Below are 144,179 nucleotides of genomic sequence, written 5' to 3' on the forward strand. Positions count from 1 at the left end.
AAATTATTCATATAAATTATTTTTAAAAATAATCATCACCAATCATCATCATAATCACCATGATATTCTGCTTCATCCTGAGCATCAAACATAGCATTAATAGTTATTTCAATTTTTACTGGTACTTTATTTTTAATAATACTTCTACAAAGTGGACAATTTTCTTTTTCCTTTAACCATTCATCAATACATTCTTTATGAAAAATATGGTTGCAACTTGTTTTTACAAATTGATTATTATTTTCATTGCTTAAACAAATAGGACATTCAATATCTTTTTCACATACTTCAATTAGTACATAAGTTTCTTTTAGTTAAGATGGCATTTCGTTTTGTTTCTTCATTTATAAGAATAACTTTTTTAGATTCAAAAAAAAATAAAAAATAATAATTTTCAATTAATCAACTAGCTATAATTACTACAAATTTACACTACCATTTTTCTTTTGTAAAACTAATAAAAAATATTTCTCTTAAATGGAATCGATTGTAGATATCATCAACAATAAGCTTACTTACAACAATAAGCAAGTTTTCATGATTACTGATGAAGAAAATAATCCATGGTTCAAAGCTAAAGAATTTGCTGTGTTTTGCAAGCCCAAATCAAGAATTTATAAACAAACTATTTTCATCAGTGAATCTGAATTGCATTCTTTAATTTTAAAAAAGAAGAGAGAAGAAGCTAAGCAATATAAAAGATGGGTTACTCATGAAGTTTAACTATCAATTAGAAAACATGGTAAATATAAGATTAGAAAAGAGATGATTGATGCTTATAAATATTAAATAAAAGACAAAGATAATTGCATACAACAACTACAAGAATTGAATAAATTCACACGGGAACAACCGAAATAAAATGTTCAAATGTACCTACATTCTGCATTTAAATTTAAAAAACCTACCTGTTGCCAGCTGTTCGTGTAAAACTGTGAGCTCTATTACAGCGCCATCTATCACAAAGCGAAAAAAGTGGTCCAACTAAAACATTCATATTTCTTTACGTGCTACACGAATATGTAATAAAAAATGGAGTTCCTATTTAAAAAAAACGCAGTTGATATCCGTTTGACCTATGGCAGCACCATCTAGCGGACCCACCATAGCGTCATCTGGTTTCCCCCTTCAAGCTAGGCTATTTTCGTTCTTTGTAGTTTTTTCGATTGATGCTTATTTCGTGAGATATTTGGCCTGGTCACTTTCAATGTGTATATGTCTGAAAAATAATAGCTTATGTCAAGCCAAATATTTATTAGAGTATTATGTAAAAACTTGAAGTAAATCAGTCAATAACAATTCGAGATTTGTGCTACGTTCACCCATTATATATTTTATATATAATTTTATATAGGATATATATTAAAGTAATGTGTAGCTTTTGCCTGTCCAAGCTTTAATTAGAGTATCACGCAAATATTTTAAGTACATGGGTCTTCAATTTCTCAAAATTTTTACAAACAAAGCTTGTTTATATATTGTCACGTGGAAGGAGGTGTAATTAGATTAATGACGAACACTGGCTTCACTAACAAAGGTTCCAGCACTTGCACATCCAAGAGCGCAGAGCGAACTGCTTGCAGCCAGAACACATACAGTATATTCCAGTACAATGGTTCTTCACATTTGTACATACTTCTAGAATGTACCCAAACCGAATATAGAAATTAAAATCGTACATCCCAGGTGAATTTTGAACTCACAACCCTCCATGCAACAGTTTAGTATCATAAGCACTACACTACAGGGCTAATCAGCTACTTCTGTGACCGCCTCTTTCCTTCTCGGTGTTACGACGTCCAAGTCCGGGAACGAGTCAACGGTCCTGCGTACTCCGACTCCCGATAACTGATGGTCGCCCTGGCGGTGATCGTCTTAGAACTTCTTTTGACACCACGCTCTTTGTCACCTTTCCTCTTATTGCCTGTCGCTGGAGCTTCGAATTTGCCCTAGGTGGCAGGATGCTTGTAGGGCTTCATTCGAAGGACGTGGACCGTATCTTCGATCTTTCTTCGTCTTGTGTCGGGGTAGAAATCTTCAACTTTATAAGTAACATCAGACAACTGTGTTACAACCTTATAAGGTCCAAAGTAGAGCCTGAGGAGCTTCCCAGAGAGACCATCCTTCCGATCAGGAGTGAAGATCCAGACGAGGTCACCAGCCTGGTTGGCTAGCGTCATACCTTCGGCAATTGTTTTCTTGAGCCTGCAGAGTGCAGTGTCGAGCTAACTGCAGAACTTCCTCAGCTCTCGTTAACACCTGGCCGATATAGTCGTCGTCTACGTCATCAGGATGTAACGGAAATACAGTGTCCATTGTCGTAGCCGCCTCAACCCCATGCACCAGAAAAAATTGCTTAAATCCTGTGGTGTCTTGTTTGGTGGTATTGTAGGCAAACGTCACGAAAGGTAGCACCTCATCGCAGTTGCTCTGCTCAACATTGACGAACATTGAAAGCATGTCGGCTAAGGTCTTATTAAAGGGTTCAGTAAGTCCGTCAGTTTGGAGATGGTAGGCAGTCGTTATGTGATAAGTAATGTTGCACCGACAGTTTATCTCTGTCACAAGATTCGACTGAAAAACTTCCCCTGATCCGTAATTAACGACCTTGGGGCACCGTGTTTTAATACGCTGTCTTCCACGATGAATTTGTCTACGTCAGATGCTTCGGCTGTTTTCACGGCTTTTGTAATGGCATAGCGTGTCAGACAATCAGTGCAAACAATAATCCATCTATTGACACTAGCAGACGTTGGAAATCGTCCAAGGAAGTCAGTCCCAACACGCTGGAAAGGCGTTTCGGCTGGTGGAATTAGTATGAATCGACCAGGTGGTTTCTGAGGAAGTGCCTTTCTCCTTTGGCACTCTCTACAGGGCGACACATAGTGACGGACACTCCTTAATAAACCTGGCCAGAAGAATCTCTTGCGGATTCTATCATATGTCTTAATAAATCCTAAACGTCTGGCCTCAGGTGTGTCATGGAATTTCTATAGAATATCTAAGCGCATGTGTTTAGGAATCACTGGTAACCACCTCTTTCCAAACGGCTCAAAGTTTTTCTTGCAAAGTAATCCACTGACTACCTTAAATTGTCCTTTCGCATCCTCTGACCGATTTAAGGCAAGCATAATTTGATATATCTTAGCGTCCTCCTTCTGCTCAGCAGAGAGATCCTGGAGTGCAGCGAGACAGTCACTACCTTCATCGAAGTCTTGACGGTCTTGCACAGGGTATCTTGAGAGACAGTCGGCATCTTGGCGTTTTCTCCCACTTTTGTACACTATGGTAATGTCGTACTCTTGAAGATGTAGTGCCCACCTGGCGAGTCGTCCTGTTGCATCCTTAAGACCTGTCAGCCAACGAACTGAATGATGGTCTGAAACAACTGTGAATGGCCCTCCGTTGAGATACTGTCGAAATTTGCACATGGCCCAGATCACATCAAGACATTCTCTTTCTGTAGTTGAATAGTTTCTCCTGGCTTTTGTAAGTGTCCTAGAAGCATAGGCTATAACCTTTTCTTTTGCATCCGAAATTTGCACCAGACCAGCACCGATCCCACACCCACTTGCATGTGTTTGTAGTTCTGTAGGTGATCTCTCAACATATAAACCAAGTACAGGGTCAGTCGTCAGAGCTTTTCGCAGCACATCGAAAGAATCTTGTTCAGCACCAACCCAGATAAATTTAGCATCAGCTTTTAAGAACTCTTGGAGTAGCCTGGCTTTGATACAAAAGTCTTTGATAAAATGACGGTAATAAGAACATAATCCAAGGAAGCTTCTTACATCTCTAATAGTTTTAGGAATAGGAAATTCCGTTATAGATCTCACCTTTTCTGGATCTGGCCGCACAGCTTCATTTGACACAAGGTGTCGAAGTATTTTAATTTTTTTTTGCTCCAAAGCGACACTTTCTTGGATTAATTTTCAGTCCGCCTTGTTGGAGACACTTAAGAACGGCCTTCAGTCTTTTTATATGTTCATTAAATGTCTCTCAGAACACTATAATGCCATCTAAAAAACAAAGACATATAGTGCACTTCAGGTGCCTTAGAAGATTATCCATCATCTGTTCAAAAATTGCTGGTGCATTAAACAAACCAAACGGCATTACCTTAAACTCACACAGGCCCTCAGGGGTGATGAATGCAGTTTTCTCACGATCAGCCTCATCTACTTCGATTTGCCAGTATCCCGAGTACATGTCCATGGTTGAGAAAAACTTGGTCCTATTCAGACAATTAAGCGCATCGTCCATTCGTGGAAGAGGTTAAACGTTCTTTTTAGTTATCTTATTAAGCTTCCTGTAATCAACACAAAAGTGCCAAGTGCCATCCTTCTTCCTGGTGACAACCATGGGCTATGCGAAGGCTGAATGATGTCATTCTTCATCATTTTCTCTACCTCGTTGCAAATTATTCGACGTTCCATTGCTGACACACGGTATGCTCTCTGGCTTATTGGTTGATGGTCTCCAGTGCTAATCCAGTGCTTCACCGTCGATTTGTCTAATTTGCTCTTCACCTGTGGATTGAAGCATTCAGAGAACTCTTGAAGAATGACAAGTAGCTTCTTCTGTTGTTGCCTAGTGAGATCTGGTGATAGTCAAGCTAGAAGATCTTGTCTCGTAGTGGTAGCGCTAATTTCGCCCACAGACTCGGCGTGGGAGGTTTCTATGACACTCAGCTGTTCTTCAGTTAACGGCTCAGTGTTTGCTATGCATAAGCATCTTGGAAGGATCTGCGGTTCTCGGCGACAATTAACTATCCACAATTCACCGAATTCGTACTCAAACGAGCGAAAGAGGTTGGGATGACCAAGTTATTCTTTGGTGGAATGTTTCTCTTACATTCCACAAAAAGATCCATGGGTTGACGCATGGTATGACACACGACAGTTACATTTCTAGCGTTGACTGCAGGAATGATTACTTCATCCAGCACACATACTCTCCACACACTCGGATGTGCATATTCCTGTCCACAGTATCTCATCTCGCCTAGCATAATCTTTGAGCGACCACAATCTATAATTGCCTAAGAAGCTTTCAAAAAGTCCCATCCGAGAATGACGTCATGAATGGACTCTTGTAAGACGGTGAATTCTAAGGGCTATGATTGGCCACTTCTACCCACATGAATGGTACATCTTTGACTGAATATGATGGTCCAGAGCCCACAAGAGCTTGGCCTGGTCGGCCATCCATGAGGATATCGACGTGGTTTCCTATCATTTTTGTAGTGATTGACGGTGGAGGATTTTTCTCTTCGGTGGCCTCACTTCCAAGGAAGGTCGCACTCTTTAGTTTTCCACGTTGTGGAGGCTAGGTGATCGGCTGAAGCTTCAAAACGGCGATGGAGACCTTGATTGGCGTGCTGGGGAGCGTCCTCTCCAGCGGCTAGCTTGCGGTGATGGTGATCTACGTCGTCCTGCACCCACAACGTCTTGTTTATCTTCGTCGTTCCGGAGTTGGCGTCTACTAAGGTCGGTCTGCTGTCTTCTGGCGTGGGCGTCATCATATATCCGCCGCCTTTCTCGACAATTGCGCACCACATCTCCTCGTCGTCCGCAGTGGAAACATACTGGTTGGTTATCTTGGGTCCTCCATATGTCAGTCTTCCTTGGTGCCCAAACAGGTTCCTCATGCGGCATTGTAGGAATGTAACTTCGCCTCGGTCTCGACTTTTTTTCCGTTTTGAAGGAAATGAAGGACGAGAGATTGGGTTCAATGTCTGTTCCACTTCCTCCCTTATGACCTCTTGAAGCGTTCGGTTTTTTGCTCGCCGTTCAATCCAAGTGCCTTCTGAACTTCCTCTCTCACTGTCTGATGAAGAACACTTGTGAAATCAGTTTCTTCCACCATCACAGACATCGATACGACGTTTGGAAGCCGTTCAAACTTCTTGCATGTAATTCTTTTTTGATGCATTGTCTCGATATACTGGCACCATGTTATGAAGTCGTCTGCTGTCGAAACCTCCTTCAGGAGGATGGCTTGATACGTGTCCTCAGCAACACACTTCATGAGATATGCAACCTTATCTTCCTCCTTAATTCTAGGATCCACTATTTTACACAGCTCCAAGACGTCTTGAATGTAGGATGCTGTAGATTCTCCTGGACGCTGTGCCCTGCACTTTAATTTATCTTCAGCCTTGCACTTCTGTCGTTGTGTGTAGCCGAAATACTTGCGCAGTTCCGCCTGGAATACCTTCCAGCTTTTGAACTTCTCCTCGTTGTTCTCATATCATTGCTTGGCAGTACCCTCCAAGTAGAAAAATCCGTTAGCCAAACGCAGTGTCATCCCATTTGTAAATTTGGCTATACGCTCATATACCTTCAGCCACTTGTTTGGATCTTGGCCATCATCACCAGAGAACGCGGAAGGATGTCTCATCTGGTGGCACACCGTTGCTGTAATCGTGACGTCCTCTTCTTCTTCTGTCCCCGATAGATTGCGATCTGTTGAATATGGCTCGAACTCGGGTTTCTCGCCACATAAACGGCGGCTCCGTTGTAGTCTGTTGGGAGCCACTGTGTCGTCGATAATGTGTGGTATCACAAGTTCCTATACCCAGCGTCTCCACCAGAATAAGGTCACGTAGAAGAGGGTGTAAGTAGATGAATGACAAACACTAACTTCAATTAACGAAGGTTTATTCAGCACTTGCATATACAAGAGCGGGGAGCAAACTGCCTCTGGCCAGAACACATACGGTATATATACAGCTACAGGATATTCCAGTACAATGATTCTTGCCATTTGTGGATATTTCTGTACTCAACCAAATATAGAAATTAAAATCTTACAGTTTAGGAAAGTTTTGAGCTCACTTTCCACCACGCAACACTCTAGTATCATAACCACTACACTACAGCGACTGTGCTGCTCAGCTTCTTCTTTGACAGTATTTTTGGTTTTCTTACAGCGTGCAATATTTATGCGATAGATTAGAGATGAACAGAAAGTTTCCCAGTGCTTAACCGTGGATTTTGCTATAACATTATTACTGTTATCGTACATTCTGGCTTGTGCAAAACTAGTAAATAAGAAGTGTGTAAAGAAGTGTGTGCTGGAGCTAAATATAAGTACAGGCAGGAAATCAATAATGCAATGAAATTCCATGATATATTAAACATTGAGAAGTCCAAAAACAAATGGGAAGAAGCCTGGAGTGTAATGAACTTTATTGCCTAAACTAAACAAACAGGTGATATTGCCATAACTACACAAGGATGCAATAAATTTTGTATCTAATCCAGTGAAGAAATTAGTAGTTTAATAAACAAACTTCCTGAAACTGCACTTAGTATCAGGGACAACTGCTTTGAAAAGCCTTTTCCAAGCACTTTCATAGAAATGTGTCCGAATACTATCTTGAAAGTAATGAAAAATTTCAGACCTTCAGGTAGTGGTGATTACTATGATTTGTCATGTAATTTGTTGCAAGATGTTATTGACTGTGTATTTTATCCTTTGGATTTTGTGTAAATATAAATCTAGTTGAAAGTAAGTTCCCTGAGAAACTAAAAATTTCTAGAGTTGTGCCCATATATGAAAAAGGTGAAAACAACTGTCCCACTAGCTGTAGGCCCCTGTTGTTTCTAAAATTCTTTGAACAATAATTTATAAACAAGTTAGTGTTTATTTGGGCAAATCAAATATAATCAGTGATAAACAATTTGGATTTACGAAAGGTAAATCCACAACTAATGCAATGGAGTCCATAGTAAAATTTGTCATAGATGTGTTCGAGGCTAGGTGTTGTGTCCAGTCTACGTTTTGTGACCTGAGCATAACGTTTGATTGTGTAGAGCACAATATTTTCTTGAATAGGGTACTCTATTCTGGTTTTGATGGCAACAGTATAAATATGTTTAAATCTTCCCTAGATCTTTGGTAGAGAGAAGTCAAATTTGGTTTATATTAGGCCTGGAGTTCCACAAGCGTCTGTGCTTGGACCTTTATTGTTTCTGTTAATGATTAATGATTTACCCTTATTCATAAATTCTCACACAATATTGTATGCCAGTGATACAACTTTTCTAAATATAAGCTCAGATCTAGCTACACTGAAAATATTGTCTGAAAATACCCTTGCTCAATCTTCATTATGGTTCAGATTGAATGGTTTCTTGCTAAATGAAAGTAAAACCCAAGAACTTTACATTAGCTTGAAGTACATCCCTAACCATCATGAACTCTAAACTTAAAATTTTATGTGTTATTATTGACAACAAATTCACCTGCGAACCACATATCAAAAATATATCAGGTAGACTTTCAAGAGTTATTTATTTAATTAGAAATTTAAAAAGATATGTTCCAGATAACTATGTAAGATTGGAATGTTTTGCTTTTTTCCAAAGCATATATTATCACATGAAATTTTATTGTGGGGTAGTAGTTGTCATATAAATAACATTTTACTTTTGCGGAAGAAAGTATTAAGAATAATTATTGATTCTAGCAAATCAGAACACTGTAAAACTCTGTTTGTGAAATTGCAATGTGTGACAGTAGTAAACCTATTGATTTAATTGTTGTGTTGTACATTAGAAAAATGTTTCAAAATTTTTATTCAGAAGTGATATTCACAGCCATAATACTAGAAATAGAACACATGTAGACATACCACATCATAAACTATGTAAATCACAGAGCTACTACCTAGTTCTTGGACTAAGCATCTTTAACAGACTAAGCAAAGATTTTAAAGAATGGCCTGGAAATATTTTAAAAGCTAAATTGTATAAGCTACTAGTAAACAATCCGTTTTACACTGTTGACGAATTTTTCTAAGATGGAAGTATTGCTTTGTAACATGTGGGTTCTACTTTTACCCATTTCATGCAAACTAAAGTGCATAGAGAAAGGTATGCTCTTGACTTTGTCTATTGCTGTAACGAACTGTATGACAATAAAGTTTTACTTTTATTATTACTGCTCCATTTTTCTGAGATAAATGTAACATCGTTAGTTTTTTAAATCTGTGTTACATCCATAAATGTAACTGCATTGTGTTTTAATTTGTAGATTATTTATATAAACAGCTTTTGATGGTCTGAAATTAACATTTAATACCTGAATATCAGTGTTGCTAATGGTGGAACAGCAGCATACTGTATAGCATTTTTTTCCTAAATTTGGGTTGTGACTTCTGATTAGATCTTATAAGTCTCTTGAAAGAGAACTGCCTTCTAGTGTTTTTATATTATCACCTACTACTGTTATGTAAGTCAATTCTCTGGTATCCTTTTTTAGTAGTACACACAGTTACTTGAGAAAACGTCTTACCTGGCAACTTGGAGGTCTGTACAGTCCTAGTATTAAGCTCCTCTTCCTTCCTCTGCTGCTTCAGGACAATTTCTGTATATTTCTGTCTGTCCACAAAGTGGTAACCTATCACCGAGCGAGGTGGCGCAGTGGTTAGCACACTGGACTCGCATTCGGGAGGACGACGGTTCAATCCCATCTCCGGCCATCTTGATTTAGGTTTTCCGTGATTTCCCTAAATCACTTCAGGCAAATGCCAGGATGGTTCTTTTGAAAGGGCACGGCCGATTTCCTTCCCCATCCTTCCCTCACCCTAGCTTGCGCTCTGTCTCTAATGACCTCGTTGTCGACGGGACGTTAAACATTAATATCCTCCTCCTCCTCCTGGTAACCTTTACCTTTTTGTTTAAATATATTGCCACTCTGCCTCCCTTATGTCCCTGTCCACTGAAACATGCAAGTCCCTTGTATCCAAAATGTGGCAAGAATATTTACACTGTTTTTGTGTAATAAAAAGTTATGTCTTTGTTTGTCTCAATCTATGACATCAACACCATCTGGAGCCAAGCTAATACAGTCGACGAGTCTGTGATCTTCTGTTTGGCATACGAAGTCCCCAAATAATAACTTTGTTGCAGATCTTGTCTAAAGGCAATTGCGTATGAGATGGTATGTTTTTCTTGTATTGGTCACTTACAATCGTCTTCCTAAGCATATTGTAAATACTTGTATCCAGTATGTATTTCTATTCCTTATGTTACCTCAACCTCATAATTATTGTGTGTTAGGTTTTCTAATTTGTCTTTGTGTAAATTTTGCGACAATGATCTGATGATGACTCGAAACCCATCATATGTAAAGTTTTTAGCAATCAAGACATTTCCATGAAATTAGTACATGCAAAGCCTGAATGGTCGCATACCTTACAAATGGAAGACCTCATTATTCAAATGGTAATTTTGTTGTACATCTTGATTACATTTTCTTCTACTCCATGTTCACACATTATGGTCTCTGGTGTATCAGAATCAGTTAGTACTTCTGTTGTTCTCAGTTTCCAAGCAGCATACTGTACATTTTGGCGTAAAATTCTTACATTTGAAGCATATCAGGTTGAAAAATACGTGTAGTTAAAAAAATGAACGAAGGAAGAAAGTGACCAGTGTACCAAAAGCAAAGTCAACTTTCACTCTGAAAAAAATCTCTAAAACTCCAAAAACAGGAATGAGGTGCTCTCATCAGTGAAGTGTAACCAAAAAAACAGGTGAAAAGCAACTTTACTGTGAGTACAGTTACCTCAGCTCAGCCACATTTACAAACATGAGTGTGACACATTTATAAATATATAAACATCAGACACATTCATTAAAAAATCACTGACAACTTGTAGTAAAGAATACGTAGTGAAAGCAAGTGCACAGTTAAGATCCAGTAAAATAGAAATGCCTTTGTGCAACAATGATGAAATTATTCTCCACATTAATGTCAAGTCTCCTAAAGGCCAACTTAATGAACTGCTGTACCAACTAGAAAGAATCAGATACAGCCACTTCCGTATCAGTAAAATTTGGGTGAAAGACTCCAAAATAGTTTACTGTTCTCCTCTTTGCTACCTGCTAGTTGGTAAATTCTAGCCAACCAAGCATTGCACAATATCAATCTACGTAAAAATTCCTATTCTGAAAGATGAACCTTAAAAAGTGCTGAAGACAAGAAATGGTATATAAATTTAGAAGTATAATTGCTAGCTGTAAGGCACATGACACTGTAAACTCTAAAAATAATTCTAAAGCACCATAGAACGATACTAAAAAGCTAATGATTAATTATAGTAAAGAAAACAGTGTCCCATTTTCCTTTAAAATTCTCAATATTCTGTAAATCGTACTAACTGCACCATCCTGCTCAGTAATTGCACCTTGGATGCAGAAACCTTGTTTCCTCAGATTAAAAAATGTGTGAAATTCATTACCACAATTATCCTTTGTCAATAATCACTATAGGAACACAAGTACAAATTTTTTCAGGAAGTTGTCACATTCAGAGCCATTAAATAAATATAAGGGAGCAATAGATACTTGGCTTAAGGGCACTGAATTTTATTCTGTTGAACTCTTAGTGATGACTGAAACGTGTTTCAGAAATGAAAAAAAAATTTAATTGCTATGCAAGCATTTTTATTTTGCGTTTTGCAGTATATCATGACAACAGACTTTGGTCCATCATATGAAAAGTGTCTTCCAATACATGCCAAACATACTCCTCTGCAGACACATCTAAATTTTCTCCACTAGTTAAATAGCAATTCATTTTACTGTAATCAAGTATTTCAAATAAGGGTTTAAATTACATATGGAAATAAAAGGATAAAATTTTCAATTGAAGGACAACATTCCAAAAAAATTTTATTTTCTTTATTAATATTGCTTGGGTTTCTGCATCACCAACTGGGGTACCAAGCACAATGCATTACTCTTTGTCTTACATGGTGGGTTTCCCCAGTAGGCCTACAAACCATGTACACAGAAGCACACACAACTAAAAGTTAGTGCCAACAGTAATTATGGTCATAGTCAATGTAAACATTTAATATTTCACTTTCAGGCTGCCTCAGTGCTGAAATAATATTTGCTTTTTCAGCAAGGGTTCATTTATTGAAACTGCCCTTTGGCTGTTTGTTACATTTACCAGGTCTTCGCTGCACTTTTACCCTCTTGTTGCTGGGGCATCATGGAGCTTCCCTGCAGTCTGACTGAAATAGTGACAGTGATGAGCTGCATCTCTCTGTAGTGATTTCAGGATTTCTGTGGACACTAACCGAACTGACACGGTTAATCAAAACTTGGTACATGGATACTAGTTCTCAGACCAGAAATGTGTTCTCATGATCATCAGTATTTGTTTTAAGTGAACACAAAATGGCAGAAGCCTGTTGCTTCAGTTGGTGTAAATGTGGCACTGGAATGTAATTCATACATCATTGACACAGCATGAATTTGTTTGCATTTGTTCAAATGAATTAAACTGTCTGCACAAGAACAACTGAAAGCATGTATACATATATTACAAATGGAACATGTCAACTTACACGCCAATCTACATTCAATATTATTTAAAATCACAGTGTGTTTGTGATTTCACACGAAACTTTGTGCCATCAGTATTGGCTGTTATATCACTCTCCTTAACACTATATGAAGCTTTGTGATGAGTTTCGGTAATATGGATACTATATGAATGGCCACCCTTATACAGTTTAACCTCTGGAGCACACAGTTTGTCACCCACTAATTTCATCAACACAACAAGTAGTTTGTCAAGTCTGCCGGCCGGTGTGGCCGTGCGGTTCTAGGCGCTTCAGTCTGGAAACGCGTGACCGCCACGGTCGCAGGTTCGAATCCTGCCTTGGCCATGGTTGTGTGTGATGTCCTTAGGTTATTTAGATTTAAGTAGTTCTAAGTTCTAGGGGACTGATGACCACAGATGTTAAGTCCCATAGTGCCCAGAGCCATTTGAACCATTTGCCAAGTCTATTGTTAATGTTCCATCTAAATAACAATATGTTAAGACTCAATGCTTTGGTTCAAGGTGCATATTTGTGTTTATACCCAGATTGCGATGGTGACAGTATGCCCACTGCAGAGGCCGGAATAAATACTTTGAACGGAGATATACACTAAAGTTTCTTGTAACTTCATATGCTTGAAGCTACCCGACAAACGACTCCAACAGCTCGTTAAAATTGTCTATGTCCGCTTCTTCAAGCAATGTATGAAGAGCTTTATATACAAGTGCTTTCTTTCTCTTCATTGCCATGGACTTTCTTCAAATTATTCCACCAGCTGCGGTGTATGTGTCAAGCACACAGCAGGTTATTTTCTGTGGGTATCATGAATCAAGTCCACACACTGCAGAAAGTATTTGTGTCTTCAGACACAAATACAGACACTTTTATGATGACATCTCTCTCTTTCACAGCACTAAAGAAATGAGTCATTATGGAAGTAGTCTCCTGATTTGAAACACAGAATGCTACAGGCATACCTGAACCACAATCGTCTACCACTAACAATGTGGTCACAAACTTGTAGACATTTGTACAATGTGTGGAGTCTACACATACAATATTTTGTCCAAATCTCCGTAATAACTGTTTCTGGTAGTCAGTCGACTTCGTCAATGCTATGCTGCTGATCATTACCAATGGTGGAAGGTCATGTCGAGTCAAGAGATGCAGCCTCTCCACTTCGCTGGAATGAATTGAGTCCCACACATCATCCAGAATTCTCTGGAGAGTGACCTCCTTAATCATTTAACCTGTAACATTTTAAAATTACTCCAACTACAAACAGGGCATTTCTGAGTATGTATATGCACACAATATGCAGAAAGAACACTGCAGTTAATCACTCTCAATAAAATAAATTCATGAAATATAACAGTTGCTGTAAGTATGTATAAGCTAGATAGTTTAGGAAATGGCTTAACAGTATATTCGGCTTAACAATATATTCAGCATACCCTTCCAACATAGCTGAAGATGTCATTAATACACTGAGGACAGAAGAATAAACTGAGACCAGATTTCAGCACCAGTTGCAATGTGTTATTTCCCTGTTTCAACTACCAAGGCCACTTTCAACTGGTTATGATGTCTGCAAGTACATGCCAGAGCATTGTAACTGGTGCTTTAGTCTAACTCAAGTCCATTATTGCATTTGCAGATGTCCTGATCCACCATGTTTAACGCGCTGGACAAGAAAAAATAAATGTTTTGCCTTTAGTATATCCAGATGCAGTAATTATCTATTCTTGTAAAATAGATTACTATGACACATGCAATAACACAAGGCAATATGTAAGTATTTCAGAACTTTCTTCCACACTTGCATTACTGCAATGCATTACACCTGCCCTCACCCACTCAAGTACGTGGCATTACAATCACCATTATTGTGGTCAGTATGGATCACAACAGTCTGGTCTTTTACAACTGCACTCATGCTACCGTCACAAATTGTATTCGTATGAACTGCCAATCAATATATTTACATCTTTTGCTCCTGAACACATATCCATGACAATAGTCATTTCTCGACAGTCAAAAATAATGTTCCTTCACCGTAAAAAAGTAAAAGTGAACTACATGTAACCAAAAGCAAGCCTGACAACGGATTCTCAAACTTTCATGCTATATTTTAATCAGAAGTTTGACTCACGTACTAGGAGATCACTGAAAGAGCAGCAGCATTCTATAATTAAGGTAATACTCACCAGTGATGGCTTCTCTATCAGAAATACTGAGATGCAGGAAAGCAATGTTCTGTTCTGTGGTAAATGACAGTGCAAATTCCACTTTCTTATTCGTGAAGCTCTTATGGCAGCAACACAATGGTTCCCCATCTTGCTAGTACCCTGGCACTTACACAACCTTTTTCTATCTGACTTGGATGAAAATGTGCCAGTTCTGTGGCATACAAAGGTGGTTTTTGCAGTGCCATCCTTTAAATGCTTAGTGCCATAATGAAACACAAAACTACTTTTTGTTTTTCTCTCCTCCTCAGACTTCCACTTCAGGTAGTCTAAAATAAAACCATCGATGAAAAACAATTATATTCAGATTCAACAAGTACAATGTAAACAGAAGGAGTAAAACATACATTGCACTGTTAGATATCCTCACGAATTACTGACACCGTACTGTTACTGGTGTGATTTTAATCATTTAAATTTGTGTGTACAGGGCTTAGGTGCAACAATTTAACCTATACTGAATGTAGCATACAGTAAGGATACAGTTTATGCGAAATGCGTCTTTTTTAGGCTTTCAAATAAGCACATATTCTATTGATAAAAAAAGTGCTACTGGCCACAGGTCAGGCAAGTATGTAACAATTAACAATGGACGATATTAATTTAAATAGGCAGTGTACACTTAACTTACCATCCTTCTATTGGAATTCACTAATTTCTTTTACCATCTCAACCATGTGCTCCTGTTCCAAATGTAGTCGCAACTTAGCCAAAAAGTACATTTAAAGCTGCAGCCACTTTTTGAGCAATTTATCATATTCTATCCATCTGGCTGTATTTTATGCACATCTGTCAACTGAGCCTTCAAACGCTTTCCCGCTGAATATTCTCTATCACACACACTTAACACGCAACAGAGCCAGCCATTTCGACGAAATAACTCACAGTCCACAACATGCAAAGATATTGAGTGTGATTATGAGAGTGAGTGTAGCAGAGATGTTGCATTCACTCAAATTTTAGCTACGCTTCTGGTTCGTTAATGTGTATGACGTCATGAATCTAAGTCCCTGCCAATCAGCATCGACAACAGCGTGTCGCGAGACGCAAGTATATTTTCTACATTTAGTGCAAGGGTGGCCAACCTTTCTGGCAGGCTGGCCAAATTATTGAGATGAAATATCCCCGTGGGCTGCATTAGCAATTTTTGTTTTGCAAACCTAATCAAGCAAGAAATATTATTTCTTTTTTTAGATGAAATATAACAAATCTGAGGAAGGAATATTTCTTATGCAATTTAATGAAATGCAATGTTAGTGGGATGTGTGGCTTTCTTTGACCAACGTAAGTGAGTCAATGTTGATGTCAACTGAACTTTTCCAGATGAACATCAGGAATTCGTGTCCTCATTTTGATTTGGTGTAATTCATCCGACTAAAAAGCTGTTCACTCACGTGTTTCCAAATAATGAAATAGTTTTTAAATCATATTGTAAAACGCTGGATGTTTCTTCTTGTTTAAATATGCTTTATAGAACTATTCCAAACCAACCTGATTAAATTTCTCTTTTAACTGTGCATCACCTTGCATTTCGCAGCATTCCATTTCTAAATGTCCTGGCAGTGAACTCATGCCTACGGAGAATGGCATAGCAAATACAGAAAAAACAAGCAATGTTTATTTAGACCTTTAAATCGGTTTTCGTATTCATATTTCAAGTCAGATATCAAAGAAGCATATTTAATCGTTGCCGCCTGTGTGACGTCCATTTGCTTTGACAGTGTAGGGAAATGGTTGAAAATTTTTGTTCGTAACTGTTGGCTCCAAGGCCCAAGTTTCGTTTGAAATGCGGAGATAAGATCAGCATGACATTAAATAGCTGTTCTTTTCCTTGCAGTCGATTATTAACATAATTTACATGGCTAATTATATCGACCAAGAACCCAAAGTCGGAAAGACTTTCTTTATCTTCGAACTGTGGGAATATCTTTGATTTGCTTTCAAAGAATAATTGTATTTCTTGCTTCAAATCAAACACTCTTTTCAACATTTTCGCACGGGTTAGCCATCTAACTTCTGTGTAATACGAGATTTTATAATGCTCGGAATCCAAAGACTTCTGAAATTCTTGGAGCAGGCGGTGTTTCAATTCTTTTGAATTAATAAAGTTCACTGTTTTGACAGTTATCTTCACATCATGCTCCATTCTGGGGGACTTAGCACATAAATTCTCTTGATGGATTATGCAATGAAAGTTTTGCATCGACGTATTGCCAACATTGCAGGCCTCGTTTTCAACCAAGTGAACTAAATCTTCTTGTTTCTCAGCCATTGCTGGAGCACCATCCGTTTCCAGCCCCAACAGATTGTCAACTTTTAACGAAAAGTGTCTTAATGTCGATATAACTGTTTTCAATATATCTCGTGACTTCGCGGTATCCTTAACTGGATACAATGCCACTAATTCTTCTGTTTTGTTAAAGTGGTCATCAACACCTCTGACATAAAGCGTTACTTGGGGGGTATCCGCTATATCTGTGCATTTACCCAAAGCTAGAGAATAAAACATAAACTCAGATGCACGATTCTTAAATTATCTTCAATTTGTCTTCCAATGTCGTCCACAAATCTAGTACTAGTCTGACGAGACAGGTATATTTTTGAAAAAGCCTTTTTCTATCCTGGTCACGCAATTTCAACGACTATCTCTAAGCATTCCTTAATATGACTTTGATTTTTTTTCCAGTATCAGAGGTAGTGCATATCTCGCTTTCACATAGCATGTTGACTCCGAAGTCGTCCTTGTAAATATGTGCTGATGAGCAGAACGTTTCCTGTTTAAATCGTTTACCTGGTCTTGTCGAAATTTTCCTTTGTACTTATAAAATATAACTGCATATTTAGTCTCCCATGTCATAGTTTTGTTTTATATTCCACGAAAAATATAGTTTACAGTCCACTAGTCTTGAAAAGATCGCAACTCCCCTGTAACATTCCTCTTCTTAGATCCCGTTGGTTTACTAGTTGACGCTATGCATAATTTACGTCTTGGACTGAAACAGATTTATTTTTACCATAAGTCAGAAACTGACAAAGGTACCACATGGTAATCAGAGTTTCGTAATTTTTTATATGTATGGTACTATATGTATGTTACTATGTATGGTAAGCTTCGAATCAAATATCAGTTACGGTATCTAAAGTAGTTCGATGCAACTTTCAAAAATTCCCTACAAAATCTACTTTGAAGTTCCCCGAAGTTGTTTAACACTGTAAAGCAAGTTGAATGTTTTGATGGGCTGTGTGTCTGTGTGGTAGGATGCCTAACTTCCACATGGGTGGGGAATGATTGTTGGCCTTGCAAAAATGTTTAATGATATACATAAACTATGCTGAAAAGTGGAATCCAATCCTGGCCCTCCACATGAAAGACTAGCATCGTCCCACAGTGCTCATCAAGTTACCAGTATTTCATTTGAGTATTATACTCACTTGGGAAAAATGGCTCTGAGCACTATGAGACTTAATATCTGTGGTCATCAGTCCCCTAGAACTTGGAACTACTTAAACCAAACTAACCAAAGGACATCACACACATCCATGCCCAAGGCAGGATTCGAACCTGCGACCGGAGCAGTCACGCGGTTCCAGACTGAAGCGCCTAGAACCGCACGGCCACACCAGCCGGCTCACTTGGGAAACTTTGTAGTCTGTTCTCTTGAGAATGTTTGAGAGTGGTATTCAACTGCTTTAGAAAAGTAATATTTTAGTTCTGAGCATCAAGTATCATAAATATAAAATATTACAAATGCTTCACTTAACCTAGGAGCCTTACTTTAAAACTTGGACGCACATTACGACTTCTTTTGTTATGATTGTTTCTAAAAACTATTCTACATTTCAAGTCGATAACATTATAAGTTGCTGCAAATAAGAAAGAAAGAAAGGTGAATGAAGTTGCACTGGGAAGGTCTCTTTCCTACCTTTGTAATGCAGAATCGATAAACGTCAATGGTAAAAACACATTATTACAATTTAGTATTTATTCATTTTGTACTACTAAAATTTAAAGAAGGTACTGAGGCAGAAACAGTTGTTAATATCGAGTGGTGTACCTACTCGCCATAACTGAATACATCAAATAAATGTAAGCCTACTGAAATGAAAGGCAAGCATCACAGACTAATTGAAAATGATAAAATCTGGCTTTACTTACCTGAAGTGTTTATAGATATATGGCGATCGAATGTGCACCACATACACACGTGAAGGACCATACTTTATGCCTAAGGGTGTTGTTAGTTTGCAGTAAAATCAAATAAGGAACATGTTGGCAATGTCTGCCACTTGTGACACTCGCTCAGTGCAACAAACATATCCTGTTGTGCAATCCATACTACTGATGATTGCTTGCATATCACCAAGGCGAGCTACATTTTCTTCAAGATGGCGTGTGGGCTTTTCAGAATAAATATATTGGAGGGACTTTTCTTTCAAACAGGAATACAGACAAAAATCTAATGGTAGTCGAATCAATGAACTGAGTTATTTCTATTGTAGTTAGATACACGAAAGGCACTTGATGGAACGCTCTTTTGGGGGTTTTATATCAAATAAAAGTTAAATTTTTTATCATATGAAAGAGCTCTGTGGGGCAAAAATTAGTGCCCGCAGGCTGCAGGTTGGGCATCCCTGCTATTGGCCAAAAAAATTCAACCTTTTGAATCAAGTTGTTACACGCCAGCCACTTGGAGCACTAGCAATGCTTCAGCTGCCAGAAGTTTTGAGAGGTGAAGTGATTCTAGCGCTCTAAGAGACTTGTGCTTAGTAACAGAAGTATGGAATAGTATAAATGAAAACTTGCTTTACTTCCATATTTCTCAGTCACTAAACGTAGGGGTGACGTTTTGACACAATAAATAAAATGTAATTAAAGTATTATCCCATCTTCTGTTAATGTCAACATGTAATAATGAAATCTCAGTGGAAAGTAATATATACAGTTCACACTAGCACAGTCATAATCACATAATCGAACATCGATTGAGACAAGAAATAAATTGTGACCTGATGTGTTTAAGTTCAAAAGAAAATTATTACAAATGTATCTGCATGCTTGACATGTATTTTATGAATTCTGATGCTTTGCACCAAGTGTACTTAGTTTCACGAACTTCTTTGCGAATTTCAGACCTATTTTAATACATTCAAAACCAAGCAAGTTTTTTTTACAATCTTGGAGATATTTTTTATTGCTCCTACAATTTATGTGGCACAATTAACTTCGTTTGTGTTTTGAATGTGCTTCTACACTTGGTACTTGCAATATACAATTGTTTTGCTGTATGGCAGCGTTGCAGTAGCAGTTTCAAGAAAACCGTGGAGATTTCCATAGACAAGATATTTCTGTTCTATGGGAGTTTCACAGCTGTTTTTCATAAACTGTGCTTAAACGCCCATGGTTTATACACACCTTTCATGTGATACCTTAAGTCACAGATAACAATGGGAAGCACTGCTTTTCAATCAGACATTTTAGTTGCTGGGTCACCCAGAGTGTTCTGTAACAGCTCTGGCATTGTTCTCCTATTGCTGCTACCTAGAAATAAGATGTTTTTGTTTTCCTTCATAGATTCTAAGAAAAAAGCCATGTACTGCAAAGGAATTATCCGAATGTGACGGAAATCGGTAGATAAGATGTACATGCACAGATAAACAAATGATAACAGTTTCAGAAAAACTGGATGATCTATTCAAGAGAAACAGCTTCACTAACTGAGCAGGTCAATAACGCGTTGGGCCATCTCTGTCCCTTATGCAAGCAGTTATTCATCTTGCTATTGGCGGATAGAATTGTTGGAGGTCCTCCTGAGGTATATTGTGCCAAATTATGTCCAGTTAGCACCTTAGATCGTCCAAATCCCGAGATGGATGGAGGGCCCTACTCACAAAGCTCCAGGCATTCCCTATTGGGGAGAGGACCTGCAACCTTGCTGGCCGAGGTCGATTTTGGCAAGCACGTAGACAAGAAACTCTTGTCATGTGCAGGCAGGCATTATCTTACTGATGGTTTGCCATAAGGGCAAAAAAACGGTGCGTAGAATACCGACGACGTAGCAATGTACTGTAAGGATGCTGCAGACAACAGTTAAAGGGGCCTTGCAGTGAAAAGAAATGCCACCCCAGACTATCACTCAAGGCTGTCGTGGAATATGATGGGCGACAGTCAGGCTTGTATCTGGGGCATCTCCAGACACGTCTTTGCGGCTCATAGGATCTCAGTTCGAAGCAGGATTTGTCACTGAAGACAATTCTACTCCTGTCAATGAAATTCCAGGCTGAAGACTTGCATAAGGGCCAGAGGTGGACCTACAAGTTATTAACTTGCTCAGTTTGAGAAGCATTCTCTTGTGAACGTGTTATCCAGTTTTTCCGAGATTGTAATTACTTGTTTGTCTGTAGTTGTACATTACATCTACTGATTTCAGTTCCATTTGGATAATCCTTTCGTGGTGTGTGTCTTTTTGTCTTACAGTGTATTTTAATTAGCTTTTGTGAAATGCTGCAATTGTAGTGATCACTCCAAAGATATAAATTTAATGCCCCCTGTTCACTGTTAAATAGCCACGGTAATAATTACTGCATTATTAAAAACATATTTTTCAAGAAGGTTGTGGGAACATTATATGGGAAAAAATGTTGTGTTCAATGAAAAGAACGATTATTTTGTATCAAAGCTGGTTACATCCCAACATAGTTCGGGATCAGTTATTTGACAACAGTGACTGCATTCCTCCATAATGGGGTGAATGACGTGTTGTTTGCTAGTTTATGGATATGAGTGAGGCAATAGCTAATTTCTACCCATAAATGAATGCTATTTTCATATTGTTTAGGTAGTCTTTTGGTAGTGGTAGAGATTTGGCTGGCAGAAAATATCTCAGCTAGCAAGTGGTAAAATAATTCAGACATATGAGCTACTAGAAACCATTATTTTTATTTATTTATTTCTTGTTCTGGTGACCTATGTTGTGACAATATCACAGGATATGCAACATATCAGAAATATATGGTAGCACATAAAAACAAAACAAAATGATTTCAAATTACAGTAAACAGTAACTTAGATTCTATTACAAAAAATCAGTTTTGAGAGATAAATAAATATTACAAAATAATAAGTGTTACAGAAAATAAATATTGCAAAATATGTGTTTGTAATAAAGAATAGTCAGGATTACAAATGTAGATTTGGGAATATATTTGCAGTTAACAATGCAAGAAAAGCGAGACACTATAGTTCAGGAACTCTTCTCTCATATGAAATGATCCTTGTAATAGGAACTGCCTTAAAGTTTTCTTTAAACAAGAGCTCATCTTCTACCAAACACTTAATTCTTAAAGGAATGGCGTTAAAAATCTCACAGCCAGTGAAATGGACTCCTTTCTGTACCAGACTTAGATTGACCTGTTCATAGTGGATATCATGTTTTCTTCTTATCTCACGACTATGATGCCCAATATTCAGTTTAGAAATTGATTTTTCTTTCCTTATGAATCACATCAAAGAGAATATATATTGTGCAGTGGATGTAAGGATTCCAAGTTTCTTAAAAAGATTTCTGCGTGTGGCTCTAAGATGGACTCCACACATGATCCTTATGGCCCTTTTTTGTGCACACAGTACTTTCTTAGGCAGTGACTGATTTCCCCAAAATATAATTCTATATGGTGTTTGAATAACCATAATAGGCTGACTTAATGGTTTCCATACTTCTACAAGAAGAAACAATGCGTAATGCATAAGTTCCTGAACTCAATCTTTTGCATGGATCGAGGATGTGGTTTGACCAGTTCAGTTTGCTGTCAATATGCAAGCCTAGGTATTTTGAGGTACCCACCCTGGTTACCACATACTCACCTATTTTTACTACCATTTCTTCATCTTTGATGTTGTGTGGAACTGAACGTAATTTGTTTTAGTGTAATTTAAAGAAAGTCCATTACTGTTAAACCAGTTCACTGCTTCACTAAAAACCTTATTTGCTGTTTCCTCAAGTTTATCTAATGAATTATCAGTAAGTAACGTAGTGTCATCAGTAAAAATAGTTAATCTACAGTATTCTGTACAGAGAGGCAGATCATTCATAAAGAAAATAAAAAGTAGGGGCCCCAGAACTGATCCTTGTTGCCTCCACATGTGATGATACCCATCCTGAAGATAATGGGACTCCATTTTGACTATCCACCCACAACTTTCTGTTTCCTGTTTAACAGGTACGAGTCAAGCCGTTTCCCTGATGAACCACTTATAGTGAGATGTGCAGCTGTTTGTAAAAGAATCTGGTGACTGACACAGCCAAACGCTTTTGTTAGGTCACAGAAATACCAACCACCTTCGGTTTTTTGTTGATAAATTCCAAAACTTTGCCATCAAATTCAAATATTGCATCTTTTGATGACAAATCTTTCTAAAATCCAAACTGACTTTCGCTGAAGATATTTTGATTCCTGAGATGCTTAACTATCCTTGCACACATTAGTTTCTCTAAAAGCTTTGAAAAACTTGTCAGTTATGATATTGGCCAATAGTTAGCAGCATCTGTCTTATCTCCCTTCGTATACAGTGGTTTTATAACTGCGTACTTAAGCCTATCAGGAACTATTCCTTGCTTAAGTGATGCATCAAAAATGTGGTAAAGGACTTTACTTACATGGCTGCAGCAGTATTTTAATAATTTGTTAGAAATATTGTCAGTTCCAATAGAGTTTTTACTTTTCAGGGATTTAATAAGTTTTTCAATTTCTTGAAGAGTGACTGCTGTTACCTTCATTTGTTGTAATGAGCTAGGTACTTTGGCTTTCAAAAGATTGGTGGCTGGGTTCATGGAGCCTTGTGAATCTATTTTTCTGATACTATTAAAAATGTTTGTTTAATGTGTCTGCAACTATTTTTGGATTGCTAACAAGATGACCCTCAGTTTTTATCTGGATATTTTCACTGCAAACTGCATTTTTGCTTGTTTCCTTCTTTACAAAATTCCAAATAGTTTTCACTTAATTGCTCAAGTAATCAATTTCTGCCTTCAAGAACATGTTCTTTGCTGCTTGTATGGTCTTATTCAGAACTTTATTGTAGAGTTTATAGTGCATACTCCTACTGGATCATTTGATCTCTTGGCTACTGCATATAGTACTCCTCTTGTTTTACAAGAAATTTTGATGCGTTTAGTAGTCCAAGGCTTGTTTCCAGATTTTAAGAGCTTTTCTCTCATTTCCCATTGTTGGAAAGGTTTCTTCAAGAAGACTTGTAACTTCACTGATAAATATATTAAATTTTGAGTTTACATCAATTGCAGCATACACATGAGACCAGTCCACTAGCAGTAATGGCTGACTAAAGCTTTCAATGGTGTGTTCATTTATAATCCTATTTTTTTCCAAATGAAATTTTCGTTCTTTCGTACATTTATTTGGTTTAGAGCGAGGTATTGCCCTTCATGATCAGAGAGACCATTTATAATATTTTTCACAGTTAGATTATTATAAATATCCTTATCTACAAATGCATTATGTATTAAAGTGCTAGAACTGGCTGTCACGCTAGTTGGAGTGCCCATCAATGCTACTAAATTGTAACAGTAGATCAGGTGTTCGATATCATTTTGTTTCTATTTACTTTTTAAAAGTCGACTTTGAAGTCACCCATAACAATGCTTGATTTATTTTTCCTACACAGGTGGGACAGAAGTGATTCTATTTATCTCAGGAACACATTCAGATTTCCAGCAGGTGCCCTGTAAATAGCCAGTTCGATAACTGTTGCACTGTCTGCTGTTAACTCGATGACTCACGCCTCATAATGCTGTTAATCACAGTATTTGCTCAGATATACAGATTTATACACTACATTGTTTTTTTTTTTACAAATATTGCAACTCCAGCTTTTCTCATAATAGATCTGTAGTAATATGCAGCAAAACTAAAGTTTGCAATTTGCAGTACGTGGATTCCACTAATAACATCATGTTCTGAGAATCACAGTATATCAGGCTCTCTTTCACACTTGTCTTTTAAATTTATTAGCAACTGGTCCATTTTATTCTTGAGACTACGTATATTTTGGTGGAATAAAGACAAGGCTTGACTTTTGCTCATCCTTGCGTTTACATCATGTTTGATAGGAGTGGCTTTTCCCAGAACACTAGTTGATAGTATTGCTTGGGGTGTGGAAGACTCATATTGAACACACGAGATAGCTGTTTCACGCAACTTGGGATCCTTTTCCCTTGTGTTACTTACCACAAAAAACGCTGGGTTTGCTTTCTGTTTCGTGTAGGACCGGCAACAGTTTCTGCTGCACATGTTAATGTTTCAGCTGTTGGTCCTGCCACTGATCATTCTGCTGCTTTTGATGATGATGCTTTTTCTGCTGCTGAGACTGGTCCCCTACCAGTACATGGAATTTTGCTGTTCGCTCTCTCTCTGTTCGCAATGATTTCATTTATCATTTTACACATAAAATTTTTTCTTTCGTAATTTAGATGCATTCCGTGTTGCGTATGCTTCCATTCTGTCCAATTTGGTACGCTACATTTTACAAACAAAGAACACATTTGTTTTCTTTTAATGTTAGTGTTTCGAATTTCTTTGTTGACACACAAGTGATGCATTACTTCGTATCTGTGTGGTAAATTTGTAACTATTGTACTTCGTAGTTTATTGCGTTCCAGGGGCGTTTTTAGTACCATTATGCAGTTATTCACTTCGTTTTTTGCAATATCATTTGCGCCCGCTACACACACGACATAGTCATTTTTTTCCGACATATTATCGTGTAAGTCGACACGAATAATGTTTATGTTTTTGTTCCTGGCTTCACAATACCCGTTGCGTCGTATCTTTTGATTTCTTTTGAAAGTCTCGTCATGTTTTTGCCGTTAGTGTCCGTTAAAAACAATACACTACTTTCGTGTTTGTACTGTTGTACGTTTTTGTTGGTACTGTCTTTCTCATTCGTCCCATTACTACGTGCAATAGATGGCATTCTCAATTTCTCACCGTCACTTTTTGCCTTAATGCTGCTCAGTTTCTCACCGTTGCTATTTGCCTTAATGCTGAACTTAGAGCCTGTATCACCATTCTGTTGATAAGGTTTGTTCAAAATTTCATTTTCCCTTACCGATGTTAGGCCTAAATCCGCCTCTTCACTCACGGAAAGAACATGAAATTTGTTTTGAACCACCAACTGTTGGGCGTTTTCACTCCCCGGCAATGTTTTCGTATTTACATCTCTGTTTTTATATGGTATTTTCGTCCACTCGTTAGAGTTTTTTGCTGAAGAGAAATGGATTTTTGTTTGACTAATGGCTCAGTTATTTCTTTTCGAAGTTTAGATATCTTAGTATTCAATACACTGATGATTTGCTGAAGGCTAGAAATACGCCCATTTAGCTCCATAATTTCGTACCTACAATTTTCACACACTGTATTTTTACCGACATTATTTTCGTTTTTCGCAAGAGTACTGCTCACTTGTTCACACAACGTCTCCGCCATCTGTCTATTGTAGGGCAGAATGAAAACTGATCCGAAATATTTATTAGAATAGGTACTAGGCAGGGCTGAATCTTCTTTCAGAGTCGCAACAAAGTTACCTCCATAGGGGCAAACTAGCCTCGTTTTACCACGAGTTTAAAACAAATTAAAGTACAATATGTTCGTGGAAATCCCGTGCAACACGCATACACCGAGCGCGGTTGCGCAGTGGTATGAGATTGGACTCTTATTCGAGAAAAATTATCGTCTGGCCATGCAGATTCAGATGTCGGGTTTCTGTGGAACGCATAAGGCTAATGCTGTTTTGGTTCCTTCGTTATAGCATGGCTGAATTCCTTCTCCATCCGTCCCACGGATTTACTTCATCACTAATGGTCTTGCCATCGACGGGACGTTAACTTCTAATATACTTTTTGTAGGATGAAGGCGGTATGTTTGTATGACCTTTCGACTGTAATTATTCGATTGCTATCATATTCCACTGCTGGTAGAAGACGCTGTGTTTTTCCTCTTTTCTCTGAGTGTTGGGAATGGTTGCTGTTGACGTCAGTAATGTAGTTCATGGTCTGTGTGTGAGATATAAAAAGCATACGGAAATAAAGCCTATTCGATTGCTTAGTGCAGTTTTGTGTTGTATATTGAAGTTAATGCTATATCTAGTGCAATGAACAATCACTTAGATCCCCGAAGACCTGATAAAGAAGTAAGGTTAGTTACTAAAGTGTCTGTTTCTACAGTGCGATCTATCACATGGTTACGTTCGTTTACATTGATGTTACGTTTTTAAAGGGTTGTTGATGTTTTGTGGCATTTCAAAAAGCTGTAGATTCACACGTTTCGGAGATTCACGTGTTTCTTTCTTTTAGTTTGCTAGTAATAATTTGTTGAGCGGTCTTTTTAGAACTATGTTTCAAATGACAGCATTATACATATGTTCTAAAGGCACAACCGTAAAATGCTGTTTTCTTATTACTGTAGTTCTAGTTTCGCCATAGATACAACACATAAACATGACTTAGGTTCTACAACTTTACCAGTACCTAATTACTTACGTAATGGAAGGAAGGCTGTTTATCAACACCAATTGGGTTTTAAATGCACAAGTACAGTTGGCCAAAGATGGGACAGCGAATCAACTGAGTGCTTGCTTATGGTAGTGCCTTATACCTACGTGAGAATAACTAGGGGAACAATTGAAAGCTTATGTGAGAATTAACTCGTGGATTTACGAGCCCACCTCTCAAATATGGAGCTGTCTTCATCACTGCATCACGTTATTGATGCAGACCTCCACCCACCTGTAAATAAGTTCCCATGTAAAACTAGAAATTAGTCATACATTACAGTAAGGGTAAAAAATATGCAGCATGATAATGTGTTTATAATCACTCATTTGAACATACTGGGCCATTCCTTCACTTATTGTACCAAATTTATGGTTTGTCACATTCATATGAGTAAAAGCAGTGCTTTAGAAAGGAAGCTAGCAAAACTGCTCTTCATAATAACACTTGGTAGAGAAAATTCCCCCACCCCATCCATACATACAGAACCAAGTAGATGTCTACATCTAAATCTGTACTCTTCAAACCACTGTAAAGTGCATGCCAGAGGGTACATGCCTTTTGATTAGCTTATATGTAAATTTTAATTTCACAGTTTCCACCCATCATCACTTTACACACTCTCCTTGGAACATACCACCTCAATGTTGACATTACATGTTTAGTGATGTACAACACATGATGCTCTTGTGCTAAACTACCCCATGATGAGATATGCTGTTCATATTTGGTTTTTCTCACCTCTAATTCCTGCACGCAACCTCTGTAAAGATGGTCCCAGACACATTAGCATTACTGAAGAATTGGTCAAACAAGCATTTTGTAAAGTGCCTTTCTGCTGAATGAATTGCATGTTAAGGGACAAAAATGGCTTTGGGTATCATTAAGTTCAACTCACCCATAGTTGGAACACTTATAAAGACAGCAATATTTTTCAATTGGTTTGGACACATTGATACTCCAGTGTCCTACTTTGAATTGCTACTAAAAGGGGTGGGAGGGGGGGGGAGGAGGTATCTCATAAGATCCAGTTATTTTCACTCTGTTGTAGTTGATTTTGTACTGTGGGAAAACTTATTTTAGTATCGTTCATTTGAATGTCTGTGAAGTGACAAATGAGGAGTCATAGTACAATCTTTCCAAATGAAACAAGACTGAAAGACTGCTATGTATGTGTACTGTGGTACATTTATATGTGTTGGTCAGCTGCCAGCCCTTGAAAAAAGTGCTAGACTTTTGCAGGTCTTCATGAATTTTAATAAAATTTGCAGGTGTTGCAACACGTGTTTCCAAAAGCACCATCTTCAGATGGTCTCGTGAAGTTTTTGATGTTATTCCTGTCGTCACTGATGTGTGTTGTGAACATTAATGCTGCTCGTACACTGTCATACAATACACTGAAATTACTTTCATATCTCTGTTTCTCCCTACGAAGACTGACATGCTGATAGCTATTTGTGAGGAAATCCTCAACTGTCACAAAAAAATGGGGTCGACAGAAGCGTCCGTTCCCACGCGTTGGCTTTAACCTGTGACGTAACGGTGTTGTCGTGTGTGACGTCATGACGGCGCGGAGTTTGGTTTGTGAGTGTGGCGTGTTTGTAGATGTCGTCGTGTTGTGGTTTTTTTGTGCTCTCTGGTGGTATGTCCAGGTTTTCGTTTGTGTGGTGTGATGGGCCAGTTTGCTTTTGCCCATTATCCAGAATTGTTAGTGTCGGCTGTGTTTGTAGTGGAATTCGTTTCAGTGAGTTAACAATTTTGTCTGAAGGTTAATTTAGTGTTGTTCGCTGTGCGTCGTGTGGTAATTTTAGTAAAATTAATCGGTTGTTGTTTTTGTTCAGGAATGGATATGACGGATAAAATTAAGAGTGCGCAGGTCAAGGGAAGTGTTCGATCCCAATGTGTGGCTGTGTATGTTGTATTGGGAGATGTTTTTGAACTATATAGGCCAAGGGAAGTGTCCGATTCCAGATGATGATGTGTTTAGTGGTATTTGGGGAGTTTTGTGATGTCGGCTTTTTTCGTCGTTTTATGTGATTTTGTACGGGGGTGGGTGTCTAAATTTGTTTATATTTAGTTTGCCCCCGCCCAAGAACACCTCATTTCCCGCGGTTGTCCCGTTAGTGTCATTAGGCTTTTTGTGGAAAGTGTGTGTTTGTTTTTCGATGTATTTTCGTCCCCATAATGTGTACGTAACGACTTTATATGCGCCATATTGGAATCGTGGTTTATGGTCGTTTCCGCCATATTTGTGACGTCATGGGTCAAAGCAGACGGGCGGGATCGGACGCTTCCGTATTTCCCAAAAAGGACAAATTTCTATAAACTCTTATTTGTTTCACTAGGTGATAATCCAGAGCTGTGTTGAATGCTTTCTGCCCGTCAAAGAACACACTGTTAAACTTGGTGCTGCTGTCTGTGGTTAAAGTTATGGACTCCCTCCTGAAATCATGGTTGTGGCAACAGATTGAACTTTTACTGCTTCCTGAGGTGTAGGTTAGGTTTGAAGGTGACAGTTTGGTTGCGAGTTGGTGAAGCCAACTAATGTGAAGGTACAAAATCTGGTTGTGATAACATATTCACTGGTAGTGAAGCTTGAAAAATACAAAGGGAGTCTAATACATAACTTTTACCCTATTTACTGCAGTCCGATTCTCATGAACAAGCATAGAATGTGATCCATAATTCTACTGCTCTAAAATTATAGTTATGAGCACATTTGGTTTGGGGTTAACTGAAGTGTTCAATTCCACTTTGACCAGTCATCTTTCAACCTAATCTAGTTACCAGGCTATGCTACAGTTCAGTATGTCATCACAGCTAAGCTTTTGTATTCAGATTCATTTACTTCTCTAACTCTCAATCAAATTGTCTCCTTCAAACCTAACCTAGATTTCAAGCTATGCTACAGATCAGTTGGGCTCCATAACCAACATTTGAAAAACAGGTAAAGGAGGAATACCAGCTGTTGACTTTGAGTGATGCAGGTGTCAAACAACATGACGTCTTTTTCTTTCTTTCATTCATTCATTTTCCCCCCTTTCATGTGGGCTAAGTTACAGATAAGTCTGTCACAACCACCACATAATTTGCTTCCACATTCAGTAGCTTTGCCAACTAACAATAAAACAGAAAATGTGCACCAAAAGATGATGTCACAGCAGCCATTAACTTTGTTACTAGTCAATGCCAACAACTGGTGTAGAATATTCCTCTTGACTCCCGAAAATATTAAGGTGAGGTAGTGGACTCAGACATGCCCTCCGCTCTCCTGACCACGGTAACAGAGTGATCTATATCATAAACGAAGGTCGAGAGTATGTTGGAAGGTGATAATTTAGTTGACAAAGGGAATGTGACTGTGTAATAAAGATTTTGATAATAGGATCTCTAGTGTAGCCAGATGTCTACATTTGTGCCGTATTTAACACAGCATAGATAACACAGATTTTGCTATACAAACTAAAATTGGAAAGTTCAGAATACCTTTATTAGAGAATGAAAAAGCCTCAAACTAGTATTTTGATGCACATTATGAACATATATTGTACATAAACTATCAGAAATAGAAGGGGGTTCACCATGTAAGTTTGCCCAAAAACTAAGACAGATGCAAAAGAAAAGTATTCAGTGTTCTGTTCTCTTTATGTTTTGAGCACATATGGTGTCATGTCACATCATCATTATGTTATGGGACAAAGGAGAAATCTGGTATCATTAGGTTCAATTGACCCATTGTTTGAACATTTATGATAACAGTAATGGTCTGCAGTTTTTTCCAGTTTTGGAGACAAGGATTCTTCAGTGACCAACTGTAAGCTTGCCTTTTTTTTTTTTAAAAAAAAAAAAAAAAAAGGGAAGGGAAAAGCTCTTTCACATAATCTGTACACAAGCCTCTCGTAAGATCCGTTTATTTGTACTCGGGGTAGTTGTAGTTGCGAATAATCTGAGGAAATTTATTTCAGTATCAATCATTAGGACTTGTGTGTGACGAACCACAGTACAATCTTCCCAAATGAGACATGTGTGGAAGATTTGCAGTATTTTGGTCTTCTGCCATTCACCATTTCAGTGCAATAGGCCTTGCCTTTTTTTAACCATTTATACTCCCTTGTTCAGCTCCAGAGGTGAATATTACATTTTGATTGTGCAGGTAGTCTGCAATCTGTTTCCTGCACGTTTGCGACGCTGAAATTTATTCCTAGTTTTCTTAATGTTTGTTTTTAATGGAGCTATGACAACCCCATGGTCACTTCTGCATGTTAATTGAATTGAAAAGTTCAGGTCTGTCCTGCTTCATCGGGCGATTCTATAATTTCTCAATGTAATTTTTGAACAAGACATTTAGAACAAGTCGTGTCCCGTATAGATGTCTTTTTTCCTTCTAATGTTGAAATAGTCGTTAATGAATACAGAATCTCAGTTTGATGCACCTGATCTGTAGTGTAGCCCAAATGTAGCTTAGCTTGGAAGATATGTTTGGCTCTGAGATGTCAAAGGCAACAAATGTGCCACGGCCCATGACACAGCCCCAGGCCCTGCTTCAGTTCGCAATCAGATGATCCAACACCTGAATGTTCCCCAAAGCCAACAGTCTTCAACCGTCTTTGGATCCCAGGTGTCTTCCCCCCCCCCCCCTCCTCCCTCCCCCCCTATGATGAATTTAGTATAGTTGTGCCAACACTTAAGCCAGGCAACAGGCTAGTGTCTCTCAATAGTTATCTGCTCATTAGCCACACCAATGTACTTCACAAGTAGCTTGAAAGAATGGTTGCCTGCAGGTTCTCAAATCTCAGGGCTTTTTGTCTCCCTATCAGTGTTGTTTCTGGGAAGGACAATCAACAACCAACCATCTGCTTAGGTTGGAAACAGCAATCCCATGGACTTTTTGTTAACTCCAACAACCTGCCACAGTCTTCTTCTTCTTCTTTTTTTTTTACTGCATAAAGGGTATGACACTACTTTGTGTCATCACATTTTACTTGCCCCCTGCGGGTCCGGGGTAAGAATAGGCCCGAGGTATTCCTGCCTGTCTTAAGAGGCGACTAAAAGGAGTTTCAACTGTTTCGGCCTTCCATGTAATGGTCCCCCTTGGGGTTTGACCTCCATTTTTCAAAATTCTACAGAAGTACGAGCCTTTTGGGGAAGGACACCTTACATGGTGTACCACTGGTCCTAAGTGCACTAAGACCTTGGCACTCAGCATTGCACCGGCGTTGTAACCATACCCACTATTCCTCAAATTGGGCCTAAACGCCAGGTGGGTTGTCCAAGTTACGCCCATAGTGCATCTCCATCTGCACCAGCGATCATGATGGACTTTCCATGGCACCAGAAATCCAGCACGGTAGCCAGCCCGTTGTGGTGGGGTCGTCATGTACCCTCTAGGTTGTAGCCCCCTGACAACACAGGGATTGTACTACCGATACCTGAGCTGCACCCTCCCCACGTCGGCCAAGGAGTAGATGCCCGTCTCCTTGGGGCATCAGGACTCCCGGCAATGGTCATCCTGCCAGGTGGCCCTTGCTGTGGCTGGGTGGCGCCCGTGGGGAGAGCCCCTGGTCGGAGTGGGTGGTATCGGGGCGGACGTTTCGCAGATGAAACGTCAACATGTATCAGGTCGCTCTGCGGCCGAGTCTTTCAAAAGAAAAGGTACCGTTTCTAGTTCTCCTGCCCTTTCCCCCTTGGCCACTGCATGGGAGGAGGGACAGGCCCGCCGGCTTGGGGCGAAGTACTTCCCCCGCTATTTGGTCTGTTCTCGAACCGATGGGGGGACGTTCGCCACCTCCAAGCCCATGTTCTTTGTTCAGCACATTGAGGACGTCTTCGGGGAAATCGAGGCTCTCAGCAAGATGCGTTCAGGGTCCGTCCTTATCAAGACCACCTCCGCCACACAGTCGGCGGCGCTCCAGGCGTGCGACCGCCTAGGGGACATCCCAGTATCCATTGTCCCACATCTGGCACTAAATAGGACGCAGGGGGTTATTTTTCATCGTGACCTCCTGCTACAATCTGATGTGGAGCTCAGGGCCAACCTGGAGCGCCGAGGCGTGCATTTCGTCCGGCGAGTCCAGCGCGGCCCCAAAGACCGTCGCATCGACACCGGGGCCTTTATCCTCGCCTTCGAGGGGGACGTTCTCCCGGAGAAGGTAAAGGTGATGTGCTACCGGTGTGACGTGCGACCTTACGTCCCGCCTCCTGTGCGCTGTTTTAGGTGTTTGCGCTTTGGGCACATGTCGTCACGGTGTGAGGCTGAGGCCCTTTGTGGCGATTGTGGACGTCCTCTTCGTGAGGAACATACATGCACCCCACCACCTCGGTGCGTTAATTGTCCTGGCGTCCACTCGCCTAGATCCTCTGACTGCCCCGCATATCAGAAGGAGAAGAAGATACAAGAAATCAAAACTTTGGATCGGCTCTCTTATTCTGAGGCCCGGAAGAAGTACGACCGCCTCCATCCCGTGCCATTGACCACTTCGTTTGCCTCAGTTGTGTCCACTCCTTCCGCGGTATCCTCACCCCTATCCTGTCCCCCCTCCGCCTCCTCCGCCCATCAGGGGGCTCTGCCTCCGCCTCCCAAATCCCTCCCTTCCAAATCCTCCTCCCCCGTGGCCCCCACCCCCTCTGCCCCAGGGGCCACCCTTCCTCCTCCTCCTCCTCCCCCCCATGCCACCTGAGAAGCGATCCTCTTCTCAGGCATCCATCGGGGAAACGTTCCGGACCCCAGCTTCCAAGGTCCGGCGTTCCAAAACGGACCCCGTGCGTGAGGACCTTCTTCGGGTCCAGCCCACCATCCCTGTGCCTCCTCGGCCTTCCAAGAAGGCCTCCAAGAAGAAGTCTCTATCCCCCTCTCCACCCCGGCGCGTTTCGTCTGACGCTCCCTCCGTGAGTCGCTGCTCCCGGCCGTCCTCAGTTTCGCCAGGACGCTCTGCTGCCAGGCGCTCCGCCGGCCTTTCGTCGGCAAATGATGCGGCCCGTCCTACACAACCAGGGACAGCGGCCGCAGCTGGTGACGAGTCGATGGAACCGGATCCGCCTCCCGTCGGTTGTAGCGTAGTTCCCTCACAACCTGGCCCTCCGCGGCCGTCGAGGTGACCAGCTCTTCCCCCGTCTCGTTCCCCCAACCTCTTGACTAGCGATGGCGTTGTTTCATTGGAACATAAGAGGTATTCGATCTAATCGGGAGGAATTACAACTGCTCCTCCGCCTGCACTGTCCGCTCGTCCTTGGTCTCCAGGAAACCAAGTTGCGCCCGACTGACCGTATTGCCTTTACCCACTATACCTCGGAGCGGTATGACCTCACCCCTGTGGACGGTATCCCAGCTCATGGTGGGGTCATGTTGCTCGTTCGGGACGATGTTTATTACCATCCCATCCCATTGACCACCCCACTCCAAGCAATAGCTGTCTGCATTACTCTTTCTGCTTTTACTTTTTCGGTTTGTACCATCTACACTCCACCGTCATCTGCTGTCAGTCGGGCTGACATGATGCACCTGATCGTTCAGCTTCCCCCGCCGTTTTTATTGTTTGGCGACTTCAATGCCCATCATCCCCTTTGGGGCTCTCCTGCGTCCTGTCCAAGAGGCTCACTCTTGGCGGATGTCTTCAACCATCTCAATCTTGTCTGCCTCAATACCGGCGCCCCGACTTTCCTCTCGGACTCTACTCATACCTACTCCCACTTGGACCTCTCGATCTGTTCTACCACTCTTGCCCGTCGGTTCGAGTGGTATGTCCTTTCTGACACCTATTCGAGCGACCACTTCCCCTGTGTGGTTCGTCTCCTGCACCACACCTCATCCCCACGTCCTTCGAGCTGGAACATACTGAAAGCTGACTGGGGACTTTACTCCTCCCTGGCGACCTTTCTGGACCACGATTTTCCCAGTTGTGACAGTCAGGTCGAATACCTCATGGCTGTTATCATCAATGCTGCCGAACGTTCCATTCCTCGTACTACTTCTTCTTCACGTCGCGTTTCCGTCCCCTGGTGGAACGAGGCTTGTAGGGACACTATCCGTGCTCGACGACGTGCTTTACGCACCTTTCGCCGCCATCCTACGTTGGCGAATTGTATTGAATACAAACGACTCCGAGCGCAATGCCGTAGAGTCATCAAAGACAGCAAAAAAGCTTGTTGGGCCTCTTTCACCAGCTCCTTTAACAGTTTCACTCCCTCTTCCGTCGTTTGGGGTAGCCTGCGCCAGCTGTCGGGCATTAAGGCCCACTCCTCGGTACCTGGCCTGACCTCGGGTAATGAGGTCCTTGTTGATCCTGTGGCTGTCTCCAACGCCTTTGGCCGCTTTTTCGCGGAGGTTTCAAGCTCCGCCCATTACCATCCTGCCTTCCTTCCCAGGAAAGAGGCAGAAGAGGCTCGGCGACCTTCCTTCCACTCGCTGAATCTGGAAACTTATAATGCCCCCTTTACTATGCGGGAACTCGAACGTGCGCTTGCACTGTCCCGGTCCTCTGCTCCGGGGCCAGATGCCATTCACGTTCAGATGCTGGCCCACCTTTCTCCGGCGGGCAAAAGATTCTTTCTTCGTACCTACAATCGCGTCTGGACCGAAGGTCAAGTCCCCATGCGTTGGCGTGACGCCGTTGTTGTTCCTATACCCAAACCCGGGTAGGATAGACACCTTCCTTCTAGTTACCGCCCCATTTCTCTTACAAGCTGCGTCTGTAAGGTGATGGAGCGCATGGTTAATGCTCGGTTAGTCTGGACTCTCGAATCTCGACGACTACTTACTAATGTCCAATGCGGCTTTCGTCGCCGCCGCTCCGCTGTTGACCACCTTGTGACCTTGTCGACATTCATCATGAACAACTTTTTGCGAAGGCGCCAAACGGTAGCCGTGTTCTTCGACTTGGAGAAGGCTTATGATACCTGTTGGAGAGGAGGTATCCTCCGCACTATGCACAGGTGGGGCCTACGCGGTCGCCTGCCCCTTTTTATTGATTCCTTTTTAACGGATCGAAAGTTTAGGGTACGTGTGGGTTCCGTATTGTCTGACATCTTCCTCCAGGAGAACGAGGTACCTCAGGGCTCCGTCTTGAGCGTAGCCCTTTTTGCCATCGCGATCAATCCAATTATGGATTGCATTCCACCTAATGTCTCAAGCTCTCTCGTTGTCGATGACTTCGCGATCTACTGCAGTGCCCAGAGAACATGCCTCCTGGAGCGCTGCCTTCAGCGTTGTCTAGACAGCCTCTACTCATGGAGCGTGGCAAATGGCTTCCGGTTCTATGAAGAGAAGACAGTTTGTATCAACTTTTGGCGATATAAAGCGTTCCTTCCGCCATCCTTACATCTCGGTCCCGTTGTTCTCCCATTCGTGGACACAACTAAGTTTCTAGGACTCACGTTGGACAGGAAACTGTGTTGGTCTCCGCATGTCTCTTATTTGGCGGCCAGTTGTACACGTTCCCTTAATGTCCTCAGAGTTCTTAGTGGTTCATCTTGGGGAGCGGATCGCACTGTCCTGCTTCGCTTGTATCGGTCCATAGTCCGATCGAAGCTGGATTATGGGAGCTTCGTCCGCTCGGCCGTCCCTCTTATGCCGGCTCAACTCCATCCACCATCGGGGGATCCGTCTTGCGACCGGAGCCTTCTACACTAGTCCTGTGGAGAGTCTTTATGCTGAAGCTGCCGAGTTACCATTGACTTACCGGCGCGACATACTGCTGTGTCGGTATGCCTGCCGGCTGTTGTCTATGCCCGACCACCCCTCTTACGAGTCCTTCTTCGCCAATTCTCTCGACCGTCAGTACGGGTTGTATGTGTCTGCCCTGCTGCCCCCCGGAGTCCGCTTCCGTCGCCTGCTTCGACAATTGGATTTTGCCCTCCCTACCACCTTCAGAGAGGGTGAGAGCCCGACACCACCTTGGCTCCAGGCTCCGGTTCCTATTTATCTCGACCTCAGCTCACTCCCGAAGGAGGGTACTCCGGCTGCAGTGTATTGCTCACGGTTTGTCGAACTTCGTGCTCGACTTGCCGGTCACACCTTTATTTACACCGATGGCTCCAAAACTGACGATGGTGTGGGCTGTGCCTTTGTCGTCGGGGCCGCCACCTTTAAATACCGGCTCCTCGACCGATGTTCCAGCTTTACGGCCGAGCTTTTTGCTCTCCATCAGGCCGTTCAGTATGCCCGCCGCTACCGCCATTCATCGTATGTACTCTGCTCTGACTCACTCAGTGCTCTTCAGAGCCTTGGAGCTCCCTATCCGGTCCATCCCTTGATTCAACGGATACAGCAGTCCCTCCATTCTTTCGCTGATAATGGTGGTTCTGTAAGCTTTCTGTGGATTCCCGGACATGTAGGAGTGCCTGGGAATGAGGCTGCGGATGCTGCAGCCAAGGCTGCAGTCCTCCTGCCAAGGCTGCAGTCCTCCTGCCTCGGCCAGCCTCCCATTGTGTCCCTTCATCTGACGTTCGTGGGGATGTACGTAAGAGGCTTGTGTCGTTGTGGTGGGATGCTTGGTCATCCCTCCAAGGAAACAAGCTCCGGGCAGTAAAACCGCTCCCAACTGCTTGGACAACATCCTCCTGACCATCTCGGCGCGAGGAGGTCCTTCTGACCAGGTTGCGGATTGGGCATTGCCGGTTTAGCCACCGCTACCTGCTCTCCGGTGACCCAGCCCCGCAGTGCCCTTGTGGTCAGGCATTAACAGTGCGCCATGTTTTATTGTCGTGTCCCCGTTTTAGTCAATTTCGTGTTATCCTGTCCCTGCCATCTACTTTACCGGATGTTTTAGCTGATGACGCTCGAGCAGCTGCTCGTATTCTGCGTTTTATAACTTTAACTGGCTTGTCCAAAGACATTTAACCTTTTTACTTATTTTATCTGCATCTTTGTCAGGTCCTTCTGGTGTGCCCCCATCCCCTTGAGTTTTAGCAGATTCCATGTGCTCTAACACCAGTGACTGGGTGCTAATGACCTCAGCAGTTGAGCGCCCTTAAACCCTACCAAAAAAAAAAAAAAAAAAAAAAAAAACCATTTTACTTGCCCTCCATGCATGACTGGGTATTTAGAGACCACCTACTGATTTTTATTCATTTTTACCTCACCAGTTGTACAAGGTTAGAGGTGGCACTTCAGTCAGCTTCCCACAGGATTGTGTGTTGAGTGTCACTCTTTCCCTCATTGCCATTAATGAGTTTGTGGTGACCTCTGTTGGGTCACCCCTCAGGGGCTCAGCATTCATTTGATGGGTACGGCGGGCTTGACGACTCTTTGGTTCCTGAGCTGGGAACTGATAACCAGTGTTCTGTCACCGTAAGCTGTGGTCATACTTCAACGACCACCATGTGGCGCAGCGGTGGAATGTTGTATGTTTCGGGGAATGGGGGTCTTGGCTTCACCACCTGGACCACGAGGATGGTACACACCTCTATAAAAAAACCCTCAACCTCAAGGTGTGCTACGTGCTGAGGAGTTGACTGGCTGTTGATGTAAAACAGTCTTTAGGGGGCAACCTCTGGGGCACCTGTCCCCCCCTCCCCCAGTTGTATCAGGCTTGCTCAGGTGTGAATGGCTCTGCCTGGGTCGATGGTTGTTTCCCTAGCGTCTCATGGGATCCTTATGGAACTGTCTCATGAAACTACTACTCCTGATGGGACAGGTGTACTGTCAGGCAGCACCTACACCCATTCCTCGAAGAGAGCTTGGTTGGTCAGTCCTCCTGAAAAGAAGCCTCAGAGTAATAGTAACAGCGCATTAGAATGTCAACACTTTCATTGTAATCAAGTGAAATGGGGACAGCTTTGGGAAGATATCCCCTTTCTATATTCACAAGGCATTGGAAGGTATTGCTAGGTCTCTGAAAAGTGTCAAATGACTTCATAATGGAACGCTTTTAGTTGAAACTGCTAATTCCAACCAAATATCTAAGCTTCTGGGATGTAAGGCCCAGTCGAGGCTGAATTGCATAACACCCTTAACTATAGTAAGGGCATGGTTACCTGCTCCGATATAATGGAAGTGAACCCCGCGGAGTTATGTGAAGGGTGGAAGAATGTGGGCATCACAGAGGTGCAGAATTATATGAGGAGAGTCAATGGCAAATTGGAAAAATTGGCAACATTTATTCTAACATTTAGTATTCCTGAATTACCAGAAGATATCCTAGCAGGCTATATCCGTCTTAAGGTTTGCCTGTTTGTTCCTAACCCCAAGTGATACTATAAATGTCAAAGATTTGGCCATACCACTATGAGATGTAACAGGAAAACTACGTGTGGCAATTGTGGAGGCTCTGCTCAAGAGTCAGGGACTTCTTGTACACTTCCTCCGAAATGTGTAAACTGCTCTGGGGATCACCCAGTGTGGGGTTTACAATGAGGAAAAGAAAATTTAAGAGTTGAAAGTAAAGAGACGCATACCTTATGGTGAAGCTAAAAAGGCTTACAAAGCCATGCGACAACCGGTTTTTGCTACTTCTTTTGCATCAACCGTTAAGACACCAATAGCTAAGTGTGATGCGTCCACACAAACTCAGACCACAGATTCCAGTACGAGCACTTGCACTTGTCGATGTACCTGTGGGGGAAATGCTCCACTTGCAACTGATGTTGTTCGGAAGCCCTCAGCAGTAGGCTACCACCTAAGCCACATACCACTGCCCAACTTTAGAAGCCAACTAAGCCATCCCCACAACCCAGGCAGACGCCGCCTCCTGTCAGTAAAGAAAAATGCCCTTCGGAAAGTAGTTCTAAGTCCAAGAAAGTGGTAGGTAAACCTTTGGATTGACGAGCTCTCTTACTTCCTCATGACTATGCTCTTGAGGATATGGATTTCCAATTGGAGGAACCAGAGAGCACGGAACGGGCTAACGTTCCCCCTGACCTCCCGGGTAAATCACCGCCTCTGAGGGAGATAAAAAAGAGCCACCAGTGCTAACCAATGTTGTCTTCCATAGGGACTTCTGTGTTGAAGTGGAATTTGAATGGATATCACTCACATTTGGAAGAATTCCAGCTGCTGGTCCAGGATAAACCTTTCTGCATCTGCTTACAAGAGACACATCTTAAAAACACACACACACACACACACACACACACACACACACACACACACACACCTGCGTTATGGGTCTACCACATATACAGGAAGGATGATACTACTGGAGACAGGGCTAAAGGTGGAGTGGCTATTTTTCTTGATGACAGATCCAATCCTCTCCTGTCCCTCTTACCATGACTATGCAAGCAGTTGCTGTGAAAGTTCTCGCACCCTTCACTATCAGAGTGTGTTCTTTGTACCTGCCCCCCCATGACACTTTGGATGCGGATGCACTGGCAGACCTCTCCCATGCCCTTTCCTTCTTGTGGGGGACTTCAATGCCCACAATGTGCTGTGGAGCTCGGCTACTACTTGCTCCAGGGGTCGGATGATCGAGCAACTCGTCCCTTGTCTGTTCTGAGAATATCTGCCTTCTGAATGCGGGTCAGATGACACACTTTTCTACAGCTACAGGGTCTTTCTCAGCTATTGATCTTTGTTTTTGTTCCCCAGCTATTGCAGACTCAGTTCAGTGGGAAGTGGCTCCAGATTTACATTATAGTGACCACTTCCCAGTGTGGATTCGACTGCCGCCTTGGTGGCCAGCAGGAGACCATGCAGGTGGCTGATACAAAGGACAAATTGGTTACAGTACAGTCGACAGGCTATTTTTGAGTGAAAGTATTGTGCACAGGAGGCAGTGGCCCAAATCACTCATGAGATCCAAAGGATTGCCTCAGTCCATCCCCAGGTCTATAAACCACCTCAGGCGACGGCCTGTTCCTTGGTGGAATGACGACTGTCGATTGGCAATCAGGGCCAGACACACAGCTCTGCGGAACTTAAAACAGTGTCCAGGGGGTGTGAGAGCACATGCAAGGCGAGTGATCAAAGAATGGAAGAGGGCTTCCCGGAGGGAATTCATGACTTCCAATAATCGGTCCACTTCCGCTGCACATGTTTGGAAATCAATAAGATGGATTTCAGGCAAGGGTAGTTGACATCCCCTTATGGCCTTGTCAAATGATGGGGTCTTGGACACGCCAGAAGACATGGCTCACGTTTTAGCTGAACACTTCTTTACTATTAAGTTATCCAGACAAGCTCCTGCTGTTCATGTGTTCCGTCAGACTGCAGAGATGAGGAAGCTCAATTTCTTCTCGTGTAATGAGGAAGTCTACAACCTTCCATTCTCCATGTGGGAACTGGAATCTGCTTTATCTGCAGCCAGAGACACTGCTCCAGGACCTGATGAGATCCATTATGCCATGCTTAGTCATCTGTGCCCTGAAGCAAAAGGTCAGCTCCTCCCTTGTTTGAATCAGATCTGGTTTGATGGAGAGTACCCCACGACTTGGAAGGAGCCAATATTAATTCCATTCTGGAAACCAGGCAAGGACCGTAATGCAACTAACAGTTATCGGATTGTCGCCCTTACTAGTTGTATGGGTAAGACTCTTGAATGCCTGGTCAACCACCGCCTTGTCTGGCTGCTCGAGTTCTGAGGTCACCTGAGCCACTCCGTGTGGTTTCATGTGCTACCGTTCCACTCTTGAAAACTTAATTCTACTGGAGGCGGTGATACAGGAGTCGTCCTTACGCTGAAACCATTTAGTTTTTGTGTTTTTTGACCTCAAAAAAGCATATCACACTACTTTGAGGTACAACATCCTTCGCCAGCTTCATGAATGGCAAGTACGTGGACGCCTGCCGCTTCTGATCCAATCCTTTCTCAAGGAACAGAGTTTTCATTACCACATTGGCAATGCCATGTCCGATTGCTTTGTTCAGGAGAATGGTGCGCCCCAGGGCAGTGTCACATTGTTTGCCATCGCTATCAATGGCATTTCCTCCTCAGTCAGGAGCCCTGTCAAATGCTCTTTGTTTGTGTGTGACTTTGCTATGTTCTACTCTTCCTGTGATCTTACGAAGACGATGAGGCAGCTACAGCTGACCATTAGGAGGCTGGAAACCAGGGCCCAGACAACTGGTTTTAGGTTCTCACCTAAGAAGACTGTGTGTCAATTTTAATTGAGCTTGTTGGAGTTTTAACCAACCAGAGCTTACAATGGAGAACCATATTTTAAGTTTTCAAGACACTATGCACTTTTTGGGTTTATTATTTGACTAGAAATTAACATGGCTCCCACACCTGAAAGACCTACGAACAAAGGGCTTCCGGTTGTTGAACGTTTTGAAATGCTTTGGCGGAAAAACATGGGGAACTGACAGGTCGCGGCTCCTGCAGTTTTATAGGGCATTTGTTCGATCACGCCTAGACTATGGCAGCGTGGTTTGCGGATTGGCCTGTTCTTCCTACTTCCGAATGTTAGATGCTGTCCACCATGAGGGCATTCGGATATCGATTGCAGCCTTTCGGACCAGCCCAGTTCAGAGTCTATGTGCAGAGGCTGGTGAACCACCCCTCTGGATTCAGCGTCGTATCCTTTTGGCTCGACAGGTGCTGAAAATCTTGGCCTCACCTCAGTCATTGGCATTTAGTTCAGTGATCCAACCCACCTTCAAACGACTGTTCAGGAACCAGCCCCAAACGACCCAGCCATTTGGTATACTGCTGCGGACTGTCTCAAGGATCTGGATCTCTCAGGCATGAAAATACACACCCATGGAGGGAATGCACTGCCACCTTGGTGTCTTCAGAGGCCCAAAGTGATTTTAAGCTTGACACAGTACACGAAAATTTGTACTCCAGATGTTGTTTTTACAACTTTGTTTTCGTCTATTTTAAGTATGTACCATAGTTTTATCGTTATTTATACAGATGGATCCCAGCAGGGGAATGCTCTCGGTTGTTCTGTGGTTTTCCCTGATAGGGGTTTTAAAATGCATCTTCCAAAACAATTTACAAATTATGATGTGGAGTTATGTGGCATTCTGATGGCACTGGTGAGGGTTCACAGACATCACCGTACCAGTTTCCTTGTCTGTTCCAACTCTCTTAGTGCACTGCAAGCACTCCACCAAATGTATCCGGTAGACCCGCTGATTCAGCTCATCCATGACTCCTTACAGCAGCTCCAACGCCGTGGCAAGGTGGTGATCTTTTGCTGGGTACCTGGCCATGTTAGGACACAGGATAACAACGTGGCTGACAAAGCTGCCAAGGAAGCATGTTGGGATGGTGCTGTCCATCAATGCACGCCATTATCTCATTTTCTGACAGATGCATCATGCGTCAGTGGGAGACTGAATGGTTGCAGGTGTCAGACAACGAACTGCGGTCACTCAAATCGACGACAAAGGCTTGGCGGACTTCGTGTCGGCCTCGCTGCTGGAAGGAGGTTTTGCTTACCAGTCTGCGCATTGGGCTTCCTCCTCCGGCGTTAGGATCCACCATTCTGTGAAGTTAGTGGCGTGTCGCTTTCAGCTCAGCATATTGTGGCTACATGTGTCCTGTATACAGATATTAGGGCAGTCCTTGGTCTTGCTGGAGATCTTTCCACCATCCTCACAGATACAGATACCAGTGTTAAGAGTGGTGAAATTTTGTGGGCTATCAGGCCTCATCCCTAAACTGATATGGAAGGGTGGAAGATTTTAGTACATTATAAACTGCTCCACATGTGGGGACAGACTTCATCCCCATCTATGAGACTGACTTTGTCAGGGCACTGACCACCATGATGTCGAGTGCCGCCTCAACTAAATCACCATCTCTGTTGGGCCACTGGTCACCCTGCTTTGCATGTCAACGATATTTGCATTAGGGTAATTTCATGTCAGTTCTGGGTTGGGGATTTTTTTATGCCTGGGGACTGGGTGCTTGTATCAGCACCATCATCATTCATGATAGTGACTAGATTGGATTGTGTAAAAACTGGGACTTTGTACAGGCGCTGATGACTGCGCAGTTGAGTGCCCCACAAACCAAAAATCATCATGTCAGTTCAGCATATAAAAGTAACATTTTCAATCTGACCAGCTCATTTCTTCCAAACTTGTCACATCCAGTGATCTAGATAAGAAATGAGAAACTACCAATTTGCAGAGGTATATGACAGTTGTGAAGATAGTTACAGGTCTGCGAAGTTTGGAAATTGTGTGAAATTGACATGTGTCTGTCTCAACTTAAATGACAATAATTTTGGTTCTCATCCAGATACACCAATGAAACTTGTATCATTACAAAGCTAATGAGTAGAGCTTTACATTGATGTGCAGCATGGTGGGATTCAAAGAACTTCCACTATAAAGGTCATTGACCTTCACCTTTGACCTTGAATATCTCAAAACGCCCCACATACAATTCTTTTTAAATTAAATATTGTATTGCTTCAGCACGCTACAGTAAAGATGGTAACTATCAAGATGATATACCAATGGAATCGTGCTCCAAAATTTTTGTCATTGTCAGTACAGTATTTAAATGCAGAAGATAGCACATGAATATGAAACACAAATTATTAAAAAAAATACAATTCATGAGTAATGTTGTATAAAAATATGGTTTATATTGTTGTAGTGGTACAATGAATGATTTAAAGTGTAGCTTCAATGAAAAGGCAATAGAAAATGGTTACATCTCATTTCATAAGTCTCCAATTAAATTGTTAATGTTCACCAGATCTGATGCAGTTACATCCTTCCAGTTGGTGTCACTGGATCCAGTCTTGTGAGAATGTCACGTTTTCTGATGACACGAAAGTCTGGTTTGGCAGGAAACATAAATGATGGATATGGTCCATGTGGATGCAAGTAGTTGGCCTGTAGTTCTCTATTTCTTTATGAGTTTCTAAGACATATGCAATCCACCAATGACTGTCACAATACAGGCAACAAATCCATGTATATATCTTAACAGCAATCCATTCACCATAGTGATCACTAACTCTCCTCTGCTCACAAAAGAAGCAGAACATGTCTTTGTTTTTACTATACATTTTCTAATGCATATTACACCATGTAGCTTACGGGCACCTGTAACTTAACTTGTATTCTTGAAATGTTGGCTCAGCTTGGCAATGTCTTAATCATGATGGAAAACTGAAGTATAGTCAAAGACACATGGCGGAATATTTTCTTTGCACCACTGAAACATACTGACCCGGAATTCTGGTTACGTACCCAGCACCTGGCAGTTGTAGCACAATCCTGTTTCTTCAAGCTCTTTTCTTATAAGAAGCTGACCTAGCTGCCCCATATTTGTCACCTGAAGTCTAGCTATTTGCAGAAGCTCAACACCCTCCTCTTGGTGTGTGGATCATGCTACTCTTATCTGTATATCCCAAATGGATTACTGTTGCCAAGTTGGTGAGTTTTAGGCTCCTTCAGCTTTAAAACTATTAGACACAGTCCCCCATTGTGGTATGCATCTGGCCACTGGTTTCATTTGGAGTAGTCCCGTAGACAGACTCCTTGCCGGAGCAGGAATCTTCCCCTTCAGACTAGACAGTACCAGCTCTTGGTCTTGTATGCAATTGCCATTTGGCAGTTCATTGCTCATCCATCCACAGCTTGTGGTAAAGTGGCTAATGTTGCTACCTCTGGATCAGGGGGTCCTGGGCTCGATTCCTGGCTGGGTCGGGGATTTTCTGTGCCCGGGGACTCGGTGTTTGTGTTGTCCTCAAAATCTCATCATCATTTGGGAAGTGGTGAGCTTGGAACTGGAAAGATTGGGAACTTGTACGGGTGCTGATGACCTCGATGTTGAGTGCCCCACAAACCATCATCATCATCATCGATCATCCCATGTATTCCATTCTCTTTACATCCGAGTGGTGTTGTCATCCTGATACTCACCTTTGGGTGAGACTACCACTTGGATGGTGCCTTGTTTCCCTCTTCCAAGATCTCGAGCCCACCCCCCCCCCTCCCCCCCTCCCTTGAGTGCTCCCCATGTTTTCTCCTGCCCTCCCCCTTGGACCAGTCTTATCCCAGGTCCTAAAGTCTGTTGCCCCCAAGACCTTTATGCTCTAAAGCTGAGGAACACAGGAGATATACTTTCACATCTTGTGCTGGTATGGAACGCCATTTGCTATCAGGAACGTGTAGTGTGTTTATGGCAGAGCTGATAGGTGTTAGCAGAGCCCTCCAGTTTATTAAATGGACCTCCTTTGACCATGTTGTAATATGTACTAACCCAATGAGCAGTCTCCAGGCTATTGGCCGGTGCTATTCTTGCCACACTTTGGTCTCTCTAATTTGTGACCTTGCTGACTTTAGTCACGTGGCCTGCTCAGTTGTCTTTCTCTGGGTCTCAAGTCATATGGGTATCCCTGGGAAAGAACTGGCTGACCATTTGGCTTGGAGAACTTACTCACTCCCTGTTCATTTTGTCGACTTCAGGTGCAGATTTGTGGATGCACGAGATACCCGTTCACTCATAAATGGAACTACATCTGGTGGGCTACTGCCCCATCTAATAAACTTCTCACAACCAAGGAGACTACTGCAGCATGGCACTCTTTACTTTGCTTCTCCCAGAAGAAATCCAGTCCTACGTTGTCTCCACATTGGTCATACCAGGTTAACCAACAGTTCTCTTTTGTGTAATGATCTATCCCCACGTTGTGGTTGTGGAGCCTTGCAGATAGTAGCTCATTCCTTGGTGGTGCCCCAAGCTATTGCAGCCCCTTCTCTCTCAGGCTGCATTCTCTTCCCCATATCCACTACTTCCCATCCTAGCTCCTCCTCCTCCTCCTCCCCTTCTTTCACCCTTAGTGTTTCCCTTTGATGACCCGGCCATTCCCCAAGTTCATATATTCCCTTTTGGTCTTGTCTCATGTTTCCACTCTCCTTTTTTTCCCTCTGGCTTTTTCTGGTGCCACTTGTAATTTGACCTCCCATTCTAAATTGTTTCCATAGTGTGAACCATGTGGTAAAGAACTTCCTCCCTAGCATCTCCAATGTGGATTCCTCTCCTTCCGTCCACAGCTCATGGTCTCGCGGTCGCGTTCTCACTTCCCGAGCACGGGATCCCAGTTTCAATTCCCAGTGGGATCAGGGATTTTCACCTGCCTCGAGATGACTGGGTGTTTGTGTTGTCCTCATCATTTATGCAAGTGGAAGATTGGACTGAGAAAAGGTTGGGAATTTGTACAGGCGCTGATAACCACGAAGTTGAATGACCCACAATCCAATAATCCTCCTCCTCTTCCCCACTTCCTTCCCCACTTCCTTCCCCACTTCCTTCCCCACTTCCTTCGCCACTTCCTTCGCCACTTCCTTCGCCACTTCCTTCGCCACTTCCTTCGCCACTTCCTTCGCCACTTCCTTCGCCACTTCCTTCGCCACTTCCTTCGCCACTTCCTTCGCCACTTCCTTCGCCACTTCCTTCGCCACTTCCTTCGCCACTTCCTTCGCCACTTCCTTCGCCACTTCCTTCGCCACTTCCTTCGCCACTTCCTTCGCCACTTCCTTCGCCACTTCCTTCGCCACTTCCTTCGCCACTTCCTTCGCCACTTCCTTCGCCACTTCCTTCGCCACTTCCTTCGCCACTTCCTTCGCCACTTCCTTCGCCACTTCCTTCGCCACTTCCTTCCCCACTTCCTTCCCCACTTCCTTCCCCACTTCCTTCCCCACTTCCTTCCCCCCCCCTGTGGGTTCGGGGGTAAGAATAGGCCCGCGGTATTCCTGCCTGTCGTAAGAGGCGACTAAAAGGAGTCTCAAACGTTTCGGCCTTCTGTGATGGTCCCCTCTTGGGTTTGACCTATTTTTTTTTTCCAAATTTCCGTTGTTAGTGCGTGCCATTTGGGGAAGGACACCTTACGTGGTGTTTTTCTATTGGTCCATCTTGCTCCACCATCTTGCATGTTACCTATTGTCGTGTGGGGGAGGACTACGCCCAACATCTTCTGGGTTGTCTCCTTCTCGCCTTCTGCGCACTCTTCTTCTTAGCGCCCACGACAACTGTGGACCCTTTCAACACCTAAAATCCAGCACGGTAGCCAGTCCGTTGTGGTGGGGTCGTCATGTACCCTCTTGGTGGTAGCCCCCTGACCACGCAGGGATCGCACTACAGATGCCAGAGCTGTTTCCTCCCCATGCATGCCAAGGAGTATGTGCCCATCTTGTCTGGGGCACAGGGACTCCGGGCAACGGAATATCGGCCAGGTACCCGTTGCTTTGGCTGGGTGGCGCCCTTGGGGAGAGCCCTCGTTCGGAGTAGGTGGCATCTGGGTGGATGTGGCGCAATGAAGCGCAATAAATCACACCAAGCTGGTGGTCGCACGGCCACCAGCGTCTCTAAGCGAGGTAGAGTCGACTTCGATGCTGCGCAATATGACCCTCAGACGTTCCCCTCGTTGGCTGCGCCATGGGAGGGACGCCGATCTAGTGCCAAGCGGGAGCCTTACGTACCGCAATTCCTTGTCTGCAGCAGGACTGATGGTGACTCCTTTCTTCCGACGAAGCCTATGTTTTTTGTGGAACACCTGGAGGATAAGTTTGGGGAAGTGGCAGGGTTGTCAAAAATGAGGAATGGGTCCATCCTCCTCAAGACGTCCTCCCCAGCCCAGTCACGAGCGTTGCTCTTGTGTGATAAGCTGGGTGCCGTCCCTGTTACCGTCACTCCCCACAGTAGCTTAAATATGGTCCAGGGGATTATTTACCATCGTGACCTCTTGTTGCAATCCGATGACGAGCACTGGTGCTGCACCCCGATGCGGTGCTTCCAGTGCTGGAAGTTTGGGCATATGTCCTCCCGTTGCCCATCCAGCGCTACATGTCGAGATTGCGGACGCCCCTCTCATCCTGATTCTCCATGTGCTCCTCCGCCTGTATGTGTCAACTGTGGGGAGCACCACTCTCCATGCTCGCCGGATTGCCCCGTTCTTCATAAGGAGCGGAAGATAATGCAATTTAAGACCCTGGACCGGCTTACTTATTGAGAGGCTAAACAGAAATATGAAAGGTTGTATCCTGCTTCCATTCGAACATCTTATGCTGCAGCCACGTTATCGTCGCCCACGCGAGCGACGGTTGTCGCTTCATCTGTGCCACCTTCAGTGGGCCCTCGGGGCCATGTATCACTGTCTGCCCCCCTCGTGCCTGGGGGCAAGCCTTCCTCTGTTGCCCCCTTAGCAGTTGGGGGCAAACCCTCTTCTGTCGCTCCCCCCACGCTTACTTCGGGAGTGACATCTGCTCCACAACCGGGAGGCTCGATCCCTCCCCCTCCCCCTCCTTCTCCGCCGGCGTTGCCTCCGCCCGTTCCTCTCTCGCGGAAGGGGTCCCTCGGGGTTCTCCCTTCCTCCGTTTCTTCTCCTTCCCAGCCAGATGTCAGCCAGTGGCTGAAGGTTCCGCCACCTGCTGGTCGTAGGGCTTCTGCGTCGTCGTCAGCCTCAGAGAAGCTCTCCCAGCCCTCTCACCCTAAGGGCCGACGTGAGAAGAAGGAACGGCATGTGTCCAAGAAGAAGGACGTTCCGGCGGTTTCAGCACAGCCTGCTGTACATGGTCCTGGCTCCGGGGATGAGGTGGAGATCCTCGCCTCTGCCGCGGATCTCGCCCTCACGGAACCCTTGGGGGCCTCTCCTATGGACTCAGCTGCCTCTCCCCCGGTGGCGGCAGTTGGCTCTGAGGCGCTGTCTGCCTCTTAGTCGCATTCACGCCCTCCCAGTCCCTTCCTGCTTCCATTCTCCAGTGGAACTGCGGTGGTTATTTCCGCCACCTGCCTGAGCTCCGGATGCTTCTGAGTGATTCCCCTGTTCTCTGCATTGCTCTGCAGGAAACTTGGTTTCCGGCACTGCGGACCCCCACCCTTCGCGGTTATCGGGGATACTATAAGAACCGCGCTGCCTGTCAACGAGCGTCGGGTGGAGTTTGTCTTTTTGTTCACCACTCTGTCTGTAGCTCGCCAGTACCCCTTCAGACGCCTTTAGAGGCAGTCGCTGTCAGGGTTGAGCTCTCGCCGGCTATTACTGTTTGCTCTGTTTACATTCCTCCGGATGGGGAGCTCCCCCGACATGTCTTGGCTGCACTGCTGGATCAACTCCCGCCACCTTTGCTGCTTCTAGGCGATTTCAATGCCCACAACCCTCTATGGGGTGGGACTGTCTCCGATGACCGCGGTCGGGCCGTGGAGCATGTGTTGGCTCAGCTCGACCTTAGCCTCTTGAATACCGGTGCTCCCATGCATTTCAGTGTTGCCCATGGCTCGTTCTCGGCCATCGATCTCTCTATTTGCAGCCCTGGACTTGTCCCATCCCTCCACTGGAGAGTGCATCCTGACCTGTGTGGTAGTGACCATTTTCCCATTTATTTGTCACTGCCCCAGTGTCATTCTTCTGGGCGCCTGCCCCGCTGGGCTCTCCACAGGGCTGACTGGCCGGGTTTTACTTCTGCGGCAACCCTTGAGTCTCCCCCACAGGGTGACATTGACGAGGTGGTCCGTGTTTTAACCACGTCCATCATTTCAGCGGCCGAGGCTTCCATCCCCCGTTCTTCTGGCCTCCCTCGGAGGAAGGCTGTCCCCTGGTGGTCGCTGGAGATTGCTGAGGCTATTCGCAACCGTAGGCGGGCTCTTCAGCGTCATAGGCGGCACCCGTCTCTGGAGACCCTCATCGCCTTTAAGAGGCTCCGTGCCTTCGCCCGTCGTCTTATTGCATGGCATAAGCAGGAGTGCTGGGAGAGGTATGTCTCATCCTTGGGCTCCCATGTCTCCCCCTCACTCGTGTGGTCCCGGATCCGGCGGATTTATGGATACCAGACCCCTATGGGTGTCCCTGGGCTCTCCTTGGACGGCGCTGTCTGCACGGACGCTGCCGCCATTGCTGAACGGCTTGCCGCGCACTTTGGTCAGAGCTCTGCGACTGCATCTTATCCCCCCGCCTTTCGCTCTCTCAAGGAGCGAGCCGAGCGGACGCCGTTCTCATTCCACACGCGTCGTTCTGAAACATACAATGCTCCTTTCAGCGAGAGGGAATTCCTCGCTGCCCTCGCCGATTGCCCTGATACAGCACCAGGCCCAGACTGCATCCACGCGCAGGTGCTGAAGCATCTCTCCAGGGACAGCCAGAGACACATTCTCGCGATCTTTAATCGCATTTGGAGCGAAGGCGTGTTCCCGTCGCAATGGCGAGAGGGTGTTATTGTCCCCATCTTGAAGCCCGGTGCGAACCCACTGGCGGTGGACAGCTATCGTCCCATTACCCTCACCAACGTTTTGTGCAAATTGCTCGAACGTATGGTGGGGCGGCGTTTGTGTTGGGTCCTTGAGTCGCGCGGTCTCCTCGCTCCATCCCAGGGTGGCTTCCGTCGGGGCCGGTCTGCAGTGGACAATTTGGTGCGGCTGGAATCTGCTGTCCGTACGGCCTTTGCCCGACGTCAGCATCTTGTTGCTGTATTTTTCGATCTGTGGAAGGCGTATGACACAACATGGAGGCATCACATCCTCGCCACGTTGCATGAGTGGGGTCTTCGTGGTCAGCTCCCGGCTTTTCTTCAAAGCTTTTTATTGCGCCGCTCTTTCCGGGTGCAAGTCGGTGCCACCTCTAGTTCATCTTATATACAGGAAAATGGGGTCCCGCAGGGCTTAGTGTTGAGCGTCTCCTTATTTCTGGTGGCCATTAATGGTCTGGCTGCAGCAGTGGGGTCGTCGGTGTCTCCTTCTTTGTATGCCGACGACTTCTGCATCTCATTTAGCTCCACGACTACGGGAGTCGCCAACCGCAGGCTGCAAGTCACCTTTCGCAAGGCAGCATCATGGGCTCTGACTCACGGTTTTCAGTTCTCTGCACCCAAGACTCGAGTTATGCACTTCTGCAGGCGTCGGACGGTCCACCCTCATCCTGAACTTTACCTCGACGGCCACCTGCTTGAGGTGGTGGACACTTGCCGCTTCTTGGGACTCGTGTTTGATGCCCGGCTCACATGGGTTCCTCATGTTACTCAGCTGAAGCAAAAATGCTGGCGGCACCTCAACGCCCTCCGCTGCCTTAGCCACACGTCTTGGGGTGCAGATCGCTGCACGCTGCTGCGATTGTACAGAGCCCTTGTGCAGTCCCGGCTTGATTATGGGAGCCTGGCCTATGGGTCTGCGTCCCCCTCAGTGTTGAAGTTGTTAGACCCCATACACCACTGTGGGGTTCGGCTTGCAACTGGCGCTTTTCGCACCAGCCCCGTGGATAGTCTACTGGTGGAGGCCGGGGTTCCCCCGCTGCGGATTCGCCGCCACCGTCTGCTCGCCGACTATGCTGTCCACGTTCATTGCTCGCCAGACCATCCCAATCGTCGCCTGCTTTTCCCTGCTATGGTCCTCCATCTGCCCGAACGGCGACCTAGGTCTGGGCTTTCCGTAGCTGTCCGTGTCCAGTCCCTGCTGTCAGAACTGGGGTCATTCCCTCTTCTGCCTCCCTTCCGGGTCCGTACACCTACGCCTCCCTGGTGTTTGTCCCGGCCGTCCGTCCGTCTGGATTTGGCACAGGGACCTAAGGACTCGGTTCCGCCTGTGGCCCTCCGTCGCCGTTTTCTTGCGCTCCTCGCCTCATTTCCGGGCTGTGAGCCTGTCTACACTGATGGTTCCCTGGTTGATGGTCTCACTGCCTACGCTTTTGCTCACGCTGCCCATGTTGAACAGCGCTCCTTGCCAGCTGGCTGTAGTGTTTTTACTGCAGAGCTGGTGGCCATCTTGCGCGCTCTTGAGCATATGCGTTCCTGCTCAGGTGCGTCCATCGTCATCTGCAGTGACTCCATGAGCAGCCTCCAGGCCATCGACTGCTGCTATCCCTCTTCTCCTCTGGTGTCCTCTATTCGGGAGTCTGTTTCCACCATTACCCACTCTGGTCGTTCGGTGGTTTTTGTTTGGACATCCCGGGGAACGAACGTGTTGACAGGCTGGCCAAAGGGGCGATAGACGCCCCAGCTTTGGAGATCGGCCTTACGGCTCGCGACCAGCAGCTGGTGTTGCGCCGTAAGGTGCTTGGGATGTGGGCTGCTGAGTGGCGTGGCATGACAGCCCCGAATAAACTGCGGGCTGTCAAGGAGACGACCGCTGTGTGGCGTTCCTCCCTGCGGGCTTCTCGCAGGGACTCGGTGGTCCTGTGTCGGCTGCGCATCGGCCATACGTACCTGACGCACGGCCATCTGTTGCGTCAGGAGGATCCCCCCCTGTGTCGGTGTGGGTCCCGGCTGACGGTCAGCCACATTTTGCTGGAGTGTCCTCGACTGCGCACACTCTGGCAATCTTTTAATCTCCCGGTCACTTTGGCTTTGGTTTTATCCGACGATGCCTCCATGGCTGATGACGTTTTAAATTTTATCCGTGGTAGTCCGTTTTATGGTTCGATTTAGGGAGGTCCTGCACCTTTCCCTTTCTGTGTCTTTTGTCCTTGTGTCTGTTGCTGTTCTGGTGTGCCGTGAGATGGTTGACTCTTTCCCTTTTTTGTTCTCGTGGTCAGTCAACCAGTCTCCGGCCATCTTCCTTTCTTCTGTTTCTTTCTGTCTGGTGTTCCTCTGTCCTGTTCTTGTCTGTAGTGTTTGTTGCTGCATTTGTGTTCTTTTAGTGCCTGGGGGGACGTCTCCTCCCCCTTTGGTTTTTACCTGCTCCGTCGATTTTCGGCTCGCCTGATTTTGGAATGGGGGACTGATGACCTTCGCTGTTTAGTCCCCCTTAAACATCCCAACAACCACCACCACCACCACCACTTCCTTCCCCACTTCCTTCCCCACTTCCTTCCCCACTTCCTTCCCCACTTCCTTCCCCACTTCCTTCCCCACTTCCTTCCCCACTTCCTTCCCCACTTCCTTCCCCACTTCCTTCCCCACTTCCTTCCCCACTTCCTTCCCCACTTCCTTCCCCACTTCCTTCCCCACTTCCTTCCCCACTTCCTACCCCACTTCCTACCCCAGTTCACCCCCCTGCGGGTTCGGGGGTAAGAATAGGCCCGCGGTATTCCTGCCTGTCGTAAGAGGTGACTAAAAGGAGTCTCAAACGTTTCGGCCTTATGTGATGGTCCCCTGTCGGGTTTGACCTCCATATCTCAAAATTTTTCCGAAGAGCGAGCCGATTGGGGAAGGGCGCCTTACTTGGTGCATTGTGTCCATGTTGTGTTGAGAACTTTCGCCATCTTATTCGTCGTTGCATTGCAGTCTTGCCCGCTCTCCATCTCTTGGGCATCGATGCGCCCCTGCGTGCACTTTCTGCCAAGCACTGTGCAGGGCCATTTTCTGCACTGACGACGCCCATGGACCACATGTCACCTAACATCCAGCACGGTAGCCAGTCCGTTTGGTGGGGCCGCCATGTACCCTCTTGGTTGTAGCCCCCTGACAACCCAGGGATCGCTCTACTGATGCCTGCGCCGTTCACTCCCCACGTATGCCAAGGAGTAGATGCCCATCTCCCTGGGGCATCAGGACTCCCGGCAATGGCCATCCTGCCAGGTGGCTATTGCTGTGGCTGGGTGGCGCCCGTGGGGAGGGCCCTTGGTCGGAGTAGGTGGCATCAGGGCGGATGACCCGCAATGAAGCGTGGTACATCATCTCTCGCTGGCGGCCAGCCGCCAGCAGTCTCTAAGCGTTCTCGGGCTCAATTTAATGCTCAGAAGTACGATCCGAAAACGTTCCCCTCCCTGGCCACGCCGTGGGAAGAGCGTAAGTCTCAGGATGGAGGTACCAGTTATTCGCCCCGATTCTTAGTTTGCACGAGAGCTGATGGGGGGTCTTTTCTCTCCACAAAGCCTCAGTTCTTCGTCGAGCATTTAGAGGACAAGTTTGGGGAGGTGGAGGGCTTGTCTAAAATGCGCTCTGGGTCAGTACTGATACAAACGGCATCCTCCGCCCAGTCCCACAGGTTACTTGCTTGTGACAAGTTGGGGGATGTTAACGTTTCTATTACACCACATAAGAGTTTAAATATGGTCCAGGGTGTTATTTTCCATAGGGATCTCCTTTTGCAGTCTGATGACGAGCTGCGCGCCAACTTAGAACGTAGAGGTGTTCATTTCGTCCGGCGCGTTCATCGGGGTCCGAGGGACAATCAGGTTGCTACCGGTGCCTTCATCTTGGCCTTCGAGGGTGATACGTTACCGGAAAAGGTCAAGGTGATGGTCTACCGATGTGACGTCAAGCCCTATATCCCTCCCCCGATGCGCTGCTTCAAGTGCTGGAAGTTCGGCCATATGTCTTCCCGCTGCACTTCCAGCCTCACATGTCGCGATTGCGGACGCCCATCTCATCCCGATACTCCATGTGCCCCGCCTCCCATCTGCGTCAACTGCGGGGAGCACCATTCACCTTGCTCGCCTGACTGCAAAGTCTTTCAGAAAGAGCGCAAAATCATGGAATATAAGACCCTGGACCGGCTGACCTATACTGAGGCCAAACGGAAATATGACAGACTCCATCCTGTGAGAATGACATCTTCTTATGCAGCTGCTGCAACAACTGTGCTAGCTCCATCAGTTTCGAGACTTCCAGCCAGCTCGATAAGCAGTAAGACTCCTCCTGCCCCCTTGCCCGTGGGGGGCTCTACCCAACAGGTTGCTCCTGCACCACCTACCTCAGGAGCAACCTCCTCCCACCCGTCGGGGACGTCCGTCCCCGCTTCTCAGCCGGAGAAGCGTCTAACTTCTTCGGCTCCTCTCGCCCGTAAGAGTTCCCTTGGGACCCTCCCTTCCCAGGGTTCCACCAGCGGGAAGGATGACGGCCACCAGTGGCATAAGTCCTCACCAGCGGCCGGGCGTAGGGCTTCACGATCCTCCTCTGTCCCGGAGACTGAATCGGTGAAGCCTTCCCAGCTGGTGAAACCCAAGGTTCAGCGAGAGAAGTCCAAGAGAAAGACCTCTAAGGCCAAAGAACTTGCGGTGGCACCAGCCCCACCGCACCTTTCGCGCTCTGCGTCTGAGGATGAAGTCGAGATTCTAGCGTCCGCTGAGGACCTTGATCTCGCTGGTCCCTCAGACGCCATGGATGCCTCTCGTACGGGTACTGAATCGGTGGCAGTGAGTGAACAAGTGGCGTAAATTGCCTTCCCAGTCCTTTCACGCCTTTCTCAGCCATGGACAATACCATCCTCCAGTGGAACTGCGGCGGTTTGTTCCACCATTTAGCTGAGCTCCGCCAACTTCTCAGCCTTCGCCCTTTCTTCTGCATTGCTCTCCAGGAAACTTGGTTTCCAGCGATGCGAACCCCCGCCCTCCGTGGCTATCGGGGTTATTACAAGAACCGAGCAGCTTATGAAAGGGTGTCTGGTGGCGTCTGCATATATGTCCTTCACACTCTGCACAGCGAGTCTGTCCCTCTCCAGACGCCTTTAGAGGCTGTCGCTGTACGCGTATGGACGCCACGGGCTGTTACCGTCTGCAGTCTTTACATTCCACCGGATGGTGATGTCTCGCAGCATGTCCTGGCTGCACTGGTCGCCCAATTGCCGCCACCTTTCTTGCTATTGGGCGACTTCAACGCCCATAACCCTCTGTGGGGTGGGTCAGTGGCCACAGGTCGAGGCGCCATCGTTGAACATTTGTTGTCGCATCTCGATCTCTCGCTGTTAAATGATGGCGCCTTCACACACTTCAGTGTGGCGCATGGCACCTACTCCGCCATTGACCTTTCCATCTGTAGCCATAGCCTCTTACCGTCTGTCCAATGGAGTGTGCATGACGACCTGTGTGGTAGTGACCACTTTCCCCTCTTTTTGTCACTACCACAGCGTCACTCTTCTGGGCGCCCTAGCAGATGGGCTATGAATAAGGCTGACTGGGATTTGTTCTCCTCCACTGCCGCTTTTGAGCCTCTCTCTACTGATGACATTGATGCGGTGGTTCAATCTGTCACCACCGGCATCGTTACTGCCGCCGAATCTGCCATTCCCCGTTCTTCTGGGTCCGCTCGGCGGAAGGCTGTGCCTTGGTGGTCGCCTGAGATCGCTGAAGCGATTAAAGATCGCCGGCGGGCGCTCCAGTGTCACAAGCGACATCCCTCCTTAGCCCACCTTATCGCCTTCAAACGGCTGCGTGCGCGGGCCCGCCTCCTTATCCGCCAAGGCAAGAAGGAGTGCTGGGAGCGGTATGTGTCCACCATTGGCCTCCATGTCACTCCCTCGCAGGTCTGGGCCAAGATTCGACGCGTCTACGGCTATCGGACCCCTGCCAGCGTCCCTGCGCTCTCACTGAATGGAGCCGTTTGTACCGACTCCGACGTCATTGCAAATCGCTTAGCAGAGCATTTTGCTAAGAGTTCCGCTTCTGCGAATTACCCCCAGGCCTTCCGCTCCATTAAAGAGCGGCTGGAACGTCGGAGCCTTTCGTTTCGCAGCACCCACCCGGAATCTTACAATGCTCCTTTCAGTGAGTGGGAATTTTGCAGTGCCCTAGCTGCTTGCCCTGATACCGCTCCTGGGCCAGATGGCATCCACTGTCAGATGCTGAAACACCTTTCAGTGGACTGCCAGCGGCGCCTTCTCGATCTTTACAACCGTCTTTGGGTCGAGGGGGAGTTTCCGTCGCAGTGGGGGGAAGGCATTGTCATCCCCGTTTTGAAACCTGGGAAGACCCCTCTGGAGGTGGACAGCTACCGTCCCATTAGCCTCACCAACGTTCTTTGTAAGTTGCTTGAACGGATGGTGAGCCGGCGCTTGCATTGGGTACTGGAGTCTCGGGGCCTTCTGGCTCCGTCTCAGGGTGGGTTCCGAAAAGGCCGCTCCGCCACCGACAATCTGGTGAGTCTGGAGTCGGCCATCCGTACTGCTTTTGCCCGCCGTCAGCACCTGGTCGCCGTCTTTTTCGACATGCGGAAGGCGTACGATACGACATGGCGTCATCACATTCTTTCTACGCTTCATGGATGGGGCCTTCGGGGTCCTCTGCCGATTTTTATCCGCAATTTTCTGTCGTGTCGTACCTTCCGCGTGCAAGTCGCGGCCTCGTATAGTTCCTCCCACGTACAGGAGAACGGTGTGCCACAGGGCTCTGTTTTAAGTGTCTGTCTGTTTTTAATAGCCATTAACGGGCTTGCTGCGGCCGTGGGAAATTCTGTCTCCGCTTCCCTGTATGCTGACGACTTCTGCCTTTATTACAGCTCTACTGGCATTGCAGCTGTTGAACGTCAGCTACAGGGCGCTATCCGTAAGGCGCAGTCTTGGGCTGTAGCGCATGGGTTTCAGTTTTCGGCAGCCAAGACCTGCGTTATGCATTTCTGCCGGCGCCGAACAGTCCATCCTGAGCCGCGGCTTTATCTTGCCGACGAACTCCTTGCTGTGGTGGAGACCCACAGGTTTTTGGGGGTGGTTTTCGATGCCCGGTTGACTTGGCTGCCTCATATCCGGCAGCTGAAACAGACGTGTTGGCGGCATCTAAACGCTCTGAGATGCTTGAGCAACACCAGCTGGGGCGCCGACCGCTCTACACTGTTGCGGCTCTACCAGGCGTTAATCCAGTCCCGTCTGGATTATGGGAGCCTGGCTTATGGCTCAGCATCCCCATCTGCGTTACGGATGCTGGACCCGATTCTCCACAGCGGGATACGCCTTGCCACTGGTGCTTTCCGCACCAGCCCTGTGGACAGCGTACTAGTGGAGGCAGGTGTACCTCCACTGCGGTTCCGACGCCAACGTTTGCTGGCCGCTTATGCTGCCCATGTTCTAAGCTCGCCCGGGCATCCAAACTATCGCCTCCTGTTCCCGCGGTCGGTCGTCCGTATGCCAGAACGTCGGCCCCAGTCTGGTTGTACAATAGCGGTCCGCGTCACAGAGCTTCTCTCTGGGCTCCAGGGTTTCACTGTTCCACCTCCTTTCCGGGCTACTTTGCATACACCCCCATGGTGTGTTCGTCGCCCTAGCCTTCGGCTCGACTTGGCACAGGGCCCTAAGGACTCAGTCCCTCCAGAGGCCTTCCGCCGCCGCTTTTATTCCATCCTGGCCACGTATCAGGGCTCTGGTGTTGTTTACACTGACGGTTCGATGGTTGCTGGTCGTGTCGGATATGCGCTCACTCTAGGGGACCTTTCCGAACAACGTTCCTTGCCGGATGGCTGCAGCGTTTACACTGCTGAACTGGTCGCCATCTTTCGTGCCCTAGAGTATATCCGCTCCTGCTCAGGTGAGTCCTTTGTTATCTGTAGCGATTCCCTGAGCGGTTTACGAGCTCTCAACCAGTGTTTCCCTCGTTCTCGTTTGGTGATGGCTATCCACGAGTCTCTGCATACTCTCGCCTGTTGCAGCCGCTCTGTGGTCTTTGTGTGGACCCCCGGTCATGTCGGTATCCCGGGTAACGAACATGTTGACCGCCTGGCGAAAGAGGCCACCAGTAAGCCATCTCTGGACGTTGGCCTCCCAGAGACTGATTTGCGGGCAGTCTTCCGCCGCAAAATCTTGGCGCTATGGGACGATGAATGGCGCGAACTGACAATGCGCAATAAACTCCGTGCTGTCAAGGAGACGACGGCTGTGTGGCGGTCATCCCTGCGAGCCACTCGCAGGGACTCAGTAGTTCTTTGCCGGCTTCGCATTGGCCACTCCCGGCTGACACACAGTTATTTACTGCGCCGGGAGGACCCTCCTCTATGTCGCTGTGGGGCAGCTTTGACAGTGGCCCACATTTTGCTGGCCTGCCCCCTTTTAGCTGTGGTCAGGCAGACATTTGCGCTGCCTGCTACGCTCCCTGCCCTTTTAACAGACGACTCCACTATGGCTGACTTAGTTTTACGTTTTATTCGGGCAGGGGGATTTTATCATTTACTCTGAGTGTTTCTGTTTTATTTTATTGTTTTGTGTTGCTTCTGGCCCTTGGCCTATGGTTTTACACTGATTTTTTAATGTGTCTCTAAGTGGTCGGCCTTTCCTTTTTTATGTCTATGGTCGGCCAACCACCGTCACACTCTGTGTGGTTTTAGTTTGTTTTGTCTTGTCTTTGTCTCAGTATCTCTTGTTCTGTATCGTCTGTGATCTCTTCTGTTCCTTGTTTTTATTCTCTGTGGGTGTTCTTTGTCTTTGGAAAAAGGGACCGATGACCATGGCAGTCTGGTCCCTTTAATCCCCCAAACCAACCAACCAACCAACCAACCTACCCCACTTCCTACCCCACTTCCTACCCCACTTCCTACCCCACTTCCTACCCCACTTCCTACCCCACTTCCTTCCCCACTTTAGCTCCTCACCCCCCCCCCCCCCCCCACCTCACTAGGTCACCAGCACATGTAGCCAGTCTGTGTGGTTTCGCTGTTATGTACCCATCTGGCTGAGCCCCTGACAAGACAGGGATCACAAGTCTGGTACTTTAGCTGTCACCATCTCATGTAAGCCTAGTAGTGATTGCTCACTTTTTGTGGAATTGGAACTCCCGGCAACAACCAGTGGGCCAGATGGCACTTGCTGCGGCTGGATGCAGGTGGTGCCCATGAGGAGAGTCCCTGATCAGTGTGTGTGGTGCCAGGGTGGATGTTCTGCACATGAAGCATGTTAAGCTCCGTGCTTCTCACTGCTCATCAACAGCCATCTTTCTCTTCGGACAGGAAGAGCTCTTCTCTGCTCCTATCTTTGATTTGTCAGCCTTCCTCTCCCATGCCGCTCCATGTGAGGACCAGGGCCACTGGCTTGGAGTGAAATCCTTTCCCCATTACTTGGTTTATCCCAGAACAGATGGGGAGACTTCTGCTGCTACCAAACTGCTCTTTACGTAGATCATATTGAAGATAAGTTTGGTGAAGTTGACTCAGTAAGGTGCGATCTGGTTCCCTACTGATTGAAACCTCTGCTGCCAGTCAGTAGGCTTCCCTTTGTGATTGTAAGCACTTGGGAGGCATCCAGATGAGTATCACTCTTCACTGGTCCTTAAATATGATCCATGGCATTATCTTCCCCAGGTACCCCTTCTTTTAGTCCTACAGGAACTCAGGACTAATCTGGCATGGTGCAGCATTCATTTTGTCTGATGAGTCCAGATAGCTCATACGGACAACTGAATTGATACTAGCACTTTCATCCTGGCCTTTGAGGGGAATACCCACCAGGAAAAAGGTCTTAAGTTATGGTTTACGATTGTGACGTGCACCCTATATCCCATATTTCGTGTGCTGTTCCTGGTGTGTCTGTTTTGGTCACATATCTTCATGATGTGAAACAAATCTTAATTGTGACAACTGCACCCACCCTCTCTATATGAAGAGTCAAAGTGCACCAACTGTTATGGCCCAAATTCTCCTCGCTCACTGGATTGCCCAATCTATAAAAAGGAAAGGAAAAGAAGATTCAGGAATTCAAATCTCTCAACCCCATCCTACTCTGAGGCTCGACAGAATTTTAACCATCTCCACCCAGTATCTCTAACATATGCCGCTGCTTGTGTTGCGTCCTTTCCTCCTCCCTCCTCCTGACCTCCACCCTGTCCCACTTCACGTTCCTCCTTCCTGGCAGTTCGAGAGATGAGAGTATCTTCCCTGGCACCCACCATCTCGAGGACAAGTAACCTGTTATGTAGAGCTCGATGAGGCAACAGTGGTCTGTGGGCCTCAAGGCAACTTGTTCTCTTTCGCATCCAGACATTTCTGTGACTTGCTCTTTTCCCAACCACAACTTCTCTTGCCCTCTGAAGGTGGTGGTGATCCATAAGTCTCGGAATGAGGCTGCCCGCTTCCCTGTGTCATAATGGGGGTGTTACCCCTCCCCCTCCCCCCTTCCTGTCAATCAGGGTCCAGTCTTACATTTATTGATGTCACCTTGTCCTTACAAGTGATAGAGAGCGACTTGGCACAATACCGATTCCAGCTGCTGGCCTGCTCAATATCCATCAATTCTCTTGTACTACTCTCTTCCAATTGGTCTGTAATGGTTATTATTGTCACCTACTTGAATTGTAGTCTCTTCTTCTCCTCTCTGTAGCTTGTGTTGTACTGCAGCAATCTCATTTTGTGGATACCCATTTGCCAGCTCTTTATAGCTACCAAGCCTTCTGCCGGAACTGGATTGGCCCTTTGTGAGCCTCTGGTGGTGTATCTAAGTTGGTTTGCACGGACATTGTTAGTTGTTGGGTTACTCTTCATTATGTGCTGGATGCAATGGCTGTTTGGATCCATTTAGACCATGTGGTAACAATATGCAATTTGTATCTCCCCCCTGGACCAGCCTCCTATGCTTCCTGCTCTTATTGCCTTTCTTCAACAGCTCACTACCCCCTTCATCCTTCTTGGAGCTTTTAATGTCCAAAATCCTCTGTGGCGTGGTACTGTGACCACTGACTGGAGCAGACTTGTTGAAGACCTGCTGGCAGGCCTAAATCTGTGCCTCCTCAACATGGGAGCGCCCCCCCCCCCCCCCCCAAACATTTTAGCGTGGCACACAGCACTTCTTTGCGACTTATCATCCCATCTCTAGACCTGGATTCCTCCCCTTCATCCAGTGGGTAGTTCACGATGATTTGTGTGACAGATCATTTACGATCTTATCTTTTCTCTGCCATCACTCACCTTGATGCCCTCCCCAGGTGGGCCTTTACTAATGTGGATTGGGCTTCAGTGACTCTTTCCTCCATTTCTCCCTGATGGAAGACCACGATGGTGGACCCACAAATTTGTTGCAGCTATTAGACTGACATTGTGCCCTCCAACACTGCAAATGGCATCCATTTCGAGACTACCTCCTGGCCATTAAATGGAATGAATCCCAGAAACAGATTTGTCGGGAATGATATGAGGTGCATTCAAGTTCTAAGGCCTCCGAATTTTTTTCTCCGGACTGGAAAGAGGTAGAAACATGCGCATTGTTTTAAAATGAGGCCGCGTTCATTGTCAATACGTCCCAGAGATGGCAGCACCGTATGGCAGATGGAATTTTACCGCCAGCGGCGAGAATGAGAACTGTTTTAAATACTTAAAATGGCGACGTTTTCCTTACTTGAACAGCGTGCAATCATTCGTTTTCTGAATTTGCGTGGTGTGAAACCAATTGAAATTCATCGACAGTTGAAGGAGACATGTGGTGATGGAGTTATGGATGTGTCGAAAGTGCGTTCGTGGATGCGACAGTTTAATGAAGGCAGAACATCGTGTGACAACAAACTGAAACAACCTCGGGCTCGCGCAAGCCGGTCTGACGACATGATCAAGAAAGTGGAGAGAATTGTTTTGGGGGATCACCGAATGACTGTTGAACAGATCGCCTCCAGAGTTGGCATTTCTGTGGGTTCTGTGCACACAATCCTGCATGACGACCTGAAAATGCGAAAAGTGTCATCCAGGTGGGTGCCACGAATGCTGACGGACGACCACATGGCTGCCCGTGTGGCATGTTGCCAAGCAATGTTGACGCGCAATGACAGCATGAATGGGACTTTCTTTTCGTCGGTTGTGACAATGGATGAGACGTGGATGCCATTTTTCTATCCAGAAACAAAGCGCCAGTCAGCTCAATGGAAGCACACAGATTCACCGCCACCAAAAAAATTTCGGGTAACCGCCAGTGCTGAAAAAATGATGGTGTCCATGTTCTGGGACAGCGAGGGCGTAATTCTTACCCATTGCATTCCAAAGGGCACTACGGTAACAGGTGCATCCTACGAAAATGTTTTGAAGAACAAATTCCTTCCTGCACTGCAACAAAAATGTCCGGGAAGGGCTGCACGTGTGCTGTTTCACCAAGACAACGCACCCGCACATCGGGCTAACATTACGCAACAGTTTCTTTGTGATAACAACTTTGAAGTGATTCCTCATGCTCCCTACTCACCTGACCTGGTTCCTAGTGACTTTTGGCTTTTTCCAACAATGAAAGACACTCTCCGTGGCCGCAAATTCACCAGCCGTGCTGCTATTGGCTCAGCGATTTTCCAGTGGTCAAAACAAACTCCTAAAGAAGCCTTCGCCGCTGCCATGGAATCATGGCGTCAGCGCTGTGAAAAATGTGTACGTCTGCAGGGCGATTACTTTGAGAAGTAACGCCAGTTTCATCGATTTCGGGTGAGTAGTTAATTAGAAAAAAATCGGAGGCCTTAGAACTTGAATGCACCTCGTATGTCACAGCTATAGGTAGGGCTGAATACTCTCTCTTTGCAGGTAAGGACAATGATCAGTACAGCTATTGGTGTCCTCCTACAGATGTCCTGGAAATTCCCTGAATGGTTTTATCCTCACCAGCTCAGATTCTATCACCTAGGATTTTGCTCTGCACTTCGCCCGGGCCCCACCGTCTGCAATGACTTCTTTTACCTTTTGTTCCCTGTCACCTAGAGCCTTACAATGTCCCATTTAGAGAGCAAGAACTCACCAGCACTGTTACTCTCTGCCCCGACACAGCTCCTGGATTGGACCGACTGACCGACCGGGCTGGGTGCACAACCAAATGCTTAAACACTTATCGATGGCTAGCCAATGTCGTATACTTGCCTGTTTTAACTGTCTCTGGAGCAAGGAGGAATTCCCTTCCCAATGGTGAGAAAATGTCATTATTCCAGTTGGGAAATCTGTTAAACTGCCCCTTCAGATAGACTGCTATTGTCTGATCAGCTTAACCAATGTCCTGTGCAAGTTACTTCAATATATGGCGTGTCAAAGACTCTATTGGATCCTCGAATCCTGGGACCTTTCTTTCCTCGAGTTCCATACAGTAGGCCCTTTTTGGTGTATAGTTTTGTTGACTTGCTTGTTCTAGGTAGGAGGGACTGACGCGTTCATGCTTTATTCCCTTTAATCATTAAACCAACGAACGAACCAGCCACATCTCGGTGAAATGCTTCCTCATTTTGGCTCTCTGTGCTAAGTATAAATTCCAGTCTCATTGCCTCTAATATTGGCCAACAATTCATGGATGATTGAACTGGTTCTCAGTTTTCTCTGTGAAAGTGGTTTTTATTCTCAGTTATAAGGTTTTAATCTTCCTCCGTCACAGGGCCAGGTTTGTTTGGGATGAGTGTCACCTGCTCCATGCTAAGTCTGTGGGGTCCTCAACCCTATCTCCTTGACCAGGCTACTCTTTCATCCCTTTTACTCTGCCTTAATCACTTTTAGATTCCATTTGCATCCTGTCTGCTGTGCCCAATATACTATTCTGGGTGTCGCACTTTGTTGAACAGTTGGTACTCTCGACTGTAATGGCTCAGTGGTTGGACAGCTGTGGGTGGGACATTTCCTGTTGCATGCAGAGGCCTGGGGATTCCCACCTGCTGAGTTGTATCTCCTTTAACTTGTTTTCATTATTGATGGTGGAAAAGGTATTTTTTACAGTTTTAGCCTTCTCACTTTTACTGTTATGAATCTCAGGACTAGTTAAGAAAACATTCTTGGTGCATGTCTGTTCTTCCAGATGCACTATTATTGGATTGAGGGTCTGATGACCTCTTTGTCTGTACATCCCCTCCTCCAATCAATCAAGTTCTTCAGCCATGAATGTTGCTGAATACCAGCTACAGGTTGCCATAAGGAAAGCACAGTTCTGGATGGCTTCCTGTTTCCCGCTCTCAAAACACTTTTTTACCAATGTAGAACTGTCTAGCCCATCAGTAACTTTTCCTTCATAGTGAACTGCTTTTGGGGCTTTTATTTGATGCTTGGCTGACATAGCTACATATATTTTCTAGCTTAAAAAGAAGTGGTAGTTGAAATAAAACACACTCCACTGCCTCAGCTGCCACATCTGGAATGGGAGCCAGTCCATCCTTTTGTATCTTTACAAAGCCCTTGTCCTATCTTGACTTGATTGTAGAAGTCTGGCTTATTGATTAATGTCTTTACAGCTACTTAACACAGTGCACCATTGCAGGATTCAACTAGTGGCTGGTGTTTTTCAGATGGGCCATGTGAACAGCCTTCTTGTAAAGGCTGAGAGTTCCCTTCTACAGATCAGTCAGCACCAGTGATTACTGAATTATACAGTAAACGTCCACAGTGACCCTGAATGCTAGAATCGCCATGTCCTTTTCACCCCCACAAAGGTTCAGGTCTGTTTTCCCAGCAGCATTTCATCTGAAGTCTCTCAGATCTTTACTTTGCTTTCATCTGTTGAACCCTCATGTTAGGTTCTCCTTGCAACTTCCCCTCCACCTCCCCACCATGCTCTCTATTTCATCCAAAGATCCACCTGGAACTATCCTTCAGACCAAAGGAAATTGCGGACTCCTCTGCATTTAGATGTTCATTCCTCTCAGTTCTACGAGAATTTCCTGGTTCAGAATTCGTCTATCCTGTTGACTTGAAGGTAGACAACCATATTGCCCGTAACTTCACTCATTCTGTGGGTCATGAACAGCACTCCTTGGTATACAGATGCTCTGTTTTGATAGTAGAATTAAATAGCTGTTAGCCAAGCTGTCCATTACATGTGCTCTTTGACCTCACAGAAACTGCCTAATATGCAGTGACACTCTAAGCTGTGTATTCTCAGGACCTGTTGGTTTTGACCACACATGATCTTTCTGACCCCACAGTATTAGGAGCCTAATTGTATTCCTGCAGACCTCATACCACACTGGGATTCTTCCGGAGAACAAGCTGGCTGAGATGGAGATGGGGAGACCAGGATATGATTTGCAACACTATCATTGCATCTTAGGCTTCTGGAGACCTGAAATGGGGAATAGCATGGTGGTCTTTTTTTGCTCCTTCCAAAGGGAATCCACTACCCTTTGCTGGCTCCAAATTGGCCATACCTGGCTCACTCGGAGTCACATCCTTTGGCTAGATGATGAACTGTAATGTCCTTTTGACATCCTTCTGTCGTAAGCCCATATCCACTTAGTGCCCCAACTTTGTTCTTTGCAGTGAACAGTGAAACTTGATAACTCATTGCCTCAGCTGTTCTGTGATGACCCCCAAGTAGTGTATCTGGTTTTACAATTTATACAAATATGATTTACCAACCCTCATTTGACCTTTGTGACTGTGGTCTCTTCACTTCATTTTTGCATTCTGTGATGAGAGCATTCTGTGATGAGAGCATTCTGACAGTATTCTACAGTGAATAGGGGAATTCTGGTCTGGTACATAAGTTAACCTTGCTTCACTGGACTAGCCTTGTTGAGGTCCTTCAGCTGCTTTGTCAGGCACATATCCCCTGCTCACTCTAAAATATTACTTTTTATGGCTGATTTACCTTTTCTCTTGTTTTTATCATGTTTTAGACTTAAGATGAAATTCCTAAAGATTGCCCCTTAACAGTAGACTGATGTGACAAGATGTTTTCAACCTCTTTGTGATTTTTGTGCTAGTTCTTGTTTCCACAATTTGTTTGATATTCTACCTTTTCACCATTTGATTATGCCTGTATTCTACAATGATTGGGTGACTGTAGGTTGGATGTGGAAGCTGACTTCTCACTGCAAGACTACCCTCGAAGGATGGAGCTCCACCTTTGGCAGGTACACCTCTGGCTCCTCACTGTGTGTAATTACTTTTGGTTTTTTCCCCTTCATTCTGCTCCTTACCTGGTCTTTTGCATCAGATAATGCCATAAATGATCAGATTTGCTGTCCTTTTTTTTTCTCTTAATGGAATCCTTCAGGCTTTGATTATTAAAGGAAGAGGGGACTAATCTGATGACCTCCAGGTTTAGTCCCAGCCACCATTCAATGGAACATCTCCAAAATGACGATGATGTCTTGTATTGAAGAATGGCTCCTATTCTACAATGGAATGTGAATGGCTTCAGGGTCAACATGGAGGAGCTCAAACATGGCATAGAAAAAAACATTGAGCTTGTGTCTACAAGAGTGACACTGTGAAACTTCTGATAATCCTGTACTGAGGTTTGATCCTTTCCACAGGAAAAAAGATGGTAACTGTGATTGGATTAGATGTGGTGTGGTATTATTCATAAGTAACATGTATCACACTGCACCTGTCCCACTTACCACCACCTTCCACGCAGTAACTGTTAACTTCCCCATGTTGCCTAAAATTGCCATTAACACTTTGTATATCTCACCTTGTGATCTAGTTGTTAAAGAAGTTCTTGTAGACCTAACTGGGCCTCTTCTCTGTGTCAGATTATGTACTTAGGAGCTCAGAACACCACTTACAAAGAGTAAAGTTCTTGAGTGTCTCACTGTACAAGAGAACACAGTAGCAAAGTGGGGGGGGGGGATGAACAAAAATATGGCAACACCAAAAACACATTACCATGCCTAATACAGTGTAGGAAAACTCACTGACATTCAAAACAGGAATGGATAAATACAGGCCATCTATGGTGTCAGGAAGAACCAAGCAGCTTGGTGAAAGTTTAGGTCCAATCTGTCAGGAGATAACCAGTAGCTTCTAGTGTTGAGAGAGCAAATTATGGTGAGTAATTAGAGAGGAGGAAAGGTCATAACAAAAGTTTCTAAATTCCATTTAATTACAGAAGTTGGGGGGTTGATCAGAAGGCTCAGATCCCTCAGGGGGGTCCACAACTCTTTTGTGGATACGTGTGTGGCGAGCACGGGACCCCGAGCTAGTGTGGCTCTCTGTCATTTCTGGGCTGCATACCTTCCTTTTCCACATCCTCCCCCATCCTCCCCCCCCTCCCCCCACCTCTTTCCTTCCCCTTCCCCCTCTTTGGGAGTATGTTTCATCCCTACATCTGGAGGTGGACTCTTACAGTTAAAAGACATAGTTTCTGTTCTTTGCTCTCTATGCTGGAAAGTCTCTGTCCTCCCTTTGTCCTTCTCTTTTCCTTGCCTATTCTCTTTACTCTCTTCTCCGCTGCGGCATTTGATACATAACTTCTTTACTTTTCTTTGTTCCTCCCTTTCTCTTTCTTTCTTCCCTGTGCGTGTCTGAAGGCCTACCCATGCGTAGCCGGTGATGGGGTAACGTGCAATTCTCCGCCCTGCGTAGACAGGTAGGACATGTACATACCCCCTAGTAAAGGCCAGGCCCAAGGAGGGGTGATTACCTGAGCTGGTACCTTCCAAACATGCCAATTGGTCACTGCATCCGTTTCTCAGGAGGTCTGACCTGAGGTGTGAACAATCACTTAAGGCAGGAGTGCCCTCGGAGAGGGACCCAATGAGGAAGGAGTGCGCCATCTGAGACGCCGGTAATCAGGGGGGATACTTTCGCAGTGGTTTCCTCTATGTCTACAATTTCTGCTCACAGGCGAAAATTAGATGAATCTCAGCCACAGACAATTCTTCCATAAGTGCTACAGTTCCTAGTTGTTTTTCGGTTTGATGAAGGTCAAGACTTCTACACAGTCAACCCTTTCATTATTCAGAAAGGTGTTGAGAAAATTGCAGGTCCTGTAAGGTCTTGGTCCCAATTATGAAATGGCACCTTGTTGTTAAAAACAGTCAGCGCCCTCTGGACACACAAATTGCTGCAAACTCCACTGCTTCACACCTTCCCTGTCTGGATGGAAGCGCACCGCACTTTAAATTCATCATGCAGGGTGGTTTATACATGCTCGCTCGACGGATTGTCCAACGAGGAAATTCAAAACTACCTGTCTGACCAGGGTGTAATGGCTGTACATAGTCATGAAAAGGGTTGACAAGGACTTGCTACCAAACCTTACGCTCTTCTTGACATTTGACAGAGTTAAACTTCTATCGAACGTTAAAGCGGGCTATGAGATAATTTCAGTTCGCCCTTACATCCCCAACCCTAAGCATTACTATCGGTGTCAGCAGTTTAATCATACCAGCCAGTCATGTTCTAATTCAGCCAAGTGTGTTACATGTGGCAGGGATGTCCACGAGAGTGCTTGTCCACCTCCACCCCCTCGGTGCATCAACTGTATCGGCGACCATGCTGCATCCTCTAGAGATTGCCCCATTTTCAAAGATGGAAAAGTTGTCTACATTTGCTGCTCGTAAGTTGTGCACCAGATGAAAGCCCACTGTGCCCCCAGCAGGTAAATAAAGCACTGTCGTTACATCTCCTCGGCCTACTAAGTAGGCAGCCATGCAGACTTGCAATCTCACCTTTAGTGCCACAATTGTTAGCTTTGTCAGCACAAAGATCGCCCATTCAACCTCCCCACTTACACCTGCTCACTCTACGGCTCACCCTTCATCAGCTGCTGTTAAATCACGAGCCCCAAAATCGGATGCCCGTACTTCCAAAAAAGAGCCTGCTCACGAAGATTTTTTTTACATACCCCAACTTCACAACCCTCGATTCCTCCCTCATCTCAATGTCCTGTTTCCAAGAAGGCTCATAAGAAACAAAGTTCCTCTCCTCTGCCTTGGAGTGTCTCATCTACAGCTGCGGCTGTCTTCCATGTCGCCAAGGCGCACCGTTGACGGCCGATCAACTGGCCGATCGCTGGTGGCAGGAGCTGCCCCCGAACAACCTATGAATCAGGATCTTCTGCCTTTGGCTGAATGCTGTTCCATGCTGTCAGCCGTTGGCTCTCAGCAGTCGTTGAGTTGACAGCAACTGTGGTAAAATTCTTCCCTTTTCTGTCCACCCTATGCTAATTATCCATTGGAATATCCGCGGCATTCGAGCCAATCGGGATGAATTGTCGATCCTCTTACGATCCTACTCCCCGGTCATCTTCTGTCTTCAGGAAACAAAGCTGCGTCCCCACGATCGCTTTGTTTTCTCTCATTTCCAGTCAGTCCGGTTTGATCTCCCCTCTGTTGATGGCACTCTGACACACGGGGGACTTACGATTCTTCTCCATGATATTGTGCATTATTACCCAATATCCTTAAACAGTTCCTTCCAAGATGTCACTGTCAGTCTTTCCATTTCTGGATACATCTCTCTTTGTACCATATACATTCCATCGTCCACACCAATGGCAAGAGCTGATCTCCTTTATCTCCTTGGTCAGCTTCTGCCCCCCCTACTTGCTGGTTGGGGACTTCAATGCCCACCACCTGCTTTGAGGATCTCCGCATCCTTGTCCGCAAGGCTCTCTATTGATTGACCTCTTCCACCAAGTGGATCTTGTTTGCCTCAACACCAGGGAACCTACATTTTTGTCTGCCTCCAAGACAAATTTCTCTCATTTGGACCTTTCGGTCGGTACTGTTAGCTAGCGTGGCGCTTGTGAGTGGTTCGCTCTTGCTGATACACTCTCGAGTGATCATTTTCCGTGTGTCCTGCGATTACAGCAATTGCCACCTATGTGCTCGAGACACTGGAAGTTTGCCCAAGCTGATTGGACACTTGTCTCCTCTCTAGTGACATTTGATGACTGTCACTTTCCTAGCATCGACGATCAGGTCACTCATGTTACAGAAGTTATTCTTACAGCAGCGGAATGTTCAATACCTCACACCTCTGATTTGCCCCAGCGCCCCCCAGTTCCTTGGTGGAACGAGGTGTGCCATGACACAATATGCGAGTGGAGATGTGGTCTTTGCGTTTTCCGCCACCGTCCTACTTTGGCCAACTGTATCCGCTATAAGCAGTTGTGTGTGCAATGCCATTGCATCATCCGCGATAGCAAGAAGGCAAGCTGGGACTTCTTTACTAGCTCCTTTAACACCTTTGCTACCTAGTAGTTTGGAGTTGAATTCAACATTTATGTGGCACATCTAGTTTCTCCCCGACCTCTGGGCTCACTGTCGTGCATGATACCTTAGTGGACCCAGTCACAATTTCTATCTCATTGAGTCAACACTGTGCTGGGATTTCGAGCTCTTTAAAGTACCTGCCAGCCTTTTTCATGAAGAAATGTGCAGTGGAAGTCTGACCTCTTGCTTTCTCCTCTCAAAAGAGCGAAAGCTATAATACTGTTTTCTCTGTGGGAACACCAAACGCACTCTCTTCTTCTCGCTCTTCTGCCCCAGGACCAGATGGCGTTCATGTCCAAATGTTGCTGCATTTATCATACCATAGTCTGTGTTACCTCTTTTGCTTTTATAATTGGATTTGGACCAACAGTACCTTTCCCAGAAGATGGCGGGAATCTATCGTTGTTCCTGTTCCGAAATCTGGAAAGGACAAACATCTCCTCGATGCTAAGTGTTGTACTGTTTGCCATTGCCATAAATCCAATTATGGATTGTCTCCTTCCCGATGTCTCAGGCTCCCTCTTTGTCGGCGATTTTGCAATCGTCTACAGCTCTCAACAGACCAGCGTTCTTGAACGACATCTTTTAAGGATGTCTCGATCACCTCCATTCTTGGAGCATAGAAACCGGCTTCCGCTTTTCTCCCAGTAAGACCGTCTGTGTAAATTTTTTGCTACGGAGTTTCCTCCACCTTCCCTACATCTAGGCGCTGTTGACCTTCTGTTTGCGGACGTTGCTAAATTCTTGGGACTTAAGTTTGACAGAAAACTGTGCTGGCCCTCCCATGTTTCATATCTTTTGGCTCACTGTCTGCGATCTGCTAACACCCTCCGTGTTCTGAATGGTACCTGCTGGTGAGCAGACAGAGTGGTCCTTCTCCACCTATTTCACACCTTAGTGCGCTCGAAATTGGACTATGGTAGCATAGTTTACTCCTCTGCTTGGCTGTCGATTCATCAGGGTCTCGACTCTGTCCACCGTGGATTGCGTTTAGCGTCTGGAGCTTTTTATACCAGCCGCGTGGAAAGCCTTTATGCTGAGACTGCTGAACCTCCGCTGTCCAATTGGCGAGCTGTCATTCTGAGTCATTACGCCAGTCATCTGTCTTCCATGCCTGCTCATCTGGCACATGCCCTTTTTTCGACGTCTTCTTAGATGTATGGTATGTGGGGCGCTTTTCCTCTCTGCTACCACCGGGAGTCTGCTTCTGTCAACTGCTATGTTCTCTTTCCTTTGGCTATCATAAAACTTTCTTGACAATTGGGGGTACGGCACCACCTTGGCTTCGCCTCCGGACCTGCCTGCTCCATGACCTTTGTCATCTTCCCAAGGATGGTACCCCTCGTCTCATTTATCATCGGGCATTTGCTGCTCTATGCACACAAATGGAGGATGCCACATTTATTTACACTGATGGCTGAAACACAACATATGGTGTTGGGAGTGCCTGTATTGTTGGCGACACCCCTAATAGATTTCAGCTTCCCGACCAGTATTCGGTTTTTACTGTGGAGCTTTACGCTGTTCTGCAGGCTGTCCAATACATCCGTAGCCATAAGCGGATCCAGTATATTATATGCTCGGATTTGCTCAGCCTCCAAGCTCTTTATCCTGCCCACCCTCTGGTCCACCAGATTCAGGACTGCCTCCACTTGCTCCAGTTGGGGGGCGTCTCTGTGTCATTCCTCTGGATCCTAGGGTGCATTGGTATGTGTGGAAATGAGGCAGCCAATATAGCGACCACAGCTGCAGTCTTTCTTCCTTGGCCCGCTGTTTGCATGGTTCCCTTTGCCGATCAACAGGGTGTTTTATGTCGTTGCGTTGCTCTTTTATGGCACACACATTGGTCTACACTTCCTAATAATAAATTGCTGGATGTGAAAGCTCTTCCCTGTGCGGCGACCTCTTTCTCCCGATTTTGTCGTTGGGAAGACCTAATTTTAACTAGACTCTGGATAGGGCAACTGTCTTTTTAGCCATCAAAATCTTTCAAGTGGTGATCCTCCCCCACTTTGTCCCTTCTGCTCTCAACCATGGATGGTAAGACACCTTTTACTTCAGTGCCCCTATTTACAGCTGTCACCTGACATATTCTCCCTTTTAGTAGATGACAGGCGCTCAGCCAGTCGCGTCCATGTGTTTGTGTCAGTGAGACGACATTGGTCATTTGAAGCTCTTCTCAGGCAAAACAACCCCCCCTTAATAAGAGAGTTTCCTAAGATTGCCTTCCATTTGTAGTTTCCCTCCTCCTTTAGTTTTGCTCCCATTGCTGCTGATTTAAATTTCAGTTTTTTCCCCTTCACTGAGCCACATGAACATAGCAGTTTTGCGCCCTAAAAAAATTCATCTGTGAATAGCCTTAAAGAGCATCCAACATTCTCTACTAGATCATTTATGTATATTGTCGACAGCAACGGTCCTATCACACTTCCCTGTGGTACTCCGAATATTACCTGTACATCTCTCAGTTTAGTTCAGTTGTGAGTGGCGTGTTGAGTTCTATCTGCAAGTCTACTCTGATACTCCGTAAGCTCGTATCTCCATTAAACGGCAATGCCTTGCTGTGAAGGCAAGGAACACAGGATCAACCTGAGCACTGTTTCCCGCTGAGCTGTGAATCTCATGAAGGAACAGAGCGAGCTGAGTTTCGCAGGATCTCTGTTTCCAGAATCCATGTTGCTTTTTGATCCATCTTTTCCTAAAGTAGATCTGAAAATTCACCAAGCTCTCAAAAACTCGTGTAACTGTTCCAACTGTCAACAATTAATTAAATAATCAAAACAGCTGAAAATGCGTACATACATCAGGAACATGTATACCAACAAGATGAGAAGTTTTGAAAATTTGATGTGTAAAGGCTGCAAAATTAAATTCCCATTACTTTTTTATCACACCTCATATATCTAAGCCAATGTGGTACTTTAAATGCCAAAATTTTGGGAACATCACAATGCAATACAAGGGAAGACATTGTGCAGCAGGTGTTTTTTTGCTGTAAATGATAGAAATATTCCATGTATGGCTCAATCCACATGTCTGAATTGCTTGAAAAAAGAAGTATGGAGCAGAGAATGTTGGTTATTTATAGAGGAGAAGAAATTACAGGAACCCAAGGTTACCCAATGTATCTCATATTCTGTGGCAAACAAGACACTTAGGTCCAGCCAGTTACCTACATTCATGAAGCCATTCATCTCGGCAGTGAAGCAACCTGTATGGAAGACTAGTGTTGGCACCCAGAAAATATAGCTGATGAAAGCACAATAACTTGAAAATGTAGCTACAAGCCTGTGCTACAGTCTAAACCAGCAAGCACATGCAGAAGAGACAATAGTGGCAGCAGAATATATCGTTCAGAATAATGAACCCTCATGGTAGTCAGAAGACAATAAGGAAATGAATGGTTCTGGTATAACAAAGATACCTATGTGCTTAAAATTGAAGCAAGGGACCAAGAGCAACGAGTGAAAAGGTACAGCAAAAAAGTCTACAATAAGCCACACTTTAAACTTTGACTCCTCTGTGCTACATGGTTATAGCAGTCATGGGAGAATGGTAAAGGGGGAGTGGCAGTTACTGTAAGCAATACATAGTCCTTCTCATCTATCCCCTTTAGCACTAGCTTACAAGTGGTCACTGTAAAAGTGCATGTGCATCTTGGATTAACATTATATTTCCTCCACCTGCCCCCAAATGAAATTGTAGACAAAGAGACTCTCCTCCCACCCCCCGGTCTCCTCCTGTGGGTCTCTGTCTCTTTGCCCCACCCCCCCCCCCCTGTTGAAAGCCTAATTTCAGTAATAAGTACACTGTGATCAAAAGTATCTGGACACCCCCAAAAATACATGTTTTCAAATTAGGTGCATTGTGCTGCCACCTACTGCCAGGTACTCCTTATCAGTGACCTCAGTAGTCATTAGATATTGTGAGAAGATAGAATGGGGCACTCAATGTCAGTTAAAGTGTCAGTCAACTGCAGATAACCTAAAAGTTTTGGAGTGATAAGGGTGAAACGTCATTGAATTGTTAGGGAGAGCAAGTAGACTATGCCAGCTTTTCCTGAACGTCATAACTTGATCCACTAAAAGTATGATTGTATGGAAGACTATTAGGAGGATTTCTTGAAGAGATGGGATATGTCAAGTTGCAGCTGTAATGTGAAACTGGAGTTGCTAGAGCAATGCACAGACATAACCCAGACAATGGTGGAAGCTTTTGCTGGAGTTACTTCCACTACCAGTCTGGATCTAGCTTTCTGATACCACACAGTGATTTGTTATCACTGTCAAGACACAATGGATAAATTTAGAAAAAAAAAAAAAACTTGGGATTGACAAAAATATTGCAACATTCAGTCATCCATAAACAACTAATACTAGCCAGTATGTCTTACTGTTAGAAATATTTTAATTCCACTAGATTTCTTGTGTACATACTCCTGGATTTCAATGACTTATTTACTATGAAAGACAGCATCAGCACTATCATACTCTAGTTTGGAAGGCTTCTTTTTGCCCATCCAGTCTTAGTGGAAAGCACAGAAGTTCTTACAGCAGCATGTAAAATGGGTTGCAGAAAAACTGCTGTGTGTCTAATTTTCATTGTCTGCATTTGCAAAATCACACGTCACACTGAACCTCATGATTGCAGCGTACACTTAACACAAAGTGTGCTATAATGAATATCATGTGGTTTGAGAAATCATTTGCACTTGTGTGTGTTACTTTGAGTTGTGTGTATTGCATGTGTGAGTTTTAAAAATAATTTATGTTCAGTGACATTTGTCGTTGAAGTGCCTCTTTAAAATTATGGTGCTCGATATTTTTATAGCCCTAATGATATGATGAGATTTAGTACAAATAATGTAACTTTCTTTGCTTGAGAACCGCACACATTTTTCTACCTCATCTAATTGAATGAGTCAGTTACAGTAACAGGAGTTATCAGTTGGCAATAATTTTAATTCATAATTTCAATAGATACCTGTATCAAATATTTTTCTGTTTACAGGTACAAACCTCCAGTACAGAACTCTCAAAATGGCCAGGGGGAAGACCTGACCCCTGATTATATGAATATACTGGGAATGATCTTCAGCATGTGTGGACTGATGATGAGAGTAAGTTTACAGAAGGTCCAACAAATTGCTCAGATATAATTAATTTCATTTTATGAGAATCAATTTTTATGGAGAAATGAACAGTCTTGTGGAAATAACAATATCAAGTTTTCTTGCTGCCCCGAATAGGCTCTAAAGCCCTTGTACTTAAAGCTTAGTGGGTGTGGAAGACAGCTTGCATTTCATTAACTTCACAATCTTGATTCCCTTGTGATGCAGAGAAACCTCTGAAAACAAGCTACTCAGATCATCATCATCATCATCATCATCATCATCATCATCTGGGTAACAGGACAGTTTCCTGATGAATTCAGATATGCTAATGCAATGTCTGCTGAAACCCAAAGAGGACTGCATGCCAGAGCACTTAACCCAGTGTTGCCTTCACCAGATATGTAGGTAAGATATTGAAGGGAACAGTCAACTACCACTTTGTTTGAAATTTAGAATTCAGACAACACCTGAGTCACTTTCAGCGGGGATCAGGAAATAACACACTACTATGTACAACCTGACCCTGCTGGAGCTGGCAGTACAACAGACCTTTGCAAATGTCACTTAGCAAGTACTTTCTTTGAATTAGAAGGAAAAAAAAACCATCCTCAGAAAGTTCTAGAAATGCAGTTTCCAAGGACATCTGCACATCTCCATTAGGTATTTCTCCTGCCCCTGCTCCCTCACCCTGTTGCCATCCGTGTTGCTCCTTCCATTTGAAATACTGAGGAGGTGCTGTTCTAACTGCCTAAGTAGCACATGGCTAAAATAGCATTCTGTGACTGGTGTACTTTGTGACCGGAAGATTCCAAACTGCCTCAAGTCGAAAGTATACTGATTTGTAATCCATTCAGTTGCACTTTATGCTACTGAATGCTGGCCTTTAAAAAAAAGAAGTGGAAGGACGACTTGCTGTCATGGAAATGAAGATGCTCAGGTGGACATTTGTATTATCACTGCACGATTGTGTCACAAATGATAACAGTCATAAGCTATACGGAGTACCATCAATAGTAGACAAGATGAGAGAAAGCCATCAACAATGGTATGGGCATGTTCTTAGAGCAGACACAATAGTAATGGCAAAGGCGAGTTTTAATTTGAAAGTAAATGATAAATGGCAGTAGGATGACATTGACAGTGAAGGCTTGACACCCTGCATGAAGACCTCATGCCTACACCCTGATCAGGCACGTGATCACATAAAATTGTGATAGCCAACCAAAATGGGACCCTGCAAGCATGCGGGACAAATGCTAAGGAAGAAGAAGAAGAAGAAGAAGAAGTAGTAGTAGTAGTAGTAGTAGTAGTAGTAGTTCAGTCTTTGTTGTTAAGTCCACCAGTTTTAATGCTCGTCCAGCCTTGCCACAAAAAAATCTGATAGCTGCAACTGACAAGTGAGTGAACTAATGAAAAATGGAAAAGAAACTCGGCAATCAGGCCCTGAAGACGATTTGATGTTGACCACCTGCCTTGTAATCATCTGCAATGTGGCGTCACGTAAATGGAGTACGGAGGGGGCACAGTTTCAGCACACCACTCTCCAACCTGCTGTTGACGTTTACACCTGAGAGCCGCTACCTCTGTTGAGTAGCTCCTGACTTGGAGGCTGATTGCACCCTTGGTAGCTTTGGAACTCGAACCTGGGTCACCACATTGCAGGCATCTACACTGACCACTCAGCTACAGAGGCAGACAGGTGGAGGAATGGATGGAGAAAATGCTTTTAAATTATCAATTGTCAAATCTAGTTGCCCTTGTAACTGCTTGTATTCTGTTTTTCTAAGGTCGTGACGAGGGCCACTGTTCTATTCCTGTCTGATGTGAAAGTGTAAACTGTATTCAGAGTAATAATTTTTGTAAACTGCACACTGAATGTATACCAATAGTGAAACCAAGACATTTCAGAAACTGAGCAGGATGGTTGTTGTTGCTTCAGTACACTAAGACGGAGTACCTCATACAACACAGCACAATAGAATACTGGCCGCTAGCTGCCCTAGCTTTGTGCAAGAGATGCAGCCCACGTGACTCATCATTTCAGCCCCTTGTAGCCAACAGCAGAAGCAGTTGTACGGACGTGTAGCACCTATGAATTGTTATCGAAACCCACTTTAGGTAGTGATACTAAATCCCTTCCCTCTGAAATTACCAAATGGAGCCGGCAATGGCCAGGTTTTGCCATTGCAGGCATGGGAGAGTGGAAGGTGTGTCTGAGATCCCCACCAAGTGATAGTGGCCCGATCTCATCTGGACTGGCCAACTCAAATGGTCTGACTGAGCACTTAGGGGATGTTGGAGTTGGCAGCACATCAGAGGCAGTGCTGCTCTGATGCAGCTGGACTAGAAGAGGCTTGGGCAGTTGGAGTGGCTCAGCATTCGTGAACTGTCACACACTGACCTACTCAGTTGCTCACCTACGATCGGGGTAGTGGGGTTGCAGGTTGTATCAGTGAAACGGCAGCACAGGGTTATGGCTAGTGGCATGATAGGTTGTTACTAGGGTGCTAGGTCCCTGGATCAGAGGTGGCAATGGGGACAGGAGTACTGACTAAGAGTACAGTCATTGCTGGAGCAGGTTTCGGTGGTGGGTTAGGAGCACATGACAGGATATGATGATGTTGAGCAGCTGACATGCTCTGTGGCCTATGATGACCCCTACCCCAGGGGACTCGCAGATCTTTTGTGGGTAATAAGTACGGCACGCATGGAGCCCCAAGCCATTGCAGCCTTTCTTCCCTCCCAGGCTGATTTATCTTCCCCATATCCTCTCCTTCCCACCCTAGCTGCTCCTCCCCCCCCCCCCCATCTCAGTGTGTCTTTCCCTTTATGATGATGATCCAGTTATTCCCTTGGTTCCACTATTTCTTTTTGATCTTGTGTTTCTTTCTGGTTCCCCTTGGGATTTGACCTCCTTTCCGAAATTGTTTCTGTAGTGTGCCATCTGGGAACGAATTTCCTCCCTAGCACCTCCAGTGTGGATTCCTCTCCCCCAGTCCTTCCCCCTTCCTTCCCTGCTGTAGCTGTCCCCCCCCCCCCCCCCCATCCTCCCCACTTCTCTTCAGCAGGTCACCAGCACGTGTAACCAGTCTGTATGGTGTTGTTGTTATGTACTCATTTGGCAGAGCCCCATGACAACACAGGGATCGCACTTCTGATACTCGAGCTGTCACTGCCTCGTGTATGCCTAGGAATGGTTTGCTTGTCTTTTTGGGGCATCAGAACTCTCAGCAACAAGCACTATGCCAGGTGACCCTTGTTGCAGCTGGGTGGTGCCCTTAGGGTCAGCCCCTGATTGAAGTGAAGTGGGTGGTACCAAAGCAGATGATCTGCTTCTGGCTGCTCAAACAAGGCCTTCTCTTCGTACAGGAACAGTTCTCTCTCTGTTCCTGATTTTGCTTCTTAGGTCTGGGGAGGAGGGCCAGGCCTGCCGGCTTTAGGCAAAACCCTTTTACCTTCACTTGGTTTGTTCCAGGACTGACAGGAAGACTTTCACCACTACCAAACTGCTGTTATTTGGAGAACATATCACAGATCAGTTTGGTGAAGTTCACTCAAACAGTAAGATGCAGTCTGGTTTCCTACTGAATAAAATGAATTCTGCCAGTCAGTCAGATTTCCTTTGTGCCTGTCAACGGTTAGGAGAAATCCTGGCGAGAATCACTCCTCAATAGTCCTTAAACATGACCTAGGGCATTACCATCCACAGGGACCTCCTCCCTCAATCTGACAAGGAACTTAGGGGACTAACCTGACATGGCATGGCATAGCATTCATTTCATCAGCGAGTCCAAATAGGTCCTAAGGGCAATTCTGTTGATAATCAGCACTTTCATCCTGGCTTTTAGAGTGTTACCATTCCAGAAAAAGTCAATTGTGGTTTACTGCTGTGACATGAAGCCTTATATGCCATCTGCCATGTGCTGTTCATGGTGTCTCCATTTTGGTCTCATATCTTAACGATGTGAGGCGAATCTTATTTACGGCAATGGGGGCCACCATCTCTGTATGGGGAGTTCTTGCACCCCACTGCCAAAGTGCATGAACTGTTACTGCCCACATTCTCCTTGCTCACCAGATTGCCCAATCTAGAAAAAGAAATGGAAGATTAAGAAGTTCAAAACTCTTTGACAGTCTATCCTACTCTGAGGCCCAACAGAAATGTGACCATCTTTATTTTTAATGTCTATCTTTGCTTCTCGTCAGTCTTCTCCTCCTCCTCCTCCTCCTCCTCCTCCCCCCCTCCCCCTCCTTTTTTTCTGTCCTACCCTCCTTCGCATTCCTCCTTCCTGGCAGTTCCCATTCCCTTCCCTCATGGAACCATTCCTTCTCCGTGGTTAGAGAAGCAATCATCTCCTCTGGCACTAGCCAGGGATGGGGCTGCCTCTAGGAACCCCCCTCCCCAGTGTCCCCAGGGCAAGAAATCTGTAAAGTCAGACACAGGACCCATGCAACCCATGCACTGTGGGTCTCAAGACCACTCATCCTCTTTCAGATCGTGATATCGCTGCAACTTACCAACTTCTCTTGCCCAGGAGGAGGAGGAGGAGGAGGAGGAGGAGGAGGAGTGTAAGTGTAGGGGCATGACTCCCTGCCCCCACACGCCTGCCCTCAATACCCCATGGAGTGTCGCCTCCTCCCTCGCAATCAGGGTCTAATCTTACATTCAAGGATATCACTCTGCACTCTGTCCTTACCAGAGATGGACACTGAATGGGAACAATGACTAATTCTGGCCCGTTCAACAGCCATCCTACCTCTTTTACTACTCTCCTACAATGGAACAGTAATACTTATTATCACCACCTGCAGGAATTGGAATCTCTTTTTCCTCCTTACTCTGTAGCGTGTGTTGTACTGCATGAATCTCATTTTGTGGATACTCATTTGCTGACTCTTTGTGGTTTCCAAGGCTTCTGCCAGAACTGAGTTGGCCCTTTGTGACCCTCCGGTGGTGTCTGTACACTGGTCCACACGAAAATTGTTAGTTTCTGCATTCTTCTTCATAGTGTGCTGGAAGCGATGTCCGTTCAGTTGCATTTAGACTGTGGTAACGATATGCAATATTTACTCCCCCCCCCCCCCCCCCCTCCCTCCCCCCGGACCAGCCTCCTATGGTTCTTGCTATTCTTGCCCTCTTTAGACAGCTCAGCCCCCTCCTTTCTTCTAGTGAATTTTAATGCCCATAACCCTCTGTGGAGTGGTACAGCAACCACTTACCAGGACTCCACCAGGAGGCTTGCCACTCTTTGGCGGGTTTGTGTTTGGCTACCATGGGGCCCCAGCTTTTGCAGCATCTCTTCCCTTCCGTGCTGCATGTCTATCCGCTTGCTATTCTTTTTCCCCTCCCTTGGGGGAACACATCTGGGGTGTTATTGGGAATGTTCCGCATTGTCTGTCACTGACATAAGAACAGTCTCACCACTTTTTTTTAATTCCCTTTTCCTTTCTCTTTTTCCCTTCTCCGCTTCAGTGTTTGAGATTCCTTTTTTTCTTCTTCCTCCCTGTGCGCTCCTGAAGGCCAGTCAACGTGCCTGACGCATAATAGGTGACTGGGTAACTCACAATTCCCAGCCCCGGGTCAACAGGTAGGGTTTGGATTTACCCACTGGGACAGCCCAAGCCCAGGGAGGGGTGATTGCCTGAGCTGCAACCTTCCCAAATTGCCAATTAGTCCCTCTGTCAGCTGTTCAGGAGGTGTGACCTGAGATGTGAACAATCACCTAGGGCAGGTGCGCCTGCTTGTGAAGGAAACCCCCAGTTGGAAGGAGTGCGCCATCGGAGATGGTGGCAATCGTGGGGGATTTTCTTGCAATGAGCCAATGTTCACAATCAAGGTCTACAAAATGTAAATGGAATGAGGCTAACTACTCAAAGACCACTCCAGCTGCACCATGGTTCCTTGTGGTCTCACATACTGAAGACGGCCAGTCCTTCGTCATGGTAAATCCATTTATTATTCAGAAAGGTGTTGATACCATTGCCAGCCCTGTGAAACCCTGCTCTCATTTACAGAATGGCAGTTTCCTTTTGGAGACTACGTCTAATTCTCAAGCTCAACTGCCTGCCGCTTCACTTCACTCCTACCCTGTCTGTCTAGGCCCATAGAACTCTGAATTCTTCCCGTGGTGTTACTTACACTAAGCTGCTCGATGGTCTGACCAAGATCGAAATGCAGTCTTGCCTCTCAGATCAGGGTGTCACTTCCATCCATTGGGTGATGAAAAAGGTAGATTCCTCCTTAGTGCCCATCCGCACTCTTTTTTTCAGCATTGATATAGTGGTGCTTCCGTCCAGACTGAAGCAGGCTATGAAATTATCACAGTCCGACCACACATTGCGAACCTGATGTGCTGCTACCAGTGTCATAATTTCAACCACACTAGAATGTGTTGTCGACACACAGCTAAATGTGTAACCTGTGGTATGGATGCACATGAGGGCGATTGTCATCCGCCTCTTTGCCGCCGTATCAACTGCAATGGCAGCCATGCCACCTCGTCTTAGGATTGTACCTGATATTTTGATGAGTGGGCTGTCTAAGAGATCCAGATAAAGGAAAAAGTGCTTTACCCAGTCACTCACAAGTTATTGGCTAGGCGCAAATCCTGCTTTCTCCCGTCTGGCGCCTATAATTCTGTTTTTGTTACCACTCGCTCCATGAAGAACATGGCCACGCAGACATGCGACCTCAAATTCAGCTCTGAGGTTGTGAAATCACCCAGTGTCAAGGTAGCCTCGGCATTCCCCAGTCCAGCTATGCAACAAGATGACAAACTCTCTCCTCAAGGGGCGGATCCACACAACCAGTAGGCCGGAAAGTACAGAAGGAGCACTCCCGTGATGACTTCTTACATCCCTCCAGCCAAACAACACCAGAGTCTTCCTCTGCTAGTCGGAAAGGCTCGAAGAAGTCATCCAAAGGCAAAGGGTCTTCTCCTTTGCCAACTCAAAGATCCTCTTCGACAGTGTTGCCATGTGATACCTTAGCCTGGCCGGTCTCCGTATCACCAGTGTGCACCACTGACTGTTTTTCTGTGTTGAACTCGACAGACCAGCAGGATCCTCCTGCTTCTGTGGCCTGTAGCAGTGACTTTTTGCAGGCTGTCACTCGGCAGCCACTGAGGTGACACCCTTTCACCCTGAGGTTGGCATCCCATCTCATGGAGGTGTCATGGTGCTCATATGGCCTGATGTTCATAGTCAACCCATCTCCCTGACTACCCATCTTGAAGTTGTTGCGGTTCGCCTTTTCTTCCTCACCTGACTTTGTCCCTCTGTACCATTTATGTCCCTCCATCATTTGATGTCACCAGGGCAGACATCCTTCAGCTTACTGGGCAGCTAAGTTCCCCATTTCTACTACTTGGTGACTTTAATGTGCATCATCCCCTTTGATGTTCTCCCAGAATATGTTGGAGGTGTGTCCTCTTGTCTGATCATCTTAATCAACTCAACCTCTTCTGCCTTAACACTAAAGCACCCACCCACATTCCTTTCTGACTCCTCACATACCTATTCTCATTTGGACATATCTTTTTGCACTGCCCAGCTTGCTCATCATCATGAGTGGTTCATTCTTTCTGACACCTACTCGAGCGACCATTTCCCATGTGCTATCTGATTGCTGACTCCTACCCCACCTGTGTGCACACCCAAATGGCAGCTTATTAAAGCTGACTGGCAGCTTTTCTCCTCCCTGATGACCTCCGAAGAACAAGATTTCCCCTCTTGTGATGACCAGGTGGAATATCTCAAAAATGTTATCCTTCCTGCTGCAGAACATTCCATTCCTCTCACTTCCTCTGTACCACACCACGTCTCAGTCCTTTGTTGGAGTGAGGCATGCCATGATGCAAATCATGCACGGAGATGTGCTCTCTGCATTTTTAACTATCATCCTACGATGGCAGACTGCATTCCTTATAAACAGAGGCATGCAACGTGTCGTCAGGATAGCAAAAAAGCTAGCTGGATTTTTCACTAGTTCTTTCAGCATTTCCACCCTTTCCTCTGTTGTGTGGGCCAACTTCCGACGGCTCTCTGGGATGGAGATCCATTCGCCAATTTTTGGCCTTAAAGTAGCAGACGATGTTATTATGAACCCTATTGCTATCTCCAACACCTTGGGCCTCCATTTTGTGGAAATTTTGAGCTCTTGCCACTGTCACCCTATCTCCCTTCATCGGAAATGAGCGGAGGCGACTCGGGCGATACCCTTCTCTTCTCAGAATTATGAGTGCTACAATGCTGCAATTACTATGAGGGAGCTACATCATGCTCTCAGTTCATCCCGATCCTCTGCCCCAGGGCCAGACGCTATCCACATTCAGATGCTGCAGCAGCACTTTTTTCTTGCGGGCAAGCACTTTCTGCTTAATACATACACCCGCATCTGGGCAAAGGGCACATTTCCCAGACAATAGAGTGAGTCATACCCATACCTAAGCCCGGTAAGGACGTAAACCTTTCTTCTAGCTACCACCCCATCTCTCTCACCAACTGCACTTGCAAGGTGATGGAATGTATGATTCATGCACGGTTGGTATAGTGGCTCAAGTCTCACAATTTACTAACAACTGCACAGTGTTGATTTTGGGTGCGGCGTTGTGCAGTTGACCATCTTGTTACTTTGTCTACCTGTATCATAATGGTTTTCTGCAGAAATCCCAGACTGGCCGTGTTTTTCGATTTGGAGAAGGCCTACAACACGTGCTGGAGAACTGGTATCCTCCATACTCTTTACTCGTGTGGCTTCCGTGGCCACCTGCCCTGTTTCCTTCAGGAATTTTTAAAAGACTGGGTTTTCAAGGTGCGTGTGGGTTCTGCCTTGTTGGACACCTTTATCCAGGAAAACAGAGTGCCTCAGGGTTACGTCCTGAGCGTCGTCCTCTTTGCTATCGCCATTAACACTATAATGGCCTGTCTCCTGCCAGGCATCTCCGGCTCCCTTTTTGTTGATGATTTTGCCATCTATTGCAGTTCTCCATGGACCAATCTCAGTAAGCGGTGTCTTGATCATCCTTACTCCTGGAGCATTGACAATGGCTTTTGTTTTTCCACTGACGAAACTGCCTGTATGAATTTCTGGTGATGCAAATGGTTTCTCCCACCACCTTTACATCTTGGGCCTGTTGCCCTTCCATTCGCTGAATCTGCAAAATTCCTGGGGCTCATGCTTGACAGGAAACACTCTTCATCCTCCCATGTCTTACCTGGCAGCCCGCAGTACACGGTCCCTCGATGTCCTACACGCACTCAATGGTACTTCCTGAGGTGCCGATCGAACCACCCTGCTCCATTTATACTGGTCTCTTGTCCGTTCGAAACTAGACTATGGATGTTCTGTTTATGTGTCTGCACATCCGTCGCGCTTATGCTTTCTCAACACTACACCATTGTGGCATCTGCTTGGCCACTGGTGCCTTTTACACTAGCCCAGTTGAGATTCTGTATGCCGAAGCTGCTGAACTACTACTGTCGTACTGCCGTGACTTCCTGCTCAGCAGGTATGCATGCCGTTTGTCTGCCATGCGTGACTACCAATCCTATGCCTTTTTCTTTGATGATTCCTTTGATCGCGAGTATGGGGTGTGTCCCTCTTCTCTGTTGCATCCTGGAGTCAGCTTTCAGCACTTGCTTCGGCATCTTAACTTCACACTGCCTGCAACTTTCCCGGTGGGTGTTGAACCCTTCACAACCTTGGCTTCGTGAAGTGGCTCGTGTTAACCTTGGCCTTTATTCTCTTCCTAAGGACACTACTCCAGCCTTGCTGTTATCGCCTTCAGTTTCACAACCTTCATGTGGAATTTCGCAAAAGTACCTTTGTGTACACTGATGGCTCTCTGACCATGGTGTCAGGTGTGCCTTCGTCATTGGTGCCAATATCTTTAGATATCAGCTTCTGGCACACTGCTCAGTATTTACAGCCGAGCTCATTGCCCTGTATCAGGCCACAGGTACATCCGGCGACACACGACTTTTCAGTTGTGTCCTCCATGGCCTACTCCAAATTTTTATCTGTAACTTTATTTCATGTTGCACTTGGCAGGCCTTCTGTGACTCCTCCCATTTGCAGGAGAATGGTGTTCTGCAGGGTTTTGTTTTAAGGGACCCTAACTTTGTAAGGGCTATCAGTGGTTTGGTGGTGGCTGTGGGGCTTCCAGTGTCATTCTGTTTGTATGCTGTTGATTTTTACATTTATTTTTGTTCAGCCATGATGGGCATTGCTGAATGCAGACGGCTGGGAACACTACGCCGAGCAGTCTTGGGCTCTCACTAATGGCTTCCATTTCTCAGCTGCCAAGACCTGCGATGAGAATTTCTGTCCTCACTATACAGTCCATCTCCATCCATATCTGTTCCTGAGTGACCAGTGCCTCAATGTGGTGGGCTCTCATTATGTTTTGGGACTTACCTTTGCTGCTTAGTTGACATGGTCCCCCCCCCCCCCCCCATATTCAACTAAAGTGGACATGTTGGTCACAGCTCAGTCCTCTTCAGTGCCTCAGTAATACCAACCGGAGCACAGACCACTCTTCTCTGATACATCTCTATGCAACATTGGTCCGGTCCCACCTAGTTATGGGAGTCTCGCATATGGCTCATTATCACCTTCAACATTACAGATGCTGGGCCTGATACAATGTTGTTGGGCACAACTTGCAACTGCTGCCTTTTGGACTACCCCTGTGATCAGCCTCCTAGCAGAGGCAGGGGTTCTACCACGGCGGGTTTTGCGCCAACAACAGTTGATCACTCACGCATTACACATTCGGTGCTTCCCGGAGTACCAGAAACACTGTGTCCTCTTTCCAGACACAGAGATCCACCTCCTGCAACAGTGTACAACGTCTGGGGTTATGATCCAGATCCGCATTTGGTCCTTTCTTTCTATACTCAGTTTTTCCCACTACCACCACTTCTCCAGGCCTGTTCACGTACACCTCCATTTTGCATCCCCCATCCACAGCTCTGTCTTGACCTATTACGAGGACTCGTTTACTCCTGAGGCCCTCTATCACCAAATTCTTCACCATTCTCGGAGCATTTCGTAGTTCAAAAGTAGTCTACACTGATGGCTTGATGGTTGCCAGTCATGCTGGCTTTGCTTACATTCATGTGGGATGTAATGAATTCCACTCCGTAGCTGATGGCTGCAGTGTTTTCACTGTGGATTTGGTAGCCATCTCTTGTGTTCTTGAGCATACATTCCTGCACCAGTGAGTCCTTTGTAGTGATTCTGAGCAGTTTACGGGCTCTTGTCCTTGCCATCCATTAATTCTGACTATCTAGGATTCCCTTTCTGCACTCAAACATTGTGGGTGCTCGGTCTTTGTCTGGACCCCGGGTCTCTTCAGGATTGCAGGAAATGAACTCTGTGACAGGCTGGTCAAACTCTCTAACAGCAAGGTGCCGCTTGAGATCGGTATTCTGGATTCGGATCTTCAATTGATATTACACCTTCAAGTTCTAAGGATTTGGAATATGGAATGGGATACTCTGACTTTGCCGAACACTGGTGATAAAGGAGACCACGAATTTATGTAGGTCCTCCAGGCCAACCTCCCACAAGGACACCATCTTCCTTTCGTGGCTCTGCATCAGCCATACGTGGCTAACTCAGTCATCTCCTCCATCACTAGGATCCACCCCACTGTTGCTGTGGTGCCAGTCTGGTGATGGTCCACACTTTGCTGGACTGTCCCTAGCCTAGCCTAGCCACCCTGTTGCAGACTCTTAATCCTCCTGACTTGCTTCCCCTGGTGTGAGCAGATGACACCTTAGCACTTGACCTGGTTTTACAGTTTATTCGTGAATGGAGTTTTCGCCATTCTCTCTAAGGGAGGGCATCTTAGCCTTGGGTTAGCAGGACACTCTGTTACCACCTCTGTCCTGCATGGTCAGCAGTTGTCTGGGCTTGGTGGTGCACCACAGCCATTTCCATACCTGCTCTTATGCTCTTCTTCCCCTCCTTGTATGTAGTAGGTACTGTTGACCTTCAGTAGACCTTTGGGGTTTTCTTTCCTTTGGTTTCGTGCACTGGGTCATTCTTTGGTGTGTAGTTGGATTGACTTGCCTGTTCCAGGTAGGAGGGATTAATGGCGTCATAGGTTGATCCCTTTAATCATTAAACTAACCAACCTTAATTGCAAAGATTGTAGAGAGGGCCCAGAGGGTTGTATGGCTGGTCATTGGCAACATCAGAGCCACGGGGGGGAAGCTGGTGAGCTTATCAACCACCAGCAGCCACGTATTTCCCTGAAATGGTGTGGCAAAATCAGTGTGTACCCTTTCCCATGGGTAGTCTAGGGGTAGCCATGGAGAGAAATGCTGTTCTAGGGTCTCTACACCGGACCAAAGCTAACATCTTCAGATGTGTCATCACGCAATGCAAGGCTGGACGATATGTGGCCAGAGTGGGACTGGAGTGATGATTCAACATTCAGATTTGTCAGTGGCCAACAGCAAGACACTCTTCGTAGCATTGAGCCTGTGTTGTGTTGGAAAAAGCTGGGTCTGCTTGTTTTGACAAGTGCTGTAATCGCCCCAACTGCACCACTGACAAAACTTTGTGCACGACTGATTCACTGCGGCTATCTTCTGTATTGTCAGTGGGAAGTTGTCCGGGTTTGTTGCAGGTGCTGATCAAGTGAAAAACACTGTGTCTTGGCAGGCAATCAAACTTCCTTTTGGGGCCAATGGAAAGGTGGGAAAGGACATCTGTGTTGGCATGTTGGCAGTGGGATGAAAGTGAATTTCGTAATTACACCCTGCCACTGTAGACATGGCCCTCTCTTTCTCAGGAGCTTCGACCTATGCCCAAAAATCAATGTGAAGGGTTTTTGGTCAGTTAACAGGTGGAATCTTCTGCCAAACAAAACTGCATTAAACTTCTTGACACCAAAAACTACTGCTAAAGCCTCCTCCCCAACTTGGGAACAGTTTTAAGTGCATTTTATGGAGATGTAGGTGATTGGTCTTTTAAAGCCATCTAACAGTTTATGGGATCAAACTGCCACAATGCTGTACTAGGATATATCTGGCATGAGCATTAACTGCAGGCGTTGGGTGTTGTGCTGTTTTGAGACAATACTTTAGGGATTGAAAAGACTGTTAACAGAAAGCCGACCACACACATCTGACTCCCTTTTTGTGCATCTGGGAAATAAACTTCACATAGTGAGCGATCTTACCAAGAAGAGACTTCTTGCTACTGAAGATGTGGCCCAAGTGTTTAATGCTGGGGGCAAAAACACAACACTTGTCTGACAACATAAGCTGTTTACCAAGAGCTGCTTGAAACGAGATTTCAGGTTCCTGCAGTATATGCATGTGTCAGTGCTGTTACAGTGATATAATCTAAATAGTCATTGCACTGTGGATCATCCTGAATCAATTGCTCTAAGCATATTTGTAGAAGGTGGGGGCAATAGCAACTCTAAATGATAAAAAATTATACCTTTCAAGCTGAATGGCATATTTAAGACCAGCAACTGTTTAGATTCGCTGTCTAATGGAAGTTGTGGATAAACATCCTTATTTTTGAAATATATTGGCTCTGGGCTACTTTCATTAACAAATTCTCTGAATGAGGCATAGGATAAAGATCAGCATTGGACTGACTGATGATAGTTACCTGGAAATGGCCACAAATGCGTAAAGACCCATTAGGTGTTTTATGATGGTTGTAGGCATCGTTCATTAATTGGTTGACACCAGTTACATGACATCTAGGTCCTTAACTTGTACAAGTTTGATCCAAGCAGCATTTCTAGCAACAACTGATAATGAGTGAGCTCTACAAAATCGGGCTCCAATAATGATTTCGTAGATTTTCTGCAGTAAAATTTGTTGCACAGCTTAGCAATTGTTTGAAAACTGTGTATGTGTTGCGAAGAGAACCTAGATCAGAAAATGGCACTGTTCTGGTGATAAATTTATTTGGTCCACTATTTTGAAATCAATGTGATTAAAGCATTCATTTGCTGAGTACGGACTTGCCGACCCCGAAGTTCGTGAGTTAGGGACTGGTAAGCGCTGCAGGTCTCCTTATACCGTAAGCTCTGGGCACACTTAAACCACCACTGTATGGCACAGCATTGGAACGTTATGTGTCGCAGGAACCGCCCAGATCGCGAGGATGGTAAAAATCTCTACAAAAAAAACCTCAGTCTCAATGTGTGCTGCACGCTGATGAGATGCATGGCTGTTGAGATGAAGCAGTCGTTAGCGGGCAACCTTTGGGGAACCTGCCGCACCTCATTTGTATAAGGTTTACTCAGGCACGAGGGGCTCTGTCCGAGTGGACCATTGTTTCCTTAGCTGCTTGTGGGACCAAGATGGAACTCTCAAACTCATCTTCTCCTCCTCCCAGTGGGAAGGGTGTTAATGCCTGGGAGTATTCACACCCAATCCTCCAAACAAAGAAGGGAGGCTGGCCCTCATGGTAATCTGCATCAGTTGAATTATATAGTAACAGGGCTCAAGGAGACTTAAATCAAAATGTGTTTTTGGTCATTAAGAGGAAGGGGGGATGTTTGAAAAAGTGTCCCCCTTCTATATCCATAAAGACTTGGACGGACTTGCTGGAAGCCTGAAGTCTATAAAGTGGCTGTGGAGTGGTTGCCTACTGGTCGAGACTAGTGGGGCAAAGCAGATGGAACTATTTATGAAGACTGAAAAATTGGGTGAGTATGATGTAACTGTTTAACTGCACGATTCCCTTAACTCTAGCAAGGGTGTGGTCACGTGCCATGGCATCATGGATATCGACATAGCCAAATTTAAACAGGAATGGGCATTACAGGGGATAGTGGACGTAGAGAAAAGGATGTGTAGGAATAATGGAGAAATTGAGATCACCACCTTCACTGTGACCTTTAATTGTCCAGCATTGTTTGACCACATCATGGCAGGTTTCCTCCAACTTAGGGTTAGGCCTTATGTACCTAGCCCTATGTGGTGCTACAAATGCCAGTGTTTTGGTCACACAATGCTGAGTTGTGTGGGGTGAAGTGACCGATGGGAAATGTGGAAAGGCAGCCCATGAAGCTGGGTCTGACAGTCAGTCTCTAGCAGTCTGTGTTAACTGCCACCCGGTCTGGAGCCAAGACTGCTCTGTTTTTGCAGAGGAATTAAAGATTCAGGAACTAAGTCACCACTATGCTGAAGCCAAAAAGGAATACAAGGTGATGAAATCTCCCGTCTTTACCAATTCTTATGCTTTCATGGTACAGAAACCTGTTCCTAAGGTCAATGCCTTGATGCAGACGTTGTCCAGTATACAACCATCCACCACCAGCACCTGTACTTGCAGGTGTACATGCCAAGGCAAAATGAGTAAGGACAAACCAATCCAAGCAGCTGCTACAGAAAAGACCAGCAACAGTTGTGTAGTGAATGTCAAGAAGGCACACAACAACCAGAGTGCCTCTCAAAACCCCCTCTCCCCCTCATCCTCAAAGAGAACAGGGTGCAGGGAAAGAAAGGTTCATGGCGTTTGGGTCAAAAGCTGTCCCGAGTGCCATCAGATGTCATTCTTTCACATCTGGCTGATGAGGACATCATGGAGTTAGGTGCCTTGGATCAAGGCAACCCCTCCACTCCCCCTCACTCTAAAAGTGCTTCACCTCCGCAGTGCAAAGATAGGGGTAAATTAAAACTAAATTGATGAAATGGCTCCCATCCTACAGTTGAACTTGCAGGGGTTGAGGATGCATGTGGAGGAACTCAGTCTCTTATCTCAGGGTAGAACACTGTATCTCCAGAGACTCTTTTCCATCAATTGTACACCCCTGAGCTACGAGGCTATGTTGTCCACAAAAAGGACAACCTGAGTGGAGAGAGAGCTAGAGGAAGAGTAGGTATTTTTATCAGTACCAAATTCCACTCCTCGCCTCTCTCACATAAGATGACTTTACAAGCAGTTGCTGTATCAGTGCACGTGCGCCGTCCGTTGACAATATGCATATAGTGCACTTGATGAAGAGGCCCTAACTGGCCTTATTACTCAGCTTCCCTGCCCCTTCATCCTCTGTGGTGATTTTAATGCACACAATGTACTTTGGGGCTCTGCAGCTACCTGCCCCAGAGGTAGAGCAATTGAGAGGGTTCTCGCCTCGTCATGCGCATACTTGCTAAATGTGGGACAGAGCACTCACATCTGCACAGCAACTGGGTCGTTCTGTACCATTGACCTCTTGCTTTGCTCTCCAGCTCTTGCACAGACTTCTCAATGGGAAGTGGGCGATGACTTGCATGGAAGTGATCACTTCCTGATTTGGAAACCATTGTGATGGGTGCTTGGTAGGGTGGGAATGTCGAGACATGGTGGATCATATTACGAAAATTATCCACCACACTGCTGCAGCATCCATTTCAGTCCAAGGGCAATGTTCGAACTGGGCCAACTGGCTATAAAGTGTCCAGTCGGCTCTACCAAGCATCCATCACATTGATTTCCAGATCAGGAAGTGATGACTTCCATGCAAGTCATCACTTGGTGGAGTGCCAACTGCTGCTCTGCAATCAGGATCAGGCATGCAGCTCTGCGTAGGTTCAAGTGATGTACAACTGCAGAGAAACTTGAAGTGTCACCAAATTATTCAAGAGAGCAAGAAGAGGTCATGGCAACAGTTCCTGAACACCATTAATCATTCCAGCAAAAGTTCCGTTGTGTGGAAGACCATCAAGAGAATTTCTGGGAGAAGAGGCAGGTGCCCGATCGCTATTGTAATGGGGAACGGTACTCTCCAAATCAATCTATGTGACATTGTCCAGACTATGGCAGCATATTTTGCCACAGTTACTGCAACAGCCAGTCAAGATCCAGGTTTTCAGCACCGTAGAGCGGTTGTCGAGAGGTGTAGTTTGGACTTCCGGTCCAACTCTGAAGATTACAACTGCCCATTTTCCATGTGGGAGCTGGATTCTGCATTGTCGGTGGCTCGTGACACATTCCCTGGTCACTACAGGATCCATTACAGTATACTGCGACACTTCACAAGGTGAAACAAAGATATCCTTCTCCCACTTTTTGATGCCATTTGGGCATCAGATCACTTTCCCGACTTGTGTCGTGAGGCGATTTTACTCTCTTTTAAAACCTGGGAAAGACTATATATGCCCAAGTAGTTACCATAGTTTTGCCCTCACTAGCTGCATGGGGAAGACCTTGGAGCAGGTGGTCAACTGCCACCTTGTCTGTATTGTAGAATCCAGGCAACTTCTTAGTCGCTTTCAGTGTGGGTTCAGGAGGTATCGCTACACCTTCGATAACTTTGTCCTCCTGGAGACGGTTATACATCAGGCTTTCCTATGCCAGCATTGCCTTCTAGGCATATTTTTTGACATCGAGAAGGCGTACGATACTATTTGGAGACATCTTATCCTGGAGCAGCTTCATGAATGTGGTTTTTGTGGTTGTCTTCCAATTTTTATTCAGTCCTTTCTCTTGCCGCAATATTTTAGGTACAAAGTCGGTGACATCCTGTCTGATAGCTTTGAGGAGAGCAGTGTCCCTCAAGGTAGCATTTTAAGTGTGACTGTCCCTGCCATAGCTATTAATAGCATTATGTCCATAGTGAAAAGTCCTGTTCAGTGTTCTTTGTTTGTGGATGACTTCTCAGTATTTTGCTCTTCAAGTCTCACAACAACATTATGGGTGTGTGGTGTATGGATCTGTGAGATCCTCTTCTTTAAAGATGTTAGACACGGTGCACCATGAAGGGATTCGGTTGGTCACTGGATCATCCAGACAAGCCCCATACCAAGCTTCGATACAGAGGCTGGTGAACTGCCACTTCACGTCAGGCGACGGCTACTTACAGTGCACCAGGTGTATAAAACACTGTCCACACCATACACGCCCACCTACCATACCGTTGCTCAGCCTCCACTGGAATGGCTTTTTCGTAACAGGCAATAAGGCCCTATGGGATTCATGAACAAGACTGCCATCTAAATGGGTGTGGCCAGTCTTCATGTTTTACATCACGGTGAGAGTAGATTTCCACCTTGGCTTCTCCAAAGGCCCAGACTTGTTGCGGCGACAGTGCTTTTTCGTCTAGTCAGGGGCTCCTCATTGACAAATTTCTTGCAGACCACAACCTGTATCTTCTTAATGATAGTTCCCCTACTCATATCAGTGTCATCTATGGCATTCTCTTTGCTGTTGTTTTGCTCACTACACCTCTCCTTCTTCCTTCTTTACACTGGCCCCCACATGATGACTTTTGCGACAGTGGCCACTTCCCATTGATTCTCTCATTCCCTCCCCACCTCTTGATGCCCAGGTTAACCCTCTGGGCTTTCCATTGTGTTGAAGGGTTTATATGTATATCTCCCAGGTTATGTTTACACCTTCTTCGTCAGGATTTATTGATAGTCACAAAGGCCTTAGCCTTACCTCCTCACTGGCCATGTTCTCCCCTCCTTTTCCATATGTTTCGTCTGGTTTTTCATGCTATTTTGTTTCCTCTTGTTCCCCTGTTGTTCCCGTTGTTGGGATCATAGTATAGTATACTATACTATACTATGGCATGGGCCTGGGAGGTGACAGCAGTGTTGGTGCCCCAACATTTGTAGCTTCTTTGGAGCACCCCTGCTCCCACAGTTTCCTCCCCCCACCCCCACCGTCCTCCTGTTCTTTACTCTTGTTGCTTCCCAGATGTTCGTTTTAGCTCTCTGTTTGCCCGTTCTCACTTCCCCTTGACTGGACTGTGCTGTTCGTACCTTGGTTTCTGCCAACTTGAATCATGGAACCGATGACCTCACTGTTTGCCCCCCCCCCCCCCCTCCTCCCCAAAATCAACCAACCATCACAGAAGTGAAGCTTTCGAAATCTGTGCTGATTTGTGGAGAGAAGCTTCTTACTCTCAAGAAAATTTATTGTACTCAGAATTGGTATATGCCCAAGAATTCTGCAAAAACAGATGTTCATTTTGCAGTTCTATTCTTTTACGCTTATTATGTATGATAACCATCAGTGCTTTTTTCCAGTTGCTTGGATATTTCTGCTGGGTGAGAGATTCACAATAAATGCAAGCTAAGTATGGGGCCAATTACGATGGGAACTCTTCTAGAAAACAGAATTGGTATTCTATCTGGATGTGGCAATTTGTTTTCAACTTTTTCAGCTGCTTTTCAACCCTAGGGATACCTGTTTTTGTGCTCTCTGTGTAGGAGTTTTTGTGGTCGAACAACAGTATGTCTGTCTGATACCACAGTGTAAATGATTCTTTAAACGTAAAATGTAAAACTTCAGCCTTTTTGCTGGCTTTTTTTTTTTTTTTTTTTTTTTTTTTTTTTTTTTTTTTTTTTTTTTTTTTTGCCACACCAGACTGGTCTATGAGTGACTGTATATAAGCCTTGAGCTCGCCTGGGATTTTATCTGGGACCAGAATTTTCTAGGATTCTCAGCAAGATCTTTCAATAATGTGTGACTGGAAGTTGTTGTTTGCTTCACACATTGAAGTTGTTATAGACACTTGAATTTCTACTAACTTTTTCCTGTCGACAGTTCTGCGTTCTTTTATGAAGAAAGTGTGCAACAATTTGTTAGCCCGGCATATTCCGGATTTTGTTGTTAAACTGTGATTCATGTTCATCGTTAATCCATTTACTCGGCATATATTCTCCAGTGTGCGGCTTACAGTCAGTTTAAACTTTGCCCATAATTCCTCTATGTCCATCATAGTGGAATGAAATGACATCCGTTCATTGTCCTAATAGAATGCTAACAACGCTTATCTAGTTTTTCCAGCATAATTACTCTGCTGGGCTTTGTGATGGATTTCTTATTTTAGTAACTGTCCCAGTTATGATGATGATGATGATGATGATGATGATGTGATTTCTAATCCCTGTCTGTCTGTTGATACTGTTGAAAAGGTTAGGCCTATCTGTAGCTACATGGTCTAAAGTATTCCATTGGGTGAGGGTTTTCGCACTTGTTACTGTACTTACTGCGACAGAATGAAGTGGCAACACCAGTTAGTCTGGCCAGGGGTTTGGAGTTTCCCTGGGTGTAAGGGGAATACTGGAGCTGTCCATCTCATTCCCTCTAAATTAATTTCCAGTTTGGGGCAAACACCTCAGCTTTGTACAACCTGTCAGAAAAATAAAAATCTGAACAGAATAAATGTATAACCTAGTAGCTGAGGAGCACATTTTATATTATGACAAGAAGGCATATATTAACTTTTGTGGTGACCTGCCTTTTAGTTTAACTGACAGGGAAACTAGTGTGGTAAAACTTGCAAACTTTTGTGTAGTGTGTGTAGTCCATCTCAATCTAAGAGGCTGAAGATGTTAGTATATTAGAGGGTAATGGGCTCATCCTTTTAGACTCCGGTAATCAGCCAGGCAGCCACATTTGTCTCCTGTCAGTTTTAGATGTTCCACAGTTTAATTTCTCTTTTTTATTGAAGTGTGTGTGTTTTAAGGAAGTTTTCTGTATTAAGCCTTGTGAAATTTTTAAAACAACTTTCAGCCGTACTTCTATCGTGGAATTAATGTGCAGATGCTAAGCTCCCAAATATCATATTAATTTATTGATGTTGTAATATAAAGCAAAAACTTGTTGCCCAGTTATTGGCTTTTTATATTGCCCCAGAGGGAGCAGTGGGAATTTATTAGCAGAAAAAGCAACTGTATGTTACCTCATGCTTTATTAAGTAAATAAACTTGTTGTGGATAGGTGCCACAACAGTATGATTGAATCTGTTTTGTATGTGATACAAGGGATGTTGTTGGGATGTTACTTAGTGCAAGCCAGAATCAGCTACCAACTCTTCACACTGTACTTTCTACATACATTGTATTTTGTCTAAAGAAAATGTGGAGATATGAAAGTAGTTGTGAGAAACCACTTCTGCAAAATGTAAGAAAAATTAATTTCATGTAATTTAAGCAGCATTACTCATGTGTTCTCTTATTTGCCGTTGACTACAGGTCCCCGGTCTCGAAACTTGTCCTGTCACAAGGATGCAGCTGTTACAAATTACACATTTCTCAGTTGTATTATATTGCAGGAATAAAATAAGATCTCAAAAGCTTGAAGTCTCTTGTCTACATTCTGGTTATCTTTTCACTACCTCACATGTAAAATAAATAATTTCTTTGTTGGTTTTGCCTTTGTTATACACTGTTTTGTGATAAAATTCTCAAAGGACAATTTAACATATTTTGAGCCTAACAATATTACATTCACAAGTAATCACAGTACATGCTATGTAATTGTGTGACTTTGTGTATTATTTAACATGAATGTGTGGTTTTCAGTTGAAATGGTGTGCCTGGGTTGCCTTATATTGCTCCTGTATTAGCTTCGCAAGTTCACGCGTGAGTGATGATACTAAACAAATACTTAGCAGTTTCATGTAAGTATGTTAAAATGTAATGTGTTGTTACTTGCATGTTCTGTAAATATTTTAGTGAAGTGACTTTGTGTAAACTTGACCTTGCAGTAAAAGTGTGATTTGTTTTTCTGAACTGGTACTTTGATTTCAGTAGTTGTACCAAGTCTTGGTCACAAACAAATAACATTGATTGCCTTTTGAAATTAATTATAAAGTTCTCTAATTGTTGCAGCACTTATATTCATGATATTTTACTGTGACACACATTTGGCCGGCCGCGGTGGCCGAGCGGTTCTAGGCGCTCCAGTCCGGAGCCGCGCTGCTGCTACGGTCGCAGGTTCGAATCCTGCCTCGGGCATGGATGTGTGTGATGTCCTTCGGTTAGTTAGGTTTAAGTAGTTCTGAGTTCTAGGGGACTGATGACCACAGCAGTTAAGTCCCATAGTGCTCAGAGCCATTTTTGACACACATTTCTGTGTAGGGAATGATCTTAAGATGATATTAAGATCGGTAATCAAGGTTATTGTTTCGTTACATTCTGGATACCTATTACTATTTTGCAATATTTTGGTTCATTGTCAAACTAAATTAATTTGTGTCTATAGACTGAAAGTTTTGTAGGAAAAAAGAGACTATGTAGCTATTAAATAAGGAAGATATCAGAAATTTTCAGGTGGTCACATAAGTGAAGCTTTTTCAGAACTATGTAGCAGCTCAAACATTGCAAGCATCAAATTTAAGTTTTGATAAATTGGAATTATTTCTCAGAACACATGTTCAAGATAAAGCTAATAAAAAATGGAGTGGATGTAGCAAATAATTTTATGTAGGCCCAAAACTAAACTAAACTGAAACCCCTTATATAAATTTTCTTTGATTTCACATTGAATATGTCATGAATATAGCACCTTTCCTTGCTAATATGTATCAAGATTCTGTTGTGCAGCCATCAGGAAAAGAACATATTACTTCTGCTTATAAAACGAGTAAAAGGCTGGGTGCACAGACTTACAGACCAATATCACTAACATCTGCCCTTTTGAAAGAATCAAGATCATATTCTAATAAGTTCATACATGGACATTCCAGGAAGAAAAGAAGCTGCTCTTGAAGAATCAGTGTGGAACACTGAAAATCTGCTTGCTTTATTCAAAAACAATGCCAGGCAAATGATAGATGTAGGTGAACACAGATATACCATCTACCAAGTTTCTGAAATAAATTAGACTCTGTAAGTCATCATCTATGAGAGGTATTTGAGAGGGGGAGGGGGAGAGAGAGCACTGGAGGCTGGTAAACAGGAATGTCTACCTTTTTTTCAAAAGTAGTTCCCAGCACTGTTGAGGCACTTGCCCACTGCAACATATGGTGGTGAATGGCTCTCGTAAAACTTCTTGGTGTGCATTGTGATCCAATTCCAAACACACCAGTTGATATCCTTGCAAGAGGCAAACTTTTTGCCTCTGAGCCTTCTTTAGGTCACCAAAATGTCATAATTGCTGGGAGACAGGTCCAGACTGTATGGAGTGTGACTGAGGACCTCTCATTGTGTATGGGGGCCTCAAATTGTCATAGAGCAAAATGATGCCTTGGGTGAGCTGCCCTGATAGTTTCAATCCGATTGCATGGCAAAGGGCAGTCAAGGTTCATGAGTATCACTGCACATGCACTGTTGTCCCATTCTGCTGGAAGGAGATAATTTGGGGGTCCTTTACGTCAGAGAAGAAGGTGACCCAAACTTTCCCACACTTGTGTGGACAATCCAGTATTTTTTGTGACAACAACCGTGTTTGCTTAGTCTTCATCATTTAGTGTCTGGTTCAAAGTGATGACACTATGTTTCATCATCAGTGACCAGTTAACAGGAACTCGTTGCCTCTCTTGGCACAGTGCAGCAGGTGTTCAGGATAGTCCCATTTGACATACTTCCTGTCCTGGTTAAAAATTGAGAAGCACCCATTGAGGTGCACACTTTGCAAGACTAACATACATCCTTAATGAATGCGTGAACCCTTCAGACTCTTAATCTGAACTCTGCAGCAATGGCTGCTATTGTAATGCGCCAGTCTTGAATAATCTCCTGGACAATGGCATTGGTTGTACAATAGCATTGGTAATGGGGTATGGCATTCCATCCCTGAATTGCTCATGCCCCATCTTCACACTTGTAACGGACATGATGTACTCTCATACACTAGTACCATTCTTCGAAGCATTTCTGTTCCCCACACTCCTACTTGATAGCTACACACTACACCCCTGTGCTTTTCTTTTGAGACCTCCATTTCACTGTTTTCAGCAGACTAAGTGCAGTGGATATTAGACATGTGTGCACGTGCTTGCTCTGTTGTCTCATGGGTATACACCCATGTCCCTCTAGTGGTGCATTTGGGACCTTAGTGCTCTAATAGGGTGTGCACCATCTTCTGCGGCCAGTGACATTACAATCCTTTCAGTAGTTTTCATACACCCTCTGGCTTGTTTCTTTTTGAATACACTTTATAATAGCCAAGGTACAGTGTTTTCACAGATATACAGTTTTGTTGAATAATGCTTGAAAAATAGAACCAAGTATGTTACACTGGATGGGAAACATTAAAAAGAAATGAAAGGTGGGATTGAGTGAGACTAAAGAAGCATAGTAGAACCTCTAATGTTGCCAGTAAAAATAATTTATATGATCAGATGAGATCAGCAGAACTATCAGATTGTTCATCAACAATGTTGCTGTCTACAGGGAAGTATCACTACTGAACAGTTGCAAGAAAGTGCAGAAATACTTTGACAAAATTAACATTTGGAGCGTATCATCTCCCATGGATTACTGTTGTGGTCTCCAGTCCAAAGACTGCTTTGATGAAAATCTCCATGCAACTCTATCCTGTGCAAGCCTCTTCTCTATGTATCTACTGCAACCTGCATCAGTATTTGAACCTACTTACTGTTCTCCCCCCTCCCTGCACACTTCACTCCATTACAAAACTGACGATACCTTCCTGCTTCAGGATGTGTTCTATGAACTGATCTCTGCTTATAGTCAACCTGTACCATACTTTCCTTTTTTCCACTGTTCATTTAAGCACCTCATAAGTTACTCGATCTACCCATCTAATCTTGAGCACCATGTCAAGAAAGCTTCTGTTCTCTTATTGTGTGAACTGTTTATCATCTACATTTCACTTCCATACAAGGTTATACACCAGACAAATACCTCATAAGACTTCCTAACACTTAAATTTGTATTTGTTGTCAACAAATTAGTCTTTTTCAAAAATGCTGCTATTTATGTTATAGCAAGTCTGCATTTTACATCCTTTCTACTTCAGCCCAAATAGAAAATGCTCGTCTACTACTTTTATTTCCTAATCAAATTCCTTCAGTGTCACCTGATTTGCTTACATCTCATTACTCATGTTTTACTTTTGTTGACGTTCATGTTACAATTCTTTTTTTCCATGTTATAACCCACTTCAAAGACTCAATGCATTCCATTCAATTGCTCTTCCAAGTCTTTCGGTGTCCTTGACAGAATTACAATGACATTGGCAACATAACCTCAAACTTTTTATTTTCTCTCCCTGAACTACCTACCCGAAAGCTCCAAATTCTTCTTTGGTTTCATTTCTTACTTGCTCAGTGTACAGATTGCAGGGATACGCTACAACCTTGTCTCATTCCCATCTCAACCACTGCTTCCCTTTCATGCCCCTTGACTCTTACAACTGTTGTCTGCTTTCTGTAAAAGTTGCAAATAACCTTTTGCTCCCTATATTTTACCCCCACTATATTCAGAATTTTGGAAGATGCATTTAAGTCAACAGTGTCAAAAGCTTTTTGTAAATCTACAAACACTATAAACGTGGGCTTACCTTTGTGGAACTTACCTTCTAAGATAAGTTGAAGGGTCAGTATTGCATCACATGTACCTAGATTTACCTAGAGCTCAAACTGACTTCCATCAGGTTGGCTTCTACCAGATTTTCCTTTCTTCTGTAAATAATTACTGTCATTATTTAGCAAGCATTACTTACTAAACTGATAGTTCAGTAATATTCACACCTGTCAGGACCCGCTTTCTCTGCAATTGGAATTATTACATTCTTCTTGACGTCTGAGAGTGTTTTCCCATCTTCCACATTGTGCACACCAGCTGGAATAGTTTCATCATGCTGGTTTTCCCAAGCATCTGAATAATTCTGAAGGAACGTTGTCTGCTCCCGGGGCCTTGTTTCGACTTGGGTCTTTCAGTGGTCTGGCATATTCTTCTTTCTTCCAGCATTCAGCTTTCCCTTCTTTGCCTAGTACTGGTTGGCCATCTGAACTCTTGATATTTATACAGCCACTTCTTTCGTTCGGTCTCTGTAACTTTTCTGTAGGTGGCGTCCATCTTTTCCTGTAGTTACATGTGCTTCTACATCTATACATTTCTTGTGCAGCCAGTTCTGCTTTACAATTTTGCGCTTTGGCACTCATTTTTAAACGATTGTATTCCCTTTTGTCTGCTTGTTGTGCTGGATCTTTATATTTCACCAATAAGCTTGCGTATCTCGTGTGTTTGAGGATTTCTACATCTACATCTACATCTACATTTATACTCCGCAAGCCACCCAACGGTGTGTGGCGGAGGGCACTTTACGTGCCACTGTCATTACCTCCCTTTCCTGTTCCAGTCGCGTATGGTTCGCGGGACGAACGACTGTCTGAAAGCCTCCGTGCACGCTCTAATCTCTCTAATTTTACATTCGTGATCTCCTCGGGAGGTATAAGTAGGGGGAAGCAATATATTCGATACCTCATCCAGAAACACACTGGGCTTTTTCTTTTTGCCTATTTGATCCTCTGCTTCCTTCACGGTTTCATCTCGAGGCTATCCATTTGTTTTGTACTTCTTGCACCTGTTCATCAATTTGGCCAAATGCTCCCACTGAAATTCTAAACAGTCTCTGGTTTGTTCAACTTATCCAGGCCTCCTCTCCTCTCCTTGATTTCCTACCTTTATGCAGTTTCATTTTAATTCTGCAGTTTGTAAGCAATAAATTATGGTCAGGGCACAAGTCTGCCCCTAGAAATGTTTTGCAGTTTTAAAATGTGGTTTCAAAATGGTCTGTTCTATCATTACATAATCTGTTTGAAACCTTCTGGTGTCTCCAGGTATCTTCCACGAATATAATCTTCTTTCATGATTCTTAAACCAAGTGTTAGTGATGATTAAATTAGGCTTTGTGTAAAATTCCTCTTAATTCCTCTCCTCTAGTCAAAGTTCTCCTGCTATATTTCCTTCTCTTTGTTTTCCTATTATCAAGTTCCAGTCCCCCATCACAAATAAATTTTCATGTCCCTTAACTATCCAAATAATTTCTTGTATCTTATCATGCTAGATGGCATATAAACTTGTATTATTGTGGTGGTGTTGGCTTTGTGTCTTTCTTGGCTATGATAATGCCTTCACTGTGCCATTTATAGTAGCTTACCCCCATTTTTATTTTATTATTCATTATTGGACTTAATCGTGCATTGCCCATTTGATTTTGTATTTATGACCCTGTACTCACCAGACGAGCAGTCCTTTTCTTCCTGCTATCACATTTCATTAATTCCCATGGTATCAAACTTGAAGCTTTCCATTTAATTTTTAAATTCTCTAGCCTGCCTACTCTATTAAGGCATGTAACTTTCCATGCTCCAACCCATAGAATGGTGTGTTTTTCCTGATGACATTCTCCTGGGTAGTCCTTGCTGTAGATCCTAATGGGGGATTTTTTTACCTCCAGAGTATTTTACCCAAGAGGATGTTGTCATTATTTAACCATATAGTAGAGGTGCAGGCTGTCAGGAAAAATATCTGTAGTTTCCCCTTGCTTTCAGCTGTTCACAGTACTAGCATAGCTAGTCCATGTTGGTGTAATGTTACAGGGACAGATTATTTGTTCATTTGGACTGCTGTCTCTGCAACTACTGGAAAGGCTGATATCCCTCTTCAGGTGCCATTGGATAGTCTGCCTTCTACACAGTTAAACCTCTGTTTTGGTTGGTTGGTTGGTTGGATGAATAAAGGGACCAAACTACTAGGTCACCAGTCCCTTTTTCCTTGAACAGATAGGTCTAGATGACTGTATGTCAGACAGCCTACCACACAAAAACAAGAAGAAGAAACTTGAAGGTCAGCAAAGCTGAAATAAGGGACAAAAAGAAGAAAGGGAGACACAATAAGAATGGCAAGTGATGTGCCCCACCTAGGGAGCAGCCGGAAGCCCCTGAAAGCAGAGTCAAATGAGGGGATATACATTCCCCACCCGCCACTTACCAGAGGTACTCCACTCAGCAATTGCCTTCTAGGGACTAGCAAGGAAAGCACAGCGGGAGAAAAGGTGAAAAAATCTAATGGACCATGTGGGGGGCAGGAGTAAAAGAGCACGTGAGGGGGGGGGGGGGAGTAAAAGAACATGTGAGGGGGGGGGGGGGGGGGAGGAGTAAAAGAGCAGGTAGGACGAGGACTAGGGTGTACCACCAAGCACAAACAACCACAGCCTGGTCTGGGCAGAGGGGGCAACAGTAATCTGCCAACCTGTAAATGGGCCAATACGATTAAGTGGCTCTACTGTAAAGAGAGTGGTAAAAGCGCTCTTCACAAATAGAACATAAAGCTAGATCCAGGGGTAGCGAATCAGGGAGATAGTCCGTTCCAGGGCGGTTAGGTTGGAACAGACCTGCAAAAATGTGCACCACCATCAAATGGGAGCTACGACGACAGTAGGGGGGAGTCCTCGCTCCAGAGGAGACAACTATGAGTCAGCAAAGTATGGCCAATACAAAGCCGGCTAAAGATGGTAGGGTCCTAGTGAGAGGCCTGCATAGAGGACCTCTGCAGATTTATAGTATCTTTTATCACCAGTAGTTTGTTTGGTGCCATTCCATATTCCAGGCACCTAAAACTTGATGGCATAATACAGATCAGAGGTCTGTTTCCAGAATACCAAATTCAAGAGTTGGCTTATTGGCTAACAGAGTTCATTCCCTGGGACCCTTATGTGGCCTGGGTGTGGCCTGGGGCCTAGGTGAAGGTCATTGAGTGTCTGCACTCTTAAAGGACATGCAGGGAATCTTGGACAGCAATGACCAAGGGATGGCAAGGGTAGCACTGGTTGAAAGCATGAAAACTGCTCAAGTAGTTGCTGTAGATGAGAAAGGACCCACCAGTGCAGGAACGGATATGCTTAAGAGCACGAGAGATGGCTACTAACTCCACAGTGAAAACACTACAGCTGTCCAGCAAGGAATGCAGTTCAGTACGTCCCATGTGAGCGTAAGCAAAGCATATGTGACCATCAAGCCATCAGTGCAGACTTCATGTGAACCCCAGGATGTAAAAAGGATGGCGAAACAGAGCGAGGTGGCGCAGTGGTTAGCACACTGGACTCGCATTCGGGAGGACGACGGTTCAATCCCGTCTCCGGCCATCCTGATTTAGGTTTTCCGTGATTTCCCTAAATCACTTCAGGCAAATGCTGGGATGGTTCCTTTGAAAGGGCACGTCCGATTTCCTTCCCCATCCTTCCCTCACCCGAGCTTGCGCTCCGTCTCTAATGACCTCGTTGTCGACGGGACGTTACACAATAATCTCCTCAAAGGATGGAGAAAAATTGGCAGCGGAGGGCCTCAGCATGAACAGTCTTTCCGACCTTGTGATAGGTCAAGATCAATCTTTGGCTGAGTGATGTGCCAAGGAGGTGTACTTGAGTGGGTCCAGAGGAAAAACTGAAGTTCAGAGAGGATAGACCGGATGCGGATTGCAATCATAATCCCAGAGCCGGGCCTGGACCCTTGTTGCGGGAGATGAACTACCATGTTTGGAAGAAGGAGATGGTAGTTTGGATGCTTAGTGGAGCTGCAAATGTGAATAGCATAATTGACAAGCTGCTGTTGGTGCCTGATCTGCAATGGAGAGACCCCAGCCTTCACGAGTAAGCTGTTCACAGGGCTTATTTGAAAGGCTCCTGTTGCAAGTCGAACCCCGCAGTGGTGTATCAGATCCAGTATCAGTAATGCTAAGGGTGATACCAAACCAAATGCCAGACTTCCATAATGAAGGTGGGATTGTATCAGGGCTGTGTAAAGCTGCAGAAGGGTATTGCGATCTGCATCCCAGCTGGTGTTATTCGGGCAGTAGTGTGTGTTCTACATCTACATCCATACTCCGCAAGCCACCTGACGGTGTGTGGCGGAGGGTACCCTGAGTACCTCTATCGGTTCTCCCTTCTATTCCAGTCTCGTATTGTTCGTGGAAAGAAGGATTGTCTGTATGCTTCTGTGTGGGCTCTAATCTCTCTGATTTTATCCTCATGGTCTCTTCGCGAGATATACGTAGGAGGGAGCAATATACTGCTGGACTCTTCGGTGAAGATATGTTCTCGAAACTTCAACAAAAGCCCGTACCGAGCCACTGAGTGTCTCTCCTGTAGAGTCTTCCACTGGAGTTTATCTATCATCTCCGTAACGCTTTCGCGATTACTAAATGATCCTGTAACGAAGTGCGCTGCTCTCCGTTGGATCTTCTGTATCTCTTCTATCAACCCTATCTGGTACGGATCCCACACCGCTGAGCAGTATTCAAGCAGTGGGCGAATGAGTGTACTGTAACCTACTTCCTTTGTTTTCGGATTGCATTTCCTTAGGATTCTTCCAATGAATCTGTCTGGCATCTGCTTTACCGACGATCAACTTTATATGATCATTCCATTTCAAATCACTCCTAATGCGTACTCCCAGATAATTTATGGAATTAACTGCTTCCAGTTGCTGACCTGCTATTTTGTAGCTAAATGATAAGGGATCTATCTTTCTATGTATTCGCAGCACATTACACTTGTCTACATTGAGATTCAATTGCCATTCCCTGCACCATGCGTCAATTCGCTGCAGATCCTCCTGCATTTCAGTACAATTTTCCATTGTTACAACCTCTCGATACACCACAGCATCATCTGCAAAAAGCCTCAGTGAACTTCCGATATCATCCACCAGGTCATTTATGTATATTGTGAACAGCAACGGTCCCATGACACTCCCCTGTGGCACACCTGAAATCACACTTACTTCGGAAGACTTGTCTCCATTGAGAATGACATGCTGCGTTCTGTTATCTAGGAACTCCTCAATCCAATCACGCAATTGGTCTGATAGTCCATATGCTCTTACTTTGCTCATTAAACGACTGTGGGGAACTGTATCGAATGCCTTGTGGAAGTCAAGAAACACGGCATCTACCTGGGAACCCGTGTCTATGGCTCTCTGAGTCTCGTGGACGAATAGCGCGAGCTGGGTTTCACACGACCGTCTTTTTTGAAACCCATGCTGATTCCTACAGAGTAGATTTCTAGTGTGTTAAGGTACAACTAGTACTTTCGCTTAAAGCTGGTGAAGATGGGGAATCAAAGTTGACCAACAATATAAAATCAGTCCTAAGAAGTGGTAAGTCTCCACCACATTGAGTAGTTGGTCATCGAGGTTAAGTTCTGATTGTGGGTGAATGGTACGACGTTGACAGAAGTGCATGACCCAAGTCTTGGCAGCTGAAAATTGAAGCCATAGGTGAGGGCCCATGCCTGCACATTTTGTATGGTGCCTTCCAATTGACATTCACGCCCACATTAGAGGAGCAATAGTAGAGGCAAAATTAGTCAGCATACAAGGCGGGTGATACTGGGGACCCCACAACCATTGATTGCTACTGGAAAAAGAGGAACATTCAGTACAGTTCCATGTGGGACCCCATTCTCTTGGATATGGTGGGTACTGTGTGAAGCACCAGCTCAAACCTGAAACATATGGTGTGACAGGAAGTTCTGGATGAAAATCAGGAGTGAATCCTGGAGACCCCACTCATGTAAGGTAGCAAGATGTGGGGTCATACGCCTTTTGCATGAAGAAGGAGATGGCTGTAAGGTGTTGATGTTGCGAAAAAGCCGTTCAGATGACAAGAGCCCAGGTAAACTTACAGATTATTAGTAGTGGAACAGCCTTGGCAAAACCCACCCTGGGTCGAAGCAAGAAGACTCGAACCCAGATGCCGGCATTCAAGCAACTACAGAGAATACTGATGAGACTAATTTGGCAATAACTGTTCATCTTGAGAGGGTACTTACCTGGTTTCAGTACTGGGACAATGTTTTCTTGCCATTGTGGTGGGAAATAGCTCTTGCTCCAGATGCAGTTAAAGATGACAACGATAGGATGCTGACAGTTCACCAGTAGGTGCCTGATCGTTTAGTTGTGGATGTGGTCCAGCCCTGGGGCTGTATCAGGGCAGTGGGCTAAGACACTGACAAATACCCACTCACCGAATGGAACATTATATGGCTCCAGGTGGTGTGTAGTAAAAGGTAATTGCTTTTTCTCAACCCACTTTTTAGAAGAGGGAAGGCAGGCTGATAATTCTTAGATGCTTAGGCTTGAGCGTAGACCAGAGCAAAATGTTTGGCGATGGCATCTGAATCAATGTAGATAGTGCGATTCAAGGTAATACCAGGTACACGAGGCACAAGGAGTGTCAGCATGTAGCGCTCTTCCACAATCTCGACAGATTGGGCTAGCATTGCAATGAATTTCAGGCACTTGAAGCACCACACAGGGAGGGGGAGTACGTATGGTTCCACATCATATTGGTATACCATCACATTGACATTTTAAGGCAATGAATCACTCTCAAAGGCCAAGAGGAAGGCACCAATAGTGTCCCTATTGTCATTTGGCCCCCTATGTACACATCGCTCCAAGTTGGTGCGTAGCTCATCATCAGATTGTAAGAGCAGGTATCTGTGGTAAATGATGCCCTAAATAAAATTTAGACTTTTGTGGGGAATGACAGTCACTGGTATGTCACCCAGCTTGTTACTAGCAAGTAGTGCCCGTGACTGGGCAGGGGATGCCATTTCGATCAAAATTGACCGACTTTTCATTTTAGAGATGGGTGCCACTATCCCAAACTTGTCTTCTAAGTTCTCCACAAAGAATAAGGGCTTTGTGGCCAAGAAGGAATTGCCCACAGTCCATGTACAAACCAAGTATTGTGGGGATTTTTACTCTGCTTGCCACGTAGCCCTACATCCCTCACACAGTGCAGACAGGGAAGGAAACGTGGGACGTATCTATCTGCATTGAAATATGACTGTCCTTTCACAGAGACTACTGGGGTTGCTTTATTTGTGGCTCATCCACCATGGTGCCACCCACTCTAAACAGGGGATTTCCCCACAGGTACCATGTACCCCCAGCAACAGCTACCTTCTAGGGGGCTCACCACTCTTTGGCGGGTTCGTGCTTGGCTAACACGGGGCCCGAGCCTTTGCAGCACTTTTTCCCTTCCGTGCTGCATGTCTATCCTCTTGCTGTTCTTCTTTCCCTCCCTTGGGAAACATGTCTGGAGTATTCTTTGGAATGTTTGGCATTCTGTCGCTGACGTGCGAACAGTCTCCCCTGTGTTATTCGCTCCCTTTTCCTTTCTCCTCTCATTCCTCCACTTCGGCGTTTGAGAATTCTCTTTTCCTCCCTGTGCACTCCTGAAGGCTGGCCCACACGTCTGATGTGTAACAGGTGACTGGGTAACATACCCCCTGGTACACGCCAGGCCCAGGGAGGGGTGAATGCCTGAGCTGTAACCTTCCCAAATTGCCAGTTAGTCTCTCCATCAGGTGTTTGGGAGGTGTGAACAATCACCTAAGGCACCTTGTGAAGGGGCCCCCAGTTGGAAGGAGCATGCCATCGGAGACGCTGGCAATTGTGGGGTATTTCCTCGTGATGAGTCAATCATCTTCCCACTCCACTTGTATAAAATGTAAATGCAACGATGCTAATGATTCAAAGATCGTTCTCTCTGCATTGCGGTTCCTCATGGTCTCACGTACTGAAGACAGTCAATCCTTTGCCAAGGTAAATCCGTTTATTATTCATAAAGGTGTAGATGCAGTTACTGGCCCTGTGAAATCCTGATCTCATTTAAGGAATGGCACTTAGCTTTTGGAGACCAATTCTGATTCTCAAGCACAACTACTGCTTGCTGTCTTGCTTCTCCACGGTTACCTTGTTCGTGTCGAGACCCACACAACTTTGAATTTTTCCCGTGGTGTAATTTACACCAAGCTGCTCAACGGTCTGACTGAGGCTGAAATACAATCTTACCCCTCTGATCAGGGTGTCATTGCCGTTCATTGTGTAATGAAAAAGGTAGATTCCTCCTTAGTGCCCACCTGCACTCTTTCTCACCTTTGATAGAGTGGTGCTTCCAGCAAAGCTCAAAGCTGGCTATGAAATTATCACTGTCTGGCCATACATTCTGAACTCAATGCGCTGCTACCAGTGTCATTGTTTTAACCACACTAGAATGTCTTGTCGACACCCAGTCGAGTGTCACCTGCGGTAGAGATGCACACAAGGACAACTGTCCACCTCCTTCTCCCCTCTGTATCAACCGCAAAGGTGGCCATGCCGCCGGCTCTCGGGATTGTCCAGTGTATCTTGATGAGAGGGCTGTACAAGAGATTCGGGTAAAGGAAAAGGTGCCTTATCCAGTTGCTCGCAAGTTACTGCCTCTTCGCAACCCTGTGTTCTCCCATCTGGTACCTATAGTTCTGTTCTTGTTGCCCCTCGCTCCACGAAGGACATGGCCACACAAACATGTGCCCTCCAATTCAGCTTTGAGGTTGTGAAATCGCCCAGTGTCAAGGTAGCATTGCCATCCCCCCCCCCCCCCCCCCACCCCCACCCCACCCCACCCCCATCCCCATCCAGCTGTGTAACAAGTCGGCAAACTGTTGCCTCAAGGGGCGAAACAACCAGCTACGCAACCGGTCGACCGGAAAGGTCAGAAGGAGTACTCCCGTGAAGGCTTCCTCCATCCCTCCAGCCAAACAACACTAGAGTCTTCATCTAACCGGAAAGGCTCGAAGAAGTCATCCAAAGGCAAACGGTCTTCTCCTTCACCAACTCAAAAGATCCTCTCCGACGGTGTTGCCATGTGGTACCTTAGCCCAGCCACCTTCCATGTCGCCGGTGCACACCAACAACCATTTTTTGGCATTGTACTCAACAGACCGACAGCACAAGCAAGCTGATGTTTCTGTAGACCACATGGAGCAGGATCCCCCTGCTTCGGTACCCTGTAGTAGCACCTCTTCCCCAGTTGTCACTCTTCAGCTGCCGAGGCGACACCCCCATGTCTCTTCATCATGACTCTTTTCCAATAGAACGTTTGTGGCCTTTGGTCCCAGAAAGATGATTTACAGCTGCTTTTAGCGTCGCAGCATCCCCTTGTACTCTGCCTTTAGGAAACTAAATTGCGCCCTCACGACCGCTTTGAACTTTCACATTTCTTACCGATTCGTTCTGACCTTCCCCGTGAGGTCGGCATTCCCTCTCATGGGGGCATCATGCTGCTCATACGGGATGACATTCATAGTCAACCCATCTCGCTAACTACCAATCTTCAAGCTGTGGCAGTTCACCTTTTCCTTCCCCACCTGACTTTCCATCTGTACTATATATGTCCCTCAATCATTCGCTGTCACCAGGGCAGACTTCCTTCAACTTATTGAGCAGCTACCTCTCCCATTTTTTGCTACTTGGTGACTTTAATGCGCATGATACCGTTTGGGGTTCCCCCAGGACCTGTCGGAGAGGTGCCGTCTTGGCTGACCTTCTTAACCAACTTAACCTCTTCTGCCTTAACACTGGAGCACCCACATTCCTTTCTGGCTCCTTGCACACCTATTCCCATTTGGGCATATCCTTTTGCGCTGCCCAGCTTGCACATCATCTTGAGTGGTCTGTTTTTTTTTCCAACACCTACTCGACCAACCATTTCCTGTGTGCTGTCTGTTTGCTGACCCCTACCCCATCCGCGTGCACGCCTAAACGGCAGCTTCCTAGGGCTGACTGGCAGCTATACTCCTCCCTGGCGACCTTCGAGAACAAGATTTCCCCAGTTGTGATGACCAGGTTGAATATCTGAGAATCATTATCTTTACTGCTGCAGAATGTTCCATACCCCACACTTCCTCTCTACCACGTCGTCTCCCAGTCCCTTGGTGGACTGAGGCATGCCCCAAAGCAATTCATGCACGTAGACACACACTCCGCATTTTTACTGCCACCCTACGCTAGCAAACTGCATTCGTTATAAACAGATGTATGCAAAGTGTCATTGTGTTCTTCAGGATAGCAAAAGAGCTAGATGGATTTCAACACTAGTTCTTTTAACAGTTCCACACCTTCCTCTGTCGTGTGGGCCAACCACCGCTGTATCTCTGGAACCAAGATCCATTCTCAAATTTATGGCCTGACAGTCGCTGACAATGTCATCGTGGACCCTATTGCTATCTCCAACATCTTGGGCCACCATTTTGTGGAAGTTTTGAACTCTTCCCACTCTCCCCCTGCCATCCTCCATTGGAAACGAGCAGAGGCGGCTCAGGCGATACCTATATCTTCTCAAAATTGTGAGTGCTACAATGCTGTCATTACTATGAGGGAACTAGATCATACTCTCAGTTCATCCCGATCCTCCACCCCAGGGCTAGACGCCATCCACATTCAGATGTTGCAGCACTTTCGGCTTAACACATACAACCGCGTCTGGGCAGAGGACACATTTCCTGGACGCTGGTGTGAAGCCACCGTCATAACCATACCTAAGCCCGGTAGGGACAAAAACCTTCCTTGTAGCTGCTGCCCCATCTCTCTTATCAGCTTCATTTGCAAGATGATGAAACACACGATTCATGCCTGGCTGGTGTGGTGGCTTGAGTCTCAACATTTACTAATGACTGCGCAGGGTGGATTTTGAGTGCAGTGTTCTGCAGTTCACCATCTCGTTGCTTTGTCCACCCATGTCATGAATGGTTGTCTGTGGAATTCTCAGACTGTGGCTGTGTTTTTCGATTTGGAGCAGGCCTAAGACACTTGTTGGATAACGTATATCCTCCATACTCTTTACACATGGGGCTTTCGTGGCTGCCTGCCCTGTTTTCTTCGGGCATTTTCACAAGACTGGGTTTTCAAGGTGTGTGTGGGTTCTGTCTTGCAGATACCTTTGTCAGGAAAATGGTGTGCTTCAGGGTTTCGTCCTGAACGTCATCCTCTTTGCTATCGCCACTAACCCTATAATGGAATATCTCCAGCCCGGCATATCCGGCTCTTTTTGTTGACTATTTTCCCATCTATTGCAGTCTGTATGAATTTCTGGTGGTGCAAATGGTTTCTCCCACCATCTCCACATCTTGGGCCTGTTGCCCTTCCATTCGTTGAAACTAAGAAATTTCTGGGGCTCATGCTCGATAGGAAACTCTCTAGGTCCTCTAAAGTGTCTTACCTGGCCACCCGCTGTACGCGGTCCCTCAGTCTCCTACATGTCCTCAATGGTACTTCCTGGGGTGCCAATCGAACCACCCTCCTCCATTTGTACCGGTCCCTTGTCCATTCGAAACTCAACTATGGGTGCTTCCTTTATGCGTCTACATGCTCATCCCTCTTACGCCATCTCAACACTATCCACTATCATGGCATACGTTCGGCCATGGGCGCCTTTTAGAGCAGCCCGGTTGAGAGTCTGTATGCCGAAGCTACTGAACTACCACTGTCCTACAGCTGTGACTCTCTCCTCAGCAGGTGTGCGTGCTGTTTGTGTGCCATGGGTGGCCATCCAGCCTATGCCTCCTTCTTTGATGATTCCTTTGATCATCAGTATGGGGCTTGTCCCTCTTCTGTTACCTCCTGGAGTTTGCTTTCCCCACTTGCTACAGCAGCTTAGCTTCACACTACCTGCAACTTTCCCGGTGGGTGTAAACCCTTCACCACGTTGGCTTTGTGAAGCAGTCCATTTTAGCCTTGGCCTTCATTCACTTCCTAAGGACACTACTCCAGCCTCGGTCTATCACCTCAAGTTTTACAACCTTTGCATGGAACCTTTCACTAGTACCTCTATAAACACTAATGGCTCTCGGGCTGTGTGCCTACGTCATTGGCACCCGTGTCTTTTTATATCTGCTTCCAGCACACTCCTAAGTATTTTCAGCCAAGCTCTTCACCTTGTATCAGGCCATGGAGTACATCCAGCGACACAGCCTTCCCAGTTGTGTCCTCTGCTTGGACTCACTCAGTGCCATCCAATATCTATGTGCATTGTACACTGCTCATCACTTAGTGAGTGCAGGGGTCCCAGGAAAATTGTCGCTTGCTCACTCTTCGTGAAGTGAGTTTCATGTTTCTGTAGGTCCCTGGTCATGTCGGTCTGCCAGAAAACGAGGCTGCTGATGCTGCTGCCAAGGGTGCCATCCTAATACCTCAGCCTGCGGGTACCTATATTCCCTCCAATGATCTCTGTGTTGCTGTCTGTCAGGAGGTGGTGTCCCTTTGGCATCACCAATGGTCCTCCCTTCACGAGAATAAAATCTGGCTTATTAAGCCTCTCATAGGTCTTTGGATGACCTCTTGTTGGCCCTCCCGCCGGGAGGAGATTATTTCAACTCAACTGCGTATTGGGCACTGGCTTTTTAGCCATCATTTACTAAGTGGCACTACCCCACCACTTTGCACACATTACCACCAAATTTTAACTGTCTGACACTTTCTGCTGGAATGCCCTTTTTTTTTTTTTTTAATTTACATTCCATCCTGGCTTTGCCTTCTGATTTATCAGCCTTTTTTAGTGAATGATGCATGGGCTGTTGACCGTGTTTTGCTTTTTATCCACCGAAGCAATATGGTGAAGGCCATTTAATTTTCAGTGTTGGACCTCCATTTCTGTATGGTGTTCCCCCCCCCCCCCCCGCCTGTTTTTAGCTGTCTCCTATTCTGTCTATTGGGACTGACGTATAGTCGTGTAACTCCTCTCTGTGTTCGTGTTCTGCAGTTTTGACTTGGGCACATATGACACCCCCCCCCCCCCCCAGTTGTTTTTTGTGCCCTAAAGAAAGCAAAACAAAACCAAAACCAATCAGTAACAGCTGCCTGGCAAGTAAGCCATTGCTCGGAGTCCCTGTGTCCCAGTCATGATGAGCACATACTCCTTAGCATACATGGGGAGTTTCCAGCTAAGGCACCAACAATGTGATCCCTGTGTGGTCAGGGGGCTACCACCGTGCAGGTATTTGACAACACCCCGACAACCCCCCACCTCCACCCCCACCCCTACCCCTTACAACAGGATGGCTACTGTGCTGGGTTTTGTGTGTATTACCTTATTAAAGGGAAGGGTGCAGAGATGGAAAGGCACAAAGATGGAGCATACACTGCATTGGGCAAAATTCCCTGCATGATCCACACATCTGGAGAATTTTGAAAACTGGTGGCACGTCAAACCCAACACTAAGGATCACGTGTTTATTTAATGAAAAGTTGTAGAATATGCTACAAGTGGAAACTTGAGACTCAGTTGTAAACCAGGTCCAAGCAGGGTCAGCACCAAGTAAACCATCTGATGGATAGGCAGAGTGGGAAAGGGATAGTGGAAGTATAAGCTTACAGCACGGAAAGGAAGTAATGCTGCAAAGGCTGGGGGCCCCGTGGTAGCCAAGCACATACTCAAAAAAGAGTTGTGAACCCCCTGAGCGTGTTCTGTTTTGGTTGCACCTACAGTATGGCTATTAATATTGTTGAGACACGTGAGCCACCCTACCTTGACAAGGTCCATAGTTCATGAGCAGCTCACGTAGTTTGTTGAGGGGCAATACTAAGAAGTGGTATGAAACAAGATGAACACCTGAAGTCAGTATTAAGGAATCAAATGAAAGGCTTAGATTTGTAGGAAGAAATCCAGATAGTGCGGTGCATCTGTAAAGGCACTAGTGCAACCAATCAGAAGTACTGTCCTAGCATTTGGAGTCCTTATCGAGTAAACATGATTTCGGAAATCAAATAAATTCAGATATTCTTTGTGAGGATCATAGGTGGTCAGTATAGACCAATACCAAAGTGTAGTGGAAGGAGGGGGGGATGAGTTAAACGGGAATGTTTGGAAGAAAGGAGATGTTCTCCCAAAACTTTGTTGAGTAAATTTAGGGAACCAGTATATGAGGGTCTGTGCGAAACCACCATTGTACATCTTGTGTAGCAGTCATAAATGTACGATAAGAGAGATTAGATCGTGTAAAAGGCATATAGACTGTATGGAAAGGATTTAATTCTCTTGAACATCCACACTATACAGGGGCTTGTGGAGTATGTATGCAGATCTACTTCACCTGTTTAAAAAGAACAGAATAAGGCTCAAATCCCTGTCTGGCAATAAAGACACTGTAATATTTCCCAACTCACTTAAGGTGAATTGCATTGATGGTTCATTCGAAAAGGCCAGTCAATTTTCTGGCCATTCACTTTGCACAGGTTTTAAAGTCATTTAGCCCTAGTCTTCCTTCCTTCTGTTAGTACAGGTTCGGTATGTGTTGAATTACCCTGTTTTTCAGCAGGCTATTACTACAGACATAAGATATCGTGAAGAGATAACAAATTTGTAATGCTGGTGGTTTTTTTTCTGTTTACAAGTGACCACAGTCCTGCAAGATTTCAGAAATTACATTTTCAGTTGGATTGTTATTAAAAGTATTTATTAACAGTTGTGATTTCAGCCTATTGTACCATTCTCAACTGACCGCTCTAATGTCAACTGCTTAGTCTTCTTAATATCTTTAAGTAATTTATGTTGTTGCAGATGTCGCTTGAGAACATCATAATAAGTCAAAATTGCAATGATTTAATAGGTTTAGCAACAGTCTAGGCAGAAAAACTGGCAACTTAGCTATTGGAAGGAAGAGCCTGTACATAATACTAACACCACATGTGCTAATTGAAATTTAGGATTATTATATTCTTCTTTTAGGACAGTCATTTTCCCTATAATTACTGTTTCATGGCATTACCATTATTTTTAGTCAGAGAATTCTCTGTCCATGTGACAACTTCCTTGAATGTAAAAATAGACCCCATTCCCATCATTTGTTATTTTCATCTAAGTAAGACATAATTTAATTTGTGAATAACTTTTGTAGCAGCAGTAGTTATAAGAATTGTTATTCTGTGTTATTTCTGTATGTTACCCATGTATAAACACTTACCTTTTGTTTGTGTTTTCCAGGTTGTCAATATCGGCTGTAGTCATGTCGTATTTGCAAAATCCACAACCAATGACACCACCTTGGACAACAGTTTTACCATGATGGTTGTTAACATAGGAACTTCAGAAGGAAAATTCTGCTGTAGTGTGATCAAAGAATTGTGTAGTGCTATGCACACCTGTAAAAATGTTTTATATAACAGAAGTTGGTATTTGATAAATGCCATGGTTACAACAAAGTACAATTAAGACTCAAAATAATGACGATAATAAGACAACAATCATTGCATTGTAAATAATAAAACACTGTTGACAATGTTTCATTATAATTGTTGATATATATGGATTTAAAAACAGAAATATGTTGTTTACATTTTTAGAATGAATCCTAACCATAAGAAGCTAATTTGGCAAGGAATGTAAAATGACCAATTTCCTTTTGGCAGTCATAAAATGGTTTTGAATGTCAGATTGTAAAATAGTGATTTCATATTTTATTAGAGTATGTGAAAATCACACAGAAGAAGAAAATAGGATGCATGTAATCAGCATCCCGTAAAAGACTGAAGTTTTTCAAATCACAAAACAGATGTAAGATTTTTCTATATCTAAAAATCTAAAGATGCTGTTATCTATCACATAGCATACCAAGAACATTTAGTGTTCTGGTTGGGGTTTCTGTGCTAAATAATCAGGAGACAAGGTCAGCAACCATCACAGATATAAACAACAAAGGCCACTGACTTGTAAACAAAACAAAATGTTGATTCTTCAACAAATAAATTATGCATTAAACTGATGTTTGAAGAGCTGCAGAAATACTGATACTACAAAAACATGAATACTAAGTGAAAATATCACTGACTCAGTAAACATCTTTAAGAAGTTTGATGTTTATCAAGCAAAAGTTTCACAAGAATGTGTGGAAAAAAAGCAACCATGTAATATTCTCTGTTACTAAAATGGTCCCATGAGAACATGTCGGCTATCCTCCATCAGCAATCTGTAACATGAAATCTGTGTCTGGCTTTGAGTTTCTTGAATTTCCCTGGCAGATTGAATATTTGATCACCTTTCAGGTGTGGTTTACACAACTGCTGTAAAACAATGTTGTTGAAAGTATACACTCATTACCAATTAGACTGAACAAATGGTTCAAATGGCTCTGAGCACTATGGGACTTAACATCTATGGTCATCAGTCCCCTAGAACTTAGAACTACTTAAACCTAACTAACCTAAGGACAGCACACAACACCCAGCCATCACGAGGCAGAGAAAATCCCTGACCCCGCTGGTAATCGAACCCGGGAACCCGGGCGTGGGAAGCGAGAACGCTACCGCACGACCACGAGATGCGGGCAATTAGACTGAACACACACACCTAGTAGAGTGAAGCACTTCTTTCCATGCTGATGGTGGTAATGTATTGTAGCATAGGCTCAGTTTATGTTCATAAACGATGAAAAGTGTCTGCTATAAAGCTGCCCCAGCCATCTTACAAATTTTTGTGAGACATGTCCAGGGTCTGTACATCTCACTTAAGTCATAGATGAGCTCAATAAGAATAAAATTAGGTATTCTAGGGACTGCTAAAGTACCCTCTGGTCTATGAAGTGTTCTTCAAACATTTGACAGTTCAACAACAATGGGGTATGGCACTGTTATGTGGAAGGTACAGGTGACCTGTGCGGTGCTGTTGAAAACTGGGTGGATATGATCTGACTGTAGGTTCCTGTATCATCTGCTTCTGAGAGCTGATGGCAGAGGTATCAGATCTGTCTTGATCGCCTGTGCGAAAGTAGTAGTTCAACGTTCACTCATCTTGTACATATTTCTGGGAGGAAATAGAATTCTCTTTCTCTTAGGAAGTGCATGTAGTAGCGTTAATATTCACTGTAAGACTAGGTGATGCATAAAGAAGTTACATCATAACTCTTGTGTAAACATCTTCATGAAGTTGCTTGCATGTAACAGTCAGTGTTGGTGCTTTAGTATGTCATGTTCGACCATGAAGTGTCAGCATTAAAGCTGAGATAAGCACAGCTTACATTAGCAGCAGCAGTAGTCTGTGACACACTTTGTTTTCCATCGTCGATGGCTTTGATGGCGACATGTTCAGTGGCAAGTCGGACAGACTGGACATCTCTCACTGTGAGTCGCCACGTTAACTTACAATTATGTTTTACTATAGTTATCTAGGAACTAGGCAAATCAGAAGATACAATCGATCATAACCAGAGCAGAGAAGGCAGACCTGTTCTTAGATAAAATAAAATTATAGACAATGAAATCCAATCTAAAATGATAAGTGTAGGATAAGAATTTGAACTTAAGAGGAAAATAATGTGATGGTAATTGTACAATGTAACTCAACAGAACAAACTGAAGACTTAGAAAAAGGAGACCAGGAGGCTGACAGTGAGTGGTAAAACTAGAAAAGCACAGGCTTAGAGAAGAAAATATTAGTGTGGCTGCCTCAGCTGCACATCCACAGAAGGTTGCAACAGGTACAAAAATACTAAACTCACACCAAAGAAGGGTGCATTTGGTTTATTCATCATAGCAACGACAATGGGGATGAAAGACACTGTGCAGAAATTTACAGACTGACTCAGTCCCATAAAAGAAAAAAAGTACAAACAGCGAACAATGCTTTGATCGTAGAAACAGAATTGGAAGCTCACAGTAAAAAATTTGGGCCACCAAGAAAATATAGGCCTTTAATAATGGTAATCAATATCCTGTCACAAAGGACAGTGGAAGAACTGAAGTGCTTTATAACCATAATCTAGAGTGAAAAATAAACTAAAATTATTTCACAAATGATACTAGGTTCTATTTCAGGATTGCAACCAAAGAAAGGAATACATGCACAGTCCATGTCGGTTAACCTGAATGAAAGGACAGAAAAGGGTAAATATAGTATTCAGGTTGACGAATGTGAAAAACTACTTATTGTTTGCTAGGATTGTGGTCTTAACACTAAATTCTGCAAAACAGGAAAAGTGGTCCACTTGTACTGTGGCTAGGGGAGCCATGGGGGAAAAAAAGTTTGTAATAAGCTCTAATAGCTACCTGTCTTGGGACCCATGTGCAAAAAGGAAGACACAGTGCACCCAGGAGGGCAAAGATCGTCTGGGGTATCAACTTTTATTGGAGCAACAGATTTAAAAAAAATTGTGAACTGAAGGAAATTAAGTGCTTCTGAGCAAAAGAAAATAACTTAAAATGGCTGTGTATATAAAACTAAAACGACAGGAACATTGTCAGACAGGCTCAGCTAAGAAAATAGAAATTACATCAGATTCAGCATAACAGATAGAATTCCAAATAATCTGCACCATGTGCAGAAAGCACAGGAAAGCTTCAAATAAAAGAATTGATGCAGCCTGAGTCAGAATTTCTCACGAAATTTTGGTCACCAGCTTTCTCCTCTGGGTGTGAAAGGTAGTAGGAGTAATCCACTAAATTACATGACCATATCATTAACGTCGATATGCAGCAGGATTTTGGAATGTATACTGTATCTGAACACTATGAATTACCTTGAAGGGAATCAACATGGATTTAAAAAACATTGTTCATGTGAGAAACACAACTATCTCTTTACTCACACTAAGTGCTGTTGACAAGAGATTTCAAATTGATTCTGTATGTCTAGATTTCCAGAAGGCTCTTGACACTGTATCACACAAGTGGCTTGCAGTAAAACTGTGTGCTTATGGAATATCATCTCATACATGTGACTGGATTCGTGATTTCCTGTCAGAGAGGTCTCAGTTCATATTAACTGATGTACATCATTGAGTAAAACAGAAGTGATTTCTGGTGTTCCCCAAGGGAGTGTTATAGGACACCTGCTGTTCCTTATCTATATAAACAATTCAGGAGACAATCTGAGCAGCTGCCTTAGGTTATTTGCAGATGATTCTGTCATTTATCGTATAGTGAAGTCATCAGAAGATAAAAAAAATGGAGAATGATTTAGAAAAGATATCTTTATGGTGCGAAACTTGGCAATTGACTCAAAATAATGAAAAGTGTGAGGTCATCCACATGAGTGCTAAAAGGAATCTGTTAAACATTGGTTATGCGATAAAGCAGTCAAATCTAAAAGCCATAAATTCAACTAAATACCTAGGAATTACAATCGTGAACAACTTAAATCGGAAAGAACACGCAGAAAATGTTGTGGAGAAGGCAAACCAAAGACACTTAGAAAATGAAACAGATCTACTAAAGAGACTGCCTACACTATGCTTGTCCGTCATCTTTTGCATCTCTGCTGCATGATCTGGGATCCTTACCATACATAATTAACGGAGTGCATTGAGAAAGTTCAAAGAGCAGCAGCTTGTTTTGTATTATCACGAAATAAGGGAGTGTGTGTCACTGAAATGGTACAGGATTTTGGGTGGCTATCATTAAAACAAAGGCATCTTTTGTTGCGTTGGAATCTTCTCACAAAATTTCGGTCACCAGCTTTCTCTTCTGGGTGTGAAAATATTTTGTGGACACCTACATAGGCAGAAATGATCATCAGAATAAAATAAGAGATATCGAAGCTCACATGGAAAGATTTAGGTGTTCATTTTTCTGCGTGCTGTTAGAGAGTGGAATAATAGAGATTTATTGTGAAGGTGGTTCGATGAACACACTGCCAGGCCCTTAACTGATTTGTGGAGTACCTATGTAGATGTAGAACTGATAAGGAATTTTCATTCACCTGCAGAATAAATTACATTTCTGGTTCGAGAAGTAGTGGACAAAATTCAGCTGAAGATGATGAATGTACCATCTGAAATACCTTAACTGCAAATCTTGCTCAGCATACTATTCAAGAAATAGAAGAGATACAGATGTTGATGACCTGTCCAGACATTTGGTAGTGACTTTTGGCCACTCCCAAGGCTAGCAATACAAGCACACCCAAACCTAGTACTTTTTGCCAGCAATGATGCTCAGTGCAAATGCACACAACAGCTGCCTGTTAAATTTTCTAAGAGTTTGGAGATTAGTTTGCTGGGGAGGGGTGGGGGGGGGGGGGGGTTTCTATATTCCATTGCTGCAATGAACCACGTTTCTTTGGATTGTGCTAAATTTCAACTGCGCACTGGGTACACAGCATACTCAAGTCAGTTCACAATGCCTACTATAATGTTATATTGCTATGACATGTCTTGTTTCCTGCTTAAGGCTGGGAATGAGTGGAAACAATCCATATCTTCCTGGAGTCATCGGACTTCCACAGGTACCTCTGCCCATAGAAAAGTGCCGAGTTGTATTGTGCATATAATCCCAGGTGTTATAAGTAAAGTGAAGCTACTCACAGAGGTCAGTTGTGGCCTGTAATTATTGTATGGCAGCGAAACATGATAGATATGCAAATGCATTAATGCAGAACCTATTTATACCAGGTAAAAAAATAGATTCCAATGTTTGCCACCAGGTGCAAATTTGGTGCTATACACTGTTTTGTATGGTGGTGTGACATCCACACTGTCATTTGACGAGCCATAATGTTAGTGGACAGTATGGCTATTGAGAAGAGAGTGTGCGCTGTTAGTAAGACTGTTTTCTGTGAATAGCAGCAATTGCAGGTCTGCTTTGAGTGAGTATCACTGACTGAATGGTCTGAGGAGAAGCTCAGTGTCATTCAGTGGTTTAAAGATGATGATAATGAAATTGAAAAACATGGGTGAGCTTGATGTGGTATATGGAATAGGAAGGCGTCCTAACCCTGTGGAAGTTATTGACAAGGCTGCTGTTGCTGTAACTGACAATGCACAATGTTCACTGGGTAGTGATCGTGCGTATGGAGTGTCAAGAGAATTGTCTGTCCCATGGCAAACAGTAGACAAAAATTTTGCAATCCGCATTACAGTGGTACCTGTACAAGATTCAGAGGGTGCAGCAATTGAAACCTAGTGTTCCACAGCTACGTTCTGAATTTACTCTTCGGTTTCTGGCATGGATCAAAGTTAATGACATGTCGCCGGGAAATATTCTATGGAGTGATGAGGCACATTTTACACTTCAGAGTGCAGTGAATGCACAGAACAGCCAATTTTGGGGTACCATTAAACTGCATGTTGTGCACAAAGGTCCTCTGCATTCACCTATGTGGCTGTGTGGTGTGGATTCACAAGCAACTTTATTCTTGAACCTCTTCTGTGGATAAAATAGAGAAAATATACCCAGAGGGTCTGTCAGGGGTACAGTGATGTCTGCACATTATCGAGAACTCTCTGTACAGCATGTGAGTCTTGCTTTGGAAGAGTGCAACTATGTGGGAACCACTATTTCCATAAGAGAGGGCAACACCTCGTATCACTTGGCCCATGAAAGATCTGCTTCATGCAACCTTCCACATGTTATCTCCACAGGTTTTCCAGATTCATGGACAACAAAATCACCTGATCTGAATCCAAGTGACTTTTGGCTCTGTGGATATCTGAAAGAATGCATTTACCAGAGACTCATCTGATCTCTACCTTACCTGAAGGTCAGTAAAAAACAGCCTCCCCAACAGCGCCCCCCACCCCCCTGCTTGCCAGTGTGTGGTGGGTTTTTACTTGGGTATCACGGGGCACCAGTTTTTGCAGCATTGTTTTCCTTCTGTACTGCATGTCTATCCTGTTACTATTCTTTTCCCCCTCCCTTGGAGAACATGTCTGGGATGTTTCGAAAATGTGTTCTGCATATTCAGTAGGTGATACCAGAACAGTCTCTTCACTGTTTTCCATTCCTTTTTTTCTTTCTTCATTCCCCTTCTCCTATCCTTCCACTACTTCAGTGTGTCAGGTTCCTCTTTTTCTTCTTCCTCCGTGTGTGTGCTCCTGAAGGTCAGCCCACGCATCTGATGCGTAACAGATGACTGGGTAATGTGTAATTCCCAGCCCTGGGTTGGCAGGTAGGGTTCGCACATGCCTTCTGGTATAGGCCAGTCCCAGGGAGGGGTGATTGCTTAAGCAGTTACCTTCCCAAATTGCAGATTGGTTCCTCTGTCAGGTGTTCGGGAGGTGTGTACAATCACCTAAGGTGGATGTGCCCCCTTCTGAGGGGGGCAGGGGGGTCCCCAGTTGGAAGGAGTGCCATCGGAGACACTGGCAATCATGAGGGATTTTCTCGCAATGAGCCATCATCTTCGTCCCAGTCAATTCCTACCAAACATAAACAGAATGAGGCTAAAATTCAGAGACCCTCCCAGCTGCACCGTGGTTCCTCATGATTTCACGTACCAAAGATGGCCAGTCCTTTGCTATGGTAAATCCGTTTATTATTCAGAAAGGTGTTGGTGCAATTGCTGCCCCTGTGAAATCCTTTTCTCATTTACGAAATCGCAATTTGCTTTTGGAGACTACTTCTGATTCTAGAGCACAACAACTGCTTGCAACTTCACTCCTCCACGGCTATCTTGTTATCACAGGCGAAACATGCATTCCACACCCAATTCACTGCTACCAGTGTCATTATTCCAACCCCTCTCAAATGTCCTGTCAACACCCAGCCAAATGTGTAACGTGTGCTAGGGATGTCGACGAGGGCAATTGTCTGCCTCCTCCTCCCCGCTGTATTAGCTGCAAGGCCTCCCGAGATTGTCCCATGTATCTCAATGAGCAGGCTGCCAGGAGATTTGGATGAAGGAAAAAGTGCCTTACCCGGTCACTTGCAAGTTTTTGGCTAGTTGGAAGCCCTTCATTCTACAACCTGGCACTTTATTGTACTTGCTACATCTCCTCCACGATGAACATGGAAACTTAGACAGAAGACTTCAGATTCGGCTGTGAAAGCACCCAGTGTTGTGGTAGCATCCCTGTCTCCACCTCCAGCTGTGCAACAAGCCACCAAACTTTCACCTCATCGGGTGGAGTCATCTGCAACATGACGGATGGGCTGGGAAGGACAGAAGGGAAACTCCCTCAAAGACTTCCTATGTCCGTTCAGCCAACAAACATCTGAGTCTTCCTCTGCCAACGGGAGAGTCTCCAAGAAGTCAAACAAAGGCAAACGGTCTCCTTCACCAACTCAGAGATCCTCTTCGATGGTGTTGCCATGTGATACACTCACCTGGCTGACCTCCATGTTACCGGTGCACACCATCAACCATTTGTCTGCCCTGGACTCCGCAGATCAAGAGAGAATTCCGGCACCTCTGTAGATCTCATGGGGCAGTGTCCTCCAGCCTCTGCGTCCTGTAGTAATGATGCTTTAAAGGCATGCACTTGGTAGCTGTCGAGGTGATACCCCTTCACTTTTGCCCCCCTCCTCTTCCGTCGTTACGACTCTCCTCCAAGGGAACATTCGTGGCATTCAGTCCCACAAAGAGAATTTACAGCTGCTCTTAGAATCACAGTGTCCACTTGTTCTGTGCCTCCAGGAAATAAAATGGTGTCCTCACAACTGCTGTGAGTGCTCTCATTTCTTCCCAGTTCGCTTTCACTTTCCCCCCAAGGACAGCATCCCATCTCATGGGGGAGTCATGCTGCTCATCCGAGATGACATTCGTAGACAACCCATCTCCTTGACTACTCAGCTTCAAGCTGTTGCAGACTGCATTATCCTTCCCCACTTGACCTTTTCCCTTTGTACCATTTACGTGCCCCCCCCTCCCCATATCTTTCAGCATCACCCCCCAGGGGTTAGAATAGGCTTGAGGTATTCCTGCCAGTCGTAAGAGGTGACTAAAAGGAGTCTCTCACCTTTTGGCCTTTATGTGATGGTCCTCTGTAGGTTTTTGACCTCCATGTTTCAAAATTGTCCCGAAGAGCGAGCCAATTGGGGAAGGGCGCCTTACATGGTGCATCGTGTTCATCGTCCATTGAGATCTTTAGCCCACTTTCTCGTCGAGGCATTACAGTCCCGCTCATCCTCCATCTCTTGGGCAAGGACACCTTCCTGGCTGCATTTTCCTCCACCTACTATGCAGTGTGCCATTAACTCCCCACATATACAAAGGAGTAGATGCCCGTCACCCTGGGGCATAAGGACTCCTGGCAAAGGCCATCCTGCCAGGTGGCCTTTGTTATGGATGGGTGGCGCCCGTGGGGAGGGCCCCTGGTCAGAGTGGGTGGCATCAGGGTGGATTACACATCATCACTTGCTGGTGACCAAATGCCAGCAGCCCTACATGTTCCAATTCTCAGTATGATCCTAAATCATTCCCCTCCCTGGCCACACAATGGGAGGAACACCAGGCTAAGGATAGCATCGAACTTTATTCTCCCTGGTACCTCGTATGTACGAGAGCTGATTGGGACTCCTTTGTCTCGATGAAGCCTCAGTTTTTTGTAGAGCATTTAGAGGACAAGGACACCAGGCTAAGGATAGCATCGAACTTTATTCTCCCTGGTACCTCGTATGTACGAGAGCTGATTGGGACTCCTTTGTCTCGATGAAGCCTCAGTTTTTTGTAGAGCATTTAGAGGACAAGTTTGGGGAGGTGGAGGGCTTGTCCAAAATGCAGTCAGGGTCAGTCTTGATAAAAACGGCATCCTCTGCCCAGTCATTGGCATTACTCATTTCTGATGCGCTGAGGATGTTTCCGTTACCATCACACCTCATAAGAGCTTAAATATGGTCCAGGATATTATATTCCACGCAGACTTTCTTTTGCAGTCCGACGATGACCCGCACACAAACTTAGAACGACGAGGGGTTCATTTTGTCTGGTATGTCAATCAGGGTCCGAGGGATAATCAGGTTGCCACTGGTGCCTTCATCTTGGCCTTCGAGGGTGACACATTACCTGAGAAGGTCAAGTTGACGGTCTACTGCTGTGATGTCAAGCGATATATCCCTCCCCCAATGCAGTGCTTTAAGTGCTGGAAGTTCGGCCATATGTCTTCCTGTTGTAATTCCAGCATCACATGTCGAGATTGTGGACATCCATCCCATCCCAATACTCCATGTGCCCTGCCTCCCATCTGTGTCAACTGTGGAGAGCATCATTCCCCTTGCTCACCAGACTGTAGGATTTTACAGCGAGAAAGGAAAATCGTGGAATACAAGACCCTGGACCGACTGACCTACACTGAGGCTAAGAGGAAATTTGTGCACCTACATCCTGTGGCTATGACCTCCTCTTACACCACCGCTACAAGAACAGTTGTAGCCCCATCAGTTCTGCAAATCCAGTCAGTTCTCAGAGCTGGAAGACTACACCTGCCCCCTTGATGGCGGGGCCACTTCCCTCCCTGTTGCTGCCGCACCACCTACCGTTGGGGACACCAGTCCCCCTTCTAAGCCAGAGAAGTGTAAGTCTTCTTCAGCTCCTCTGGCTAGGAAGGGGTCCCTTGGGTCACTCCACAGGTTTCTGCTAGTGGGAAAGAAGACACCCGCCAGTGGCTGAAGTGCCCAAAAGCAGCTGGTTGTAGGGCTTCACAATCATCCTCCATCCCACAGACGGAATCAGTGAGGCCCTGCCAGCCAGAGAAACCCAAGGATCAGCGAGAGAAATCCAGAAAGACGAACCCCAAATGAGGGAATTGCAGTGGCATCTACACCACCGCTGCCTACAAGCTCTGCGTCTGAGGACGAAGTGAAGGTTCTGTTGTCCACAGAGGACATAGATCTCGCCAGATCCTCAGACACAATGGATATAGCCTGTTCGGGAAATAAGTCTATGGCAGTAGGTGACCCTGAGGTGTAGACTGCCTCATTGAGTGTTTCATGCCTTCCCAGTCTCACGATCTCACATCATCCTCCAGTGGAATTGTGGCGGTTTTTTCCATCACGTGGCTAAGCTACAGCAACTGTTAAGCTTCACACCCGCTTTCTGCATTGCCCTCCAGGAAACCAGGTTCCTGGCAATGTGGACCCCTGCCCTTTGCGGTTACAGGGGATATTACAAGAACCGTAGCGAATATAATAGTGTGTTAGGTAGAGTTTGCGTTTATGTCCTGAACTCAGTATGTTGTGAACCTGTGCCCCTTCAAACTCCTCTTGAAGCTGTAGCTGTCAGGATAAGGATGACACAGGAAATAACTGTCTCCAACGTATATCTCACTCCAGAGGGTGCAGTACCCCTGAGTGTATTGGCTGCACTGATTGATCAACTCCCTAAACTTTTCCTACTTTTGGGAGGTTTTAACGCCCATAACCCCTTGTTGGGTAGCACCATGCTTACTGGCCATGGCTGAGATGTCGCAAATGTACTGTCCCAACTCAACCTCTGTCTCTTAAATACTGGGGCCACCACACATTTCAGTGTGGCTCATGGTATTTACTCAGCCATTGATTTATCAATTTGCAGCCCAGAACTTCTTCCATCTATCCACTGGAGAGCACTTGACGACCATTGTGGTAGTGACCACTTCCCCATCTTCCTGTCACTCTCCTGGCGTCATGCCCATGGACGCCTACCCAGATGGGCTTTAAACAAGGCAGGCTGGGTAGCCCTCACCTCTGCTGTCACCGTTGAATCTCCCCCACGTGGTAACATCAATGTGGTGGTTGAGCAGGTAACTACAACAATCGTTTCTGCAGCAGAAAACGCGATCCCTTGTTCTCTAGGATGCCCCCAGCGAAAGACAGTCCCTTAGTGGTCGCCGGAAATCGCTGAGGCAATTAAAGAATGTCGACGAGCTCTACAGCGGCATAAGCGGCTCCCTTCCCTAGAGCACCTAATAGCCTTTAAGCTGCTGTGTGACCGTATTTGACTGCTTATAAAACAACGGAAACAGGAGTGTTGGGAGAAGTACGTGTCTACCATTGGGTGCTATATGTCACCTTCCAAAGTCTGGATGAAGATCAGATGTCTTTTTGGGTACCAGACACCAACAGGTGTTTCTGATGTTAACGTCAATGGCGTGCTCTCTACCAATGCAGATGCAATTGCCAAGTACTTTGCTGAGCAATTAGATCGAGCCTCTGCGTTGGAGTACTACCCCCCAGCATTTCACACCCTCAAACAGCGGGTGGAAAGGAAAGTACTCTCGTTCACTACACGCCACACTGAACCTATAACGCCCCCTTTACAGAGTGGGAGCTCCTCAGCGCCCTTGTACATTGCCCCGACACAGCTCCTGGGCCTCATTAGATCCACAGTCAGATGATTAAATATCTCTCATCTTGACTACAAGCGATATCTCCTATTCATCTTCAACCGGATCTGGTACGATAGCGTCTTCCCATGGGAATGGCAGGAGAGCATCATCATTCTGGTGCTAAAACATGGTAAAAATCCACTTGATGTGGATAGCTATCGGCCCATCAGCCTCCTTAACGTTCCCTGTAAACTGCTGGAACTTACGGCATGTCGGCAGTTGGTTTGGGCCCTGGAGTCACATGGCCTACTGGCTCCATGTCAGGGTGGCTTCCGCCAGGGTCGTTCTACCATTGATAATCTTGTGTCCCTCAAGTCTGCCATCCGAACAGCCTTTTTCAGATACCAACACCTTGTTGCCGTCTTTTTTGATCCACGCAAAGTGTATGACACCACCTGGCGACATCATATCCTTGCCACATAGTATGAGAAACATCCTGTCACTCCATACTTTCCGTGTCCAAGTTGGTGCCTCCCATAGTTCCCCCCATATAGAGTGTGTCTCTATTTTTAGTGGCCATTAATGGTCTAGCAGCAGCAGCTGTAGGGCTGTCAGTCTCCCCTTCTCTGTATGCGAATGACTTCTGCATTTCGTATTGCTCTTCCAGTACTGGTCTTGCTGAGCGGTGCCTACAGGGAGCCATTCAGCCAGTTCTCAGTCGCAAAGTCGTGTCTCATGCACTTCTGTCGGCATTGTACCTTTCATCTGGGACCAGAACTTTACCTTAATGACGAACCACTCATTGTTGTGGAGGCATATCGATTCTTAGGACTGGTTTTCAACACCCGATTGACTTGGCTACCTCACCTTCGTCAGCTTAAGCGGGAGTGCTAGCAGCACCTCAATGCTCTCCGCTGCCTGAGCAACACCAACTGAGGTGCAGATCGCTCAACGCTGCTGCAGCTCTACAAAGCCCTTGTTCAATCCCGCCTTGACTGTGGGAGCCCCCCCCCCCTGCAGTTCACGTGTGATCCCTTCTCCCTGAACTGGAGTCCTTTCCTTTACAACCTCTCTTTGAGGTTGATTCACATACACCTCCATGGCGTACACCTCAGCCAAAGCTTTGTCTGGACCTTTTGCGTGGCCCTAAGTACTCCGTTAACCCTGCCGCTCTGCGCTGTCACTTCCTCTCGATTCTTGACGTGTTCTGGGGCTCTGAAGTTGTTTACACTGACGGCTCGATGGTTGATCGTAATGTTGTCTTTGCCTATGTGCACAGATACCATATTGAACAGCATTCCTTGTCCACTTGCTGCAGTGTATTCACTGCAGAGCTTTCGGCCATATCTCGTGCACTTCAATACATCCGTTCCTGTTCTAGTGAGTCGTTTCTTCTCTGTTCTGACTCAGTGAGCAGCTTACAAGCTATCGACCAGCGCTACTCTTGCCATCCTTTGGTAGTGAACATCCAGGGGTCCATCTATGCCTTGGAATGGTCCAATCACTCAGTGGTGTTTGTGTGGACCCCAGGACACATCAGAATCACAGGCAATGAACTTTCTGACAGGCTGGCCAAACAGTCTATGCAGAAACCGCTCCTGGAGATGGGCATCTCTGAAACTGACCTGCGTTCTGTCGTATGCCGCAAGGTTTTTTGGCTTTGGAAGACAGAGTGGCATAACAGTATGCACAACAAATTGCATGTCATTAAGGGGACTGGGAATATGTGGAAGTCTTCCCTGCAGGCTTCTCACAGAGAATCAGTTGTCCTTCGTCGGCTCTGCACTGGCCATATGTGGCTCACACATGGTTACCTCCTCCGTTGCAAGAACCCACCTCAGTGTCGCTGTTGCTCCCAAATGACAGTCATCCACCTCTTACTGGATTGCCCACTTTTAGCCGCTCTGTGGTGGACTTTAAACTTTGGCTGACAATGCCTCAACAGCACCTTTAGTTTTACGTATTATTCGTAAGGGTGGGTTTTATCATTTGATCTGAGTTTTAGTGCATTTCCTGTGTCCTCCACCCTAGGACTTTTAGGGTGGAGGTTTTAATGTGTTGCAGAATGGCTGAATTTTCTGTTTTTATTCTCATGGTTAGTCAGCCATCGTAATCTGCTTTCTTGTTTTTAATCTCTTCTCCCTGTTTCTTGCGTCTCTCTGGTTGTCTTGTCCTGTTTGGTCCATTGTAGTGTTTCTTGTCCTTCTGTCATTCTTCTGGTTCTTCCTTTCTCCTATTATTTTGCTGTACATCTTCATTGTTTTCTTATTTCCCTTTGGTAATTGTTCTACTGGGAACAAGGGACCGATGACCTCACAATTTGGTTCCTTTTCCCTCTTTTAAACCAACCAACCAACTTTCGGTGTCACCAGGGCAGACGTCATCCAGCTTATTGGGCAACTCCCTCACCCCTTTCTGCTGCTCAGTGACTTTGATGTGCAATATCTCCTTTGGAACTCACCCAGGACCTGTCAGAGGTGCCCTCTTGACTGACCTTTTCAATCACCTTAACCTCATCTGTCTTAACACAAGCACCACTCACACCTATTCCCATTTGGACCTCTCCTTCTGCACTGCCGAGCTTGCCCTTCATCATGAGTGGTCCATTCTCTGATGTGCTTGAGCGACCCTTCCCAGTGTGATATCAGATTGCTGACTCCTACCCCACCTATGTACACACCCATGTGGCAGCTTTCTAAGGCTGACTGGAGGCTTTACTCCTCCCTGGCGACCTTCCCCAGTTGTAATGAACAGGTAGAATATCTTACAAACCTTATTCTTACTGCCGCAGAACATCCCATTCCTTGCATTTCCTCTTTGCCTCACCATGTCCCCATCCCTTGGTGGACTAGGGTGTGCAGTGATGCAATTTGTGTGCAGAGATGTGCTCTCTGCATTTTTAACTGTCATTCTATGATGGCCAACTGCATTCCTTACAAGCAGTAGGGTGCACAGTGTCGTTGCATTCTTTGGGATAGCAGTAAAGCTAGCTGGATTTCCTTCACTAATTCTTCTAACAGTTCCACACAGTCTTCTGTTGTATGGGCCAACCTCTGATGGCTGTCTGGGACCAAGGTCCATTCCCCAATTTCTAGCTGTAGATGATGATGTCATAGTGGACACTACTGCTATCTCCAACATCTTGGGCCACTACTTTGTGGAGATTTTCAGCTACACCCACCATCACCATGCCTTCCTTCATCAGAAATGAGTGGAGGAGACTCAGGCAATACCCTTCTCTTCTCAGAAACAAGAGTGCTACAATGCTGGCTTTACTATGAGAGAGCTAGAGCATGCTCTCACTTCATCTTGATCCTCCGCCTCAGGGCTGGACGATGTTCACATTCAGATGATGTACAACCTTTCTCTTGAGGGCAAGCACTTTCTCCTTCATATGTACAATCTCATTTGGGCAGAGGGCATGTCTCCCAGACACTAGTATGATGAAGCCACTGTCATACCGATACCTGTACCTAAGCCCGGCAAGGAAAAACACCTTCCTTCTAGTTATCACCCCATTTCTCTCACCAGCTCTGTTTGCAAGGTGATGGAACATACGATTCGTGGCCAGCCGGTACGGTGACTTGAGTCTCGCAATTTACTAACCACTACACAGTGTGGAATTTGAGCATGCTGTTCTGCAGTTGACCATCTCGTCACTTTGTCAACCCATTTTGTGAATGGTTTTCTGTAGAAATGCCAGTCTGTGGCCGTGTTTTTTTGATTTGGAGAAAGCCTAAGACACCTGCTGGAGGACTGGTATAGTGCATACTCTCTTCACATGGGGCTTCCATGCATGCATACCCTGTTTCCTTCAGGAATTCTTAAAAGGCCAAGTTTTCAAGGTATGTGTGTGTTCTGCCTTGTCAGATACCTTTATTCAAGAAAACGTTGTGCCTCAGGGTTTCGTGAGTGTCATCCTCTTTCCTATCACCATTAACCCTATTATGGCCTGTCCCCCACCAGGCATCTCCAACTCCCTTTTTGTTGACGATTTTCCCATCTGTTGCAGCTTTCTGCAGATTTGTTTCCTTGAGTGGCATCTTCAGTGATGTCATGATCATCTTTACTCATGGAGCATCGACAATGGCTTTCACTTTTCCAAACTGTTTGTGTTAATTTCTGGAAGCACAATTGGTTTCTTCCACCGTCTTTTCATCTTGGGCCTGTTGCTCTTGTGTATGTTGAAACTACAAACTTCCTGGGGCTCATGCTTGATAGGTGGTCCTCCTCTGTGACTTACCTAGCTGCCTGCTGTACATGGTCCCTCAGTGTCCTACGTGTCCTCAGCAGTTCTTCCTGGGGAGCTGATTGGGCCACCCTCCTCCATTTGTCTCAGTCCCTTGTCCATTTGAAAATAGACTATGGGTGTTTCGTTTATGCATCTGCACATCTGTCCCTCTTATTCTGTCTCAATTCTGTCCACCATTGTGGCATACGTTTGCCCATTGGTGCCTTTTACACTAGCCTGGTTGAGAGTCTGTATGCTGAAGCAGCCAATTTACCACTGTTATACCACCGTGACTTCCTCCTCGGCAGACGCTCATGCCGTTTGTCTGCCATGCATGACCACCCATCCTACGTCTCCTTCTTTGATGACTCCTTTGATCGCCAGTATGGGCATGTCCCTCCTCTGTTACCTCCCGGAGTTCACTTTTGGCTCTTGCTCCAACAGGTTATCTTCATGCTATCTGCCTCATTTCCAATGGGTGTAAAATTTCACCACCTTGGCTTTGTGCAGCAACCCATGTTCATCATGGCCTTCATTCGCTTCCTAAGGACACTGCTCCAGCCTCGCTCTATCACCGTAAGTTTCACAACCTTCGCGATAGTACCTTTGTGTACATTGATGGCTCTTGGACTGACCATGGTGTTGGGTGTGCCTTCATCATTGGCACCGATGTTTTTTGGTATCGGCTTCTGGAACATTGCTCAGTATATTCAGCAGAGCTTGTAGCCCCGTATCAAGGCTCGCAGTATGTGCGGCGACACAAGCTTTTCAATTGCGTCGTCTACTCCGACTCTCTCAGTGCACTTCAGAGGCTCAGCGTGCTGTATACTGACCATCCCTTAGTGCAGTGGCCACAGGAAAGCTGTCACTTGCTCACTCTTGATTGAGCCACTGTGATGTTTATGTGAATTCCTGGTCACGGCAGTCTGATGGGAAATGAGGCTGCTGGCGTTGCTACCAAGGCTGCAGTCCTCATACCGCAAGCTGTTAGTTCTTCCACCCCCTCTGATGATTTCTGTGTTGCCATTTGTCAGCAGATGGTGTCACTTTGGCATCACCAGTGGTCCTCCCTTCATGGAAACAAACTCCAAGGATATAAGCCTCTCCCATCAGCTCGGATGACCTGCTCTAAGCCCTCTGTTCTCAAGATCATTTTAACTAGGTTGTGTATTGGTCACTGTCTTTCTAGCCATTGCCATTTCTTAAGTGGTGCTCCCCCACCACTATGTGCTCATTGCCATTAACCTCTGACAGTTCACAATTTCCTCATGGAATGCCCGTTTGTTTACCACTCACATTCTCCTGTATGTTAGCCATCTGCCTTACTGGTCATTTTAACAAATGACGCATGGGCTGCTGACTGTGTTTTAGTTTTTTCCATTGTAACAATACGCAAAGGACATTTAATCTTTACTTAAGGACCTCCGTTTCTCTATGGCGCATTTTATGGTCTCTGTTTTTAGCTGTCATTCCTTCCATCAATTTTGCTTAATGAGTAATAATTTTTAATTCCTCATGTTTTAACTCTTCGTGTTCTATGGTTCTGACTTGGGCACATATGACCATAGTTGTTTTTGTGCCCTAAAACAAAACAATACAGTATACAGGAACATATTGCTCAGATTCGACTGGAACTGCTGCAAGCAACCATTGATCACATCATTTTATTGATGCAGCGCCTTGTCAATGGCTACGGTGCACATATTGAACAAACTGTGTAAACGGCAGTTAATAATAAAATGAACTTTTACACATTTCTCACTTTTTTGACCTTTTCTGCCCATGTCCCATATCTGGTCCATTATATATGAAAACTGTTACATACATTTTTCTTGCACAGATAGTCCCAGATCTGTACCCAGGCCAAAATTAGATCTCATTTTTTCCCCGTGTACATCAGTTCTGCATTAACACTTTAGTATATCTACCAAGTTTCACTGCCATACAATAATCACATTCTGAAAAGTACCTCAGTAAGTAGCTGCAGTGTAATTATGACCATCTGGTACCTGAAGTGGGACCCCCTCCTCCACACCTGCCCCTCCCACTTTCCCTGTTTATACTAAAACATAATGTCCCACAGCCAACCCACCCTCACACACCACCTTGATTACATTTCTCCCATGTGGGCCAAAAAATAAAATATAATGAAAAACATTTTAAAAATTAAAGAAAAAATAAAAATAATTTTTCAATACTTGGAGGCAGCTATTGCACGTAACAAATACTGCAGACTGTACAATTTAAATTTTAATGAAATGCAAATTCAGACCTGTATATAACTAGTAAGATAACTGCCTTATATTCAGAATAAAAACTTTTAAAATTAATTAGAACACAGAGGGATGCCTGAAAATTTAAGTAATATAAAATACTTACTGTAAGAGCATTAGGCAACAACTGACAAGAACAGAGGAAAGGAATACAGTAGAAGATGAATGGATAGTTTTGAGAAATAAAATAGTGAAGGCAGCAGGTGATCAAATGGGTAAAAAGACAAGGCCTAGTAGAAATCCTTGGATAACACAGGAATACTGAATTTAATTGATGACAGGAAAAAATTTAAAAATGCAGCAAATGAAGAAGGCAAAAGGGAAGTGTAAAATGGTAATCAGGAGTGTCCAGGGTCAAATGTAAGGATTTAGAAGCATATTTCAGTAGGCAAAAGACATATATCGCCAACAGGAAAATCAAAGAGTCCTTTGGAGAAAAGAGAAGTAGCTGTATGAATACAAGAGCTCAGATGGAAAACCAGTACTGAGCAAAGAAGGGAGAGGTGGAAGGAGTATACAAAGGGTCTATACAACACAAATCAACTTGAATGCAGTATTATAGAAAGGGAAGAGAACACAGATGAAAGTGACATGGGAGATATGATACTGCAAGAAGAATACAACAGAGCACTGAAAGACCTCAGTCAAAACAAGGCCCCAGGAGTAGACAACATTCCCTCAGAATTGTTGTGATTCTTGGGAGAGCTAGCAATGGCAAAACTATTCCAATTGCTGTGCAAGATGTGGGAGACAGGAAAACACACTCAGATTTCAAGAACAACATAGTAATTCCAATTACAGAGAAAGCATGTCCTGACAGGTGTGAATATTACTGAACTATCAGAAGAATGCTTGCTAAATACTGGCACTAATTATTTACAGAAGAATGGGAAATCTGATAGGAGCCAACCTCACAGAAGTCTGTTTAAGCTCCAGGTAAATGTAGGAGCATACTATGCAATACTGACCCTTCAACTTATCTTAGAAGGTATGTTTAACAAAGGTAAACCTACGTTCATAGCATTTGTAGATTTACAGAAAGCTTTTGATAATGCTGACTGGAATACACCTTTTGAAATTATGAATGTAGCAGGGGTAAAATATAGGGAGCAAACAGTTATTTACAGCTTGTACAGAATGCAGACAGCAGCTGTAAGATTTGAGAGGCATGAAAGGGAAGCAGTGGTTGAGAAGGGAATGAGATGAGGTGGTAAGAGAAGTTATATGGAATGGACAATGTCTTTAGAGGAGGATATAAGATGAACATCAACAAAAGCAAAACAAGGAAAATGGAATGTGGTCGAATTAAATCCGGTGATTCTGAGGGAATTAGATTAGGAAATGAGATTCTTAAAATAATAAATGAATTTTGATATTTGGGCTGCAAAATAACTAATGATGGCTGAAGTAGAGAGGATATAAAATGTAGACATAACATGGCAACAAAAAAGTTCCTGAAGCAGAGAATTTGTTAGCATTGAATATAGTTAAGTGTTAGGAAATCTTTTTTGAAGGTATTTGTATGAAGTATAGTTATGTATGGAAGTGAAACATGGATGATAAATGGGTTAGACAAGAAAGAAGAGACACTTTTTAAATGTAGTGCTACAGTAGAATGCTAAATATTATATGGGTAAATCGCATAACTAATGAGTAGGTACTGAATATAATTGAGGAGAAAAGAAATTCATGGCACAACCTGATTAGAAGAAGGGATTAGTTGATAGGACATATTCTGAGACATCAAGGAATCACCCTTTATGGAGTAAACATCATAGAGAGAGACCAAGAAATGAATACAATATACACATTCAGAAAGATATAGGTGCAGTTATTATTCAGAGATGAAGAGGCTTGCACAGGATAGAATAGCATCGTAAGCTGCATCAACCAGTCTTCAGACAGAAAACAACAACAACAACAACAACTACAACAACAATAATAATAATAAATGTCTGGGTACTTTTGATGATCAGTGTAATTAAGGTATAATTTCATAACAATTTTAACAATATTTATTTTGCACCATAAAATCAATAAATTCAAATACACTTGGGCAAAAAAAAGTCCCTGCTCTTTTTTTTTTTTTATCAATAATATGGAGTTTGGGTACTTTTAAAAGACCGCTGCTTGTGGTAATGAGAGATTTTTGAGTGTTGTTTGACATGCAATACATTAGGTTAATTTACCTACAGAATCAACATTTCAATGTTTAGTGTACTTTCCCCACAGGCTTCTTTGAGGGACTTAATTCTTCTCAGCACTGAATAAGTTTGTTGGCCTCTACTATCTCTGGAAACCCGTGATTCACACCTTGCTGTACAACCCTTGATCAATGGGAACTGGCATTGTAATCTTGAAAAACAAGTGATCCAAGGTTTGCACCACTGAAATGGTCCCTAGCTGTTCATTACTCCCTTTGCAACAATTTTACAGTACACCATATCATTGACTGTACCTGTACATATGTTTATCCTTCCAGTCCCTATGAAACAAAAGGAACCCCACACCATAACACTTTCAGAGCACTTTTTGGTTTGTATAACACACTCATCGTTCAATACCTGTCCTGTGACAATCTAGACTTGAGTTCACTGCCAAAAAAAATTCAACTTCTTTAATTGCCCTGGACAACTCTTCCATTGTCCAATCTTCATAAATGTTTACAAAATGAACCCTGTCTATGATGTGATTCTTAGCATACATTTATTCTTGGGAGTCTTCTTTGAAAGTCAGCTAAGCACTGTTTTAAGTGAAATACTCTTCTTAAAATCTTGTTCGATTTTGGAACCAGTCTTCCACAAACTCATTTTCCTTTCTTTCTTCGCTAGTATTTTTACTGACTTCCAAGTCAGAGACTTGTTTCCTTCTTATAATCACATCTGTGTTGCAACCTTGTTATCCCAATATCTCTCTGCTTTTTTACAGAATGTTTCCCACTATTTTGTGGTCGCCAGATAGTTTCCTTGCAATTTATGTATTTCAGTCTCTTGCATTTTTCATGGCTAACACCATTCTTAGTTTCCTCAGGGAAATATTCTTTTGTCCCATAATTTGGACTTTACCCAAACATGTCTCATTGCTAGACCTAAACTTCCACATGTCGTCAACCGTGTGTCTACAACCTGTACTCATAAATCCATAATGTATATTCCAATACAGGGGAGACATTTTACTTTGAAGTCACTTGCCCAGTGTCGGCAGATAAATACAATATTGCAATACCTGTGTTATTCTGAATTATGATGTAATGCTCCTTCAGATATTATGCAGTCCTATTCATAAAACAGTTTGATGGAGTATTACCAGGACACTAGGAAGATGTGGAAAATTGGCTGTGTCACAAACAGAATGGAAAAGGATGCTGTGCCTTGCCAAATGGGAGCCAGAGATTCTCGCCAGTCATATGAAGAATTTATCAAAACATTCCTAGATAAATATTAGTCAAATGGTACAAAAGGTAGTGTACAATACAGCATTTTTCATAGGAGCAATTTTTCAAGTAGCAGATACAACTTTTTCCAAAGCTTTTGCAAAAATAATTTATATCTGGATCATCCATATAGTGAGGAAGACCTTGTTTCAGTAGTACTAATCAAACTATGGGCACATGTAGATGAAAAATTTTCAGGGATAAAAAAAAACCTAAAAACTGTTGCAAGCACTGTATCAGTTGAAGGCCTTATCAGGAATATTTGGAGGGGTGTAAACTGCAGATCCAGGCAATATGAAAATAAGAACTGCCATAATGTGAATAAGAATGCAGAAAACGGAAATGAAAGACAGAATAATGGATTTTAATAGGTGAGGAAGAGGAGGTTGTAACCGAAGAGGTTCGAATGTTCATGCTAAAAGATGAAGCAAGGACCATGATGAATGAAATAACGATAGGAGGGCTGAGAGAGATTTTGAGAGAGATTGTGCTGGACAGGAAAACTGGGAGGGAGTTCATGCAAGGTCTGTAGACGAACTGAGGTGTCTGATGGATCAATAGGAATTAAGCAGATGATGAGGGAAGATGTTGGAAATGTAAGAGATGCCCTTTTCAAAGAAATGGAAGTTGAAATTAAAGAGGAGTGTCAAGCTATAGTAGATTTTGAGATTAATGGTATTGAGGCAGTTGTGGTCATTGACATGGGTGCAAATTATGTGCCATTACAGAGGGAATTTACAAGTAAATAATAATAAAATGAGAAGCAGCAGTATTACTGGCACAGGGAGGTCATAGGAGCAAAATAATAATCAGGCGTTATAGGAAGTGAGAATTCAGGAAACAATGTTGAAGGTTAGTGCCATGGTGATACTAACTTTTTGTATTGGACTTAGAATGGGATCATATCTGTTGGTATACCATACAGCTGTTACAGATTTTGAAAAAGGCAATATGACTATTATGGTAAATGATACAAAGAATGAGATAAGATTTTGTAATAGTGTTAGTCCTCAAGAGAAAGCACAAGGTAGGTGCTACCTACAGGTGAAGTGTGAGTGTTTTCAGTGGTAAATGAATAAAAATGAAATTATTTTACAAATGAGGAGAAATAATCAAAACAACATTGAAACAGAAGTGTCAGATGATGAAATAAGGGCTAAGGTAAAGGGAATTAAAGTAATTAACCAAGCTGGGAAATGGGAGTTAGACTTCGGCTGTGGAGTATAAAATAACATTTATAACAAACCAGGATTAACAACAGGCAAGCCTTTTGAATTCAAAGTCAAACCATACCAACTATTTAAATTAAAATTCTGTTCAATACCATTAGCAGAAAGAGATGCAGTGGGGAAGGAAATTCAAAGAATGTTGGACTTGCAAGCCAATGAAAGACAGATGAGTCAGTACTGCAAACCATTTGTGCATGTAATGAAAAAGGATGGTTCAGTAACAGTGACATTAGATGCTAGAGTTATAAATAAAATAATTGACAGTCATGACCATGGAGCCAGTTTCACCACACATGCCACCTGGATTCTTCCCCCAGACACCAGTTTCTCGGAACACCGCAGATTGGAACTAGCGGTACATGTTCTTGGTTCTTGCTACTCACCTGGCTTAATTTATGTTAATTCCTTCCATCTCAGAATTTATAAACAGTAATGACTCCTTTCTGCGCTCCATTTTAGTTTTCTACATTTTTCATTTTCTGACTTGTCTATTTTTCACTGTCCCCTCTACCACCTCTGTTACATACAATGCAATTAGCTTTACACTCTTATTAACTTGTGCATGACTTTTAGTAGTAATCTCTGTCTTGCATATTACCCTGTCTTCCACTTTTAAGCTCAAAGGCTTTCAAATCTCATCCGGTGCAATCTCCAACAATCTGCCTTTCCTTCTCATCTCATCCAGTAAGTCTCCCCTGACAGGGATTCTGGGTGACTTTTCTGAACAGTATCCCTTTCCCTAAACCTCTCCAGTCCTTTTCCTTCAACCCTCTTCCTTCCCCTTCAACTCTTCTGCTGGAAGAAGGAGCCACTGGCTCCGAAAGCTTGTAAAGGTTAAATCCTTTGGTGTCTATGTTTCCCTGCTGCCGGTAGATTTTTTTTGTGTATCCATTTACATTATAATAGAAACTATGAATGACAGGCCAGAAGCTTTTAAAAAGTTACTTCAAGAATCTGAAGGAGTTAGTATGTTATCCAATCTCAACTTAACATCAACTATTGGTAAGTTCCATTACCAGAAAGTAGTAGGCAATACACAGATTTCGTTTACAGAGGCAGGTGTTTCCAGTTTAAGATACTGACATTTGGAATAAACTTCTGTGTGTCTGTACTCATACAAATGCTGGATTCCACATTAGGGGGAGAGCTGTTAACTAAGATTACAGTTTATGTTGTGGACATTTTAATTGCTGCCAGTGAGTGGCAAGAGCAAAAAATATTTTGGAGGAAGTGTTAGCAGCTTTTGAAAAGAGTACAGTATCCCACCAAAACACAGTAGAGGTGACATATCTGGTGTCCCAATCAGTAGAAGCTATATATAATGCAGTATATGTGAAAATGTTCAGTGGTAACTGGGAAGAAACCATTTGGTTATGACAAGTGTGAATGCCAGACACTGGAAAAGGTACTCCCTTTTTTTGAACAAATAATGAAGTACTAAAACCACAGGATATTACCTAAAATTGAATGTATGTGGTAGAGTTGTGATTCGCTGTAGACAATTAATGCTAAAGAATTATAATAACAATATGTTTGTTTTGATAAATATTTACATACACAAGGCAGCCTGAGTTGAATGAGCTCCTGATGGACAATGAGTTGGGAGGAATGTTAAGTCAGTCAAGGCATTTAAAGAGCCCCAGAGAGATGTGTACTCCAGTGTTAGTGGCCTCTCGGAAAGTGCCAGCCAGCTGTTAAGGTCGACATGCAAAGGAATGTCATGGTGAAGTAAGCATGGATACGTCAAAACATGAAATTTATTATAAACATTACCCATCAGCATTATTGTTGTCATGGGATGGATTGTTATTGTTAGGAAATGGTTTAACTTGTAAATAGTGTTTTCTATCCAAAGAGAGTGCATTCCTTAACTAATTATTTGTGAATCTGAAAAATATTTGTGCCACTTGTGTGGAGAATGAAAAATAATTACTTATATATGAACATTATGAAAAATGTAAATGGATGGTGTGTGTGTGTGTGTGTGTGTGTGTGTGTGTGTGTGTGTAAAAAATATATTTCCCTGTTACAAGTATGTATCATATAAGTGATGATGCCTGGAGTCATGGGAAAATTGAAACCATGATAGCCAGATGACTGGAACTGAGAGCCAAAATTGGAGCCCCAAACAACAAAAAAAGAGCAGTTATAAAATGTGTAATGATGGCTGCCAAACAGAACCACAGCACCAAGGATCAACATATTCATCAAATGTGTGATAAGTGGTTTAAATTAATGGGTGTTAATGGTGCATGCTCTGAAATAATGACTGTTGAGCTATGAATGCTCTGTGAAATACTTGTAATGGATGGCCACAAGCAGCAATAAAGTTACAAGAAAAGAAACATACTGTGTGTATGGCATATGTGTATTTTGAATGGCAATGAGTCGCCGGCCACTGTGGCCGAGCAGTTCTAGGCACTTCAGTCCAGAACTGCGCTGTTGCTACGGTTGCAGGTTCAAATCCTGCCTTGGGCATGATGGATGTGTGTGATGTCCTTAGGTTAGCTAGGTTTAAGTAGTTCTAAGTCTAGGGGACTGATGACCTCACATGTTACGTCCCATAGTGCTTAAAACCATTTGAACCATTTTGGCAATGAGTCACATGCAAAAGTATTATAAATAATATTCTGAGTTGGTTTAATAATAGAATAACAAAGAGCATTTATATAAATTTCTATAAGATCGTAACCAGACCATAGACAAAAGTGAGTGAAATGTTTATTTTGTATCAAAACTTTATTTAGTAAGAATATTTAAAATGTTGGTTTAATGTACAATTCTGAGAAAGACTTTATTACAAATAATTACAGGGTTTCATACTGCATGAAAGAAGCAGTTCATGTGGTAAGTGTTAATTGTCCTACAGGACAGTTTGGAAATATGGAATTTTATACAATAACTTTATGGTATCTGTTGTTTTTGTTAAAATAAAAAATAGTAACAAAAATTATTACTAAGAGTACGTGGTAAGCAGGATATGAATATTGCAGTAATCTGAATGAACAGGAAATTAATATCCCTTTCCTGTATTTCTATAAATTTGTAATTTTTTTTACTTAGATAAATATGTCCATTAGTGTCACTTAATGAAAAACATGTGTTTAGCGCAGTTCAGAATGAAATTCTATATCTGCATTTGATGACTAGGAAAGGCATATGTCTACTGTGTAAAAGAAAAGAATGAGCAAATGTGAAGACAACTCCTATGAATGTTAATCTCTCATCTCTGTTATTTTCAAAGCTGGAATTCTGTTTCAATAAACCGTAATTTTGAAAAGAAATGTGAGGATATGTGAGGTGCCTCTTATTTTGGACAATATTTTACTTTCTACATTTTGCATTTTATTAAGGCACTGACCATATGAGTCAGTGGAATGAGGAGATGTAAGCAAAAGCCATGAAAAAGAATCTGGCCTGGCGATCCATATGTCGAGGGCCCACCAATAGTCAGGTGCGAAATCTCAATTATCAGAGTCCATCTTTGGCAGAGTAAATGATAGGAGGCGCCTAGTTGGCATTAAAGCTTTTATATACAGTACCAGTATGCAGTAAACCCATTAAACCTAAAAACAAATGAAAATTATTCAGCTACCGATCACATACAAATAGTTACGAAGTTGTACAAAGTAGGTACGCATGAGATTTCTGCTGTGTGCCCATTTCATCAGTCAGCGACAGGTTATAATCCCAGTCTGTTCTCTGTTTTAGTTGTCATAACCATGCTATCGAGTTTTAGTAACTTTATGATGAATTGTTTCAACTGTTTAATTGTAAACTCTTTCATCGTGTTCATTGACGAAAGTACCATAATGACATCCCAGGATTTATTTCAAATAAATTAGCTACCCACCCTTCCACATTATAGCCACATAGGTCACCTGCTTGCATCTTCTAGTGAATCGAATGTGCTACAAGAACTGCTTTAAGGGACTACATCAGTGAGTGATCTATG

The 144,179-nt window shown here is 44.6% G+C and overlaps 1 protein-coding gene across 1 annotated transcript; it reads left to right on the forward strand.

Moving 5' to 3' along the window:
* Window positions 1–26,595: 26,595 nt before the first annotated feature.
* Window positions 26,596–117,429, forward strand: LOC126470022 (PAT complex subunit Asterix). The gene is made up of 4 exons (XM_050097502.1): window positions 26,596–26,802; window positions 76,506–76,614; window positions 97,894–97,991; window positions 117,091–117,429. The coding sequence occupies exons 1-4, from the start codon at window positions 26,759–26,761 to the stop codon at window positions 117,170–117,172; spliced, it is 333 nt and encodes a 110-aa protein (XP_049953459.1). The 5' UTR covers window positions 26,596–26,758; the 3' UTR covers window positions 117,173–117,429.
* Window positions 117,430–144,179: the final 26,750 nt, after the last annotated feature.

This window comes from Schistocerca serialis, chromosome 3, assembly GCF_023864345.2.
Source record: "Schistocerca serialis cubense isolate TAMUIC-IGC-003099 chromosome 3, iqSchSeri2.2, whole genome shotgun sequence".
In the NCBI taxonomy this organism is placed as follows: domain Eukaryota; kingdom Metazoa; phylum Arthropoda; class Insecta; order Orthoptera; family Acrididae; genus Schistocerca; species Schistocerca serialis.

Coding starts and splice junctions, on each gene's coding strand:
- LOC126470022 (XM_050097502.1), top strand. CDS start 26,759: ATGAACAATCACTTAGATCCCCGAAGACCTGATAAAGAAGTAAG. Junction 76,615..97,893: donor TGTGTGGACTGATGATGAGA/GTAAGTTTACAG, acceptor TGTGGTTTTCAG/TTGAAATGGTGTGCCTGGGT. Junction 97,992..117,090: donor CAAATACTTAGCAGTTTCAT/GTAAGTATGTTA, acceptor TGTGTTTTCCAG/GTTGTCAATATCGGCTGTAG.